General features: G+C 38.1%; 1 protein-coding gene across 1 annotated transcript; it reads left to right on the forward strand.

Moving 5' to 3' along the window:
* Positions 1-16,058: 16,058 nt before the first annotated feature.
* Positions 16,059-68,863, forward strand: LOC149829918 (transcription initiation factor IIA subunit 2). The gene is made up of 4 exons (XM_090015655.1): positions 16,059-16,101; positions 16,706-16,837; positions 17,008-17,058; positions 68,506-68,863. The coding sequence occupies exons 2-4, from the start codon at positions 16,709-16,711 to the stop codon at positions 68,644-68,646; spliced, it is 321 nt and encodes a 106-aa protein (XP_089871781.1). The 5' UTR covers positions 16,059-16,101; positions 16,706-16,708; the 3' UTR covers positions 68,647-68,863.
* Positions 68,864-144,179: the final 75,316 nt, after the last annotated feature.

Below are 144,179 nucleotides of genomic sequence, written 5' to 3' on the forward strand. Positions count from 1 at the left end.
AAGCGTATTTACCTGGATACATGTCGGATCAGAGTGTTCTTGGATATTCTGGAAAGATTTGACAGAGCTTTACAACATTGTAGTTATTTATTTTGTCTGTTTCATCATACAAAGCCATCGAAAATCCATGCCTTTGGCTAACCACGTTTCCCGTCAGCAACTCAGAAACGTCCCGGGTGACGCCCGGTCTTTCTGCAGTAACTCTCAGACCGTTGATCAAAATGCAGACTTCTTAGATTCTATGGAAAGCTAACAAATATTTCCACAAGTCTTGTGTTGGGCATTTTTATCGGAACAGCTCGTAGACTGCCGAAAAATGGCAGCCTTTCGGCAATAGTTTAGAGGAAAAATATATATATAAATATATAGTTTTTCGGGTTTTGGTGTTTTTCGTCCTTCGTGTGCATGGTGGGACAATGCCACCTCTCTGGTCTGTACTTGCCCGGGACAGACCTAGTTAAGTGCACATTGGTCTGAGCACAAGCTCGACCAAGTGCACCAAGCTAGTCTTTTTTTGGCGCTGCTTATGGTTGTCGAGCGCTAGGCGCCCCACCTTGCTTGGCGCACCCTTGGTGCAGGCTGCGGGCTGGACCATGTCTGAGCCCTCTTTGGATCAGACCAGGGGTGCAGGTCCCTCACCTGTGTTTGACCCAGCAGGGTCTGGACCCATAGGGTCCAGACCTTTTGTTTTGTCAGCGCCACCCAAATCGGGTGTTGGGCGCACCTTTGGTGCGGGTGTGAGCCCAACCAACACCCTGGTCCGAGCCCACCTTTGGGTCAGACCAGGGGCTTTTGCTGGGCACACCCTGGTGTGCCCCAACCTTGTTTTGCTCAGCTGGGCCTGGACCTCAGAGTCTAGGCCTAGCCGGTTTGGCTCAACCCATCGGTTATGGGCATTGGGGCTAGCCGCACCCCATGTGGGTGCAGGCTAAGCCCAGCTCCTTGGTCCGAACCCAGCTGGGTTCAGGCCAGGGGCTTCTCTGTGACCCAGCTGGGTCTGGTCATAGTTGGACCAGACCTCGCTAAGCGGTCTTGGCCCAGCCAATTGGGCCTAACCTTGCAGAGCCCACCATGGGGCTCTCCGGGTGAGCTTGGGGCTGACCTTGGCCAGTGCTGCAGCCTAGCAGCACTGGGTCTGCACGTAGGGTGCTGACCAAGGTGGTTGTGGGCCTAGTGGCCCTGTCGCAGTAGGCCCCACACGCGCCTCGCTCATTTTTCCCCGTTCAATGCCCAGTTGGCGCCGCGTGCTAAGGCACCCGGCAACCTCGTTGCCACTAGGGTAGACTTGAGTTGGGCCCCGGCTCCTGATCGAAGTTGCTAGCGGACTCCGAATGGATCCCTATGACACCCGTTGAGTTCCCGTGGAAGTCCACAGGTGGCGGCAACTGTCTCTCTTATTGTCGCCAACCTACAAGCGAAATTAGCTTTTTATGCGAGAATGTTGGTTTTCGAGCAACGAGGTCGTTGCAGTCAGGGCTTCGGAGGCTCGTACCCCACTGTTCTATCATGGCAGCGAGGTGGTTGAGTTGTGACATATGTCACGTTACACGTTTGCGTGTACCTCGCCTGTTTTCGCTGGACGCTTTCGACGATTTGCACTTTTTGTGCTCCGGTTGCGCGGGCTAAGTGTGACTATGTTCTTGGAAACAAAAATATAATTCCCATTAGGATGGGATTAAGTTAGGTCTCACTCTCGACACACTTGGTTGTCAATTTTGCGAAAGACCTTCTCAGAAGGCTTCGCTACGCAAGATTTGCCACGATACAATGGGTGGAATACGCGTATTGGGAAAATATGTATTCCAAGCCCTAAACACTCCTCGCATATATAATGGTTATTGTATATGTATTTTCAGCCTAGTGCCGCTCAAAATAGTGATTTGTGCCACTTTACACACTTGCTGATGTATCGTTGCTCGCGGCTCGATACGAGTGCAAAATTGAAATGATGTAGTTTTTCTTGCTTCGCGCGTACACTTTGGCACATCCTGACACATATGTCACTAGTTTTGGCTTGTCGAGTACTTCTTGTTTTGGCTCATTCGTATATCGATGGATATATGATGCACCAAAGGCGTGCTTTACACTCGACATGACATACACCTGAAAAGAACTAAAAACACCATAGGGTATGGCACTGTTGACCTGTTGAGGTTTTGGGACTCGGTTGGAGTCTTCGGGCAATGGCCCGGGTTCGTGAGAGTGTGCTCATGTGTGTGCAACCCTAGGTCTAAAATGGAAATGGTGGGATATCGTCTTCACAGGCGATGTGCTCTTTTGTGGCCGTGTGAGATTGAGCACGTGGATGGGCAGGCCAAGTCCTCGTTTGTGTACCCTGTGGGGACCACGAGGCACAAATACCTCGAGGAGGTATGACTTGAAGCATGAGCCTAAATAAGATAAATCTGTCGTGCCCCATTCACAGTTTGGTCACCCAGGGAGAGGGTGAATGGTACAGCCCCGAGTGACATGTTGTTACTACGATCCATTCTTTTGAGGAGCCGAAGCGCCCTCTGACTTCCAATCACTCAGAGTTAGGGAGGTTGAGGTTTGCCCTCTTCAAGGACCTCTGCTACTGCAGTAGTACGGATTGCAATCCTTTGCCCCTACGAAAGGTTTCTCCTAGTCGCGTGCTGCCCACAGGTGGTTGTCTCGGTCTGTAGCATCTCCGGATATCACATTAGAAATTAAATAAGAGACGTTGGGTGCATGTCTCACAGAATTTGAGGGTTCCTTCGCGTACCTGAAGGAGTAATCAGAAGAACATAAGTACTAACCAAACAGACTGGCGTACAATAGTTGGTAACTTGTTTACTTTAGCATTGCTCGTACTTCTGTTTAGTTGTTGTTCTTTGTTGTTTAGTTCTTGTTCCACTATTTTAGTTATTGCACTTGTTACTTACTTGTTGTCATACAGCCTTGTAGCATGTGTACCTGCTTGACACCCACTTGTATCTGTTATTTAAATGTTTCTAATTGTTTCATCCTCCTAGTTGTAGTTTGTTACTTAGCATGTTGTTTACCTTCTGCTTTTCCATAAAAATGATAATGTATGGATGGTTTGTCTCACCAACTCGCAAGAGTACTGACCTCGTTTTATGGGGATACAGGTGACAAGTAGACGCAACGCGATGCGACAGCACACAGCAGGAGGCTTGAGACCCACACTTAGCAGCGGATCCTGGCTTCTTCTGGTTTTGGGGTTTGAGGGGTTTTTTTCTCTCTTTTTGAGAGATTGTTCCTTTTTGTACCCAGTCTCATTTTGTAATATTGTAAACATTATGGTAATGAAATGTATTTTGTTGACCTTGGTTTGGCTTTCTCACTGTGGCTCGCTCAGACTTGCGGCCTTTGTTTTTCCCCTGTTTCTCTTCTATACTTCCGTTGGTTGAATTTAAAACTACTTATCTTTTAAAAAAAAAAGTTTGCTAAAAAACCAAAGGTTTTTACAAGGTCTGGGTTTGGGGCGCCACATCTTTGCTTTCAAATCCGAATTCGGATTTTCTTTTAAAACTGAGTTCTGACTCGGCCTTTCTTTTAAAACCGAGTTCTGACTTGACCTTTCTTTTAAAAATCGGGTTCCGACTCGGCCTTTTCTTTTAAAACCGGGTTCCGACTCAGCCTTTTTTTTAAAACTGAGTTCTGACTCGGCTATTTTCTTCCAAATTCGAGTTCCGACTCAAATTTCCTTTCTTTCTGAATTAGTCTAGTTTTTCCTTTAGGGTTCGAGTTTCGACTCGAATTCTCTTTTCTTTTGAATTGGTCTAGTTTTTCCTTTGGGATTCGAGTTCCGACTTGAATTTCCTTTAAATTCGAATTGGTCTAGTTTTCCTTTGAAGATTTGAGTTTCGACTTGAATTTTTTTCCTTCAAAACCAAATTTCTAGTTTTCCTTTGAAGACTCGAGTTTCGACTCGAACTTTCTCCCAAATCCAATTCATCTAAGTTTTCCCTTGAAGATTCAAGTTTCGACTTGAACCTTCCTGATAAACCCAGTTTAGCACTGGTCCTTTACCAAAATCCATTAAGTTGGTCTTTCCAAATCCGGTTTAGCATCGGTCCTTTCATAAAATCCAATTTTTAAATTGGTCCTTCCAAATCTGGTTTAGTATCGGTCCTTCCATAAAATCCAATTTTCGAGTTGGTCCTTACAAATCTAGTTTAGCATTAGTCATTCCAAATCCGATTTAGCATCAGTCCTTTCATAAAATCCAATTTTCAAGTTGGTCCTTACAAATCCAGCTTAGCATTGGTCCTTCCAAATCCGATTTAGCATCGGTCCTTCCATAAAATTCAATTTTTGAGTTGGTTCTTATAAATCCAGTTTAGCATTGGTCCTTCCAAATTTGGTTTATCATCGGTCCTTCCATAAAATCAAACTTTCAAGTTGGTCCTTACAAATCCAGTTTAGCATTGGTCCTTCTAAATCTGATTTAGCATCGGTCCTTCCATAAAATCCATTTTTTTAGTTGGTCCTTACAAATCTAGTTTAACATTGGTCCTTTCAAATCCGGTTTATCATCGATCATTCCATAAAATCCAATTTTCAAGTTGGTCCTTACAAATCCAGTTTAGCATTGGTCCTTCCAAATCTGATTTAGCATCGGTTCTTCTATAAAATCCAATTTTCGAGTTGGTCCTTACAAATCAAGTTTAGCATTGGTCCTTCCAAATCTGGTTTATTATCGGTCCTTCCATAAAATCCAATTTTCAAGTTGGTCCTTACAAATCCAGTTTAGCATTGGTTCTTTAACCAAAACCAGTCGAGCACTAGTCCTTCCATAAAATCCAACTTTGCGTTAGTCCTTTTACAAAATCCAACCTCACGTTATTTCTTTTACCAAATCCAGTTTTTGTGTTGGTCCTCTCACCAAATCCAGTCCTATGCTGGTCTTTCCAAAATTCAACTTTCGAGTTGATCTTTTATTAATACCGAGTCTTTTCCAAGGTTCACTATTCAGTCACAGATATGTCAATCGGATATTAAGCGATTTCTTTCACCCAGGATTTTAAGAACATATAACCAATTTGTCATTAAATATTTGTTGATTTCAAAACCTTTATTGAACAAAAGAATTACCTTAGAATACCTTCAGCATTCCTTCTGAAAGAGCAAAGCTTTTGCGAAGAGAGATTCAAAATTCAAAATCTTTCTCTTGGTCAACCAAAAGGATGAAGAATAAATCCTCAATATGGCCAGCAAAGAAAATTCAATGTTGTCGTAAAGTCATAAGTTATTGATATTGATCGCAGTCAATGGCATATTTTTAAAGACCATTCTTGTGGTAATAAGGCAGTGGAAATATCCTGGGCGAGAAAGAAAAATTCACTCAATTTCAATATCTCTTCAATAAATATCAAAGTTGCAATTACATATCTGCAAAAGGGATCTCTCAAATATCGTCAAGTTGAAGACGGTTGATGAGTCAGATCCCCGGGGGCAAAGAAAATTCAGAACATCTCCAAGTTGAAGGAGTATGTGACGTATCTTTTCAGGGAAAGTTTAAATTATCATCAAGTTGAAGACTGATGCGATAAACCTTCTGTTAATCCCTAAAAGATATTTGATCAATGCTATCATCAAAAGAGATTTCAATCAAAGAGACAATACCATCAATATAATCCTTGGGACCAATGAAGACTCAGATCATCTCCAAGTTGAAGGAGTTTGTGATGTACCCTTCTAGGGAAAATCAGAGCATCTCCAAGATGAAGGTTGATGCGATGAAATTCTCGCCAAACCCCAAGAGAGCTCAAATTCTGTCTCAAAAAGAGTGCAAAAGATCATCATGGAAAAAATTTCACGATATTAAACTGTCAAATCTGCCAAGAATTTTCTTTAATTTTCTTAAATTCTTTTATCAATATCCTTTCACCAATTGCTTTCACAATATCAAGAATACTTTCTTTTCTGTTCATATTAGGGAAATTGATAGCTTCATCGAAGAAAGCCAATGGCAAGCAATTTGAATTTGAATCTTGTTTCTATAGAGTTAAGCCCAACTGGAATACTTCAGGTAGACAAAAGGGAATATTTTCACACCAATGTGCATCCTTCTCAAATACTTTGAATCAACAACAATTTTCAACATTTTGACAATATTTTCTAGCTATCCTGACGTGAAGTGAGAGCTTGATGTCCACTTTGATATATTCCGACGACTTTGTCATCCCTCTTTAAGACTTGATAATGAGAGTTTTCAAGATTCTTTCCCTTCTTTGGTATAATCTGAGCGCCTTGGCTCTTAGATTCGCACACTTTTTTGTGTCCCCATTGTCCCGCCATAGACAGTTCAATTTCGGTTCAAGGTCAAACCATCAATCATTTTCTCGCAAAAGGTTATCAATTTCAAAAGCTATTCAGTCTCAGCAATGAGACGCCCAAGACCAACCCCTTTCAAGCTTTAGAGACCCCCATTTTCATCCTTTTGCAAAACCTCTATCAGATTCATTATGCAAAATTCGAAAGTTTCATCATGGTTTCTCCTTTCGAGAATTTCATCATTTCCCGATCAGGTTAAGGGTTTAAACATGAGCCTCATTTTGATGAGGTATTTCATTCTTCGATCAGGTTAAGGGTCAAACCTGAGCCTTGTTCCTACATGTGGTATTTTTTCGTCCCATCAAGGTTAAGGGCAAAACCTGAACTTTATTTCAATGAAGTGAATCTTTCTTCTTTATTCTCCATTTCATACCTACAATTTTCATCAGGGCTAATTTCTTTATACCCAGTCAGATCCTTTTAATTGGGGCATTTTTTTAAATATAGCTCAAATATTAGTGTATTTTTCTTTACCACTAAGCTCGACCCTATACCGGCTTAGTAGCAAAGAGGGGCATTTGTAAACACCCCAAATTTTTCTCATCCATTCTCAGACACCTCCCTCGTGTGGATGCCAACCCTGATAGGTCAGTACAAGAGTCCAACCCCGAGTCTATCTTAGGAAGTTACCATTTTACCCACTTTCACTAGGAAAATTATCATTTTACCCCTAAGTCATCCTAAAACCCTGTCAGTCAGAGTCGACCAAACTCATTCTTAAGCTCAGAACAGTTAGAATGCCAATCATTTCTAGCTCATCTGAGCTCACAGTGAGCAGATCATATTCATTTCTAGTCATTCCTGCCAAAATGGGTTCATTTCTTCGGAAATGAGCTCATTTCTAGCTCAAATCCAAGCCAATTGTCTCTAAGTCCGTCGTTCCCAATCAATCCTATTCTCTTGAGTCTAGTTTGAGCTCACCAGAAGTTCAAGTACTCCAGTTTCAGTTCAAATCCATTTCCCACAGTCTAGGAGCTTATTTTAGCCCATTTCAGCTCATTTCAGCTGAATTTGAGCTAAGTCCAGTCAGTTGAGCTAATGTTTGAGTTTCAGTTTAGTTCATCTCAGTATTACTAACATTTGTTTTAGCTCAAACCCAATTCTTGTTTGTAACTCAATTCACTCTAGTGACCATTTCTTACCATTTCTTTGAAAATGGTATCATTTCTTGACAATTTAGTCTGAGAGTTTAGTTGAGTCAGTGTTTTTTCAGTCCATTTGAGTTATGAAACCCTATAACTCAGTTCATTCCAGTTCATTTCAGTTCAAACCAACTAAAACCTCAATTTTCAGTGTCACTCTAGGTCCGACAGAGACAAAAACTATTTCTTGAACCATTTTGCTCATTTTTATCAATTTTACCACTTTCTGAATTGGTACAACTATCAATCAGTGTCCAATATCTAAAATTCTTCATCCAGGGTCTGTATTTTGCATGGTATTTTATATCATTTCTTATAATTTCTCATCATTTTTTCATCATTTCATTACATTTCATTTCATTTTCGAGATCCGTAACTCTAATTTTGAAAATTCCAATCCAGATTCGATTTTCAAAATCAATTTCAAATTCTGGGTTTTTCAAATTGACATTTTTACTCCCAGGACTCTAAATTTGGAAATATTTTCCCGAGAAAACAATCTGGATTCCTTTCAACTTGATTTTCAAAATTTCAAACTAGATCTACTCTGCAAAGGGGTATAGAATTTCAAATTTTGAGTTTTATTTCAAAGTTGCCAAAAATATTTCATTTAATCTAAAAAAAAATGAGAAATCATTCTACCCCTTTGACTTTCAAAACGAATTTCAAAATGATGTGTGGGCCCATTTCCAAGATGGCGCCACACTCTGAGTTTTCAAAAAAATAAAAAAATAAAAATAAATAAAAAGTCTTTCTTTTCTCTATTTTTTGTCCATTTCTTTTTATTTTATTTTGGCCTAACAAGAGGAAGTGGGTCCCACCAAGGTGGTCGACCCCCTCTCTTTCTTCCCTTCTTCATTTTTTTTTCCTCTTTTTCTTCACTTTTTCCTTTCCTTTTCCCATTTTTCTTTTTTTCTTTTTTCCTTCCCTTTCTTTCCTTTTCTCTTTCTTTTCTTCCTTCTCCTCCTTAACGCCAAGCCCATTTCTCCTTTCTTCCCTTCATCTTCTTTTCTTCCTTCTCTTCTTTCTTTCTTTCCTTTCTTCTTCCTCCTCTTCTCCCCTTCTTCTTCTTTCCTTCTTCTCTTTCTTCCTTCCTTATTACTTGCCTTCTCCTCTTTTCAAAGAAGAAGATATCACACGATTGAGGCTTTTTAGGTTTTCCAAGTCCCTTTTCCATTCTCTCATTCAACACTCACCATACGGCTGAGACCACCTCTTGGATTCACACCTAAGGCTCTCCAGCTCTCCTTCTCTCTCATGCTCAAGCAACCCCACAACTGCTACCTCACCCTCCTGCCTTCTCAAACTACAACCTCCAACATCCACTTGGTTGCAGCCACCAGCCTTCAGCGGCAACCACAACCGACGTCACCTCTCCCAGCTTCCCCTTTGTTGCAGCCACCAGCCCTTGCTTCAGCAGCATAGCTACTCCAGACGATCCACTTCCTTCAACATTGAAGCAGATCCCCACCAGCCATTGCAGTAAGTCCGGCCATTCCAAAACCTTCATCACCATTGCTTCCTGCCCCTTCAACCCACGGCTCCAGTCATCATCTCCAGTTGTAGCAGCAAGGTAGTGGCCTCACCATTTTCAGCCCTTCGTTAGTAGTAGCCGGACCATCCATTGCAAGGAGGAATCCAAGGTAAGGCCATCCTTATGGTCTTAGATGGTAGGAAATAATAAATGTTATTTTCTTTTTCTTTTCTTTACCTTTCATGATAAAACATACGTAAATGAGAGCATTCATCAAGCCAATGGATTGAACCCCTCATTTCAAAAGCTATATCAAATAAATACTTCACCTCCCTGTTTTTCTTTTGTTTATTGTTTTCATGCAAATTGTAAAAATTAGGCATTGATTTTAATTTATTTTATTATTTTAGATGCATTTCATTTGTTTTGTTAATGTATATCCAATTAGTTTATAGGTTTTCATTCAAGCACAAAGTTCAGTAGTTATTTCATGTAGAAAATTTTATCAACAAATCTTGAGATTTTTATCGCAAATACCTTTATTTGCCTGTAATCTCATGCCAAAAATTTGGATTGATTTGATGTATGTAACCCCATTTTAAAAATCACAGACTGAATCAGGTTTTAACCCTATGAAAATTCTGGATACCCCAGATTCTGATTTGTTAAATCGAGATCTCCCTCCTAGGAGATTTGATTCACAATCTGTAAAATACAATAAACTCATTGTGAGATATAGTATTTTATTGGATTTTATTGTGTTTTTATAATAAGTATTGTTGTCTTTTAAAAATCAGTTTCTGTGGACCACTGTGTAAAACCCATTACAAGTTGTCAGAGTCCTAGATCGACCTAGATCGTTCGTGGCACTTCGACTTGTAAGTCAGATCCTCTAACTGTCAAAAGAAAAATTGTTTATCTTGGTATCCTCTGCCATTTCTCAGAATTTCAGAATTTTAGAATGCATATTTCTATTTGTTTTAGATTTTACAAGTTTACTGGTCAATTCTTTGTCATTTCAATTTTGTCAGAATTAGGGGTCTAATAATCCGATGTGTCCTATGTAACCATAGCTTTAATGCCAAAATAGTAAAAGGAGAAGTTGTTCCTCTATGGGTCTGCAACATTCTACTAATTTTTCATACATTTTGGTTACAGTTTTCTATTTTTCCCTGATTTTTTGTGAAAACCTATCAGTTTGCCTGCAATCTCAAATTTGCCGGATTTTGACCTAGATTGCCGAAGTTGTAGCTCTCCGACCATAGGTTGAATCTCATGTCTTAAAAAGAAAAAATCATTGTCTAACTGTCCTCTGTCACTCTGAAAATTTTGGTGCATTTCCATGATAATTTACTACTCGAAATTAGGTTGTTATTAGGGCAAATATAGGTCAAAAGGCAAAAATCTTGTATTTTAGGGTTTTTTATTGAACTTCCATATTGAAAAATACCAAAAAAATTTAATTTTCGTAATTCATTCCATTCTTAGGGTTAATATAGGTGTCCATGACAAATTTGGTTTCATTTTGAGTTAAATTGCCATGTGTGTTAGTTAAACTATCAAATTCAGGCGAAACTCAAGCAAATTTCAATGTTTTTATGATATTTTTGCATTTTTAGGGTTTTATCATGCATATAACCATATCATATCATCTTATATTTGATTTCAATCTCATTTGAATTTCAAAATTCTCATTTTTACAAAAAATATTTCTGAAAACACTGATTTTAAGGCCATAGTCTTGCTATTAGGGGCATTTTGGTCATTTTTACCCCCAATTTTGAATTTTCAAACTTGATTTTCAGATTTTTAATTCATTTCCACCATATATTTCTTATGTTTATATCAAGGAGGTATGAATTAGGGTTTATATCTGGGTAAAATCCAATAATTTTCCAATATTATCAGATAAATCCAGAAAAAACTATATTTTTGTGCTAACCTCATTTTCTAGTTTTGTAGGGATATTCAGAAAGAAAATTTCATTTATTTTCCTTTTATTTCAATTCAATATAAAAATCAAATATAAATTTGGAATAAGAGTTACATTTTCTGCATAGAATAGGATTGCATTGCATATAGTTTACTTTCGTAAAATTCAATATCTGATGAATGATAATCCATGCATTTTTTCAAATCCACTATGGTTGTCACGAATGGCATGTGCACAAGCACTTAGGGAGTTGACAAACTCGGTGGAATTCGTATTTATGGCCATAGTCAGAATACGAATGAGACCCAAATTTGTGATTTTCGTATTAGCCACATTCAACATACACTCTTAGGCTAACTTCAAAATGCACTGCATTTCTCAAAAACAAAAAAAGATTTTATCAAATTCCTCAGAAAATATCTTTCAAATCTATGTTTATTCATTCATTTCATTCGATTTGCATCATGAAAGTATTTCAAACAATCATATGCTTTTATTTCAATTCAGAGAAATCGATCTTCTCAAAATTTTCTAAGTTTTTCTCAGAAAACAATCTTCTCAAAACTCTAAGTTTTTAAATGATGTTTCAAGTATTTCCCCAATTCAAATCATGATTTTCCAATATTCTAACATCCTCAATTTAAAGTTCAAAGCTCCAAGAAATCGATTTTCTTAAAGTCATCAGGATTTTATCAGAAATCAAACTTTCAAATCTTAGGATTTCTTCAGAAATCGACCTTTCTCTTCTTCAGAAATGCTTTCTCAATGCAATTCACAATTTTCCTAGAATCATCATTTTTCTAAAGTATTTCCCAAATATCAGAAGCAAACATCATATTTCTCAAAATGTGCATCTTTTCAAAATTTTATAGCACATGCCTGATTCTCTGTGTATTTAGGAAATAGAGCATGATTTAGATATTTGAACTTAGTTGAGCACACATTGATCCTTGGTTCAATTATCCCTGGTAAAGGCGTCAGGAACAGTTGAACCTCGTACCGATAGGCGAGTCCCATTCTACAGAATTTTTCTACAAATTTCAAAAATGAAGGCGAGTTATTTCAAAACTTTGGTCGAGTTTGACTCACAGAATCGTTTCTCTCTCTCGTAGAGGAATTTTTTTTGCGATGATAGCAATAGTATACCTTCGTGAACCATCAGTTCGGTCCATTAACATCATAACACCGGGGCCGGGTCCAGTAGACCGTGACCCTCCACGGGAAAGTTGTCACTAAGTTATCACAAGAAAATATATATGTGATCTGGTCCAACAAACTGGGGGTCAAACCTGAAACAGGTTGTCGACTTTAGCAGCGAGATGGGTGTGGTGATTGCACCCAAGTTTAATATTAACGGGTCGACTGTGTCTGGGTTCAGCAGAACCGAGTCCCACCGTGACCTTGAGTAACATTTGATGGGCAGGAATTGTGGACTGTCCACTTAAAACCATCTGGCGCTGATGTTGGGACTAAGCCCAACGTCTGTAGCAGTGGAATATGGGACTGCATACATACGGTGGCTAACCGTGGGTCAGCACTCGGTGGCATTGAGCTCAGCTGTGGCCCATCCCTTTAGGGAGGGTAGACTTAGAATGGTAAGCCAGCCTACCAAATCCACTGTTGGTGGTACTAATACCGCAGCTAGTCCAGATGGCCTAGTCGGCTACGACATATTGGATGATGTGAACGGGTGAGTTGGTGTTGCTGCAAAATTCGTAGCTGATGCCAAATATCTCCCCATCCCACCGTACAACTCATAAGGGGATGGTTACGTTGCTGTATTATGCGGAAGGGGTTGGTAGAGGCCACTTTCTTGGTGTGGACCATCTACATGGGTGAATCATGGTCGTATAAACCAGGTTGCAAGGATAAAAGAGCTAACAAGCTCGCTCACCAGGAAACAACCCGTGGATCATGACTCTAGTGTAGTACAACTTAGGTTGGAGTTTGAGTTATATGTCGAGAAAGACATAAGAATCATGACTATAGTGTGTATAACTCTAGTTAGAATTTTGAGTTATATGCCATGAGAAAGATAAGAATTTGGAGAGCTAACTGGCACAAAAAATCTTCGTCGGGTCAGCCGAGCATAAAAAAAAATGAGAAAATAAAGAAAGATAATAAATGTGAGAATTGAGTATATAGAAAAGGGTATATGTTACCAGTTTCTCATGGGGTTTCTGAGTACACCACGACAGTGTATGTTACTTGATTCCCGGGTTCTAGGTACACTGGATCATAATGTATGTCACCAGACCCATGATCCACTTTAGAGAGAGTGGGTGGTACACACTCCATGGGGCATGCTTGTGTTGTGAGAGTGAGGCATCTTACCCAGTCCCCAGCCATCGAATTTAGGGGACCAGGACTACCAATGAGTCCTAAGTGGTAGGTCTGAGTCTTCTGCATAAGAGTTAAGGGTGTATCCAGTGTTAGTACTTGCCAATTGGGGATCTTTCTCGGTCGAGCACCGTGCCCCTTTTGGGTATCCGTATGGCTAGATTATACGAGATATTAAATAATGAACCCCAACATAATCTCGATCTGCTACGATGTCGAATGTATGTGCGTACCCACATGGTTAAGAATAGAATAAAGAATCAAAACAATAAATGTAGTAATGTCCAATGAAACAGTTAGAGGTTCAAGTAGAATAGAACTTAGAGTTAAAACTCATAGGATCACAAGCGTGGGAATCTGAACTAGATGTGACAACCATAGTAAATAAATGTATGTTTAAATAAGTATTAAATTCCTGTCATATCATGTTATATACATACCTGTTTACATGACACTGCACATATGTATTTAGGATTGTATCACTTACTCGGACTGAGTTAGTCTGTTTCCTTTATGGTTTACTGTTTTTCAGGAGAGACTGTAAACGAACTATCCGAGTGAAGTCAGCGGCTTCGTCAGGGCGGTCATGGCACTACTGCTTTTCTGCTTGATATTTTTGGATATTTGAACTCTTATTATAAAGAACTCTGAAGAAATGGAATAAGAATTTACTTTTGATGTAGCTTTCCATTTGTTGGTTGTCGATTTGAATGTTATAAAAAAAAATTAGTTAAAATTTCAAGAGCAATAAATGGGGTTTTACAGTTCAATCCATAACCATTGGATCCAATTAATAGTTAGATTGGATCCAAATTAAATTGCACTCCAGATCCATCTTGGATCCAAATGGCAATTTTGGATTTAGAATCGAAGTTTAAGATACAAACCACCCAAAACTCATATAATCTTCACAATTTATCTTTTTCACTTATTCTTAAGATATTATTCATAACTAGAGATAAATGTTCATAATTAATCGAAATAAAAAAATCAAGAATTCACAATTATAGTGATAGATGCATCAATAATTTATTATTTATTTATTTTAATTATCAAAAAAGTCTTGGGTTTTACATCGTGGGTATTGTATTGAGCACAAAAGGTTGCTCCTTCCCAGCCACAAAGATAGGGGAACCCTCTATATTAGACTGCAGCGTGAAGGTAAAGAATTTCCTGAGTAAAGTGTGATGCATCAGGATGGTACTATGAGAACTTCTTTGGCTCTTGACGTCCCTCACCCGACATTGGTGAATGGTGCCCCGCTAAGCCAAAGCTATCCTATTTGAAAACAACGTCTGCACCATGGCCTTGACCCAGAACTAATGCCTGTGTTTGTACCCATAAAGATAATTATTGTAACTTAATTTGATTGCGCATTTAGATAGACATCACATGCATTGTATAAAAAAGAAAACCTAATTAAAGATAAGAAATGACTCATGCATACAATCAACTTCTGCAAGGGTAAGTGCATGCATTTATAACTCTTCATGCATATTTAATTATTTATATTTAAGTAGATGATTGGTATGCATATTTAATTATTCATATTTAACTGGATGATTGGTTGAAAGTAATTTCACGAATGTGTGCTTGAATGACATAATAGAAAATCATGCATGTATTTATAATGCATTTAATCTTCTTGAATTGATGAAAGATCAAATTAATTCTTGCCTATTTACTTTAATTTACATGTTTTGAATAGCTCTATCCTACTGAGACTTAATTGTCTGATCTTATTGACTTTAGCTATTTTTAGGTAGCGAGTTCACATGCGATGGCGTGAGGTTGCGGTGGGGACCGAGCCAAGCTTTTTTCATCCCTTCGATTATTTTGGATTGCGAACATTTATAAATGCTCAAGACTCAGATTTAAAATTTAAAATGTACTGTTATTATTAAATTTCAAACGTAATGGATATTTATTATTTATAGATGGTTAATTTTTAAAGTTTGATGCATATATAGAAAATGATGTTATCGAGAAGTAATACGTCAAGTTTTTGTCTCGTTTAAAATTTTCACTGCAATTTTATAAAATTATTTAAGAAAATTTTTACACAATTTTTGAGATAAAAAATTTAGGGTTTTATACCCATGGCTGATCTAGCATTGCTGAAGTGGCATGACTTATTTGACATGGGTCCCTCTGCTTGCTGAAACTTAGAGCTGAGATCCAGAATCATGCTTGATCTATTTTCATGTCTTGAGCCAACGGATGTAGCAACGGATGTAGGGTATCTTCTAACTCGATTTACATCATCTTGCATCCTGAGGAGCTTGAGTAATTGAGCCGAGGCAACAACTATTGGATATTTATTAAGATTATAGGACAACGGTGGATCCGTGTTAGCCATAATTTGGTCCACATTAATTGGATATGGGCTAAGTCTATAGAAATTGGGACCAGGTCACTTTGTGATTTTGTGATGCACGTTATACTGTGTCAAATTCGTGTCAATAGCCAAAGCGGGTTTTAGGGAGCATATCACATCATATGACATGTGATGGAATATATTCTAGATTCAATCTGTCTGTTCAACTGATAGCTCACTTGGATTGGACTGATCTAACCAATCCAGATGCATCACTTAAACAACTAGGACCATCATAGATCCTACAGGATACTTTATGGTTTTTTTGTGATATAGATATCGGATGCTCTCATCCTTGAGGGCCCGTTTGAATTGCGGATCTAAGTCCGGACCCGATAATGCTAGAATGGAGTGGGTAGGATTTTGGTTATCCATTAACGTAATCCGGATCGTTCATGATCCACCCCATCTGCCACCGACCGCGTGCACTGTGGTTTGTCTATAAATGCCACATGTGCCACATCTTCATTTATCTCTCTCTCTCTTTATCTCGATCTCTTCTCGGTTCCCTCTGGTACTTCCAAGTCCCTAATGTTTTACGTTGTTGGGTTTTTTCCTTTTCCCTAAAAAATGATTGAATTCTAGTTTTCCTTTTTTGTATTGATCCTGCTTCCTAAGCGGAAACACGTTTTCTTTAAAAGCTGTGGATTGGTGGAAATTCATTATATGATTCCTTTTTATCATCAAATTTTCTTCTATTTCATATATTCTTTGCCGATCTTTCTGTACTTTTGATCTCTTTTTTCTTTTTACATTTTTGGGGGTAAAATTAGGGTTTTAGGCAATGGAGTAGTTAAATTTGTTTTATAGATGTTTTTATCCCACTTTTTGGTTGAGAGGTTGCGATTTCAGAAAAAATAGCAGTGAATTGGTGTGGTTTTTCTCAGAATTGGTAGTGTAGATTTTCATAATGCTGTTGAGCTTTTATGGTATTGATAAACAGAAGTTTGTGTCTTATTTTTTCGTTGGTTGTATATCAATTTATACTTTTTGATTCTGCGATAAAGAGGAGTGCATTGGGTGCTGTTGTTTCTCTTGTTGGTGGAGTAGATTTCTAAGAAACTTGCCCAGATATCATTATTTTTGTGATATATGCTCATTTATTTTTTGATTCCCAGTAAATGGCAACGTTTGAGCTGTATAGGAGGTCAACGATAGGGATGTGCTTGACTGAAACTCTGGATGAGATGGTCTCGAGTGGGACTCTTACTCCTGAACTTGCAATTCAAGTTCTAGTGCAGTTCGACAAGGTAAACTTTTTATAGTTTTGCTGCTATAACCCTGTTCTTGCTTCTGGTGTTTGAATTGCTGGATATTCAGTTTCTCTTGTCATTTTGTTCATGCTTTTATTTGTTATAGTGAAAAAAAGGTTAAGTATTGAAGATTGATAATCTCCCTGTAATGCTTATCTTTGACACAGTCTATGACAGAAGCTCTTGAGACTCAGGTGAAGAGCAAGGTTAACATCAAGGTCTGAGTTTAACTTAAATTTCATGAATTTGCATGATTATTTTGAAAAAATCATTGTTATTTCTAAGTTTATGGAATGTGTTAGAAGAACCTCTTGTGAAAGGGGTGCCTACCCTTTCAAGTTCTCAAGAAAATTCAACTTATATGGAATATTGCTGCTTCATCTTTCATCTCAAGTTCTATATGGTAAATTGAAGATTCATATGTTTGTTATTTGGATCATGCTAGTTTTAGCGACTTCATCTCTCTCTCTCTCTCTGTCTGTCTCTCTCTCTCGAGCTGATTTACAAATCATGCACCGTAAAACTCTACTACTATTCCTTCTTGGTGCATGACCATTGTGCTTTGGCATTCATTAATTGTTTTCTAAAAATAGATGCATGTAATGCTATTAATGCGGAAAGGTACAGTAAAATGTGGGTATGCTTGTGCTTATTTTATTATTGACTTTAATCGATATGGAGATGAGATGTGCAATAATGGAAAAAGATGTTACTTATTTTCATTAGTATCAAACCCTAGCTTGTTTTAGTTTTGTGTTTGATAAGAAAGATTTGCAGGTGTCTGTCTAAACTAGTTTATCAAGTAGCCATAATTGACTAACGGCTAATGTGCGTAAACCTCCCAGTTCCAAAATCAAGTACCATGAAATGGGAATAGAGTTATGAACTTTTGATACTAATTATGGTGATTAAGATTTCCAACATAAAGACAATATCCTAAATTAAATTAGTAATGTTGAAACTTGAAAGCCAACACCAGGATGTGCTCATACATGAATGCAATAAAAAGGGCTGCCTTTATCTTCATATTTCGAATACATGATTTCAATCATGTGCAAACAACAACCTCAAAAGAAGAGATGTGATGCTAGATATAATTAGACTAAGTCAACCTATCAAGTTTGACCAAATTGGGGGAAAGAGGGGGTCTAGGTTTACTTGGTTAGATCACCAAGCTATTATGAAAGTGTTTGTTGGAAAATAGTTGTAGGAGTACTATATTACATGTAGTATTATGATTGCTTTACCATTTCACGCCAATTATAGTGCCTCATGTTTACATTAAATATTTTATGAGAAAATATAAATAAAGACATTGAAAAAAGCGTATCAGATATATATTAATTGGAATGATAACTCTAAAATGTGACTACAGAGAGAGAGAGAGAGAGAGAGAGAGAGAGAGAGAGAGAGAGAGAGAGAGAGAGAGAGAGAGAGAGAGAGAGAGAATCCTTTACTTTGTTGCAATGCTAACCATAGGCACCTGTATCATTCAAGGTAATTTCCTGGTAAGGATTTATCTCATAGAGTGTTTCAATAAGTGGTTTTTCTTGTGAAAATCTCGGGAGTTTTAAAATTTTTAAAAATATAAAAAATAATAGGTTTTGTGTCATTTTTCTTGAAAAAATATAAGGAAAGAATGAGGTTTTGTCATAATATCCACAACTTGAATTTTATGTGCTAACAAATCATTGCTTTAGTTCTTGATCTTAAATCTTCTCTTTCAAGAAGTGATTATCGATCACAATATGCTTCATTTTATTGTGCTGCACAGGATTAGTTGATATTGTTATGGTCCAAAATATGACAGTACATCCAGATCCAAATCTAGTGCCCAATTTCTAGACGCCATCTCCAAAGGATAATGTGGACTGACCATGACGTGGCAACTGACATGACTTCTCTAATGGTTGACAAGTCAAAGACCTAGAGACCTAGTCAAGAGCAGAAGAAACAGGTCACATGTCAAGTCTAGAGGCCAAGCTAGTTGAGGAGTGGGGTCCACCTTGGGTGGCGTGTGATGCTGGAGGGTCCTAGGGGACGTCCCTTAGTTCTAGAAGTTAATTAGTGGTAATTAGTTAGTTAATTAAATATTAGAGTCCTTTAGTTGGTTTGTTCTTACGAGGAGTCTTTGGCAAAGAGTTTCTTTATGTAAGTAGGACTCAACCCAATCTCTATCTATATAAGGTCTTGGGGAGCCATATTATCATTGATTAATGAATTGACGTTCTCTCAAGGCCTAGCCGTCCCCTCCTCTCTCTTCTTTCTTTTCCTCTGCCGTCTCTTCCCTCTGACGCCTTCCTCTTGGACGTCCCTACCCCCATTGACGTCTTAATCTCTTCTCTCTCTTTGATCTCACCTGGCACTACAATGTAGTGGTGGATGTAGCCTATGCAAAATGGCCCAAGCCCTTTACGAGTTTCTTTTAGAGATTCAGGAAGACTATATTGCTCGGGAAAGCCGTTTAGAAGCGTCTACGGCCGTAGTTCTGCTTTACCGCCCTCTTTGAAGCCTATCTCAGGTACTCATCCCTCCAACCCTCTGATATTAGTTTCTTAGACCTGTAACCCAGACCCTAGGTTGCATTATCTTGCTTTCCATAGCCTTAGAATCAAAACCGCATCTACCCGATTAACTTGAAAAACCCTATTCTCACTGTTTGACCTTCCCATCCTCCCAACAACCTATTTTACTATTTCTTGACGTCCCCCTCACTATCTCTCTTCGTTTTTTTTCTCTGGCATCCTTACCCTCTCACGTCCTCTTTTCTCTCTCCTTCCTCTTGGACGTCCCTAGCCCCTTGACGTCTTTATCTCTTCTCTCTCTGATCTCACCTGGCACTATGGTGTGGTGGTAGATCTAGCTTACGCAAATTGGCCCAAGCCTTTTACGAGTTTCTTTTAGAGATTCATGAAGGCTACATTGCTCAGGAAAGCCGTTCGGAAGCCTCTATAATTGTGGTTTTGCTTTAGAGCCCTCTCCGAAGCCTATCTCAAGTACTCAACCCTCTAACCCTCTGATATTAGTTTCCTAGACCTGTAACCAGACCCTAGGTTGCATTATCTTGCTTTCCATATCCTTAGAATCAAAACCGGATTTACCTGATTAACTCGAAAAACCCTATTCTCACTATTTGACCTTCCTAGCCTCCCAACGACCTATTTTACTGTTTCTTGACTTGTAGCAGCCTATCCTAACCCTGACACACTTCCCTAGGTGTCTAGAAAGCCCTTGGTTCAGTCTATATTAGATCTGAACTCCTTTCTCGATTGGCCGCTGTGGCCATTTTTAGCCTACCCGATTTCCCTGTTTCTTTAGGTCTTTTCTTAGAAACACCTAAACCCTATACCACAGTTACCCTTAGACCTCTACCCCATCGTGTCCAGCGGGGGCCTGCACCCTAGACACGTCCAACCCAACGTAAGAGGGCTAAGAACTACATACACGATCCTCTCGCTTCCATCGGGCTCAGACTAGAGCATCCGTTTGTTGTTAGTTCGGGGCTCCCTTCATGTCCAAGCTCTTAACCGATTTCATCGGAGTTTGAGGAGGGTGCAACAGGTTGGTATCATAGCGAAGTCTTCCATATGAATATTCCACCACCCAATGGGTCTAGAAAAGCAAGGAAACTCGTAAGCATGTAGAACAGGCTCAGACTCTTTCCAAGCAAACACATGCCAAAATTTCGGCAACGTCAAGAGACCATGGAGATGAACACCAGACTTGAGTGCATCGAGAGGGCTGTCTCAACCCTGGTCGATCGGATCGAGAACGTCCGCACACCCAGGCAAGATTCATAAATTAGGAAGCCTATTTTTAGGGTGGTCGATTTGGGTGTGTCTCTTCTAGGTGAGTCACCACATGATCATCGAGGCAGGAAACCTCGCTTTGAGGTTCCTGTATTTGCAGGAGAGAATGTGCATGCGTGAATCTTTAAAGTCAAGCACTTCTTTACTTGTCATAGCGTACTGGTTGAAACACGTGTTTTTGAGGTAGTCACTCCTCTCGAGGGTGGCACTGCTTTGGTATGAGTGGTTAGACACCGTACAAGACACATCATCTTAGGAGGACTTTATAGAGCAAATCATGGAGCGGTTTGAGCCCACAGTCTTGCTAAATCACCATGTGGAGCTCAAGAACCTGAAACAGAGGGTAGCTTGGAGGAGTACCAGGTTGAGTTTGAGAACCTTTATGCTCTTCTGCCACTGGTGGACGATGAGACTTTGTTAGGGTCTTAAATCGGTGGATTGTAGGAGGATCTTCATATAGAGGTCCTAGCTGCAGTTGTTCGAACTCCTGAGGAGGCCTATAGAGTGGCCAAGCTCCAGGAGGAAAAGTAGAAGAGGCTCCAGGCTTTTCGAAAGCCAGACATGCCTACCGATGCACGCAGTAGGACATTAGTTGGCCAACCGAAGGCGGCATCAGCCAAGGAGCTGATGTCAACCACTAAGGTTGAAACAATTACATGCATCCAGGCGTGAAGAACAGATCAAGAATGGCTTATGCTTCAACTGCAACGAAAAGTGGTTCAAGGGCCACACGAGCAAGTCCTACCACGTCTTTCAGGTATTATCTTTTAGGTAGTGGAATCCGATTCCGAGGAAGATGATCCGCCTGACCCGCTTGACGAGGAGGATGATACTAAGGGAGAGCCATATGAAGTATCTCTTTCCACGCTGTAACCTTGAGATCGATGTCACCACTCCCAGTTCGATGTGAGTTATTGGGCACATGAGCAAACATAAGGTGAATGTGCTCATTGACACCGGTAGCACCCACAACTTCATTCAAGAGGGTATTGTCTGGTGATGCAAGTTCAAAGAGCATTCAATTTTTTATGTGATGGTCGACAACAGGTCATATCTTAAGAGCATGCAGGTCTGCAAAAATATTAGTTTGCAACTCTAGGGAGCTGAGTTCGTGGTAGACTTATAGGTCTTGCCTATTCACGGGGTGGACGTCGTGCTTGGGATGCACTAGATGCATATGCTGAGGAAGGTAGCGTGGGATTTCAAGGCCATGAAGATGACCTTTTGGAAGGATGGATATGTGATCATTCTTGCTTCCATTAGACCTCCTTCAGTGGAGGAAATTTAGCCCAAGGGTGCTTTGAAGCAGTTGAAAGGTACCTAGACAACATATTTGCTCACTGCTCAAGTAGTATAGCCCAGACCTGCCCAGATCCCTATAAACGTTCCTATCCATTATGCTGTAGTCTTGGCCGAATTTGCTGAGCCACACAGACTGCCACCTATGAGATCTCAGGACCATCAGATTCCTCTGAAGGCTAAATTAGAACCCGTGTCGATTCGGCCCTACAGGTATGCTCACTCCTAGAAAGATGAGATCGAAAACTTAGTGGGTGAGATGTTGAGCCAGGGCATCATACGTCCCAACGCGAGTCCCTTTTCCTCACCTGTGTTGCTAGTGAAGAAAAAGGATGGGTCTTGGAGATTTTGTGTAGATTATCGGGCTCTTAATGAGATTACGTTAAAAGATAAGTTCCCGATCCTGGTCATTGAGGAGCTTCTAGATGAGTTGCACGACACAAGCTTCTTTACAAAAATAGATTTCCGTTTCGGTTATCACCAGGTGTGCATGGTCCGTGAGGATGTGCAGAAGACAAACTTTCGAATATATGAAGGGCTATATGAGTTCATGGTGATGCTGATTGGGTTGACCAATGCACCGACTACGTTTCAGGCGATTATGAATGATGTATTCAAGTCGATGCTACAAAAGCTTATGTTGGACTTTTTCGACGATATACTGGTGCATAGTCGTACTTGGCCTGCATATTTGCAGATTGTACTACGGACATTGCATGAGCACCAACTATATGTCCGAGATGTCTAAGTGCCTCTTTGGACTAACTGAGGTAAGTTACCTTGGCCATATTGTCTCTGGTTCCAGAGTTTAGGCTGATTAACAAAAGATAGTGGCCATGAAGGTTTGGCCCCTATCGCAGACTGTTCGAGCACTTCGCGGGTTTCTTGGGTTGACTGGCTACTACAGGTGTTTCGTGAGAGATTATGGTCTCATAGCTCAGCCCTTGACCTCCCTTTTAAAGGACAATTCTGTGTGGTTCGGAAAGGCCACTATTGCTTTTGAGAGGTCGAAGGAAGCGATGTGCCAGGCCCCAGTTCTTGCCTTGTCGGATTTCTTCAAGGTGTTTGTTGTGGAGACCGATGCATGTGATAGTGGGGTTAGCGTTGTCCTCTCACAGGAAGAACACCCCATTGCTTTTATGAGTAAGGCACTACCTATGACAAGGAGGTGCTGACCACTGTATTAGCTGTGGAGAAGTGGCGCCCATACCTCTTGGGGCGAAAGTTTGTGATTCATATCGACCACCAGAGCCTCAAGTACCTAATGGGGCAGCGTGTCACCGCAGTTAGCCAACATAGATGAGTTGTGAAGCTCATGGGATATGACTTCGAAATCCAGTACAGGAAGGACAAGGAAAACGTTGCAGTTGTCATATCTCGACAGTTCGAGGGGTCTTCAGGTTCGCACCTTCTCACCACTATTGACTGTTCGATTTGGAAACAATCATGTTTAGCTCAGAAGGGCCACAATACTCATACAAGAGATGGTGAGTGAGTTGATTTCAGATCCGAAGAGTCACCATAACCACACGGTTAGAGGTGGGGTCTTGTTCTATAAAGGATAAATCTATATCCCGCCTGAAAGCGATGTGCTTCAGAGTCTTCTGCATGAAGTGCATGATACTCTTTATGCTGAACACAGAGGAGTGTCCGAGACATACCAACGATTGAAATCATTATTTTATTTGCCGGGTATAAAGGGCTATGTCCGCGAGTATGTGCGGAAGTGTTTGGCATATAAGGTAAACAAATACGAGGCTATCAAACCTCCCAGGTTGTTACGACCGTTGCCTATTCCCGAGCATGCCTGGCAGGACATATCCATGGATTTTGTTCATGGAAGTCCTACTTGCATGTGAGTAGAAGTGATTATGAGAGTGGTGGATCGTTTTTCGAAATATGCATACTTCATCTCACTACGAAGAGAGTAATCCGCCGAGTTGGTCGCACGCCAGTTTGTGAGTCATGTGGTCAAGCTCCACGGTTTGCCTAGGAGCATCGTCAGTGATCGAGACTCGATTTTCCTGAGTCAATTCTGGATCTCCTACTGTGCCTTGAGTGGTTCCAAGCTGAACTACATTACAACCCATCACCCATAGACAAACGAAGATTGTGAACAAGGCAACTGAGACGTATCTCCGGTGTTTTGTGGGTGCTTTCTTCTATGGGTTGAATATGCCTACAACACAAGTCATCATTCCACCATTGATATGACTCTCTTTGAGTCACTATATGGGTTCCCACCGTCGTTGGTGATGGCCTATGAACACGGGAGTGCTGCATATCTTGAAGTTGATCGAGACTTGAGAACGCAGGACGAGATTCTCGCTACCTTGAGACAAAATATTGCCAAGGCCCAACAGTGTATGAAGCAGATCTATGACAGGAGCCGTACAAACAGGTCATTTCAGGTAGGAGATTGGGTTTGGTTGAAGAGGAAGCCCAGAGGCCAGAAGACCTTTTTTGCCCAAGACAACCATAAGCTCCTTCTTAGTATTTCTGTCTGTAATGTATATAAGAGTGGGTTGAAAAGTGCTTAGCCCTGCCCATTGATGTGCAGATACATCTTGTGTTCCACGTGTTCTGCCTTCAGTCGTTTCATGGTGAGCCACCTGCACTAGTAGAAGCTCCCATGATGAGGACCGAGAACCCCAACCCACTGGTATTCTGAAGACCAAGAGACTCCACAAGTGTGATTGTATTATGTGAAAACATCTTGTAGAGTGGGACAATGAGGGCAAAGACATTGCTATATGAGAATGTGAATTTAATACGAAGAAGAGCTTCCTAGACTTTGGACCTTGGGGAGAAGGTCCGTCAAAGAGTGGTGGATCTGTTACGATCCAGAATATGACAGTAGATTCAGATTCAGACACCATCTCTAGAGGATAATGGGAGTTGACCAACACAATGTGGGTCCTACGATGATGACGTGCTAGCTGACATGACTTCTCTAATGGTTGACAAGCCAAAAATCTAAAGTTCTAGTCAAGAGCAGAAGAAACAGGACACGTGTCATGAACTAGACACTTTGTATCCAAGTGTCAGACACTTCGTGTCCCCATGTCGAACACACAACACCTGTCCCTTTTTTCAATACTTGCACTTAAGAAAACCGTGTGTTCATGGCGTATCCAGTTGGGTCTCTGTCCGACATAGACACCTTGAGTGCCTAGAAGTGTCCATGTAACATAGCTTTCCCTTGTTATCAAGGTTCGGCTGCCATACCCATGTTGACAACATGGGTACGGGTACTAGATGCAGTGCGGGTACACTGCTGGTCGGGTATAATGCAGACCCAAACCTCAGGGAAAAAAAAGCAAAAGCACCCCACCCCCCCACACACAGACTCTCTCCCCCTGGTCTCGCTCTCGAAACCCTTGACTCTCTCTGATGCAACCAACTATAGGAGTCGGGTCGCAAGTGCACTTACACTTTACGTTCTAATGCGGAAGCGATTTTTGAATCTTTAAACAAGGTGTCAAATTTGAAAATACTTTCAAATTTTATGAGATCATCAAATCTGTTCGCGCACACTTGGTCTGTCCCATATATATATATATTATTGTATGCGACCTGCAAAAAAAGAATACTCCAATATTTCGCTCTCCAACTTCCACCAAACTACAATATCTCAAATAAAGTGGCGCTTCAATAATGCTTTTAATAAATACGTTGAACACACACTTGCAGCTACCACACACGCATAAACAAATAATATGACAATCAGTTTTGAATTTGCACGTCAGTTCAAAGTACATGGGTATTGACATCAGTCAGGGGTCAAATCAGATCAGGCAGACTGATTTCGGTTGAACTGGATATGCGCAACCCAGGGACCAAAAGCACTCAATGTCTGGCGTTTGAGGTTCACTGCAGGACCTACAGGGGGGAATCAATGGTTCTGGAAGTACAGCACAAAACACACCAGACTCAAGGACAAGTTAGACGACGAGTTGTGAATGAAGGCAATCAAACCCAGGGAAAAAACACTATCAGTGTTTTCCTCTGTGGTACCTCTACCTATTTTTAGAAAGGGAACTCAAGTAGCTCAACACATCGTTCTCTATGCGCATAAACAGTTGGCGGAAATGATTTCAAGAAACCCCCAAAAAATACAACAGTCCACCAAATCAGTTCAACACACGTTAGAGCAGATTTTTCACTTGACACAAATCACAGTTCAGTAAAAACATTAGCATTAACAGATATGTTTTCGTAACACAGACTAAAATCCAACTCCTATGCAACATTCAATCCACAGGAAAAATATATCAGCACAAAAAAATCACAGACAGATTGAGAATCACAAACAGGATGCTGTTGGTTTCATCATGGGTTACAATCACAAGAACAAATAAAACTCATGCTCAGCATTCGCTAGAAGTTACTGCCAGGGTTCAGATCCAAAACAAGCCACAACATCACCATCAACTGGACCCACAAACAACAGCACGCAATGGAGTTCAGCCGCCCCAATGGATTTGCGTCCAGCGGATGCAGATTCACACCCAGAACTAGCCATCTGGCAATAAGTGGGGGTCAAGGGTTCACGCCAACAGAAGCTTCCCCAAAACGCAGGTTCAATGGAGTTCACGCACCACTGTTCAAGCCTTTACGCTCAACCAACTCGTAGCCACAAGTTCACGCTGTCACAAACTCCACCAGCTCGTTCACAAGATCCACAAGATTTCAGAATGCTCACGTCTTCCTCTCCAAGAGAGAGTTCAACCATCCACGATTTTCAGAAAGATGGCAAAAAGGCCCTTTCACGATTTTGGCATTCCTTTTAAAAGGAAGCAATGATTGCTCATGGACTCTCATTGGGCCTTGGAAGGTCACCTTCCAAGGGCCAATGATAGAACCAAATTCAAATCTCGATTTCTCATTGGACCTCTTGACTGCCCAACTACAAGAGGCCAAAAAAAAAATGTCAGGTTCAAACCAAACGGATTTAGATCTGGACCTAAAAAAATAAAATTCTATCCAATTAACCCCATACACTCGCTAGTGCCACACACAAATTATACAGGGCACTAGCACTATCCGGATCCGGAAGATCCGACCCCTAAAAAAGATAAAATTATAAATATTTTATGTATGTTTCCAAAAATCACAAAAATTGGAACCATCACCAAAATGAATTTTTCTAAGATTAATAGAACAAAAACCTCAGAAAATAAATATTAAAATGATGCCTTTACCCTTGAGATCCGTTTGGACCCAAATGACCCCGACTTTGGTTGGATCTTCTAGAGTATATTCTCCCGTAACAGGCTGTCAAAGGCAGGCCATTCTTCTGCATCTCCTCACATATGTCGGGACGATCTGGATTCTGGATGCTCTGCATCACTCTCTCTCCTTGGTCTCACTCTCGAAACCTGTAACTCTCTCTCACTCTCCTTGGTCTCGCTCTCCCCTCTTCTCTCTCTCTCTCTCTCGTTTCCCCCTTCTCTTTGTCTCTCTCACTCTCTCTCTCGGCGACAGCAAGGTCACTTATGAGAGAGAGGGGTAAACCAAAGGGGTTGGAGAGAGAGAGAGTACCTACCACGTATGGGGTCCTCCTTCATATCTCAATCGAGAGAGAGAGAGGCGGTGGTCCCTTTTATATTTTTCCAAGCACACACACATTTTTAAAACACCCTCTTATTTAAAAAAATTATTTTATCCTTTCTTCCTCTTTTACATTTAAAATGTTATTATATATATGTCCCTGTACCCACATTTTTTGAACTTGTTGTGTCGTACCCTCCGTATCTGTACCCGCAGTTGCACATGTACCATAACTCTTATATGGAAATACTGGACATGTAAGATTGGTCTTCACTTTATCAAGGAAAACATGGAAGATCAAAAAATTGAGTTGCATTTTTCATAAACTAAAGAATACAAAATAGAAAAATTTCTTCAAGAACTTATGTTTACAAAAGAATGACAACTAAAATGATTTGCATGTCTACAACTCCTTCCCCTACTGCAACAATGGAGTCCCCACATTATATGATATTTTTCAAACCCTTCCCACTAAGGTTTGCAAGCTTCCTAAATTTGAAAACAAGGTATCCATTGTAATGACCCCAATTGACCCTCATAAAAATAGTGATTTTTTTTTAAAACAATTGTGGAAACCAACCCAAGGATACGAGGCCTCACACCAAACTACAAACTAAAATTTGCATTGAATCAAATGAAGAATAAATAAAACTTTATTAATTCAATAAATAATGTCAAATAGTCTAGATACAAAAATTGTCTATCTCAGTAGAGCCACTCTGTCATGAACCAGAAACCAGTCACAAAGCTCACAGTCTTCAGCCAGCTAGTCAGGACATCGCTAAGCATCCGTGCCTGAAAAGCAGTTTTAAGAAAACAAGTAAGAACCAAAGTCCTTTGTACGAATTATTTTAAAAATCTAAACAGTAAAGAAAATAGCATAAACCAGATTCATGCATAAATTTCATAGGAATATCACAATTAACTACTTACTATTCAAGCATTTAAACAAAATATCATGCAAAATTAATTATTATGCAAAGCCAAATATGCATAAATGCATAAAGTAATGTTAAACAGTAAATATGCATGAATAACTTATTAAGTTATTTATCAGAGTTGCTTTTGTATGCATGTCCCTATTAAATGCACATAAGTTTAATTTTCACTTTTCCTTAAACCTGTAGATACTCAAAACATGCACAAATTCCCAAAGTCTAAGTGAAGTTTTCAGTTGTAGCTTAATACACAAATTTGCATTTTATTATTGGGTTTCACACTTGTCTCTTGATTGATATCTGTAATCCTTACCTTTCATCGAAACATTATGAATCCTCACCTAATGTTGGGACATCAATAAAAATCTTCAACCGACGCCACTTTCTTGGTATATCAAAACTACAACTGAGTTAACAACACCAACCCTAGGCAAAATGACTGAAATCTTCCTAAAATCGTGGCCAGAAGGTGAACCATTATATCGGGTTTAGTGGCACAATCACACACAAAGTTTTAGTATCCTCACGGTTTCTCAAGACCGCCATCCAAGATTCCCACACCGTGGAAGAGACATCAAGGAAGAAATTAATTACACTGTTTGGTCTCTTTTACCTTTGAAATAATTTCAAGTTCTTTACTCAAGAACCGTTTTGCAAATCAACATACAAAATAAATTTCGGGCCCTGACTCGCACAATTTAACAGTGCAATTAAATTTGAAAAACTATTAAATTTTCAAAAATAAATTTTGCAATGCATAAATAAAATCAACAATAATTGGAGCAACACATGCTCCTGGACTACACGGCTCGCAGTGGTTCACGACAACTAACACATCTCAATAGTGATTTATGCATCTTTGAAAAATTTCAGTGAACATGCAACACACTTATTATTTTAATACATGTTCACAATGCATATTCAAACACACAAATGAATGCACATGAAACTAAATGCATACACATGCCAATCAATGCTCGCAGAACACATTAACTTGATAAATTTCATGCATAAACAATCAAACATCATATGATTGTATTTATGCAAACATCAAATAAATTTCAGATTCATGCGTATGATATGCACAACTGCAAGTCAATCAAATCAAAATCATGTATATGTATCATTTCAGGAAAATGCATACATCAATCTTAAACATGTAAACTATGTCACATGGGTGCGGGTGTGGGGGTGCGATACTTTAAAAAACCTTGGGTGCGGGGGTGTGGCAGGGCAAAAATGTAAAAAATTATATATATATATATATAATTTTGAAGTTTTAACAATTAACAGGGCTCGACCCCTCCCCTGCCGATCCAAAAAGAGAGCGAGAGGGAGCAAGGGGCTCGACCCCTCCCCTGCTGACCCAACAAGAGAGCGAGAGGATACCTGCAACGAGGGAGAGGAGGAGGTGGCGTCGGGCTCCCCTGCGAGACGTCGGGAGGAGAGGAGGCGAGCGAGAGAGCGGAGCTGCGCGGGAGAGGAGAGGAGAGGATTAGGGCAATTTTTTTCCCTAATCCTCTTTTGCTGCCCCTTTTGATCGGGCAACAATTTTTTTTTTTACGTTCGAAAATTTGGATGAAAAAGAACTTGGGTGCGTTGACTGCACCCAGGGTCATGTTGACCGCACCGGGTGCCGCACCCGCACGTGTGGCACCTGCTTTGCCGAGTCCCTGTCACTTAGCATGTAAATGATCAAATTCATATATTAAATCAATTATGCAGAAATTTCTATCGAGCCAACCACTGAACTGGGGCTGATCTGATTTCACAAATCAAACAATCAGAGTGTAGTGAAGCTTGGTGAGCAAGATATACCGGTGAATGATTATTTCAAATATTTGGGATCCATCATTCAAAAGTATGGAGAAATTGATGGAGATGTAAATCATAGGATAAAGGTTGGGTGGATGAAATGGAAAAGTGCTACTGGAGTGTTGTGCGATCGTAGAATGCCATTGCGGTTGAAGGGAAAGTTTTATAGGACGACTATTAGACCCGCTTTACTATATGGTACGGAATGTTGGGCTGCCAAGAGACATCATATTCAAAAAATGAGTGTAGCTGAGATGCGGATGCTTAGATGGATGTGTGGAAATACAATAAAAGATAAGATTCGGAACGAAGAGATACGTAAGAAGGTAGGTGTTGCACCCATTGAAAATAAGATGCGAGAGAATCGTTTACGGTGGTTTGGACATATTCGGCGAAGGCCTAATGATGCTCCAGTTAGAAGGTTGGAGAAATGGGAAAATATATTAGTTAAAAGAGGTCGGGGTAGGCCTAGGAAGACTTGGATGGAGATGATAGGAAAGGATATGAATGCTTTGAACCTCACCGAGGACATGGCGTTGGATAGAAATGATTGGAGGAAAAGGATTCATGTGGAAGACCCAAAATGAATTTCTTTTTTGGTTCATATCGCTGACCCCAATTGTTTTGGGATGAAGGCGTAGTTGTTGTTGTTGTTGTTGTTGTAAACAATCATCTATTCTGTAAATTTGGACCAGATCTGCCTAATGCATACACGTCATATCTAATCCATAACAGTGCACTCAAATATATATTTATATATATATATATATATATATATTCAGCATGTATGGCCATTTAAAAGAAAATCGACATGTATATCTAGCTATATGCATATCCAAAATCGACAATCTAAAATTTGATGCATATATTTAGATGCGAATCTAATAAAACCCATACACCTAAATGCATGTGCCTCTTTGCATGACCATAAATCTGAACATTTACATATTCACAAATATAATCAATGACACAAACAATAAAAATCACCAAAAATCTGTTTATATGGATCATATATATTTTTGCTATGCATATACAAATAAATAAAAAATCGGCATGCCTATTATTGGATGAAACTTTATCAAATTTGAACAAGAAACAACATATTTTTGTTAAAATACATGAATTCAAGAAATCGACAGGTATAATTCAAATTTTTTATGCATAATGGAAATCATCCTTCATAAAAGAATAAATCTGCATATATATATATATATTCGACATTATGTATATATATATACATAAAATTAGATTTCCTTATTTATCTAATATGTATACATAAAATCAGATTTCCTTATTTATCTAATATGTATACATAAAATCAGATTTATACCTATTTTTTCCCATAAGAACTTAGAGAGAAACCCGTACCTTGATCGTAGTTCGGAAAAAGATCGGAGAAAAACAATGGATGTATGAAAAACTGAATTTTTTTCTTCTCTTCTCATTCTTTTCTTTCTTTCTTCTCTTTTCTCTCTTCATAGGATTTTGGGGTTTTCCCTTCTTTTTCCTAACTCACTCTTTCTAACTCTCTCTCTCTCTCTCTAGAACATGAGTTCTAGAGAGAGGGAGAGATCAACCCTCTTTTATATTGGTTTCTAATGTTTAATTTTATTATTTTTAATTTGACTTAATCTAGAAGGAGATGACCTCCCCTCTAGATGACTTTAATTAAGTAGAGTTCTACTTCACGTAGAACTCTACATTATCTTCTAAATATTATCCCTTTATTTAATTATTTTATTAAATATTTTATTTAATATAATATTCTAATGAATATTCTAGATAGAGTTCTACTTCTACCCCAAGTGGAGTTCTACCTCATTCTCTTTTAATTTAAAGTTGATTTTAAAGTTTTAAATGGGTCATGGATGGATTTCAGATTCAGATCTAGATCCAAGATCTAAATCCAAATCCAAATCCAAATCCAAATCTATATGGATTATACCTGGATCAGATCCTAGTCAATATGGATCCTGGACTGGGTCTCGATCCATATTAACTTGGATCAAACGGAGCAAATCCAATCCGATCCAATCCAGAAAAAGTAAAAAATAGAGGTAGGTCATTTTTGAAAAATGCGATGTTCGGGCCAGCTGTAATCCAGATTCGGAAAAACAGGCCGCCAACATGATCAGTATTTCGAGGCACATCTAACGGTGTACATACCTGATTTTCGCCTCCAAATTTCGCCTGAATTTAAAGGTAGAAAATGAACAATTTCTCAAATCATAATTGGCTCAACTAGGTCTTGTCAATTTCTCAAATCATAATTGGCTCAACTAGGTCTTGTCAGTGGGCTCTCAGGCATGCCCAGACCCAGCCGACTTCACCTATAAATAACTATTTCTCACAATTTTATCATTTTAATTAAATATATAATTTAAAAATTATATTTTTCGAATTTAAAAATCATGAAAAAATACACGATATTACATCCATCAACAATGATTACATTTACAAGAGAAAAAAGCAACACAATCATGTTAGCCACCATCATTAATTAGCATACCTTTATTTGCAACTCTCAAGGGACCATTCCAGTTCTTCGTTTAACTTGATTGTTAATAGTATTATTGTTTTAATGTACTTTGTTGCATAGATTAGGTCAACAAGCTGTTGCCTGTAAGAGTTTCTAGGCATAGTCCTCACTATCTAGTAACACATGTTAATTAAATTTTTTATTAAACAGTTTGTTTGCGTCGACCTTTTCCTCTTGATCATTTTATAAAACAATTGGTATGTAGTCACACCATATAGTGTGGAACAACTAATCACAAAACATGGAAAAATGCAAAAAACAAAGAAATATGCACACAAACTAGAAAAATGTGCAGTAAAATAACATGTAAGAATAATAAAAAACATCAAGAATAACCCTTTTATTGCTATGACAGGTATTATATTTGGCAGGGGTTGTAGTTTGCTTATCTTCAAACAACAGTCAAGACCTTGAAGCTTTTGTAAGAGGTAGAAGGGAAATAACAGATAATATTTCAAGCCCTATCTTGTATGGATGTGAGTTAGGTTTTCTAGAAGAGGGAAGGGAATGAGAGAGCAAGAGAGAATGGGAGAACATGAGAGGAAAAAGAGGCAGTTGATGGAGTTCAGGCATTAGTTGGAGAGGTCCCCAAAGAATTGAAGGCCATGTTACTTGGACACTGACACAAGTGTTGGTGTTGGACACGGTACAAATTGTTCGACACAAACTATATATATATATATATATATATATATATATATATATATATATATATATATATATATATATATATACTATGTCACATGGGTGCGGGTGCGGGGATTCGACACTTCCAAAAAACCCGGGTGTGGGGATGCGGCAGGGGCAAAAATGTAAAAAATATATATATATATATATATATATATATATATATATATATATATATAAGGGGGTCCGGGGTTCCCCCGACGCGGGTTTTTTCAAATTTCATTTTATAAACAGCTGCATAGCGCACCCATCTCGTCAGGAGAACAGTGAATACTAACCCGACGCGGGTTTTTTCAAATTTCATTTTATATACAACTGCATAGCGCACCCATCTCGTCAGGAGAACAATGAATACTAATAGCCAACAAGGCTACCACCATCATTATCATTTATTATGGAGAAAGAAAATCCTTTACGAAAAAGAAGGATCAGCAAGGCTACCACCATCATTATCATTTATTATGGAGAGAGAAAATCCTTTACGAAAAAGAAGGATCAGCAAGGCTACCACCATCATTATCATTTATTATAGAGAGAGAAAATCCTTTACGAAAAAGAAGGATCAGGATTGAAAAGGCAGGAGCAGCAGCAACTGTCAGCAGATTTAAAAAAAAATAAATTCCGCAGCCCATTTCATAGGGCAATTTTTTTTAAAAAAGAAAAAATCCCCCAAAAAAATGGACCTAAATGATCCTGGGTGCGGTCAACGCACCCAGGATCAGGTTACCGCACCCGGTGCCGCACCCGCACCCGCGTGGCTGTGAAAGTATCTTCAACAAGATACTTTAGTCGATAACACAACAACCTTAAGAATAAATGTGTGAACATACACACCCAAGAACACTTGTGCACAAAAAACACAACACACCGAATCACAAATGTGCACTTGCACCCATAAGTTTCATAAACACTAAAGAGGTTGGGCTATAATCCCAAATCCCTTATTGAAATACAAGAGGAGCTGCCCATATAAATAGGGCTTGGAGGAGGCCTTGGGAGGGGCTCCACATAGTCGTTGGAGCCCCTCCAACGGTCACAAATGTGACCGTTGGAGGGGTCCAACGACTAGTGGGTTGGGCCCCTCCCAATGCATGTACAATGCATTAAATGCAAAAAACAGAAATACAAAAAGAAAAAGAAAAAAGAAAATACAAAAAAAACATATTCTTGAAAAAGAATATGTGTAAAATTCCTAAACTACCCTTACTATGACTATATATATTTTATATATATAATTGGTAAATACATATACATATATTATATATATGTATATGTATTACCTTATATATATAAAATATATATACGAAATTACAAGTTTGATTACATAATTTAACAGCGGCACCCTGCTAGCCGAATCCCTGTGACATAGTATATATATATATATATATATAGTAATGTGCATGTTCCAAACCTTTTATCTCCCAGACCCTTTTAAAAAACATATTTGCATGAGTTTTTTGATTAATCCAATCATGTACATATATTTATTATTGCTTATTTGTTAAAAACCATGCTTTGGATCAAATCAATTTAATGAGAATTCTTAATTTTCAGTTGATCATTTTTTTGGTGTAATATATACCGTTCATTTTTTTGTTGAGCTAAAAACACAGCTAAACATGAAAAATGTTTAAATTAATAGAGATCACACCTATGGGTTTAATTAAACAAAAAACACATGAAAGCATGTTTTTTAAAGATGTTTGGGACGGCCTGGGAGATAAATGGTCTGGAACATTCACATTACTCTCTCTCTCTCTCTCTATATATATATATATAATGTGTAGCTTCCGGACCATTTATCTCCCAGAACCCTATAAAAAACATACTTTATTTGCTTAATTCAAACATGTAGATGTGTTTATCATTACTTATTCACTAAAAAACATGCTTTGGATAAAATCAATTTAACAAGATTACTTGATTTTTAGTTAATCAAGTTTTGGTATAATACGAACCCTTGATATTTTTTGTTGACCTAAAAACACATAAAAAAATGTTTAAACTAATACATGGTTTATACTAAATAAAACATAGAGATTACATCTATGGGTTTAGATTAAGCAAAAAACACATGCAAGTATATTTTTTAAAGGGTTCTGTGACAGTCTGGAAGCTATATATATAAGGATTAAAAAGAGAGAAGCAAAACATAATGGAAAAAAGTGTGTTAAATCAAATAAAAAATGTATATTCATCTTTATTTGATTTGATCATTGATAATTTACATGAACATGAATATCTCCTAGGTAGGACACTTCATGCCCATGACATCTAAACGTATCCTAAACTAGATACTTTGTGTCCAAGACATTTAAGAATGTTTTATTTGGATACTACATGTCCAAGACACTAGAAACTCCATCTCCAAGATACCTAAATAGAATCTTAAGCTGAACATTACGTGTCAAGGATACACCTAAAAGTGTCCTAAACTGGATATTAAGTGTCGGCACCATGCATCATGAACTGGAACTTCGTGTCCTAGTGTCAGACACTTTGTGTGACCATGTTGGATGTGGCCATTTTCCTGACACTTCAGAAAACCATGTGTCCAGCCGTGTCTGACACTGACACTTTGAACCCTAGAAGTATTCATATAACATAGATTGAAGTTGATCGTCATGAGCAGAACTGTTGTAGCAGTCACAAACTACTAACCTCTGATTGTGATAGTCGGTTTCTGGAACTAGTATCAGCAATTGGTACACTAGTTCCTACTTTTTTTTTTCTTGTCTCCTGAACGTCAGAGAGCAATGGGAATTCTAGGATTCCTATTCGGTGCCCTTTGATGGTGAGTTTCCAAATAGGGCCTGAAAGGTGTTCCTTCATCTTCCCCTGTTTGAAGGACACCTATCACGTCTATGTCTGTGTAAGGCACCGATGCTTATAACCAACACGTCATGAGTACATTGTCTTTGGGAGCTGGACAAAAACAAGGAGTCATGTTGTGATACCAAGACCACAATTCCTTGGAATAAGGTTGTGGCACTTGTCCAGTAATCATGGTGCTGAAAATTTTATATTCTGGTCATAAACTTGATGTCTAAATAATTGTCTTACTCCAGGACATGGCTACAAACTACTGCTAGTTGATCAGTTACGTTTTTAATCTTATTCAGATACTTTATGGCAGGTATGTTACCTGCAATTGCTAAATTCTTCCTAGTATTCCTACCACTGATAAATCCAGTGTCTATATATAGAACGAACCACTTATCATGTTGTTATCATCGCAAATTTTTTACTTTTGCAAATCAAACTGACCTTTGAAAAGTTAACTCGCCTCCGTTTTAAAATGCGGAAAAATTCCGTAGAATGGGACTCGCCTGTCGGTACGAGGTTCAACCGTTCCTGCCACCTTTAACAGGGGTAATTGAACCAAGGATCAATCTTATGCTCTACTCTATTCAACTTGTCTAAATCATATTCTAATTTCTAAATGCACATAGAATCAGGCATGTGCTATGAATTTTCAGAAAATGCACATTTGAAAACATGATGTTTGCTTTGAATGATTGAAATATTTAGAAAATGTAAATCTTGGAAATGATATCACATGAGAAATCGTGAAATGGGATTTGAAATGTACTTCTGAGAGAAGTAAAAATCGATTTTGAGGAATCCTTGACATTTGGTGAAAATCGATTCTGAGAGACTTGGTTTCTCTGAATTCAAACTTTGAAATTGAAATTCTAACTTAGAAAATTTGAATTTGGAACTTGGGAAATACTTGAAATATTCTTTGAAATTCAATGCTTTTGGGAAAATCGATTTTGCTATAAGACTTAGGAGATTTTGAGGAATTCAATTTCCTTGACTTAGAATTTGAATTGGAATTGACAAATGCATGAAATGAATGAATATGGATTTGAGGAATTGAGAAATACTTTTTTGTATTTTGAGAAATGCAGTGTATTTTGAAGTTAGCCTAAGAGTGTAGGCTGAATGTGGCTAATGTGAAGATCATAAATCTGGGTATCATTCATATTCTGACTATGGCCATAAATACGAATTCCACCAAGTTTATAAACTTCATAAAAGCTAGTGCATGTGCCATTCGTGTAGACCATGGTGAATTTGTAAAAATATGCATGAATCATCATCCATCACACATTAACATTATAAAAAAATAAACTATATGCAATGCTGCCTAAGCTAAGCAGGAAATGTAAATTCTTATTCCAAAGTTTAATTACAAGTTACATCACTATTGAAATTTAAATACATGAAAAAATAAAGTCTTCAATGTACCTGCAAAACTAGAAAACTTTGTTAATGAAAATATGTTGGCTTTTCTAGATTTATCCAACAATATCAGGAAATTGTTGGATTTTGCTAGATATAAGCCTTTTCCATGGTTCCCTTAAATCAAAATTGATAAAATATGAAATAAAATGAAAAAAATATGAAAATGGAATTTGAAATTTCGAAATTGGGGTCAAAATGACCAAAATACCCCTAATAACAAGACTATGGCCTTGAAATTAGGGTTTTTAGAAAGATATTTGGTAAAATGCAAGTTTTGAAATTCAAATGCAAATAAACTAGGCTAAAATATGATATGACATACTTAAACACATGAAAATTAAGGTTAGGGATTTCGAAATTTAGGTCAAATGACCAAATTGCCCCTGATAGCAAGACTATGGCCTTGAAATCAGGGTTTTTAGAAATAGATTTTGGTAAAAACTTAGGTTTTATGCACTAAATGAAATCAAATGAGCACAAAATTAAACCTAAAGCATCCTAATATGATTATAAACATGATTAAACCCTAAAAATATATGCTTATGCACGAAAATCCAATAATATCACAAAAACTGTGATTTTAGCAGTGTTTTTGGATCTTTCAGGAACCCGGTTTTGCAATTTGCTTAATTCAGCCATCAAATGGATTCCAAAATCCATAAAAATTGGTACCTGCACTTGTTATAACCCTAATGTCGAATTGGAATTATAAAAATAATTTTTTGACATTAAATTAATCCGAAAATTGCATTAAACCCTAAAATATGCTATTTTTGACCTAATTCACCAACCAGTCTCAATCCAAGACCTGAACCGGGGGTCAAATCTCCATGAAAATTTATGAAATTTTACAGAGACTAACTAAGAAGAAAAACAGAGATTTCTCAATTTACAGATCGGAAAAATCATCTCCGGTTAGGGAGAAACCCTTCCGGCAATCTGAGCTAAAATATATCACTCTTAACAGGGATTAAAACAGCTATTCCAGATTGAAAATACGGACATAAATAGCAATCCTAAACAAAAATCTCTGAAATTTTAGTGGTGAACAGTAGACAGAAAAATAACAATACTCACTTTTTACAGATCATGAATCGGATCTGTGGTTTGGGATTTATGACTAACACAAGTTTGATTAGGGTTTTGGTAAACCCTAACGAGTTTTAAATTTAAAAACAGATTCTCTAAAAGGGGAAAAATACTAAACAGTGATAAAAAAATCCGAAAATTTCACAGCAGACAGATCTACTCAATGTGAATCCATAGCACTTTACAAATCTAAAATCGGATATAAGATGAGAGAAATATCATCACAGCAAGTTACCTTCTTGATTTTAACCACGATTTTAAAGCTTTAAAAACCCGATTTGATGTCTGATTTTTTTGACAGGGTTCCCGAGGTCCAAAACCTCTGATTTTTCTACAGTAACTCAATAACTCATTCATGCATCACATATAAAAAAATCAGAAATAAACAATGAGAACTTCAATCCGAAATAACATTATCTTTACTGTTCTAAACCTAAAACACACAGAAATTTAAGAAACTTGAAAAACCATGCATTAACTAATGTAAATAAATAAAATAAACCATAAAACAGTAAATAAAACTTATTTCTATGCTATAGAACGTAAAACAAACATGAATAAACCATGAAAATAAAATAAAAACAGGGAATCAATGGCTGGAATTTGATATCACCTTTAAAACATAGATTTAACCCATTAAAAAGGGTAAATCATATATTTTATTGGTTAATAATGTAAAGAATCATATTAAAATCAATTCTAATGGATTAAAATCCCTGTAAATCACCCAAAACAAGGTTAGATCACCTTCTTGGATTGTTCTTGCTGATTCTTGATGGTTCTTGAGGTGAAACCATGGTTGATCTTCCATAAGGAGGGGTATCTAAGCCTAGATCTAGGTTTAAAACATTAAAATCATTAAATAAAATATGAAAAAGGCAAAGGAATTCATACCTTGGAGTTGCAGCAATGGAGGAAGGGCTGGAGAAGAGAGAGAAGCTCCAAGAATCCAAAGGAAAGCAAGTTGGAAAAATCGACCCCCCTTATGCATCTATTTATAATAAAAAAATTAGGTTTAAATTTTAACACTTTTGAAAATCTTGGACTCTCTAAGGGGGGCGATTTTGGTGTGAGTTTACCTAACTAACCCTAGCCTAGATTATCCTATTTAAGTCCTAATTAGCCCCTAGCTAAACCTAGAAAATCCCCAAATGTGGTGCCACTTGGCATTTTCTCACATTGGGTTTTTAAAACACCTTTAAAAACCTTTAAAAACACTAGTTTTAAAAACTAACTTTTAAAAATGAGTTTTTCAAAATGGTTTTGACTCTTCTAAACCTCTAACACTAACCAAGACATCAACTAACCCTAGTCTAGCCCTGACTGACTCGAATATGGCACCACCCCGAGTGGGCCCTACTTGAGTTTTTACAAAAAGATGATTTTAAAACTTGAAATTGAAGGAGTTTTCAAAAGGATTTTCAAAAGTAATCTTAAAATTAGGATTTTTGAAATGGCATAGGGTTCTAACTGAATTAGAATTCCTCTGGATATGGTGCCAACTGAGTGGGCCCACATCGAGTTTTAGAAATTTTGAAATAAACACTGAAAATGGCTTTGAAAAGGGGTTAAAATCGATATTTGAAATTCAAGATCTTTGAAAATAGGGTCTCAAGCGAACTGGAACTCCGGGTTAGAGTCCTGAACTCTTAGGACTCTGAGATTTTAGATTTTAAAAGCCAAATGAAAGAATTTTCAAAAGATTTTATCAAGAAATGATGAAATAAGTCAGAAAACACAGTCAGGGTTAGACTCCTAACTCAACCGAACTCTAAAATAGAATCCTGAACTAACTGGATTATGTAAAATAACCTAAATTTTGAAAATAATCGAAAAAGACTGAAAATGGAAGTAAAACAGACTTAAAAACCAGACTCCTGACCGGATTAGGACTCTGAGACAGAGTCCTGATCGGACTGAAACTTTCAAAGATTTGAGAATTTTGATGAATAGAGGAATTCAGAAGCGACACCACCTCAATGGGTCTCATCTGTGAATTGAAATCGATTAAAATTTGAATTTGAAATGAATCCAAATTGTTTTCTGAGAAAATATTTCGAAATATAAAGTCCTGGGGTTGGAAAATGACAGAGTATTGAATAAAAACCCAGGTTTTGAAATTGATTTTGAAATAAAAGCTTTTAAAATTCAAATCTGGATTGAATGTTTTGAAATAGGAGTGCTGGATCTCGAAAATGAGATGCAATGACATGCAATGCTATGCAGAATACATGCAATGACATGCAATGATCTGTAATGACACTGGATGAGGGTGAAAATTTGGGGTGTTTACACATGTCCAAGAGGCAATGAGTAGTGATTCATTTGACTTGAATAAGTAGAGAGAGAGAGAGAGAGAGAGAGAGAGAGAGAGAGAGAGAGAGAGAGAGAGATGCTTATTCTTCACTCATTGAGGATAAGTTTCTTTCCATATTTATTATCTACTTCCTCCGTAAGCCCATATTTTGGTAAAGGATGTGCACTCCCATAGATCCAAGACTTCTAAGGAAAGGAATAGTTTGCTTTTCCAAGGCAAGTTTCTGAGAGTTTAATTTTTTGATCGTACGCTCTGACTGCCTGTCCGTCTGTGGGTGAAAAGCGGTACTGAACTTCAAGGTAGTGCCAAGGACCTTCTGAAGCTGGCACTAGAATCGAGACGTGAAACACGAATCTTGATCTAACACTTTCGAGCGCGGCACCCCGTGAAGTCTAACTAATCTCATCCACGTAGAGATCAACCAAGCTCTCCAAACTCTGACTGATTCTAATCGGGAGAAAGTGGGCACTCTTCATCAAGCGATCCACCATCACCCAAATGGCATCTCGCTGTCGTCTGGTCTTGGGCAACCCTACGATGAAATCCATCGAGATATCGTCCCACTTCCACTCTGAGATCTCAAGTGGCTGTAGAACTCCACTAGGTCTCTGGTGTTCGATCTTCACCTGTTGACAGGTAAGGCACCGAGACACGAACTCTGCGATGTCCCACTTCATCCCATTTCACCAGTAAGTCCTCTGAAGATATTTAAACATCTTGGTGGAACCAGGGTGAACAAAATATTTAGACCTGTGAGCTTCACTCATCAGCTTCTCCCGCAACGCCTTCGGAACCCACAATTTGTCTCCGAACATGATGGTTTTGTCTTCTTCTCGGCGAAACTATGCTTCTGACTTTTAGGCACTCATGCATAGCTTCTCGAAATCCGGATCGACTGACTGAAGTTCCTCGATCCGATCTCTGATCTCTGGTCGTGCTTGCATCCCAGCACAAAGGCTACGTCCGCAGCCATCACCAAAAGGCTGCCATCTGACGAACTCCTCGACCAGATCCCAACTGCGTCCAATCAGGCTAGCTGCTGTGATCAACGCCTTTCTACTAAGCGCATCTGCCACCACATTCGCCTTACAAGGATGATAAGCGATGGAGAAATCATAGTCTTTCAAGAACTCTAACCAACTACGCTGCCTCAAATTTAAATCACGCTGCGTGAATATGTACTTGAGGATCTTGTGATCGGACATAACTTCAAACTATTCCCCATAAAGGTATTGGCGCCAGATCTTCAACGTGAAGACCACTGTCGCTATTTTCAAGTCATGCATAGGGTAATTCTTCTCGTGCACCTTCAACTGTCGAGAAACATACGTTATGACCTTTTCGTGTTGCATAAGGACACAACCCAGGCCAGTCCCTGAAGCATCACTGTACACCACGAAACCACCCATCCTAGAAGGCAACGTCAAAACAGGTGCCATGGTCAACATTTTCTTTAGCTCCTAGAAACTGCCTTCACATCGAGGTGACAACTCGAACTTCACTCCTTTCTGCAATAGTCGAGTCATTGGGGCAGCTATACGCTAGAAATCTTGAATGAATCAATGGTAGTAGCCCGCCAATCCCAAGAAACTCTTGATGTCAGTCACCGTCTTCGACTGCTCCCATGACAAAGTAACCTCCACCTTGGCTGGATCAACCTCCATGCCCCTTTCGGATATCACGTGACCGAGAAACATCACCCTATCAATCTAGAACTCACACTTTGAGAACTTGGCATAAAACTGGTGTTCTCTTAGTGTCTGCAGTACAATCTGTAGATGCTCTCGATGCTCTTTCACACTCTCCGAGTAGATAAGAATGTCATCAATAAATACGATGACAAACGAATCCAGCCATAGACTAAAAACCGGATTCATCAGGTCCATAAATGCTGCAGGGGCATTGGTGAGTCCAAAGGACATCACGAGGAAGTCATAATGCCCATATTTGGACCTGAACGCTGTTTTCGGAATATCCTTCGTCTTGATTCTCAATTGATGGTAACTAGAACGCAGGTCGATCTTCGAGAACACCTTTTCCTTCGTCAGCTGATCGAACAAATCATCGATCCTAGGGAATGGGTACTTGTTCTTTACCGTCATTTGGTTTAACATGCGATAGTCGATGCAAAGTCACATTGAACAGTCTTTCTTCTTGACAAAGAGGACCGGTGCACCCCAGGGAGACACACTCGGCCTGATAAAACTTTTGTCAAGAAGCTCCTGCAATTGCTTCTTCAGTTCTACTAACTCTGCAGGTGCTGTACGATACGGAGCTCGAGAAACTGGTGCCGTACCAAGCACTAGCTCAATAGAGAGCTCAATCTCTCGATGCGGTGGCAAACCTGGCAAGTCCTCGGGAAAGACATCCGGGAACTCGCAGACAACGTTTAACTGCTCAAAGGGTGTCGCCTAGCTGTTTTGTGCGGACACACTAGCCAAGAACACCATACAACCCTGCTTGTGGTACTTGGAGATCTTCAATGCAGAAACAACCTTCACCTCACTTGCCGGTCTAGTCGAATGAAATGACAATGCAGACAAATTGGGACGCTCCTAGATAACTTTCTTGTCCCGACACTGGAGGGTAGCATTATGTCTGGTGAACCAGTCCATAACCAGAATGACATAATAAAACATCATATCTAGTATGACCAAGTCAGAAGACACTTCATGCCCCTCGATCACAATGCGAACTGCTGGAAAATACTTCCCGCACGAAGAGGATGCACCCATAGGTGACATCACATCAAGCGCCTTTTCAAGGTTAGAAGGAACCAGTTCGAGCCATTTCGCAAATAAAGCAGAAATAAAACTATGGGTTTCACCCGAATCAAACATCACACGAGCAAAGTGATCATCAATTAAGAAGATACCTTCGATCAGGTCAGTCTGATCGCCCAGAGTGGCTGCTGTAGCCGCGTAGACTCGTGCATTGGTTCTAGGTTGTCCTTATTGCTGTTGAGGCCTCTGTTGTTGCTGCTGCAGTGGCTGCTGTTGCTATTCTCCCTGAGCTGCTGGCTTGTTCGGACAGAATGGAGCAATGTGCCCTGGTTGTTGGCATTGATAGCATATCCCCTTAAACTTCAGGCAAAAACCTAGTGGATGGTTCTTGCCACACTTGCGACATACTGATTGGGCCTTTCCCTGCTGCCTCTGCTGCTGGGGTTGACCCTGCTGTGTGCCCTGCTGTCGCCCATCACGGGTCTGCTGCTTCTTGCCACCTTGCACCTTTCCACCTGTAGGTGGGTTCTTCCTCGTCCCGCCCGAAGAACTTCCTCCATTGCCACCTCCTTTCTGAATTGTAGTTCTGGACCTCTCCTAGTCCTCCGTCAGGACTGTGGCAGACTCTATCGCCTCGACCAGGGTAGTAGGCCTCTTCAACACACGAGTCCACAATCCATCCTTCAACCCGCGCATGAACTTGGACGCCGTTGCTTTCTCATTGGGGAACAAGTTTGTGCAGTAGCGCTCTAAACTCCTGAACTTGGTGGCGTAGTCCACCAAACTCATGCTTCCCTGAGCCAACTCAAGGAATCGTTGCTGCATCTGTTCCTGAGTGTAGGGAGGAAAGTAGATGTCGAAGAACTCCTCCCTAAACACCTCCCAGGGAACCACCTCCAAATCAGCGTATTTCACCCTCCGCAGGGTGTCCCACCATTTCTTGGCATCGCCCTTGAGATGGTACATGCCAAATGGAGTCTTCCTATTTTCGTGGACAGGTAGGACATCGAACGCCCGCTCAATCTTCTCGATCCAGCCCTCGACTGCTTCTGGGTTGGCCTTGCAAAAGTCGACGGGTCCAACTTCAGGAACCTCTCGAAAGTAGCGCCACCTGTGTTCGAAATGACCTCGACAGGAGGGTCCTGCGCAACATGTGCTGCCTGCACCGCATGTGCTGTCTGCGTCGCCTGCCGTCATGGTCTCGGTCAGGGTGTGGATGACGTTAATCATGAAATCCCTCTACTCCTGCCAGTTCGCGGGAGCACCAGAGGAATACGAAGCACCCATGCGTTCGTACGTCTACACGTGCAAGTTTTTTTACAAAAATTTAGACCCTTATCGATCGTAGCCCCTTGGGGTTGATCCTGAACAAATTCTTTCGTATAATTACATCAAGGTTCTTAATACACACTAAAAGAGAAATAACCATGAATGCAAACAAGCATAAGAGATCCAATGCTTAAATAAAACTATTAAATAGCTTTACCAGTGAAGGAGATTGCTCTACAGTACGAGGCACAACTTGCTAACACTTCGGGATAGGGCTCACTTACCAAAATAAAATTTTTTAATGCTAAAGGATGATAAAAGTATAAGATCTTGTGGTGGCTTTGATACCAAACCCGTAACGACCCCAACTCGTACCCCTTAAAAATGCAATTTTTTTTTAAATCAATTGCAGAAATATTCTTAGAGACCCGGGGCTTTACAGTTCCACTCCCAATTCGATAGCCAAACACACCACAAAAGATCTTACATTTATCACCCCAAACCAATAACAACTTATTATTTATTAATTATGAAAGAAAGAATATTTAATCAATAGTTGCAAGAGACATATCAGAGTTATTTAAATGTAATAAAAATAAATAAGGAAAAACTGAGCCACGCTATCCCTCTGTGAACTGTCCAGCAAAAGTGTGACACTCGTAGCTCTACCAGAAGCTAGTCGCTTCACTGATCTTCTGCGGCTGCGAAAACCAAAAAAATAAGGGCGTCAGAAATTCGCGGAATTCTGCATACAAGTACCTCTAATGAAATAAATGAGCATAAATAATACATATAAGATTTCATGCAATAATTTAGAGGAATACCATTATGACATTTACATAATTTAATTTATGCATTCATGCAGATAGGAAACAATTATTATGCATGAGAGAACAACAATAAATAACATGAATCGCCATTTAAGCAATACAACCATTTAACATACTTTAGGGAACAACATTATGCATTCATCAACATTTAACAGTCAAGGGAACATGTAAATATGCATGATCGAATGCATAGCAAGAATATGCATGACTTCAGTGCAATGCATGAATAAATTATTATCTTTCATTATAGTTTCCTTTTATATGCATGTCCCTATTAAATGCACACAATTTAAGTTCCTCTTTTTAATTACCGTTGCCCATGGATACACCAAACGAGTATAATTTTTCGAGATTAAGTAGGGTTCCTAGCTTAACTTAGCGTATAAGTTGTATTTTATTACTGGGTTCCAAACTTATCCCTCGACCGAATCACTTTCGGAACATTAGACCTCCACATCTAATGTTGGGACAGTAAGAACCTCCACATCCAATAATGTCACTTTCTTGGTATACCAAAGCAACAACAGTTGTGTCTACACACCACCCCCAGGTAAAGTGACAGACTCTCTCTAATACCGTGACCAAGAGAAAGAACCTTAATATCAGGTTTATGGGTAATAAGTAAAGCACACAGAGTTTTTGTATCCTCGTGGTCCCCCAAAACCGAATATCTAAGATGCCCATTCTTTCGATGAGAGATCCTAAAACATATATTACACTGTTTGTATTTATTATCTTTTTATTAAAAGCCACTTATTAAGTTTTGCAATTCAGCATGCAAAAGCAAAGTCAAAAGCTCGTATCTATCCCTGCGAGAGTCATCATGGGACTTTCGTCCGTGGAAACACATATAACAGGGCAATACAGTGTAATAAAAGTAAATGTGATTTCTGCGATGCATTAGAATAAATAAAGATAGAGCATTTAGTACTCAAGGCTCTCCAGGACTGCGATGGTCCACTTGTATCATCGATGCACCATATGCAAAAATCAAAGCAATATGTCATTCATGGCACAAATCACATGTTCCAAATGCACATTCATATATGTAAACCTTTATCATGCATACGAAACAAAAATATCCATGAGACACACGCATCCATGCCAATACATATTTCCTTTGAATGTATGTGCTTATGTAAATTCTGCATGTATTTAGCAACTGCATGTTCAAATCAAATTCAACATAAACATGATACATGCATATGCCACTTATCAAATGCAAACATGTACGTAAATACACTGTTCCATTTTGAGATAAACATATACCCATCAATGCATAATACGTTATCAAATGCAAACATGTACGTTAATACACTGTTTCTTTGTGAAAAGAACACACACCTAAATGCACATGCTGTTTCTCATTGAAATAAACATCATTGCACACAACACATACTAAAATCCTTTTATAATGCAAGGATCCAACACACACACACATATATATATATATATAATGTATAATTTTTTTTTGAAGGGGTTTACACCCAGTCGGGTCGGTTGGGTAGGGTCTGGTCAACCCGGGGCAGGGACTTCCAGGCCTGTCCCCGTCCTGCCCAAGGGCCGGACTGGGCCTGGCAGACCCTGTCAGCTCGGGCTAGCCGAGCCAGCCCAGTCGACTCTGTCGGCTGGGCCTAACAGCCCATACACAGGCCCAGCCCAGGCCTGTGTACGCGTGCTGCCAGGGCAGGGTTGACAGCCCCATCTACGATATATATATATCTTTTTTTTTTTGCTGCTAGACCGAGCCGGTTCAGCCGAGCCTACTCGGCTGAGCACGACAGCTCGGCAGACCCTGTCAGGCCAGCTGGGCTCAGCCTAGCCGGGCCTGGCAGATCTGTCAAAACATGACAGATCTGGCTAGACCTGACCCAGGGTTACCGAAAGCGCCTAGCTAAAAGGGAAAGCGCGCTTCGGAAGCGCGAAACGTCGCTCTTCCGAAGCGTGGGGGGAAGCGTCTCCCTTTGTTGGGAAGTGCGCTTCCCTTTATTGGGGGACGCATTTCCCTTTAATGGGGGACGCGTTTCCCTTTAATGGGAAGCACGCTTCCCATTTAAAAAAGAAAAATTTAGACTTGATGCTATTGCTGTCTGGGACAGGACGAAAAGTTGTCCAGTCCCAACCGACTGTTCTGGCTGGAACCGAGTCCCTGATTAACAAAAAAGAAGAAGAAGAAGCCTCCTACTGCAATGACATTGTAGGGCAAATGTCTTCTGAAACTACATGGAATCAAAGGTAAGATAATGATTCTAATATCCGAAAACCACAAAGCTTAACAATCAGTTTGTAGTATCCTGACAATACCATGGTTCCCTTTGGAAGCGCTGATAGATAAAACTTATATCTACCAGCAAAATCAGACTTAGTAATACATAACATTGTTGAAAACCTTCATGGTCATCCCCCTCAAACAATAGGAAGTGACTTTCTTTTCTATCATAGGTGTAATTAACTTAACATGTATGTTAATGAGTTATGCTTCTTCTCATCCTTTATTTTCAGACATCTTCCCCCCTTGAAAATATCATGATATTTTGCTTAAGTGCATATTGTGACTAGGTGCCAATTTATCAATAGAATTGACAACTGAATATATCATATGTTAAAACCCTAGTTCTGAACTGACATAGTTCTTGGTCAACCTAGTAAATCATCCATCAACTTAAAAAATGGTGTATAAGATCGATGAATCAAGTTCAGCACAAAAAAAATGTAACGGTAGCAGATTACATCAATGACAACTAATAGATGGCTAAGAAGGGATACATGTGTTATCACAAATATTTTCAAGTCAGAAAGTCAAACTAAACAAATAGACAACACAAAAAGAGACTTTTGAATGAAAACAATCAGAAGAAAAAATGCTCAACTTGATCGATTTATACATGCACTTGGAGAGTAGAACTCTCTTGTATGAATGCACATATGTATTTGCATGGATCACTTAAGATCTATCTGTCACATCTTATGTTGATATGGATCACTTAAGAATTGTTGTTCAAGAGTTTGCACTTGAAAGGATATTCATGTTTTATTGCTTAGGTCAAGAATTATATAGACATACTGTGTGTGCTCATATGCATATACGACATGTCCAAGTGTCCTAATTTTGAGTAATGCAATGTTATACCAAGTATATTCACATCGTATGTCTCATTATCGTTGGAAGGTTATTTAAAAAAAAAATCCTTTTTTACTGTCTACAGTGTAATATCACGTATTTTCACTTTGGAGACTTTTCAAAAATTTGGCTAAGTATAGGAAAAAAATTGGTAGATTTTCAATTTTAGGCCGATGCTTTTGAGTCTGGGCTTGACCCAAGTCTCATTGTCAAGGTCTAAACGAGCCACTTAAAACGTGAGAAAGAGTTTTATTTTCAACTTTTAAACTCAAGCAAAATTCGAGCGAAATTCGGAAGCGAAATTCAAGTTATATATTGCTGGATGCGTCTCAAAATTCTGAGCGTAACGATATTTTATTTTTCTGGATTCGGGCTATGGTTGACTCGAAAATTGTGTTTTTTCGAAAAAGGAGCAGTTTGTCGGTTCGGATCCAGATTTGGATCGGACTGAATCCAATGTATTTGATCCAAATTAATATGGATCTGGACTCTATCCAAGACCTATATTAATTTGGATTTGATCTAGCTCAAAACTCATTTGGATTTTTTTGAGATGGATTTGGATCTTGAATCAGAATCCAGATCCAAATCCATGTCCAACAAATTCTCACCTTTAAATTCATTAGATAGCTTTAAATTGAAGTTAATTAATGTTAAGAAGTCTCCCAAGTTATTATGGCAACTTTTGGAAGCTTCTGGAAATTTATTTATTATTTAATATTTAAGAATTAATTAATTAATTAATTAATTAATTAATTAATTCCAAGATTTATTTTTTATGGTTGTTTAGGACTCCTCGATAGAGTCCTTATATAGGGTTAAAAAGACTTAAGAAGGTTTTTGAAAGTCTATTAAAATGGAATTTTGAAAAGTCAACAAATAAAAGAATTTCAATTTTTTTGGAAATAAGGGTGTGAGAGTCCTTAAAAGGGGAACCCTTCATCTCCAGCTCATCTAGAAGGGGCTGGAGAAGGGGGAGACGTCACCCTCTCTTGGCCTATGTCACATGGGTGCGGGGATTCGGCACTTCCAAAAAACACGAGTGCGGGGGTGCGGCAAGGGAAAAAATGTAAAATATATATATATATATATATATATATATATTACATTTTTTCCCTTGCCGCACCCCCTTATATATATATATATATATATATATATATATATATATATATATATATATATATATATATATATATATATATATATATATATATATATATATATATATATATATATATATATAAGGGGGGTCTGGGGTTCTCCCGGCGCGGGTCCCGCTGCGCGGTCAGCGGGCGGGGGTCCAGGCAGATTCATCATAAGAAAAACCATACTCAGACTCGATAAAAACTACATGAACCAGATTCAGGCCATACCGGATAAACTACTATTTTTTATCATATTTACATTGAGAAATTGCGAGTCTTAATCGAAACGCAGGTCGGGTATGGGTCTGACATAAAATTTCACAAACTATACTGGGATTAATCGAATCTTCGGGTCTGAACCCGAATCTTATTTATCACCATACCTGACCTTATAAGGCTTGGTATAGGTTGGGTCCGGGTAAACTCGACCCATTGATACCCCTAATCTTGACACTCAAAAGCTTCAAACAGTGTGCAAAATAAACGAATAAGATAAGAAAGCTAAATCGACAGCTTCGCCTTTTAATAATTCAACCCTCGGCACACTTTTCGGGTTCATCGCATACACGCTGCAGGACAAGCCTAGACCTATAGGAAACAGTAGACGCCTCTATCTCTCTCTCTCTGCCCATTTCGTTTGTGCGTTCAGAAGAAAAATCAGGTTAATAGAGGGAGCAGATGTTAAATGGAGGCTCCTCAAAGCCATCATGAGCAACAGCAACACCCGCAATGGAAATCCCACGTCGAAGAAGACCATAGCTTTCTGCCCCCTGCAAATGCCCCTCGACTCGCATCGCCATGAGATGCGGTTCGCCTCTCTGCAGGTATTTCTTCTTCCCTTCTATCTACCTAACAATAACAAAGAAGGATAAGAAACACATCACTCGTTGGTCCAAAACTTTTCTTCATCCTTTTTGTGTTTTTGTTCCGGCATTCTTCTTGGTTGGTACTCTGATGTGAGGACTCAATACCATAATTTTTTTAAAATTCTGCAGCCCATTTCATAGGGATTTTTTTTAAAAAAAAACCTGCGTCGAGTCGACGTCGACGCGGGTGCGGTACCCTGCTAGCCGAATCCCTGTGACATAGCTCTTGGCCTATTTAAAGATCAAAAAAAAGGGAGAAAGAGAGAAAAGAGAGGAAAAGGGAGGAAAAGAATAAGGAAGGTGGGAGAAGGCCATTTTCTTCAGCCATCCACGTTTTCACCATCCATTAGTGTCTTTCTTTCGATCTTTGTGTAAGGTACGGGTTTCCTCTCTTGAATCAAGTGAGAAATTGAATATAAATTGGATTTCCATGCAATGTTTGGATGAAAATCCATGGAAAAAGAATGAATATAGATGGTTACTCTAAAATACATGGAGGAAGATTCGTGGATCCTCTTCCATGGATGTGTTTTTGATTATTTCATCTTTTCAAACAATAAATTTTTGTATATGCTAAAACGGAATTTTTATTTATTGTATAAGTGTTCTTTTAGAGCTTACTTTTGATGAATATCGATTCCCATGGATGGTCCATGTGATGTACTGTTAAATGCATGCAAGCATGTGATAGAATAATTCATATGCATGCATCCATCATTTAAAAATTTGTATAATGGTGATTCTGAATATTTTTGGAGTTGTTAGGATGATCATGCTTGCATATTTGTTGTTGAATATGCATGAATCTTTGGTTTTGAATAAGTATTTAAATGCATACTTGAAATATGAGTTTGTTCCTCTATGTAAATCTGGGTGAAATATGTATATTCATGCACACGTGAGACATGAAAGTTTGATTATACATGAATGAGTATGCATATGTACGCATCATCGAAAACTAAAAGTGTGTTTTCGCATGTCAAAAATACTATATATATATATATATATATATTTGCGAGTACTGGCAGCCCCGCCGAGTGGGGCTAGGTCGGGCAAAATCCAGCCCGGCTAGGCAAGAGGCAGGTCCGGCTGAACCAATTCAGCTGGCTGGCTTGGCCTGCCTAGCCGTAGGGGACCAACCGAGTGGCTTGGCTGGACAGGTATTGAAAAAAATAAAAAAATAAAAGGGCCATGGGCAGTCAGCCCCAAGCCGACTGGATCGGCTAGGTTGAGGGTCTGACCCAGTCGGCTGGGTCACATGTTTAAAAAAAAAATTGTTCAGTTATGTAGTTTAAATTCCAGATTTGTTATTTACATTAGACTTGGCTTATATAGGTAAAAGAACGAAAGTTTCGTATGTTGGCACTTGGTAGTATTATTGCATGCTTGCTTTCACAGGCATGAGCATGCATGAAATTGATGTGCCATTGCGAGAACCTACTTTTATAAGTATTCACATGTTTTAAGTGAAGTGATTCATAAATGAAATCTTGCATTTGATATGAACATGTGAATTAAACAAAAGCAGACAATTAACATGATTATGTGAACTCATGCACATGCATATGAATATTATTGTTTCATGCACATATCTAAAATTTGCATATATGAATGTGCATTGAGAATCATTTAAAAATGATGTATAGTGGCATGTTATGATTTTTGCATATGATGCATTGATGATTAAAATGGATTATCGTAGGCCTGATGAGCCTTGAGCTTGGATTGTTCTTTCTTTACTTGTTTTAATGCATCGTAAAAGTCACATTGATATTGTTTCACTATATTGCACTGTTCTATGTTTTTCACGGTTGTGGTCCCGTTATGAGCCCTGTATTTGGATATGCGAACTTATGTTACTAATTTTGCATGCTGAATTCTAAATGAATGAATGAGTATTAATAACAATATAAAAAAAAACAAGTGTAATATACGTTCTGAGATATCTCGTCTTTAGAATTAGACTCTTAGAGTTGCGGTTTTGGGGACCCGTGAGGATACTAAAACTTTGTGTACGTTGTTGTTACTCCTGAACCCGATATTGAGGTTCTTCTTTTAGTCACGGTTTTAAGGAGAATCCGTCACTTTACCTGAGGGTGGTGTGTAGACACAACTGTTGTTTTGGTATACCAAGAAAGTGACACTTGTGGATATGGAAGTTCCTAGTGTCCCGACATTAGATGTGGATGTCTAATGTTCCAAAGGCTGTTTCGGTCGAGAGCTAAGCTTGAAACCCAGTAATAAAATACAACTTGTGTGCTAAGTTACCCTAGTAACCCTACTTGACCTTAGAAAATTTTACCCGTTTGGAGTATCTGCGAACAACGATAATAAAAAGATGAACTTAAATTGTGTGTATTTAATAGGAACATGCATATGCAAAGAAAACTCTGATAAAATATAATACTTTATTCATGCATGTGCATAGAAATCATGTATATTCCTACTATGCATTAGATCATGCATATTTACTTATTCTCCTACTTGTGATGTATGAGTGAATGCATGATGTTTGTTCCCTAATGCATGTTAAATGTTTATGGTTCTTAATTTGTAGTCCTTGTTGTTTATTAAATTGTTCCCTATTACGTGAATGGTCAATTGAGTTATGAATTTGTCATAATTGCATCATTATAAAATATTGTATGAATCTTATTTATGTTTTTTTTACTTATTTGTTTCATTAGAGAGATTCATATACAGAATTTTTTGGATTCTGGCACCCTTTTGTGTTTTTACAGTCTTAGAGGCCCAATGCGGCGACTTGCTTTCGAGAGGCCTACGAGGGGACCACACGGCTGCTTGGCAACTTTTTTTGTAAAGCGTGACTCTTCTTTCTGCTTTAATTATATTTTATTTGCTTATGTCTCAGATTCTATGCATTTTAATAAATAAAGTTTGGTTTAGTTTGAAAGATGGGTATAAGATCACTTGTAGTTATGGATTTGTTGTAACGGTAAAGGCTTGGGTCTCTGGTAGTGTTTCTACACTTGAAAAAAAAATTTGTCACTTTTTCACGGGTATGAGTTGTGGTCGTGCTCGGCTGGGCAAGTGACTCTTCTTTGGCCCCAACCGACTGGGTCGACTAGGTATGGTTCTGTACATCACAGACGCAACCAACTAGGTTCGTCTGGGCATGGTGCTTGAAAAAAAAGGAGAAAAACAAAGCAGAAGTAAATATATATATATATATATATATATATATATATATATATATATATATATATATATATATATATATATATATATATAAAATCTTTTTTTTAATACTGGGCCTAGTAAGGCCCTCTTTTACATTCTATACTTGCTGCAATATTTTCTTTTCCCCAAATTGTTTTGAAATTTTGTTTTTTTTTTCTGACCATTTCAAGATTGTTGTATTTGATTGGCTTGGCCACCTTGTGATTCTCATGTACCATGAAATAGGGTTCTGAATGCTGCACAGAAACCTAGAGATTTAGTGTGTTCTATGTCCTTTTAGCTATTTTCACATGACATAGACCTGGAGTTGAGTATTGGAGCATAGTGTGGACATCTCCAAGGTGAAACTTTTACTGCAGTTATATTTTTTTACCTTTGTATACTTTTATTGTGTTGTCAAGGAGAATTGTACATGGTTGAGAGTTGTTACGTTTAGCTCCAAATTAATACCAATGAAACTACCCTGAAGTGATGAATAACAATCTGTGAAGCAGCATAGTGGATTATAGGGAGGCAAGTTCGTCTACTGAACAACCATTGCAAGGACGATCAATGAGTCTATTACCGTTGAAATACTTTATTGGGTCTTGGTGGAACCTGTGGAGATTGTTTTCTAAAGTTTGTTCAGCATACTACTTTACTCTGATCCCTCTCTTAGAAACCACGGTGTTACCCTTGTTAGGGATGGATGATCGTACTTTTTATGACAATTGCGTAAAGAATGATTTCATGTTGCATATGTGATTTTTTTTGAGGCGGATTTAAGCCCTGCCAGGCCCAGCCGAACGGGGTTCGGTTGGGCAGGTGCAAGGGCCTACTAGGCCCAGCCGACCTACCGACCTAGGTTCGGCTTGGTAGGTGTGTTGTCTATTAAAAATAAATAAATAAAAAGTAAAAGTAATAATATAAGAGGGTTTTATTGATTTAAAAACCCAGATTTTTCGCATATGCTGAACATGATATTGATTTGATTCATGCTTGTTAAACATTCAGATTTTTCTGTATGATTCATGCATCGGACTTCGTTATATATGTTCGGATTATGCATAGTTGATATTCAGATTTATCGATGACAAATATTCAGATTATGCACCTTGAATGCACTGTTTTGAGCTTGATTAAACTTCTGTTGGGTGTACTTATTTCCAGATTTGTCTACAATGAATGATTAGACTTTGTGCATGTCAAAAGTCTAGTTTTCGCATGCTTATGATTGGTTGCTTTGCTTGATCAATATTTTTAATGCAATGTTATATATGCATGTAGTGGGCATGTGCAAATCTTGAAATGTATATTGTTCTGTATATGCATAATTGCATGAATGTTCGCATATTGAGCATGAGATGAATCATGTAAAAAAACACGTATGTTGTATAATCATGTGAACACATGCATTTGAAATTTGTTATTAATATACATTCTTGTTTAGTATGAATGAGTGTGCATTTGAAAGCATGTTAAATGAATGCATAAGTGACATGCTTATTATGGTTTTTGCATTAGATGCATCACTGGTTAAAGTGGATCACCGTAGGCCGTGTGGGCCTTAAGCAGGTGTTGCTACATGTTTAGTTTATTTATGCATCACAAAAATCAACTTAATGATTATTGGATTAATTGCACTACTTTATGTTACCATGGGCTCTGGTCCCGTGATGAGTTTCACATGTTGATTTGCGAAACATAAGTTGTAGTGTTTTACATATTGATTTGTAAAATAAAGGATTAAGATAAATTATTCTTTTAATAAAAAGATAAAAAGAAGAGAACATTGTAATTCATGTTTTTTTTTTATGTCCCTTCTTTAGTGTGAGAATCCTGGATTATGGTTTTGGGGAACCGTGAGGATACTAAAACTCTTTATGCATTTGTGCCCCTGAACCCAACTAGGTGGTTCACCTCCCGACCATGGTTTTAGGGAGATTCTGTCACTTTGCCTAGGGGTGGTGTGTAGACACAACTGTTGTTATTGGTATACCAAGAAAGCGACATCAGTGCATGTTGATTTTCCTGGTGTCATGGTATTTGATGTTGATTTCTAATGTTTCGATGAACGGTGTTGATTCTTGATATCGGTCGAGGGATAAGTATGAAACTTAGTAATAAAATACAAATTGTGTGATAAGCTACAACTGAGAACCTAACTTGAGCTCGGAAATTGTTGTACCCGTTTTGAGTATTTACGGGTTATGATAATAAAAAGATGAACTAAATTTGTGTGCATTTAATAGGGACATGCATATAAAAGAAAACTCAGATAAAAGATAATAAGTTACTCATGCATGCGTATCGATATTATGCATATTCCTGTTATGCATTAGATCATACATATTTACCTGTTTTCTTATTTGTGGTATATTAATGGTTACATGATAATGATTCTTTAATGATGATAAATGTTTTGCTTAATAATTGTTTCTTATTGCTTAATAAGTGTTCCCTATTGCTTAATAATTGTTTTATATTGCTTAATAATTGTTCTCTATTGCATGAATGATTATTTGAATAGTGAATTTGTTGTAATTGCATTCCTCTGAAATGTCGCATGAATCTTATTTATGTTCTTTTTACTTATTTGATTCATTAGAGGGACTCGTACATAAGATTTATGATTCTGACACCCTCACTTTTATGTTTTTCACTAAGTCACACAGACTCGGCTAGGGAGGCACCACACCCGAGTCGACACGCCCCAACACGGGTGCGGCTTCGGACATGGCCCGGACTCGGTCAACGCCGAGTCGGACTCGGTCAACGAGTCGAGGCCGAGTCTGTCCTTGTTTTGGACTCAGTCAACGTTGACCGAGTCCAAAAATATCCGTTTTGATTTTTAAAATACGTTTTGGATCCCGGTCGAGTCGAGTCGAGTCCGGATCTGACCCAGATCCAAATTTCATCTGCAGCCGAACCCTAAAAAGGGTTTATCGACAGGGGGAGGGGCTTACCCTCTCGATTTTGCCTCTCCCCCCAAGCCCCTGCAACTCTCTCCTACACCCACGTCGGCGATCCAGACTCCGGCGACGGTATGCACAGGTGTCGGCCACCGACTCCCCCTCCGTCAACACTCAACAGGTATGTCGACCCTCCTGCACCCTCTGCTCACAGCCTCCCTCCTTGCACCCTCTGCTCGTAGAAGAGGGGCTCGACCCCCTCTGTGCCTCCTATTTACAAAGGAAGGGCTTGGCCCCTCCTCGTTTCGCTTATGTTAGGCAGGCCCCTCCCCCCTGCACCCTCTGTTCGCAGAAGAGGGGCTCACCCCCCCTCCCCCTCCCTGCACCCTCTAGTCGCAGAAGAGGGGCTTGGTCCCTCCCTGTGCCTCCGATTCACAGAGGAGGGGCTCAACCCCTCCTCGTTTCCCTTTTATCGCAGGGGTAAGCAGTAGGAGTGGGGGAAGGAGGGGGATCGACTGACAGGCCGAGCCTTGTCCCGCCGGACAAAAGGGAAATGAGGGGCGCGAGCCCCTCCTCGTTTCCCCTACTGCCTTTGGCTTTTTGGCAAGGGCGAAGCCCCTGCCACTGATAAGGTTCAGTAGGTGCTTGCCCTGCACTTCCTTTTTGCGTCAGATAGGGGGTAGACCCCCTATCTCGAACCTGGTTTGCAGAGAGAAGATGAGGGCCTGGTTTGAACCTGATTTGTACAAGGGGAACGAACTTGGAGCTCCTATTACTATTATTTTGAAGTGTTTATTAACTTTATTTTATTTACTTATTTTCTTTTCAGTTTTCACTTTTCAGATATAATGGCGAGTTCTAGCGGTAGTGTCAATACATTTGGTTCAAGTTCTAACCCTTAATTAGAAGATTCTCAACCACTTTGGAGGCTTGTGACAAAAGGGATAAAACGCTAGTAGTGGTGGTGGTGGGAATGTGCAGTTTCATTGTAATCTATGTAAGACTGCTTTCACAGGTTCTTATACGCGTGTGAAAGCACATCTTTTGCTTCATGGTCAAGGAATTAGGGCATGTTCTGGGTTGACAAAGACATGTTAAAGCAATTAAAAAAAGAACAAGAGGAAGCTGAAAAGAAGAAAATTGCAGAGATGAGAAGCGATTCGATTAATCTGTCTTTTCCTATTGCTAGTGATATATAAGAAGAGCTTTTAAAAAAAAGAAAGATGAAAAGCAATAAAACAATACAAGCGTCATTCAAAAACATGTCAAAAGCAGAAATTGATAAAAAGATTGGTCAATTCTTTTACTCAAGCTCAATTCCTTTTAATGTAGCTAGAAGTCCATACTGAAAGATATGATTACATCTTTGGCTAATTGTAATTTGAGTGGTTATGTGTCTCCTAGTAGAGAAAAACTAAGAACAGTTATTCTTGTAGAGGAAAAAAATAGAATTGAAGACTTGTTAGAGGCCCAAAAATTTGCATGGAAACGACATGGAGTGTCGATTGTTTCTGATAGGTGGACTGATATACAAAGGCGACCACTGATAAACTTCATTGCTTACTCACTTGATGGGCCAATCTTTTTGAAGACTGTTGATGCATCTGGAGAGTATAAAGATGTCGAATATTTAAAGAGATTATTTGTCGAAGTGATAAAAGAAGTGGGTGAAGAAAGTGTGGTGCAAATCATTACTGACAATGATCCAATTTGTAGTCGTGCATGAATGAATTTGACAAGTGAAGATAGATATTCACATATTTTTTGGACTCCTTGTGCAACACACAGTTTAAATTTGACACTTAAGAGTATATGCAATCCATCAAAAGATGATGCACACGCACGTGAAATGTGTTTATGGATTGAGGAAATAGAGCATGATGTTTGAAATATTAGAAATTTTGTTGTAAACCATCATGTTCTTTCTATATTTAATAGGCATTCTGATCTCAAGTTACTGAAACTCGTTTTGCTTCTCTCATTGTTATGATGAAAAGAATTAAGCAACTCAAGAATGTATTGATGATGATGGTGGCTGATCAAGATTGGGATTTTTATCGTACTGAAGATGATGTCAAGGCTCAAGCTATCAAAAAATGCATCTGTGATGATTTTTTGTGGGATAAAATTACATATTTTGTTGAATTTATAGGGTGTATTTGGGAAATACTGAGAGAAGTTGACAGAGATGTACCCATGCTTCATAGAATTTATGAAATGTGGGACAATATGATTGAAAAAGTTCAAAGTATCATTTTTAAACATGAGAAGAAAGATATTGCACTTGATGATTCAGAATTTTACAATCATGTACATTCAGTTTTAGTGAGAAGATGAGATAAAAGCAATACACCTTTGCATTGCATGACACACTCTCTCAATCCAAAATACTATGCAAAAAAAATGGTTGACATTAGGTGTTGGTCATGTTTCTCCAAATGAAGATCATGAGATATCAAGAAATAGAATGATATGTTTGGGAAGACTTTTTAATGATCCTCACATGTTTAAGGTTGTAAATAGTGAGTTTTGACAAGTTTTCTACTGGGAGATTTGATTCTTTAGCGGCACTTGTGGCAAGGGACGAGGAAGATCTCCTTAATTGGTGGGCAACATATGGATCAGAGACACCAAATCTGCAACGTCTTGGAATGAAATTGTTATCTCAACCTGCTACATCATCTTGTTGTGAAAGAAATTGGAGTACATATACTCAAATTCACAACATTAAAAGAAACAAACTCACTAGTAAAAGAGAAGAGGATTTGGTTTATGTTCACTCAAATCTACGATTAATTTCTCGCCGCACCAAAGAAGAGTATAGGTATTTTTTTTTCTTTGTATTCAAAGTTTGTATTTAAATATTTGTATTCAAAGTTTTAAGTTAGATACTAATATAGTCATTTTTTTGATGCAGTTGTGGACCATCGAAGAATTGAGATGTAAATCCAGAAGATTTTGACTTAGAGGGGGAACATAATTTGCATACTCTCAACATGGACTACCTCGATCCTGTTCTTCCCTCTAATTCAGACAATGAGGCAGATTTATGATAAGTTTTGTTGTTTATCACACTCACAAGCTTCTTTATGTGTTATATTTTGGTAAGTTTGTGTTGTTAAGAATTGCTTTTTTATTTTTGCTTTAAAATTTACAATCTTTATGTGTTAATTTATTGTTATATATAATTATATATATTTAAAAAATATATATTTTTAATATATATTTTTAATATATATATATATATATATATATATATATATATATATATATAGTCGAGTCCCCGTGTCCAAATTTTTTGGAATTGCGCCGCACCCGCACCCATGTGACATAGGTTTTTCACAACCTCTGAGACCTAGTGAGGGGACTTGCTACTACGAGAAGCCACGAGGGCTATACGACTGCTTGACAATTTTTCTTAGGGAAAGAGTGACTCCATTTTTTGGTCTATTTATTTTTATTTGCACTTATTCTAGTCTCTCAAAAAGAAGAAATCACCAGAAGGAATCACCAAAATTTTATTGATTAGGAATGAAAATTACGCTCTTATGTCCCTATCTATAAATGTAGGTAACTTCTTGACGAAGAAACTCAATGGCTTTTTCTAGAAGCTTCCCTCCTCTTAGACACACTAAACCCATTAGGTGCATCCATTTTGCATAGTTCCCTTCCTTAGGCACATTGAACCCATCATATTCATCCCCCTTACAGATCTTCTCTAAGAAGTTAGCCCCATTTATAGCTTCTCCAATGAGTCGTGGATTGGGAGATATGCCTCTCTCTCTATCTTTAGCCCTCTCTCTCAAATGACCTCTCTGCCTCTCTCTTTGCAACTGGTTCCTCTCTCCCTTCAGAGAAGCAGAGGTAGTTTTCATCATCATCTCCTTCACTACAACTCTGCCATTGCATGATTTAGTAAGAATCGTGGGCTCCTTTCTTGTTTTGTGAAACTAAATGGTGAGCAATCTGGTTCCTTCTCCATTCATGTTTTTTTTCTTCATCTTCTGCAATGCATGGGCATAAACCATTGTTTCCTAGAATCTTTAATCATGAGGCTGGCGGTTGAGTTTTTTTGCTCTAATCTTTCATTTTTCCTGTCAGTTGACTCCATGATTTTTCCCCCCAAATAGAAATCCACGTCTTCCTCTATATTTCAAAGACACTCCTGTCTTCAAAACTGGTATCTTTGGAGCGTAAGACTAAAGTTGTTTTCATGGACAAGACACATGAATTGTTCAATTTATTGAACCTTGCTTAAAGATGATTTTCTGCATTTATATTATTATAAAGGAAGGTAATTTAGTAGACTCTAAAGAAACTGACGTTCGTGTATTATGCAGACTCACGAACAAGAAGTCGATTCACACACAGGCTAGGAACCTCACACAACTGTTAGGAACAACAATCTCATGCACACACAAAACACAAAGGTTTTTAATGTGGTTCAGTCTGAACGACTTACATCCATGATGCCTCTATCTCTCTCACACTAACCATGAGATAGAGGCCCTTTATTTATAGAGGCATACACGTTGGGATCAACTGGTTTCCTTAAGAAAATCATATTACTATAGGAGTCCAGATTACATAAGGAGTCCTTTACAAACTCAGGACTTCTTGAATTATCATTGGGCCTTCAACCTTTAGTTTCCAACTGGGACCTTTTCTCTTGGGTCGTTGGAACTTGCTGGAAACGCTGAGTGGAGCTCAGATGCTTATCACTACCTGTATTTGGTTCATATGTCTTAACATCCCCCAGCAAACGAAACGGTCCCAGAGCGACGTTAAGCTTGGACCTGAGATAATTGAAGCATTGAACAACATGGGGCTTAGTGAGGATGTCTTCAAGCCGGTCATCAGTGGAGGCATGTTGAACAACAAGGTCATGCGCAACGACCTTGTCGCGCACAAAGTGAACATCGAGCTCAATGTGCTTGCTACGACTATGAAACATAGGATGTGCAGGCAGAGACATTGTCACAATAAATAACGGGGCACAGAAGGATACAATGACCAAGTTCACGGAGAAGGTACTGTAGCCACATGCATTCAACAGTTGCGTTAGCAACTAACTGGTACTCAACTTCAGTGCTGGACCGCGAGATAACTGACTGCTTCTTAAAGCTCTAGAAAATGAGATTGGGTTCGAGATACGCAACATAGGAGGAGGTGGATTTGCGATCATTGGGAGACCCAACCCAGTTAGCATATGCATAAATGGAGAAATGATAAGAAGAGCTAGGAGAGGACTGCAATCCATGTTGGATGGAGTACTTGAGATACCGGAGAATACACTTAACCATGGTCCAGTAGTCGGTGGTTGGAGCATGCATAAACTGACACACTCGATTCACCGGAAAGGCCAAATCCGAACGAGTAAGCGTGACATACCGGAGAGCGCTAACAACACTATGGTACATGGACGAATTGTCAAGAGGCGTCCTAGAGTATACTAAAAGCCGAGTGGAGGATGCCATCCGGGTAGACATTGGTTTGACATTGAGCACATCAAAACATATAGATGAAGGCTGACACAAATGGGAACAAACAAAGAAGGATCTTTGCAGGAGCCGTGAAAACCATGGTCGAGGAGATGAGTTTGTAGAACTAAATGCGAGGAGCCTGACGCAAGCCATAGAGGGCCTTGTGTAGTCGACAAACATGATTTGGATATTGAGGGTTTTAAAACCCTGGTGTTTATGCCATAAACATCGATTCCTCCAAGTCTCCATTAAGAAAGACGTTAACATCTAGCTGCCGGATAGGCCAGTGGTGACTGACGACAATGGCAAGAACAGTACGAATAGTGTGGGGCTTGACCACTAGGCTGAAAGTCTCAAAAAATCCATACCTTCTTCTGGATGAAAGCCTTTGGCAATGTGACAAGCCTTATAGCACTTAAGAGATCCATTTGCACAACGTTTGATTTTGTAAACCCACTTACAACCAACCACATTTTGACTCAGATGAGGAGGCACAAGCGACCAAGTGCGGTTATGAACCAGAGCTTGATATTCAATCTTCATGGCATGTTTCCATTGGGGATCACGAGAGGCCTATTTATAGGAAGTGAGTTCAAGGTCTGTGAAAAGTGTAAGGAGAAGTAGTGGGGAGAGAGTGAGTTGTAATATAAAACACCTTGGGTTTTAAGGTACCATCTTGCGCATGAGTGATCATATGATGAGTGCGCCGATGTGGAGTAGGTGAGGACTGCTGAGCGGAGCTGGGGGCAATGACCAAGGGTATGCTCAACGGAATAGAGGGACCCAAATAATTGGGATCCAATGGGGAACCGCCAGGAGGCTGGTCAACAAACGTTTCTAAAGGCGGTTTTTGGGAATGGCAGGTGCGGGAGGCTCAACATTGAGGATCGGTGGAGCAGGAAGGACAACCAGTCGGATGTCAAGGTGTTTAGGAGGGGGTTGGGTAGGAGCCCAAAGGATAAATTGGTCTTTATCGAAAACAACATGCCAGGATATGAGGGTTTTGCTAGAGGTAGGATCTAAGCAAACATACCCATGGTGAGTAGGATTGTAGCCTAGGAAAACATGGAGCTTGGATCATAACTCTAATTTATGAGAGCGGTACAATCGAAGATTAGGATATGTATAACCAAAGGTTTTGAGGAAACTATAATCAAGTTTCTTTTAGAAAAGGAGTTCAAGTGGAGTTTTGTGGCCTAGGTTGGGTGTAGGAAGACGATTTATTAGGTAAACCGCTGCAGGAAAGGCACAAGTCCAAAACCATGCATGGGCCATAAGAGATAGCCCAATTTTGACATTTTGTGCTTTCTCTCGACATTGTCGGTTTGCTCTTACATGTGAGGACAAGACACACGATGTTGAATCCCACACTGACTTAAATAGGGTACCAAGGTTCTCTATTAAGAGACAACCAATCTATCACTTTATGGGTACTTCCACTTTTAGTGAATACACAATAGTACATGTGGGTTGCCTTGCCAAGATCAACCCTAAAGCACCCCTTGACAACGTTTGTGTCCTCAACTATGGAATTTCAACAGGTAATGGAAACTCCTCATTAGTTCATCTTTCAAGAAAATATAAATGCTTCTAGAGGAATTCTGACATGATTTAATTGCTCCTTGAAATGCTTTTCATGCTTTGGTGCCACTATAAATGTTGCCAAACCAAAGAAAGGTCGAACTATGGCTGTTTTTGGCTAGGGAGTTGTAGTGCTTGCTGTAAGTTTATGCCCTTATAAGTCAGCAAACAAATCCTGTCTTGACAGTAAGTCTGTAGAGATAACATACTATTGTAAAAATCATATCTCCTAGAATACTCAGGATTTGTGGATGAGATTTTAAGGTGTGTTAGTCTGGATATGGAACAACGCACGATTAAAATCTTAGAGGTTGATTCCTTATGGTTTGGAAACGAAAATTTATGGAGGTCAGTCCAAAATCTGTAATTTTCTAGAACACATTTTGTTAAATAACGAAAACAATAGATGTTATGAGATTTTTAGCTCTCAGCTGGAATCAAATTAAATTTTAGGTTTTTGTAGGCTTGAATCAGACATATCAAACCACCCACTGTAAATATCCTAGCATCTAATTATTCCTAAATGATTTATAACTGATTTTTTATTGGAGAGACAAAATTGGACAAGACTGTTCTGTTAACTGTTAACAGAAAGAAAACAATGATGGTTCTAGAAGTGAACCATATAAACTTTATGGCATGTTGTTGAGCAACATGTGGGCCTATTGAGGTTATGTGCTAGTGCAATATTTTGTGAAAAATTATATTGAATGCAATATTATTGTGTTCCTATTGAGACTCAATGAGTTTGACTCCTATATTATAAGCATTCAGGTAATAAATAAACGAGCTGCAGCGATGACAGGATGCTATAGGCGGTGCCAAAAACCAAACTATTTTAGATCATAGATTTATTTTGGAAAACAGTCTATTGTTATTAAGACTTGTTATTTTATTGATAATGTTGTGGACCTTAGAGTCTAATGTTTACAACAATTCATTTAATTGACGAACGATTTAATTTGGTTCATGAATTGTATTGTCTCTTTTATATCTTAGATTCTGATTCTTGAGTTGGAATCGATTTACGATTTGGACCTGGACCCAAGTCCTATACGGGGAATGGTTCCAGTCCCATGCTAAGTTAGAATACCTGTAACCCGCTTGAAATTCTAATCGGAATCAAAATGAATGTTTTCGTTGTATTTAAAAAAAATGTCTATATTTTCATGTTAAAATTTTGGAGCGTTACATTTAGCGGCTAACATTAAAAATTGCACGCCCGCATGAGGTGTCCTGGGTTCAAGTGTCATTGGTTACATTTTTTTTTAATGAAGGTATACATGTCATATGCTTCCTTTGAAAATCTAATTGGACCTCAGTAAAAAACCGAGTTCGGATCTGAATTTGGTCTTACAAAACTGAATCTAATCCGATTTTATAATCAGATTCAATTTTTCTTACCAAACCCGATTAATCAGGTTCAGATCGTGGATGTCTGACCCAGACCCGAACAGTTACATTCTTACTGTAATGAGTGGTGGGCTCAATTATTTGTCGTTGAAAAAAATGAATGGTTCTAAATTTTGCATGTTTCTCTTGAAATGAATGTTTTTAATGTGCGACTTTCGAGCAAGGTCAATGAAAGAAAACATCTTAGAAGATTTTGACCATTAAATCATCTGATTCAATGTGCCTTTTTCTTGTGCTTCTTTCATAATGGAAATGATGATAAATCTAGGAAGAATTGGTTTGAATTTATCCATCAACCAATCTTCCAATCCATCATAAATCTTGAACTTTTTTCTTGGAACCTTGGGATACATTCTAGTTGTTTTACACCATTTTGAGAATCCCATTGAAGAACAAATTTCACAACAGTTAAACATTCTTCGTTGAGAGTTCTCTCTCCCTTTGTTCAATGAAGAAGGAAGTGCAAGAAGCGATGGAGTTCTCTAGGTCTAGAAATTAAAGGCATGTTAGCTTCTCATGGAAAATGAGCTCTAGATTGGGGAAAGTTGTTTTTAACTAGTCCCGTAGCTTCTTTATCGGTTTCTTTCCACTGCTGATATGGCCTTTGAAGAAGAAAGGGGGCGAAGAGGCTTAAATTAAGTCGTAGCTCCTTCGCAGGTCTTCTCTGAAGAAGAAAGAGGGGAAAGAAAGAACCAAGCTATGTAACACAGACTCTTCTAACAGGGCACCGCACCCACACCTATGCGGGTGCTACACTTGGACACGGCTTCCTTTGTGTTAGGTGAAGTCAACCACATTGAGGTTCATTTTTGTCCAAAAGTAGATTCAGTTAACCCTAACCAAATCTATTTTTATCTATATTTATATAAATGCAAACTGTTAAAATTTATATATATATATATATATATATATATATATATATATATATATATATATATATATATATATATATATATATATATATATATATATATATCCTCCCTGCACCCAAATTTTTTTAAAGTGCCGCATCACTGCATCCACACCTGCTCCTATGTGACATAGGAACCAAGGTAAAACATATAACATGGGGTTCAAAAACATTAACTTGGTCTCTTAAGGGTAAAACTGTCCTTTAATTTCATGAACTTTCATTTAACCATGGTTAACTTGACAGAGTTGGTCCCATTCACCTCTTTGATATGCTTAAGAAAATGTCAGATGGTTACACAATTTCTGAAACATCAAGTCTGGATCTGTAAATACACCAAAGTTTAGGTGTTCTTGTAAATTGATCAAGAATCTTTGACATGGGCCTGCCAGGGTTTGTTAATTCTATGATCATGAAATATATGTTCTGTTACAAGCACATGGATTGGTTTTGAGCTTGCTAAAGCAATGCTGTAATACCAATGCAATCTATCTCATGGTTCAGTTGGTCCAGGTAATTTTTCAGTGATTTTTTCAACCGAGCTCTCATCTCTTATCCTGTTAACAGTGAGAAGCAAAATTCTAGAACAATTTCAGTAGATTTAATAAAGTTTTCAAAATCTCTACCCACTGGAATTGCAGACTGGTTGAAGCTAATAGAAATCAATGTGTTGCACTCTTTTGAAGTTTCTATAGGAAAGGCCCTTGTCCAGAACAATATTGACAGAGAAGGAACCTCTTCATCCATCACTACTGCTTGCCTTAAAGTTTCTTGGGTAGAATTTTCTTTAGTATGTTTCCATGAGTGCTCAATCTGTGACTGAGTCTGCCTACCAGGCAGGAGTGCTTGGTTACTGAGGTCTGTTATGTAACTATTTGTAGTTTAACACCTCTTGTCCATGCAGTAGATTATCATAAAGTACTTTATAAAGTGATCCTTGCCATTTATGCTTATTTTAAATAGAAAGTTTTGGTGTTTGGATCTTTTACTCTCTTTTTTTAATGACATTTTATAAATTCCAACCTTTTTTCAAAAATAGCGGGACCTACTTTTTTATTTTTATTTTTTACGACTACTTGTTTTCTTTCACTCCACCCATCATCACTATCACTACCACCACCTCCACCACTATCACCATTACCATCATCATCATTGACACCACCACCGTTACTATCATCACTATTACCACCACTACCATCTATTACCATTGTTATCACCATCATTACCGTCACCACTACCACCACCACCATCACTACTACCACCATTACACTGTCACCACCACCATCCACCACTCCCCCCATCTACTGTCACCATCAACACCACTACCCACTAATATTCTTTTCTTCATTATAATTTAAACAATTGATGATCCAAATTCACTTAATTAAAAGTAAAGGCAACATTCTTCTTTATAAAATATGTTTAAATTTATATATGTGTACAATAAATAAATATAGATCCAAACAGGGCGTGAGTCTACTTTCCATCAGTCAATTTTGCTTCTGAACCCCTTGAGAATGCTGCTGAACGTAGCGGTGGTTTTCTATTTATGGGCAGTGGAATTGCTTGTGTAGTGGAAAAATTATTTTCAAGTATAATTTTTATGATATAGAAGGCTGTCATTTCAACGTGATTATTGACCCATGACCTTTTCTAAGATGTTATGATTTTAGAAATCTAATTTTGACAGACGTGGTTAACCCACACTGTCAGATGTTTACAGTGGACATATATAATATATCTTGTTATCCAGTTTGTGAATGAACGCAGACACACTGTTTAGTACCTGGTTTTGGTTACCTAAGTATCTGCTCATTGTTTTTTTTTTCTTGTGTAGCTTATGTTTGTGTGCATTTTCCTGTTATCCTTTATGGCTTTGGACACTTCTCGGCCCTGGTTGGTATCGTTTCTTAAGAGACCTCTTCACTTTTGCAGGGGCATTTGCACACGTATCGGTTCTGCGACAATGTCTGGACGTTCATTTTGCAAGACGCAACTTTCAAGAATGAAGAAGCCCAAGAAAGTGTTGGAAGGGTAAAGATCGTTGCCTGTGACTCGAAGCTGCTGTCACAATGAAATGAGTTTGTATCTCATGTTCTAGGTTGAGGGGAAACACAGGTTTAATATGGCTTGAATGGTATTTGGCAGGAGTCTAATGACAGGTGGAGTTCCTGGTTTCTTCCAGAACTCAGTTTTCTTTTTTCTTCCTTTTTTATTTTGTTGCATTATAGAATGCTTTGTGTAAATGAAAATCTCTCTCTCTCGTCAGGAAGGTCATACAACGAAATTAGTAAATGGATGAACCACAAAGGCTATAGTAGTGCTCTTAAAATCGAATGCCGCGAAGATCCTCGGTTATGACCTAATCATATAGCTAATAAAATGGAGCCGGAATTGATGGAAGAATTTTATATCGAAGGTGCATAAGCAAGTGCCCCGCTGCAAGGATAGGAATTCAGTTGCTTGGACAGATAAAATGGAGAATGATCTATTGGCAAATTGGATTTACAAGGAAAGCAACGGTAGTGAGAGTTTCAAATCAGAAAAGTTTATGTTATATTTTTTATAAACGACAATCAACCTGTAGGACTGAGGCCTCAAAAGTCCGCAGAAGAATCTCCTGTAACACTTAGTTTGTGCAGCGTACTGGGTGTAGTAAAAGGAACTTTGAATTCGGTGTACCTTAAAATATGTGACTTAATCAAGCGTTCTTCCTGATTTGTTCGCTGAATAAAAAAGCACCACTTGGGTTTGGGCGTTCCATTACAGATTCAGAGGTGTCACGGTCCTGTTTCAGTGCCTGTGATGGACGCTTAGCTCTACCAAAACATTTTTGGTTTGCCCCACATTACCCACTTGTCCGACCAGCAGTAACGGTGACAGCTATTTCATATATTTTGAGTAAAATACAGGATTATCAAACTAGCCGAAGAGTATATTCCTGTTTCCAATATATCAACCATTTCTTTCTTTTTTGATAACTTGTAAGAGAAAAGAAAAGAAAAATGAAAAATGACTTGTATATGACAAAAATGGTGTTTTTTGAAATACTTTATAATTTTTAAAATCTTTTCGATGTTCAAAATCATAAATATTTGGATGTAAAAAGATCAGTTTAACCTTCACATGTATAGATTTCTTTGAGATGTATGAATTTTTTCTCAAATATGTGCCCAAGTATTTCTTTCAAGATATGTGATAGACTTTGTCACTGATTTTCAACCCAAAAAATAAAGAATTTCAAAAAAAAAAAAACACAAAAAAATATAGATACAAAAACCTTTTCAACGATACTTGATTCGCTGGAAAATGATGGTTGCGTATACACTTGAGATACAACCGGACAACGTTTCTAAAATAGGAGATAAACATACATGGTTTGTTTGGCTTCCTTAAAAAAATAATAATAAAAAGGACAAAGATCAAGGTGTTGGCTTTCAATGCCATAAAGACCACCTTGATCTAATGAAGGATTAAGAATAAATATCATATAGAAGATAGATTGTTCGGTTGTTCCTGTTTGCATAGCATATTTTTATTCTGGTCTTAGAACCCAAAAAATAGAAACCCTAGAGGTTATGACTCAAAGCATTTTAGTTATAGGCTTATGTCTCATATTTTCAATGACTAAAAACATAGGTTTTAGAGGTCAGACCAGAGAGATATAAATCTAAGAACGGCCTATTTTGTAGAAAATATGTAGATATACGAATTTCCTCGGATATATGCGGATTTCCTCATATATATGTGAAGTTTTTCATATATACATATTTATTTTCTCCTAAACATGTGAATTTTCTTATATATAAGCAAAAATTTTCATATATATATATATATATATATATATATATATATATATATATATATATATATATTCTCCTAAATATATGCAAAGTTTCTCTTATATACGTGGATTTCTTCATAAATATATGCAAAGTTTCTTCTATATATGCGAATTTCCTTCTAAACATGCAAATTTTTTCTTAAAATATGTGAATATGAGAATTTCCTTATATATATGTTAATTTCCTCCTAAATATGTAAATTTTCTCCTAAATATATGTGAAGTTTCTCATATATATGCAGATTTCTTTCTAAATATGCAAATCTTCTCGTATATATATATATATATATAGATTTCCTCCTAAATATATGCGAAGTTCTTCTTATATATGCGGATTTTCTACTAAACATGCATTTTTTTTAAACTATGCGAATATGCAAATTTCCTCAAATATATGTAGATTTCTTTCTAAACGTGCAATTTTTTTCTTAAATATATGCAAAGTTCCTCATATATATATATATATATATATATATATATATATATATATATATATATATATATATATATATATATATGCAAATTTTACATGTTTAGGAGGAAATCTGCATATATAAGAGAAATTTGTATATATTTAGAAAAATTTTGCATGTTTAAGAGAAAATCCACACACACACACACACATATGTATATATATGAGAAAATTCACATGTTTAAATGAAACTTCACATATATATGAAGAAATCCACACACACACACATAAAGAAATTCACATATTCACTTATTTTTTAGAAAACAGTCTATATTCTCAGATTTGTATCTCTCTTATCTGACATTAAAAACCCATATTTTTATATTCGTTGTAAAGCTAACTCATATTTCTATAACTTTATTGTTTTGAGTCAGAATTGAAACCCCCCTTAGGGTTCTCGTTTTTAAGGTTGTCCTACAGATTAATAGAGCAATTCAAAATCCATTTATTGAGCGCGTAAACCATCCTAAAATTAAATCCTGTCATTAGAGCCACTTGTTATCAGCATTTTAACAACACCAACTTGTGGCCTGCCACCTTTTTTGCGTGCCTTTAAGATGAGATTTGCCTTCTTAGCCATTTAAAATTGTAAATGAAAGATCATCCTTTCCCAAATCCAGTTTTCTTAAGAAAACCACCCATCCAATGCAATAAACCTTAGATAAATCTTAACCCATTTAGGAGCCATTCATCCTGATGTATCTTGGATATGCAGAAAATGTATCCGAATCCATCTAGAAAATTATAAATAGGGAGTCCCACCCCCTATTTCAGTATTTGGAATTCGCATCTACACTCTGTCAAATTCTCTATAAGACCAAGCCGACCTAGCCTAGCAAGTCAAGTTAAAACCTGGCTTAGTTTATGACCTAGATCGCTAGTCTCACCCGTCTTTCAGTAACCACCCGCTTCTAGCTAAAGTGCTGCTTGCGCTCTCCCGTGCTTATCAACTGTAAAAATGACTACCTAAGCCTGAGGTAAAATTTAGTTTGTTTTGATATTTATTTTTGTTTATTTAATATATTTTCTTACGTTCTGATAATCTAATGTTTCATATATTGTCCATTTTGTGTAATTTTTGAGTTTTGGTGGTTCCTACCATCAAACTCACTTTTTTTTAGGATTCACAAACGAGGTACAAATCTCCACAATGCCGTTGTTACAAAAACAACAATCGAAGAACGAGGGTTCCTGGTTCAGCTGATCCCTACTCAACGGAGGAGAAAAAACACTTTACCTTGAAGAACGGTCTCTACAACTCTCAAATTTGGATATGAGTTTTGGATCTTATAAAAAATCTTTTTTTGGTGGAAACTTGTGTTTTTAAGCCTTTAAAAATTCAGGGATCCACACCTTCTTGTCCAAACAAAAAATATTCTTCGTCGGTGAAACTTCGATAAATACATGATCACCTACATCAAAGGTAAGCTCCCCTCATCTCTGATTGGCATAACTCTTCTAACGGCTCTGAACTGTCAAAAGCCTTTTGTCGATCAACTATACCTGATCAATATAGTGTTGAAGTACAATTAATGATTCTACAGTCCTATCACCAACTTTGTTCCAATAAATTGGAGAACTACAAGGTCATCCATACAATGCTTTGCATGGTGCCATACCAATACTCAAATAGTAACTATTGTTATATGTGAATTCCACTAGCTTCAGATATTTAGTCCAACCACCTTTCCAATCCAGAGCACATGCATGCAACATGTCTTCCACGGTCTAAATCATCCTTTCTGATTGTCCATTTGTCTAAGGGTGAAAGGTTGTACTAAACTTGAGTTTCGTTCCTAAAGCTTTCTGTAGCTGCCCCTAAAACTTTGAAGCAAATCTCGGATCTCAATAAAAAATGATAGACAATGGAATACCTTGCAGTCTAATAATCTCATCCATGTATAAGTCTGCAAGACTCTACAATGTCTGGTTTGTCCTGATTGGCAAGAAATGTGTTGACTTTGTAAGGCGATCAACAATAACCCAAATATCATCGTATTGATGCCTAATCCTGGGCAGACTTACCATAAAGTTCATGGTAATGTCTTCCCACTTTCACTAGGGTATCTCAAGAGTCTATAACGTACCTCCAGGTCTCTGGTGTCCTATCTTGACATGATGACATACCAAGCATTTTGAAACGTATTCAACAATCTCATATTCATCCTGTTTCACCATAAATTCTATTCTAAGTCTTTGAACATCTTGGTATTACCAGGGTGAATGATATACTTGGATCTATGTGCTTCATCAAGTAATTTGATTCGTCTTGTTGGATCATCTGGCACCTATAACATCTGTCCATACCAAATATTGTCATTCTCTTCCAAGTGTAGAGTCAACTCGTCTTGTTGGCAAGCTGTTATCATCTTGCAAAAGCTGGGCTGCATTTCTATGAACTGCTCCATAATATCAATTCTAATAGCCATACTAGCTATTTTGTTCCTACCATGATCAGATCCAAAAGGTCTCCACTCAATAAAAATTTTCATTCATTACTACATGATAAATTCTCTGCTTTTCTGCTCAAGGCATCTGACACAACATTTGCCTTTTTCGGTTGGTAAGAGATCGATAATTCATAATCTTTAAGGAATTCTAACCACCTTTGTTGTCTCATACTAAGATCTTTTTTAGAGAAAATATGTTTGAGACTTTTGTGGTTAGAAAATACCTCAAACTGCTCTTCGTATAAATAATGCCACCATAATTTAAGAGCGAATACCATTGCTATTAACTCAAGATCATGCATAGGTAATTATGCTCGTGTACTTTCAATTGGCGAGATGTGTAGGCAATTACCTTACAATGTTGCATCAAAATACAACCCATACCTGTTCATGGACGCCGTTGCTTTCTCATTGGGGAACAAGTTTGTGCAGTAGCGCTCTAAACTCCTGAACTTGGTGGCGTAGTCCACCAAACTCATGCTTCCCTGAGCCAGCTCAAGGAATCGTTGCTGCATCTGTTCCTGAGTGTAGGGAGGAAAGTAGGTGTCGAAGAACTCCTCCCTAAACACCTCCCAAGGAACCACCTCCAAATCAGCGTATTTCACCCTCCGCAGGGTGTCCCACCATTTCTTGGCATCGCCCTTGAGATGGTACATGCCAAATGGAGTCTTCCTATTTTCGTGGACAGGTAGGACATCGAACGCCCGCTCAATCTTGTCGATCCAGCCCTCGACTGCTTCTGGGTTGGCCTTGCAAAAGTCGACGGGTCCAACTTCAGGAACCTCTCGAAAGTAGCGCCACCTGTGTTCGAAATTGAAATGAATCCAAATTGTTTTCTGAGAAAATATTTCGAAATATAAAGTCCTGGGGTTGGAAAATGACAGAGTATTGAATAAAAACCCAGGTTTTGAAATTGATTTTGAAATAAAAGCTTTTAAAATTCAAATCTGGATTGAATGTTTTGAAATAGGAGTGCTGGATCTCGAAAATGAGATGCAATGACATGCAATGCTATGCAGAATACATGCAATGACATGCAATGATCTGTAATGACACTGGATGAGGGTGAAAATTTGGGGTGTTTACACATGTCCAAGAGGCAATGATTAGTGATTCATTTGACTTGAATAAGTAGAGAGAGAGAGAGAGAGAGAGAGAGAGAGAGAGAGAGAGAGAGAGAGAGAGAGAGAGAGAGAGAGAGATGCTTATTCTTCACTCATTGAGGATAAGTTTCTTTCCATATTTATTATCTACTTCCTCCGTAAGCCCATATTTTGGTAAAGGATGTGCACTCCCATAGATCCAAGACTTCTAAGGAAAGGAATAGTTTGCTTTTCCAAGGCAAGTTTCTGAGAGTTTAATTTTTTGATCGTACGCTCTGACTGCCTGTCCGTCTGTGGGTGAAAAGCGGTACTGAACTTCAAGGTAGTGCCAAGGACCTTCTGAAGCTGGCACTAGAATCGAGACGTGAAACACGAATCTTGATCTAACACTTTCGAGCGCGGCACCCCGTGAAGTCTAACTAATCTCATCCACGTAGAGATCAACCAAGCTCTCCAAACTCTGACTGATTCTAATCGGGAGAAAGTGGGCACTCTTCATCAAGCGATCCACCATCACCCAAATGGCATCTCGCTGTCGTCTGGTCTTGGGCAACCCTACGATGAAATCCATCGAGATATCGTCCCACTTCCACTCTGAGATCTCAAGTGGCTGTAGAACTCCACTAGGTCTCTGGTGTTCGATCTTCACCTGTTGACAGGTAAGGCACCGGGACACGAACTCTGCGATGTCCCACTTCATCCCATTTCACCAGTAAGTCCTCTGAAGATATTTAAACATCTTGGTGGAACCAGGGTGAACAAAATATTTAGACCTGTGAGCTTCACTCATCAGCTTCTCCCGCAACGCCTTCGGAACCCACAATTTGTCTCCGAACATGATGGTTTCGTCTTCTTCTCGGCGAAACTATGCTTCTGACTTTTAGGCACTCATGCATAGCTTCTCGAAATCCGGATCGACTGACTGAAGTTCCTCGATCCGATCTCTGATCTCTGGTCGTGCTTGCATCCCAGCACAAAGGCTACGTCCGCAGCCATCACCAAAAGGCTGCCATCTGACGAACTCCTCGACCAGATCCCAACTGCGTCCAATCAGGCTAGCTGCTGTGATCAACGCCTTTCTACTAAGCGCATCTGCCACCACATTCGCCTTACAAGGATGATAAGCGATGGAGAAATCATAGTCTTTCAAGAACTCTAACCAACTACGCTGCCTCAAATTTAAATCACGCTGCGTGAATATGTACTTGAGGATCTTGTGATCGGACATAACTTCAAACTATTCCCCATAAAGGTATTGGCGCCAGATCTTCAACGTGAAGACCACTGTCGCTATTTTCAAGTCATGCATAGGGTAATTCTTCTCGTGCACCTTCAACTGTCGAGAAACATACGTTATGACCTTTTCGTGTTGCATAAGGACACAACCCAGGCCAGTCCCTGAAGCATCACTGTACACCACGAAACCACCCATCCTAGAAGGCAACGTCAAAACAGGTGCCATGGTCAACATTTTCTTTAGCTCCTAGAAACTGCCTTCACATCGAGGTGACAACTCGAACTTCACTCCTTTCTGCAATAGTCGAGTCATTGGGGCAGCTATACGCTAGAAATCTTGAATGAATCAATGGTAGTAGCCCGCCAATCCCAAGAAACTCTTGATGTCAGTCACCGTCTTCGACTGCTCCCATGACAAAGTAACCTCCACCTTGGCTGGATCAACCTCCATGCCCCTTTCGGATATCACGTGACCGAGAAACATCACCCTATCAATCTAGAACTCACACTTTGAGAACTTGGCATAAAGCTGGTGTTCTCTTAGTGTCTGCAGTACAATCTGTAGATGCTCTCGATGCTCTTTCACACTCTCCGAGTAGATAAGAATGTCATCAATAAATACGATGACAAACGAATCCAGCCATAGACTAAAAACCGGATTCATCAGGTCCATAAATGCTGCAGGGGCATTGGTGAGTCCAAAGGACATCACGAGGAACTCATAATGCCCATATTTGGACCTGAACGCTGTTTTCGGAATATCCTTCGTCTTGATTCTCAATTGATGGTAACTAGAACGCAGGTCGATCTTCGAGAACACCTTTTCCTTCGTCAGCTGATCGAACAAATCATCGATCCTAGGGAATGGGTACTTGTTCTTTACCGTCATTTGGTTTAACATGCGATAGTCGATGCAAAGTCACATTGAACAGTCTTTCTTCTTGACAAAGAGGACCGGTGCACCCCAGGGAGACACACTCGGCCTGATAAAACTTTTGTCAAGAAGCTCCTGCAATTGCTTCTTCAGTTCTACTAACTCTGCAGGTGCTGTACGATACGGAGCTCGAGAAACTGGTGCCGTACCAAGCACTAGCTCAATAGAGAGCTCAATCTCTCGATGCGGTGGCAAACCTGGCAAGTCCTCGGGAAAGACATCCGGGAACTCGCAGACAACGTTTAACTGCTCAAAGGGTGTCGCCTAGCTGTTTTGTGCGGACACACTAGCCAAGAACACCATACAACCCTGCTTGTGGTACTTGGAGATCTTCAATGCAGAAACAACCTTCACCTCACTTGCCGGTCTAGTCGAATGAAATGACAATGCAGACAAATTGGGACGCTCCTAGATAACTTTCTTGTCCCGACACTGGAGGGTAGCATTATGTCTGGTGAACCAGTCCATAACCAGAATGACATAATAAAACATCATATCTAGTATGACCAAGTCAGAAGACACTTCATGCCCCTCGATCACAATGCGAACTGCTGGAAAATACTTCCCGCACGAAGAGGATGCACCCATAGGTGACATCACATCAAGCGCCTTTTCAAGGTTAGAAGGAACCAGTTCGAGCCATTTCGCAAATAAAGCAGAAATAAAACTATGGGTTTCACCCGAATCAAACATCACACGAGCAAAGTGATCATCAATTAAGAAGATACCTTCGATCAGGTCAGTCTGATCGCCCAGAGTGGCTGCTGTAGCCGCGTAGACTCGTGCATTGGTTCTAGGTTGTCCTTATTGCTGTTGAGGCCTCTGTTGTTGCTGCTGCAGTGGCTGCTGTTGCTATTCTCCCTGAGCTGCTGGCTTGTTCGGACAGAATGGAGCAATGTGCCCTGGTTGTTGGCATTGATAGCATATCCCCTTAAACTTCAGGCAAAAACCTAGTGGATGGTTCTTGCCACACTTGCGACATACTGATTGGGCCTTTCCCTGCTGCCTCTGCTGCTGGGGTTGACCCTGCTGTGTGCCCTGCTGTCGCCCATCACGGGTCTGCTGCTTCTTGCCACCTTGCACCTTTCCACCTGTAGGTGGGTTCTTCCTCGTCCCGCCCGAAGAACTTCCTCCATTGCCACCTCCTTTCTGAATTGTAGTTCTGGACCTCTCCTAGTCCTCCGTCAGGACTGTGGCAGACTCTATCGCCTCGACCAGGGTAGTAGGCCTCTTCAACACACGAGTCCACAATCCATCCTTCAACCCGCGCATGAACTTGGACGCCGTTGCTTTCTCATTGGGGAACAAGTTTGTGCAGTAGCGCTCTAAACTCCTGAACTTGGTGGCGTAGTCCACCAAACTCATGCTTCCCTGAGCCAACTCAAGGAATCGTTGCTGCATCTGTTCCTGAGTGTAGGGAGGAAAGTAGATGTCGAAGAACTCCTCCCTAAACACCTCCCAGGGAACCACCTCCAAATCAGCGTATTTCACCCTCCGCAGGGTGTCCCACCATTTCTTGGCATCGCCCTTGAGATGGTACATGCCAAATGGAGTCTTCCTATTTTCGTGGACAGGTAGGACATCGAACGCCCGCTCAATCTTCTCGATCCAGCCCTCGACTGCTTCTGGGTTGGCCTTGCAAAAGTCGACGGGTCCAACTTCAGGAACCTCTCGAAAGTAGCGCCACCTGTGTTCGAAATGACCTCGACAGGAGGGTCCTGCGCAACATGTGCTGCCTGCACCGCATGTGCTGTCTGCGTCGCCTGCCGTCATGGTCTCGGTCAGGGTGTGGATGACGTTAATCATGAAATCCCTCTACTCCTGCCAGTTCGCGGGAGCACCAGAGGAATACGAAGCACCCATGCGTTCGTACGTCTACACGTGCAAGTTTTTTTACAAAAATTTAGACCCTTATCGATCGTAGCCCCTTGGGGTTGATCCTGAACAAATTCTTTCGTATAATTACATCAAGGTTCTTAATACACACTAAAAGAGAAATAACCATGAATGCAAACAAGCATAAGAGATCCAATGCTTAAATAAAACTATTAAATAGCTTTACCAGTGAAGGAGATTGCTCTACAGTACGAGGCACAACTTGCTAACACTTCGGGATAGGGCTCACTTACCAAAATAAAATTTTTTAATGCTAAAGGATGATAAAAGTATAAGATCTTGTGGTGGCTTTGATACCAAACCCGTAACGACCCCAACTCGTACCCCTTAAAAATGCAATTTTTTTTAAATCAATTGCAGAAATATTCTTAGAGACCCGGGGCTTTACAGTTCCACTCCCAATTCGATAGCCAAACACACCACAAAAGATCTTACATTTATCACCCCAAACCAATAACAACTTATTATTTATTAATTATGAAAGAAAGAATATTTAATCAATAGTTGCAAGAGACATATCAGAGTTATTTAAATGTATTAAAAATAAATAAGGAAAAACTGAGCCACGCTATCCCTCTGTGAACTGTCCAGCAAAAGTGTGACACTCGTAGCTCTACCAGAAGCTAGTCGCTTCACTGATCTTCTGCGGCTGCGAAAACCAAAAAAATAAGGGCGTCAGAAATTCGCGGAATTCTGCATACAAGTACCTCTAATGAAATAAATGAGCATAAATAATACATATAAGATTTCATGCAATAATTTAGAGGAATACCATTATGACATTTACATAATTTAATTTATGCATTCATGCAGATAGGAAACAATTATTATGCATGAGAGAACAACAATAAATAACATGAATCGCCATTTAAGCAATACAACCATTTAACATACTTTAGGGAACAACATTATGCATTCATCAACATTTAACAGTCAAGGGAACATGTAAATATGCATGATCGAATGCATAGCAAGAATATGCATGACTTCAGTGCAATGCATGAATAAATTATTATCTTTCATTATAGTTTTCTTTTATATGCATGTCCCTATTAAATGCACACAATTTAAGTTCCTCTTTTTAATTACCGTTGCCCATGGATACACCAAACGAGTATAATTTTTCGAGATTAAGTAGGGTTCCTAGCTTAACTTAGCGTATAAGTTGTATTTTATTACTGGGTTCCAAACTTATCCCTCGACCGAATCACTTTCGGAACATTAGACCTCCACATCTAATGTTGGGACAGTAAGAACCTCCACATCCAATAATGTCACTTTCTTGGTATACCAAAGCAACAACAGTTGTGTCTACACACCACCCCCAGGTAAAGTGACAGACTCTCTCTAATACCGTGACCAAGAGAAAGAACCTTAATATCAGGTTTATGGGTAATAAGTAAAGCACACAGAGTTTTTGTATCCTCGTGGTCCCCCAAAACCGAATATCTAAGATGCCCATTCTTTCGATGAGAGATCCTAAAACATATATTACACTGTTTGTATTTATTATCTTTTTATTAAAAGCCACTTATTAAGTTTTGCAATTCAGCATGCAAAAGCAAAGTCAAAAGCTCGTATCTATCCCTGCGAGAGTCATCATGGGACTTTCGCCCGTGGAAACACATATAACAGGGCAATACAGTGTAATAAAAGTAAATGTGATTTCTGCGATGCATTAGAATAAATAAAGATAGAGCATTTAGTACTCAAGGCTCTCCAGGACTGCGATGGTCCACTTGTATCATCGATGCACCATATGCAAAAATCAAAGCAATATGTCATTCATGGCACAAATCACATGTTCCAAATGCACATTCATATATGTAAACCTTTATCATGCATACGAAACAAAAATATCCATGAGACACACGCATCCATGCCAATACATATTTCCTTTGAATGTATGTGCTTATGTAAATTCTGCATGTATTTAGCAACTGCATGTTCAAATCAAATTCAACATAAACATGATACATGCATATGCCACTTATCAAATGCAAACATGTACGTAAATACACTATTCCATTTTGAGATAAACATATACCCATCAATGCATAATACGTTATCAAATGCAAACATGTACGTTAATACACTGTTTCTTTGTGAAAAGAACACACACCTAAATGCACATGCTGTTTCTCATTGAAATAAACATCATTGCACACAACACATACTAAAATCCTTTTATAATGCAAGGATCCAACACACACACACACACACATATATATATATATAATGTATAAATTTTTTTTGAAGGGGTTTACACCCAGTCGGGTCGGTTGGGTAGGGTCTGGTCAACCCGGGGCAGGGACTTCCAGGCCTGTCCCCGTCCTGCCCAAGGGCCGGACTGGGCCTGGCAGACCCTGTCAGCTCGGGCTAGCCGAGCCAGCCCAGTCGACTTTGTCTGCTAGGCCTAACAGCCCATACACAGGCCCAGCCCAGGCCTGTGTACGCGTGCTGCCAGGGCAGGGTTGACAGCCCCATCTACGATATATATATATCTTTTTTTTTTTGCTGCTAGACCGAGCCGGTTCAGCCGAGCCTACTCGGCTGAGCACGACAGCTCGGCAGACCCTGTCAGGCCAGCTGGGCTCAGCCTAGCCGGGCCTGGCAGATCTGTCAAAACATGACAGATCTGGCTAGACCTGACCCAGGGTTACCGAAAGCGCCTAGCTAAAAGGGAAAGCGCGCTTCGGAAGCGCGAAACGTCGCTCTTCCGAAGCGTGGGGGGAAGCGTCTCCCTTTGTTGGGAAGTGCGCTTCCCTTTATTGGGGGACGCATTTCCCTTTAATGGGGGACGCGTTTCCCTTTAATGGGAAGCACGCTTCCCATTTAAAAAAGAAAAATTTAGACTTGATGCTATTGCTGTCTGGGACAGGACGAAAAGTTGTCCAGTCCCAACCGACTGTTCTGGCTGGAACCGAGTCCCTGATTAACAAAAAAGAAGAAGAAGAAGCCTCCTACTGCAATGACATTGTAGGGCAAATGTCTTCTGAAACTACATGGAATCAAAGGTAAGATAATGATTCTAATATCCGAAAACCACAAAGCTTAACAATCAGTTTGTAGTATCCTGACAATACCATGGTTCCCTTTGGAAGCGCTGATAGATAAAACTTATATCTACCAGCAAAATCAGACTTAGTAATACATAACATTGTTGAAAACCTTCATGGTCATCCCCCTCAAACAATAGGAAGTGACTTTCTTTTCTATCATAGGTGTAATTAACTTAACATGTATGTTAATGAGTTATGCTTCTTCTCATCCTTTATTTTCAGACATCTTCCCCCCTTGAAAATATCATGATATTTTGCTTAAGTGCATATTGTGACTAGGTGCCAATTTATCAATAGAATTGACAACTGAATATATCATATGTTAAAACCCTAGTTCTGAACTGACATAGTTCTTGGTCAACCTAGTAAATCATCCATCAACTTAAAAAATGGTGTATAAGATCGATGAATCAAGTTCAGCACAAAAAAAATGTAACGGTAGCAGATTACATCAATGACAACTAATAGATGGCTAAGAAGGGATACATGTGTTATCACAAATATTTTCAAGTCAGAAAGTCAAACTAAACAAATAGACAACACAAAAAGAGACTTTTGAATGAAAACAATCAGAAGAAAAAATGCTCAACTTGATCGATTTATACATGCACTTGGAGAGTAGAACTCTCTTGTATGAATGCACATATGTATTTGCATGGATCACTTAAGATCTATCTGTCACATCTTATGTTGATATGGATCACTTAAGAATTGTTGTTCAAGAGTTTGCACTTGAAAGGATATTCATGTTTTATTGCTTAGGTCAAGAATTATATAGACATACTGTGTGTGCTCATATGCATATACGACATGTCCAAGTGTCCTAATTTTGAGTAATGCAATGTTATACCAAGTATATTCACATCGTATGTCTCATTATCGTTGGAAGGTTATTTAAAAAAAAAATCCTTTTTTACTGTCTACAGTGTAATATCACGTATTTTCACTTTGGAGACTTTTCAAAAAGTTGGCTAAGTATAGGAAAAAAATTGGTAGATTTTCAATTTTAGGCCGATGCTTTTGAGTCTGGGCTTGACCCAAGTCTCATTGTCAAGGTCTAAACGAGCCACTTAAAACGTGAGAAAGAGTTTTATTTTCAACTTTTAAACTCAAGCAAAATTCGAGCGAAATTCGGAAGCGAAATTCAAGTTATATATTGCTGGATGCGTCTCAAAATTCTGAGCGTAACGATATTTTATTTTTCTGGATTCGGGCTATGGTTGACTCGAAAATTGTGTTTTTTCGAAAAAGGAGCAGTTTGTCGGTTCGGATCCAGATTTGGATCGGACTGAATCCAATGTATTTGATCCAAATTAATATGGATCTGGACTCTATCCAAGACCTATATTAATTTGGATTTGATCTAGCTCAAAACTCATTTGGATTTTTTTGAGATGGATTTGGATCTTGAATCAGAATCCAGATCCAAATCCATGTCCAACAAATTCTCACCTTTAAATTCATTAGATAGCTTTAAATTGAAGTTAATTAATGTTAAGAAGTCTCCCAAGTTATTATGGCAACTTTTGGAAGCTTCTGGAAATTTATTTATTATTTAATATTTAAGAATTAATTAATTAATTAATTAATTAATTAATTAATTAATTCCAAGATTTATTTTTTATGGTTGTTTAGGACTCCTCGATAGAGTCCTTATATAGGGTTAAAAAGACTTAAGAAGGTTTTTGAAAGTCTATTAAAATGGAATTTTGAAAAGTCAACAAATAAAAGAATTTCAATTTTTTTGGAAATAAGGGTGTGAGAGTCCTTAAAAGGGGAACCCTTCATCTCCAGCTCATCTAGAAGGGGCTGGAGAAGGGGGAGACGTCACCCTCTCTTGGCCTATGTCACATGGGTGCGGGTGCGGGTGCGGGGATTCGGCATTTCCAAAAAACACGAGTGCGGGGGTGCGGCAAGGGAAAAAATGTAATATATATATATATATATATATATATATATATATATATATATATATATATATATATATATATTACATTTTTTCCCTTGCCGCACCCCCTTATATATATATATATCTATATATATATATATATATATATATATATATATATATATATATATATATATATATATATATATATATATATATATATATATATATATATATATATATATATAGGGGGGTCTGGGGTTCTCCCGGCGCGGGTCCCGCTGCGCGGTCAGCGGGCGGGGGTCCAGGCAGATTCATCATAAGAAAAACCATACTCAGACTCGATAAAAACTACATGAACCAGATTCAGGCCATACCGGATAAACTACTATTTTTTATCATATTTACATTGAGAAATTGCGAGTCTTAATCGAAACGCAGGTCGGGTATGGGTCTGACATAAAATTTCACAAACTATACTGGGATTAATCGAATCTTCGGGTCTGAACCCGAATCTTATTTATCACCATACCTGACCTTATAAGGCTTGGTATAGGTTGGGTCCGGGTAAACTCGACCCATTGATACCCCTAATCTTGACACTCAAAAGCTTCAAACAGTGTGCAAAATAAACGAATAAGATAAGAAAGCTAAATCGACAGCTTCGCCTTTTAATAATTCAACCCTCGGCACACTTTTCGGGTTCATCGCATACACGCTGCAGGACAAGCCTAGACCTATAGGAAACAGTAGACGCCTCTATCTCTCTCTCTGCCCATTTCGTTTGTGCGTTCAGAAGAAAAATCAGGTTAATAGAGGGAGCAGATGTTAAATGGAGGCTCCTCAAAGCCATCATGAGCAACAGCAACACCCGCAATGGAAATCCCACGTCGAAGAAGACCATAGCTTTCTGCCCCCTGCAAATGCCCCTCGACTTGCATCGCCATGAGATGCGGTTCGCCTCTCTGCAGGTATTTCTTCTTCCCTTCTATCTACCTAACAATAACAAAGAAGGATAAGAAACACATCACTCGTTGGTCCAAAACTTTTCTTCATCCTTTTTGTGTTTTTGTTCCGGCATTCTTCTTGGTTGGTACTCTGATGTGAGGACTCAATACCATAATTTTTTTAAAATTCTGCAGCCCATTTCATAGGGATTTTTTTAAAAAAAAAACCCAAAAAATGGACCAAAACGCACCCAGGGTCGGGTTGACCACACTCGGTGCCGCACCCGTACCCGCACCCGCACCCGCACCTGCGTCGAGTCGACGTCGACGCGGGTGCGGTACCCTGCTAGCCGAATCCCTGTGACATAGCTCTTGGCCTATTTAAAGATCAAAAAAAAGGGAGAAAGAGAGAAAATAGAGGAAAAAGGAGGAAAAGGGAGGAAAAGAATGAGGAAGGTGGGAGAAGGCCATTTTCTTCAGCCATCCACGTTTTCACCATCCATTAGTGTCTTTCTTTCGATCTTTGTGTAAGGTACGGGTTTCCTCTCTTGAATCAAGTGAGAAATTGAATATAAATTGGATTTCCATGCAATGTTTGGATGAAAATCCATTGAAAAAGAATGAATATAGATGGTTACTCTAAAATACATGGAGGAAGATTCGTGGATCCTCTTCCATGGATGTGTTTTTGATTATTTCATCTTTTCAAAGAATAAATTTTTGTATATGCTAAAACGGAATTTTTATTTATTGTATAAGTGTTCTTTTAGAGCTTACTTTTGATGAATATCGATTCCCATGGATGGTCCATGTGATGTACTGTTAAATGCATGCAAGCATGTGATAGAATAATTCATATGCATGCATCCATCATTTAAAAATTTGTATAATGGTGATTCTGAATATTTTTGGAGTTGTTAGGATGATCATGCTTGCATATTTGTTGTTGAATATGCATGAATCTTTGGTTTTGAATAAGTATTTAAATGCATACTTGAAATATGAGTTTGTTCCTCTATGTAAATCTGGGTGAAATATGTATATTCATGCACACGTGAGACATGAAAGTTTGATTATACATGAATGAGTATGCATATGTACGCATCATCGAAAACTAAAAGTGTGTTTTCGCATGTCAAAAATACTATATATATATATATATTTGCGAGTACTGGCAGCCCCGCCGAGTGGGGCTAGGTCGGGCAAAATCCAGCCCGGCTAGGCAAGAGGCAGGTCCGGCTGAACCAATTCAGCTGGCTGGCTTGGCCTGCCTAGCCGCAGGGGACCAACCGAGTGGCTTGGCTGGACAGGTATTGAAAAAAATAAAAAAATAAAAGGGCCATGGGCAGTCAGCCCCAAGCCGACTGGATCGGCTAGGTTGAGGGTCTAACCCAGTCGGCTGGGTCACATGTTTAAAAAAAAAATTGTTCAGTTATGTAGTTTAAATTCCAGATTTGTTATTTACATTAGACTTGGCTTATATAGGTAAAAGAACGAAAGTTTCGTATGTTGGCACTTGGTAGTATTATTGCATGCTTGCTTTCACAGGCATGAGCATGCATGAAATTGATGTGCCATTGCGAGAACCTACTTTCATAAGTATTCACATGTTTTAAGTGAAGTGATTCATAAATGAAATCTTGCATTTGATATGAATATGTGAATTAAACAAAAGCAGACAATTAACATGATTATGTGAACTCATGCACATGCATATGAATATTATTGTTTCATGCACATATCTAAAATTTGCATATATGAATGTGCATTGAGAATCATTTAAAAATGATGTATAGTGGCATGTTATGATTTTTGCATATGATGCATTGATGATTAAAATGGATTATCGTAGGCCTGATGAGCCTTGAGCTTGGATTGTTCTTTCTTTACTTGTTTTAATGCATCGTAAAAGTCACATTGATATTGTTTCACTATATTGCACTGTTCTATGTTTTTCACGGTTGTGGTCCCGTTATGAGCCCTGTATTTGGATATGCGAACTTATGTTACTAATTTTGCACGCTGAATTCTAAATGAATGAATGAGTATTAATAACAATATAAAAAAAAACAAGTGTAATATACGTTCTGAGATATCTCGTCTTTAGAATTAGACTCTTAGAGTTGCGGTTTTGGGGACCCGTGAGGATACTAAAACTTTGTGTACGTTGTTGTTACTCCTGAACCCGATATTGAGGTTCTTCTTTTAGTCACGGTTTTAAGGAGAATCCGTCACTTTACCTGAGGGTGGTGTGTAGACACAACTATTGTTTTGGTATACCAAGAAAGTGACACTTGTGGATATGGAAGTTCCTGGTGTCCCGACATTAGATGTGGATGTCTAATGTTCCAAAGGCTGTTTCGGTCGAGAGCTAAGCTTGAAACCCAGTAATAAAATACAACTTGTGTGCTAAGTTACCCTAGTAACCCTACTTGACCTCAGAAAATTTTACCCGTTTGGAGTATCTGCGAACAACGATAATAAAAAGATGAACTTAAATTGTGTGTATTTAATAGGAACATGCATATGCAAAGAAAACTCTGATAAAATATAATACTTTATTCATGCATGTGCATAGAAATCATGTATATTCCTACTATGCATTAGATCATGCATATTTACTTATTCTCCTACTTGTGATGTATGAGTGAATGCATGATGTTTGTTCCCTAATGCATGTTAAATGTTTATGTTGCTTAATTTGTAGTCCTTATTGTTTATTAAATTATTCCCTATTACGTGAATGGTCAATTGAGTTATGAATTTGTCATAATTGCATCATTATAAAATATTGTATGAATCTTATTTATGTTTTTTTTACTTATTTGTTTCATTAGAGAGATTCATATACAGAATTTTTTGGATTCTGGCACCCTTTTGTGTTTTTACAGTCTTAGAGGCCCAATGCGGCGACTTGCTTTCGAGAAGCCTACGAGGGGACCACACGGCTGCTTGGCAACTTTTTTTGTAAAGCGTGACTCTTCTTTCTGCTTTAATTATATTTTATTTGCTTATGTCTCAGATTCTATGCATTTTAATAAATAAAGTTTGGTTTAGTTTGAAAGATGGGTATAAGATCACTTGTAGTTATGGATTTGTTGTAACTGTAAAGGCTTGGGTCTCTGGTAGTGTTTCTACACTTGAAAAAAAAATTTGTCACTTTTTCACGGGTATGAGTTGTGGTCGTGCTCGGCTGGGCAAGTGACTCTTCTTTGGCCCCAACCGACTGGGTCGACTAGGTATGGTTCTGTACATCACAGACGCAACCAACTAGGTTCGTCTGGGCATGGTGCTTGAAAAAAAAGGAGAAAAACAAAGCAGAAGTATAATATATATATATATATATATATATATATATATATATATATATATATATATATATATATATATATATATATATATATATATATATATATATATATATATATATATATAAAATCTTTTTTTTAATACTGGGCCTAGTAAGGCCCTCTTTTACAATCTATACTTGCTGCAATATTTTCTTTTCCCAAAATTGTTTTGAAATTTTGTTTTTTTTTTCTGACCATTTCAAGATTGTTGTATTTGATTGGCTTGGCCACCTTGTGATTCTCATGTACCGTGAAATAGGGTTCTGAATGCTGCACAGAAACCTAGAGATTTAGTGTGTTCTATGTCCTTTTAGCTATTTTCACATGACATAGACCTGGAGTTGAGTATTGGAGCATAGTGTGGACATCTCCAAGGTGAAACTTTTGCTGCAGTTATATTTTTTTACCTTTGTATACTTTTATTGTGTTGTCAAGGAGAATTGTACATGGTTGAGAGTTGTTACGTTTAGCTCCAAATTAATACCAATGAAACTACCCTGAAGTGATGAATAACAATCTGTGAAGCAGCATAGTGGATTATAGGGAGGCAAGTTCATCTACTGAACAACCATTGCAAGGACGATCAATGAGTCTATTACCGTTGAAATACTTTATTGGGTCTTGGTGGAACCTGTGGAGATTGTTTTCTAAAGTTTGTTCAGCATACTACTTTACTCTGATCCCTCTCTTAGAAACCACGGTGTTACCCTTGTTAGGGATGGATGATCGTACTTTTTATGACAATTGCGTAAAGAATGATTTCATGTTGCATATGTGATTTTTTTTGGGGCGGATTTAAGCCCTGCCAGGCCCAGCCGAACGGGGTTCGGTTGGGCAGGTGCAAGGGCCTACTAGGCCCAGCCGACCTACCGACCTAGGTTCGGCTTGGTAGGTGTGTTGTCTATTAAAAATAAATAAATAAAAAGTAAAAGTAATAATATAAGAGGGTTTTATTGATTTAAAAACCTAGATTTTTCGCATATGCTGAACATGATATTGATTTGATTCATGCTTGTTAAACATTCAGATTTTTCTGTATGATTCATGCATCGGACTTCATTATATATGTTCGGATTATGCATAGTTGATATTCAGATTTATCGATGACAAATATTCAGATTATGCACCTTGAATGCACTGTTTTGAGCTTGATTAAACTTCTGTTGGGTGTACTTATTTCCAGATTTGTCTACAATGAATGATTAGACTTTGTGCATGTCAAAAGTCTAGTTTTCGCATGCTTATGATTGGTTGCTTTGCTTGATCAATATTTTTAATGCAATGTTATATATGCATGTAGTGGGCATGTGCAAATGTTGAAATGTATATTGTTCTGTATATGCATAATTGCATGAATGTTCGCATATTGAGCATGAGATGAATCATGTAAAAAAACACGTATGTTGTATAATCATGTGAACACATGCATTTGAAATTTGTTATTAATATACATTCTTGTTTAGTATGAATGGGTGTGCATTTGAAAGCATGTTAAATGAATGCATAAGTGACATGCTTATTATGGTTTTTGCATTAGATGCATCACTGGTTAAAGTGGATCACCGTAGGCCGTGTGGGCCTTAAGCAGGTGTTGCTACATGTTTAGTTTATTTATGCATCACAAAAATCAACTTAATGATTATTGGATTAATTGCACTACTTTATGTTACCATGGGCTCTGGTCCCGTGATGAGTTTCACATGTTGATTTGCGAAACATAAGTTGTAGTGTTTTGCATATTGATTTGTAAAATAAAGAATTAAGATAAATTATTCTTTTAATAAAAAGATAAAAAGAAGAGAACATTGTAATTCATGTTTTTTTTTTATGTCCCTTCTTTAGTGTGAGAATCCTGGATTGTGGTTTTGGGGAACCGTGAGGATACTAAAACTCTTTATGCATTTGTGCCCCTGAACCCAACTAGGTGGTTCACCTCCCGACCATAGTTTTAGGGAGATTCCGTCACTTTGCCTAGGGGTGGTGTGTAGACACAACTGTTGTTATTGGTATACCAAGAAAGCGACATCAGTGCATGTTGATTTTCCTGGTGTCATGGTATTTGATGTTGATTTCTAATGTTTCGATGAACGGTGTTGATTCTTGATATCGGTCGAGGGATAAGTGTGAAACTTAGTAATAAAATACAAATTGTGTGATAAGCTACAACTGAGAACCTAACTTGAGCTCGGAAATTGTTGTACCCGTTTTGAGTATTTACGGGTTATGGTAATAAAAAGATGAACTAAATTTGTGTGCATTTAATAGGGACATGCATATAAAAGAAAACTCAGATAAAAGATAATAAGTTACTCATGCATGCGTATCGATATTATGCATATTCCTGTTATGCATTAGATCATACATATTTACCTGTTTTCTTATTTGTGGTATATTAATGGTTACATGATAATGATTCTTTAATGATGATAAATGTTTTGCTTAATAATTGTTTCTTATTGCTTAATAAGTGTTCCCTATTGCTTAATAATTGTTTTATATTGCTTAATAATTGTTCTCTATTGCATGAATGATTATTTGAATAGTGAATTTGTTGTAATTGCATTCCTCTGAAATGTCGCATGAATCTTATTTATGTTCTTTTTACTTATTTGATTCATTAGAGGGACTCGTACATAAGATTTATGATTCTGACACCCTCACTTTTATGTTTTTCACTAAGTCACACAGACTCGGCTAGGGAGGCACCACACCCGAGTCGACACGCCCCAACACGGGTGCGGCTTCGGACATGGCCCGGACTCGGTCAACGCCGAGTCGGACTCGGTCAACGAGTCGAGGCCGAGTCCATCCTTGTTTTGGACTCAGTCAACGTTGACCGAGTCCAAAAATATCCGTTTTGATTTTTAAAATACGTTTTGGATCCCGGTCGAGTCGAGTCGAGTCCGGATCTGACCCAGATCCAAATTTCATCTGCAGCCGAACCCTAAAAAGGGTTTATCGACAGGGGGAGGGGCTTACCCTCTCGATTTTGCCTCTCCCCCCAAGCCCCTGCAACTCTCTCCTACACCCACGTCGGCGATCCAGACTCCGGCGACGGTATGCACAGGTGTCGGCCACCGACTCCCCCTCCGTCAACACTCAACAGGTATGTCGACCCTCCTGCACCCTCTGCTCACAGCCTCCCTCCTTGCACCCTCTGCTCGTAGAAGAGGGGCTCGACCCCCTCTGTGCCTCCTATTTACAAAGGAAGGGCTTGGCCCCTCCTCGTTTCGCTTATGTTAGGCAGGCCCCTCCCCCCTGCACCCTCTGTTCGCAGAAGAGGGGCTCACCCCCCCTCCCCCTCCCTGCACCCTCTAGTCGCAGAAGAGGGGCTTGGTCCCTCCCTGTGCCTCCGATTCACAGAGGAGGGGCTCAACCCCTCCTCGTTTCCCTTTTATCGCAGGGGTAAGCAGTAGGAGTGGGGGAAGGAGGGGGATCGACTGACAGGCCGAGCCTTGTCCCGCCGGACAAAAGGGAAATGAGGGGCGCGAGCCCCTCCTCGTTTCCCCTACTGCCTTTGGCTTTTTGGCAAGGGCGAAGCCCCTGCCACTGATAAGGTTCAGTAGGTGCTTGCCCTGCACTTCCTTTTTGCGTCAGATAGGGGGTAGACCCCCTATCTCGAACCTGGTTTGCAGAGAGAAGATGAGGGCCTGGTTTGAACCTGATTTGTACAAGGGGAACGAACTTGGAGCTCCTATTACTATTATTTTGAAGTGTTTATTAACTTTATTTTATTTACTTATTTTCTTTTCAGTTTTCACTTTTCAGATATAATGGCGAGTTCTAGCGGTAGTGTCAATACATTTGGTTCAAGTTCTAACCCTTAATTAGAAGATTCTCAACCACTTTGGAGGCTTGTGACAAAAGGGATAAAACGCTAGTAGTGGTGGTGGTGGGAATGTGCAGTTTCATTGTAATCTATGTAAGACTGCTTTCACAGGTTCTTATACGCGTGTGAAAGCACATCTTTTGCTTCATGGTCAAGGAATTAGGGCATGTTCTGGGTTGACAAAGACATGTTAAATCAATTAAAAAAAGAACAAGAGGAAGCTGAAAAGAAGAAAATTGCAGAGATGAGAAGCGATTCGATTAATCTGTCTTTTCCTATTGCTAGTGATATATAAGAAGTTTTTTTAAAAAAAAGAAAGATGAAAAGCAATAAAACAATACAAGCGTCATTCAAAAACATGTCAAAAGCAGAAATTGATAAAAAGATTGGTCAATTCTTTTACTCAAGCTCAATTCCTTTTAATGTAGCTAGAAGTCCATACTGAAAGATATGATTACATCTTTGGCTAATTGTAATTTGAGTGGTTATGTGTCTCCTAGTAGAGAAAAACTAAGAACAGTTATTCTTGTAGAGGAAAAAAATAGAATTGAAGACTTGTTAGAGGCCCAAAAATTTGCATGGAAACGACATGGAGTGTCGATTGTTTCTGATAGGTGGACTGATATACAAAGGTGACCACTGATAAACTTCATTGCTTACTCACTTGATGGGCCAATCTTTTTGAAGATTGTTGATGCATCTGGAGAGTATAAAGATGTCGAATATTTAAAGAGATTATTTGTCGAAGTGATAAAAGAAGTGGGTGAAGAAAGTGTGGTGCAAATCATTACTGACAATGATCCAATTTGTAGTCGTGCATGAATGAATTTGACAAGTGAAGATAGATATTCACATATTTTTTGGACTCCTTGTGCAACACACAGTTTAAATTTGACACTTAAGAGTATATGCAATCCATCAAAAGATGATGCACACGCACGTGAAATGTGTTTATGGATTGAGGAAATAGAGCATGATGTTTGAAATATTAGAAATTTTGTTGTAAACCATCATCATGTTCTTTCTATATTTAATAGGCATTCTGATCTCAAGTTACTGAAACTCGTTTTGCTTCTCTCATTGTTATGATGAAAAGAATTAAGCAACTCAAGAATGTATTGATGATGATGGTGGCTGATCAAGATTGGGATTTTTATCGTACTGAAGATGATGTCAAGGCTCAAGCTATCAAAAAATGCATCTGTGATGATTTTTTGTGGGATAAAATTACATATTTTGTTGAATTTATAGGGTGTATTTGGGAAATACTGAGAGAAGTTGACAGAGATGTACCCATGCTTCATAGAATTTATGAAATGTGGGACAATATGATTGAAAAAGTTCAAAGTATCATTTTTAAACATGAGAAGAAAGATATTGCACTTGATGATTCAGAATTTTACAATCATGTACATTCAGTTTTAGTGAGAAGATGAGATAAAAGCAATACACCTTTGCATTGCATGACACACTCTCTCAATCCAAAATACTATGCAAAAAAAATGGTTGACATTAGGTGTTGGTCATGTTTCTCCAAATGAAGATCATGAGATATCAAGAAATAGAATGATATGTTTGGGAAGACTTTTTAATGATCCTCACATGTTTAAGGTTGTAAATAGTGAGTTTTGACAAGTTTTCTACTGGGAGATTTGATTCTTTAGCGGCACTCGTGGCAAGGGACGAGGAAGATCTCCTTAATTGGTGGGCAACATATGGATCAGAGACACCAAATCTGCAACGTCTTGGAATGAAATTGTTATCTCAACCTGCTACATCATCTTGTTGTGAAAGAAATTGGAGTACATATACTCAAATTCACAACATTAAAAGAAACAAACTCACTAGTAAAAGAGAAGAGGATTTGGTTTATGTTCACTCAAATCTACGATTAATTTCTCGCCGCACCAAAGAAGAGTATAGGTATTTTTTTTTCTTTGTATTCAAAGTTTGTATTTAAATATTTGTATTCAAAGTTTTAAGTTAGATACTAATATAGTCATTTTTTTGATGCAGTTGTGGACCATCGAAGAATTGAGATGTAAATCCAGAAGATTTTGACTTAGAGGGGGAACATAATTTGCATACTCTCAACATGGACTACCTCGATCCTGTTCTTCCCTCTAATTCAGACAATGAGGCAGATTTATGATAAGTTTTGTTGTTTATCACACTCACAAGCTTCTTTATGTGTTATATTTTGGTAAGTTTGTGTTGTTAAGAATTGCTTTTTTATTTTTGCTTTAAAATTTACAATCTTTATGTGTTAATTTATTGTTATATATAATTATATATATTTAAAAAATATATATTTTTATATATATATATATATATATATATATATATATATATATATATATATATATATATATATATATATATATATATATAGTCGAGTCCCCGTGTCCAAATTTTTTGGAATTGCGCCGCACCCGCACCCATGTGACATAGGTTTTTCACAACCTCTGAGACCTAGTGAGGGGACTTGCTACTACGAGAAGCCACGAGGGCTATACGACTGCTTGACAATTTTTCTTAGGGAAAGAGTGACTCCATTTTTTGGTCTATTTATTTTTATTTGCACTTATTCTAGTCTCTCAAAAAGAAGAAATCACCAGAAGGAATCACCAAAATTTTATTGATTAGGAATGAAAATTACGCTCTTATGTCCCTATCTATAAATGTAGGTAACTTCTTGACGAAGAAACTCAATGGCTTTTTCTAGAAGCTTCCCTCCTCTTAGACACACTAAACCCATTAGGTGCATCCATTTTGCATAGTTCCCTTCCTTAGGCACATTGAACCCATCATATTCATCCCCCTTACAGATCTTCTCTAAGAAGTTAGCCCCATTTATAGCTTCTCCAATGAGTCGTGGATTGGGAGATATGCCTCTCTCTCTCTCTTGAGCCCTCTCTCTCAAATGACCTCTCTGCCTCTCTGTTTGCAACTAGTTCCTCTCTCCCTTCAGAGAAGCAAAGGTAGTTGTCATCATCATCTCCTTCACTACAACTCTGCCATTGCATGATTTAGTAAGAATCGTGGGCTCCTTTCTTGTTTTGTGAAACTAAATGGTGAGCAATCTGGTTCCTTCTCCATTCATGTTTTTTTTCTTCATCTTCTGCAATGCATGGGCATAAACCATTGTTTCCTAGAATCTTTAATCATGAGGCTGGCGGTTGAGTTTTTTTGCTCTAATCTTTCATTTTTTTATTCCTTTCATTTTTCCTGTCAGTTGACTCCATGATTTTTCCCCCCAAATAGAAATCCACGTCTTCCTCTATATTTCAAAGACACTCCTGTCTTCAAAACTGGTATCTTTGGAGCGTAAGACTAAAGTTGTTTTCATGGACAAGACACATGAATTGTTCAATTTATTGAACCTTGCTTAAAGATGATTTTCTGCATTTATATTATTATAAAGGAAGGTAATTTAGTAGACTCTAAAGAAACTGACGTTCGTGTATTATGCAGACTCACGAACAAGAAGTCGATTCACACACAGGCTAGGAACCTCACACAACTGTTAGGAACAACAATCTCATGCACACACAAAACACAAAGGTTTTTAATGTGGTTCAGTCTGAACGACTTACATCCATGATGCCTCTATCTCTCTCACACTAACCATGAGATAGAGGCCCTTTATTTATAGAGGCATACACGTTGGGATCAACTGGTTTCCTTAAGAAAATCATATTACTATAGGAGTCCAGATTACATAAGGAGTCCTTTACAAACTCAGGACTTCTTGAATTATCATTGGGCCTTCAACCTTTAGTTTCCAACTGGGACCTTTTCTCTTGGGTCGTTGGAACTTGCTGGAAACGCTGAGTGGAGCTCAGATGCTTATCACTACCTGTATTTGGTTCATATGTCTTAACATCCCCCAGCAAACGAAACGGTCCCAGAGCGACGTTAAGCTTGGACCTGAGATAATTGAAGCATTGAACAACATGGGGCTTAGTGAGGATGTCTTCAAGCCGGTCATCAGTGGAGGCATGTTGAACAACAAGGTCATGCGCAACGACCTTGTCGCGCACAAAGTGAACATCGAGCTCAATGTGCTTGCTACGACTATGAAACATAGGATGTGCAGGCAGAGACATTGTCACAATAAATAACGGGGCACAGAAGGATACAATGACCAAGTTCACGGAGAAGGTACTGTAGCCACATGCATTCAACAGTTGCGTTAGCAACTAACTGGTACTCAACTTCAGTGCTGGACCGCGAGATAACTGACTGCTTCTTAAAGCTCTAGAAAATGAGATTGGGTTCGAGATACGCAACATAGGAGGAGGTGGATTTGCGATCATTGGGAGACCCAACCCAGTTAGCATATGCATAAATGGAGAAATGATAAGAAGAGCTAGGAGAGGACTGCAATCCATGTTGGATGGAGTACTTGAGATACCGGAGAATACACTTAACCATGGTCCAGTAGTCGGTGGTTGGAGCATGCATAAACTGACACACTCGATTCACCGGAAAGGCCAAATCCGAACGAGTAAGCGTGACATACCGGAGAGCGCTAACAACACTATGGTACATGGACGAATTGTCAAGAGGCGTCCTAGAGTATACTAAAAGCCGAGTGGAGGATGCCATCCGGGTAGACATTGGTTTGACATTGAGCACATCAAAACATATAGATGAAGGCTGACACAAATGGGAACAAACAAAGAAGGATCTTTGCAGGAGCCGTGAAAACCATGGTCGAGGAGATGAGTTTGTAGAACTAAATGCGAGGAGCCTGACGCAAGCCATAGAGGGCCTTGTGTAGTCGACAAACATGATTTGGATATTGAGGGTTTTAAAACCCTGGTGTTTATGCCATAAACATCGATTCCTCCAAGTCTCCATTAAGAAAGACGTTAACATCTAGCTGCCGGATAGGCCAGTGGTGACTGACGACAATGGCAAGAACAGTACGAATAGTGTGGGGCTTGACCACTAGGCTGAAAGTCTCAAAAAATCCATACCTTCTTCTGGATGAAAGCCTTTGGCAATGTGACGAGCCTTATAGCACTTAAGAGATCCATTTGCACAACGTTTGATTTTGTAAACCCACTTACAACCAACCACATTTTGACTCAGATGAGGAGGCACAAGCGACCAAGTGCGGTTATGAACCAGAGCTTGATATTCAATCTTCATGGCATGTTTCCATTGGGGATCACGAGAGGCCTATTTATAGGAAGTGAGTTCAAGGTCTGTGAAAAGTGTAAGGAGAAGTAGTGGGGAGAGAGTGAGTTGTAATATAAAACACCTTGGGTTTTAAGGTACCATCTTGCGCATGAGTGATCATATGATGAGTGCGCCGATGTGGAGTAGGTGAGGACTGCTGAGCGGAGCTGGGGGCAATGACCAAGGGTATGCTCAACGGAATAGAGGGACCCAAATAATTGGGATCCAATGGGGAACCGCCAGGAGGCTGGTCAACAAACGTTTCTAAAGGCGGTTTTTGGGAATGGCAGGTGCGGGAGGCTCAACATTGAGGATCGGTGGAGCAGGAAGGACAACCAGTCGGATGTCAAGGTGTTTAGGAGGGGGTTGGGTAGGAGCCCAAAGGATAAATTGGTCTTCATCGAAAACAACATGCCAGGATATGAGGGTTTTGCTAGAGGTAGGATCTAAGCAAACATACCCATGGTGAGTAGGATTGTAGCCTAGGAAAACATGGAGCTTGGATCATAACTCTAATTTATGAGAGCGGTACAATCGAAGATTAGGATATGTATAACCAAAGGTTTTGAGGAAACTATAATCAAGTTTCTTTTAGAAAAGGAGTTCAAGTGGAGTTTTGTGGCCTAGGTTGGGTGTAGGAAGACGATTTATTAGGTAAACCGCTGCAGGAAAGGCACAAGTCCAAAACCGTGCATGGGCCATAAGAGATAGCCCAATTTTGACATTTTGTGCTTTCTCTCGACATTGTCGGTTTGCTCTTACATGTGAGGACAAGACACACGATGTTGAATCCCACACTGACTTAAATAGGGTACCAAGGTTCTCTATTAAGAGACAACCAATCTATCACTTTATGGGTACTTCCACTTTTAGTGAATACACAATAGTACATGTGGGTTGCCTTGCCAAGATCAACCCTAAAGCACCCCTTGACAACGTTTGTGTCCTCAACTATGGAATTTCAACAGGTAATGGAAACTCCTCATTAGTTCATCTTTCAAGAAAATATAAATGCTTCTAGAGGAATTCTGACATGATTTAATTGCTCCTTGAAATGCTTTTCATGCTTTGGTGCCACTATAAATGTTGCCAAACCAAAGAAAGGTCGAACTATGGCTGTTTTTGGCTAGGGAGTTGTAGTGCTTGCTGTAAGTTTATGCCCTTATAAGTCAGCAAACAAATCCTGTCTTGACAGTAAGTCTGTAGAGATAACATACTATTGTAAAAATCATATCTCCTAGAATACTCAGGATTTGTGGATGAGATTTTAAGGTGTGTTAGTCTGGATATGGAACAACGCACGATTAAAATCTTAGAGGTTGATTCCTTATGGTTTGGAAACGAAAATTTATGGAGGTCAGTCCAAAATCTGTAATTTTCTAGAACACATTTTGTTAAATAACGAAAACAATAGATGTTATGAGATTTTTAGCTCTCAGCTGGAATCAAATTAAATTTTAGGTTTTTGTAGGCTTGAATCAGACATATCAAACCACCCACTGTAAATATCCTAGCATCTAATTATTCCTAAATGATTTATAACTGATTTTTTATTGGAGAGACAAAATTGGACAAGACTGTTCTGTTAACTGTTAACAGAAAGAAAACAATGATGGTTCTAGAAGTGAACCATATAAACTTTATGGCATGTTGTTGAGCAACATGTGGGCCTATTGAGGTTATGTGCTAGTGCAATATTTTGTGAAAAATTATATTGAATGCAATATTATTGTGTTCCTATTGAGACTCAATTAGTTTGACTCTTTTATTATAAGCATTCAGGTAATAAATAAACGAGCTGCAGCGATGACAGGATGCTATAGGCGGTGCCAAAAACCAAACTATTTTAGATCATAGATTTATTTTGGAAAACAGTCTATTGTTATTAAGACTTGTTATTTTATTGATAATGTTGTGGACCTTAGAGTCTAATGTTTACAACAATTCATTTAATTGACGAACGATTTAATTTGGTTCATGAATTGTATTGTCTCTTTTATATCTTAGATTCTGATTCTTGAGTTGGAATCGATTTACGATTTGGACCTGGACCCAAGTCCTATACGGGGAATGGTTCCAGTCCCATGCTAAGTTAGAATACCTGTAACCCGCTTGAAATTCTAATCGGAATCAAAATGAATGTTTTCGTTGTATTTAAAAAAAATGTCTATATTTTCATGTTAAAATTTTGGAGCGTTACATTTAGCGGCTAACATTAAAAATTGCACGCCCGCATGAGGTGTCCTGGGTTCAAGTGTCATTGGTTACTTTTTTTTTTAATGAAGGTATACATGTCATATGCTTCCTTTGAAAATCTAATTGGACCTTAGTAAAAAACCGAGTTCGGATCTGAATTTGGTCTTACAAAACTGAATCTAATCCGATTTTATAATCAGATTCAATTTTTCTTACCAAACCCGATTAATCAGGTTCAGATCGTGGATATCTGACCCAGACCCGAACAGTTACATTCTTACTGTAATGAGTGGTGGGCTCAATTATTTGTCGTTGAAAAAAATGAATGGTTCTAAATTTTGCATGTTTCTCTTGAAATGAATGTTTTTAATGTGCGACTTTCGAGCAAGGTCAATGAAAGAAAACATCTTAGAAGATTTTGACCATTAAATCATCTGATTCAATGTGCCTTTTTCTTGTGCTTCTTTCATAATGGAAATGATGATAAATCTAGGAAGAATTGGTTTGAATTTATCCATCAACCAATCTTCCAATCCATCATAAATCTTGAACTTTTTTCTTGGAACCTTGGGATACATTCTAGTTGTTTTACACCATTTTGAGAATCCCATTGAAGAACAAATTTCACAACAGTTAAACATTCTTCGTTGAGAGTTCTCTCTCCCTTTGTTCAATGAAGAAGGAAGTGCAAGAAGCGATGGAGTTCTCTAGGTCTAGAAATTAAAGGCATGTTAGCTTCTCATGGAAAATGAGCTCTAGATTGGGGAAAGTTGTTTTTAACTAGTCCCGTAGCTTCTTTATCGGTTTCTTTCCACTGCTGATATGGCCTTTGAAGAAGAAAGGGGGCGAAGAGGCTTAAATTAAGTCGTAGCTCCTTCGCAGGTCTTCTCTGAAGAAGAAAGAGGGGAAAGAAAGAACCAAGCTATGTAACACAGACTCTTCTAACAGGGCACCGCACCCACACCTATGCGGGTGCTACACTTGGACACGGCTTCCTTTGTGTTAGGTGAAGTCAACCACATTGAGGTTCATTTTTGTCCAAAAGTAGATTCAGTTAACCCTAACCAAATCTATTTTTATCTATATTTATATAAATGCAAACTGTTAAAATTATATATATATATATATATATATATATATATATATATATATATATCCTCCCTGCACCCAAATTTTTTTAAAGTGCCGCATCACTGCATCCACACCTGCTCCTATGTGACATAGGAACCAAGGTAAAACATATAACATGGGGTTCAAAAACATTAACTTGGTCTCTTAAGGGTAAAACTGTCCTTTAATTTCATGAACTTTCATTTAACCATGGTTAACTTGACAGAGTTGGTCCCATTCACCTCTTTGATATGCTTAAGAAAATGTCAGATGGTTACACAATTTCTGAAACATCAAGTCTGGATCTGTAAATACACCAAAGTTTAGGTGTTCTTGTAAATTGATCAAGAATCTTTGACATGGGCCTGCCAGGGTTTGTTAATTCTATGATCATGAAATATATGTTCTGTTACAAGCACATGGATTGGTTTTGAGCTTGCTAAAGCAATGCTGTAATACCAATGCAATCTATCTCATGGTTCAGTTGGTCCAGGTAATTTTTCAGTGATTTTTTCAACCGAGCTCTCATCTCTTATCCTGTTAACAGTGAGAAGCAAAATTCTAGAACAATTTCAGTAGATTTAATAAAGTTTTCAAAATCTCTACCCACTGGAATTGCAGACTGGTTGAAGCTAATAGAAATCAATGTGTTGCACTCTTTTGAAGTTTCTATAGGAAAGGCCCTTGTCCAGAACAATATTGACAGAGAAGGAACCTCTTCATCCATCACTACTGCTTGCCTTAAAGTTTCTTGGGTAGAATTTTCTTTAGTATGTTTCCATGAGTGCTCAATCTGTGACTGAGTCTGCCTACCAGGCAGGAGTGCTTGGTTACTGAGGTCTGTTATGTAACTATTTGTAGTTTAACACCTCTTGTCCATGCAGTAGATTATCATAAAGTACTTTTTGCAATATACTGACCCCCTGTTTGGATCACTTTATAAAGTGATCCTTGCCATTTATGCTTATTTTAAATAGAAAGTTTTGGTGTTTGGATCTTTTACTCTCTTTTTTTAATGACATTTTATAAATTCCAACCTTTTTTCAAAAATAGCGGGACCTACTTTTTTATTTTTATTTTTTACGACTACTTGTTTTCTTTCACTCCACCCATCATCACTATCACCACCTCCACCTCCACCTCCACCTCCACCACTATCACCATTACCATCATCATCATTGACACCACCACCGTTACTATCATCACTATTACCACCACTACCATCTATTACCATTGTTATCACCATCATTACCGTCACCACTACCACCACCACCATCACTACTACCACCATTACACTGTCACCACCACCATCCACCACTCCCCCCATCTACTGTCACCATCAACACCGCTACCCACTAATATTCTTTTCTTCATTATAATTTAAACAATTGATGATCCAAATTCACTTAATTAAAAGTAAAGGCAACATTCTTCTTTATAAAATATGTTTAAATTTATATGTGTACAATAAATAAATATAGATCCAAACAGGGCGTGAGTCTACTTTCCATCAGTCAATTTTGCTTCTGAACCCCTTGAGAATGCTGCTGAACGTAGCGGTGGTTTTCTATTTATGGGCAGTGGAATTGCTTGTGTAGTGGAAAAATTATTTTCAAGTATAATTTTTATGATATAGAAGGCTGTCATTTCAACGTGATTATTGACCCATGACCTTTTCTAAGATGTTATGATTTTAGAAATCTAATTTTGACAGACGTGGTTAACCCACACTGTCAGATGTTTACAGTGGACATATATAATATATCTTGTTATCCAGTTTGTGAATGAACGCAGACACACTGTTTAGTACCTGGTTTTGGTTACCTAAGTATCTGCTCATTGTTTTTTTTTTCTTGTGTAGCTTATGTTTGTGTGCATTTTCCTGTTATCCTTTATGGCTTTGGACACTTCTCGGCCCTGGTTGGTATTGTTTCTTAAGAGACCTCTTCACTTTTGCAGGGGCATTTGCACACGTATCGGTTCTGCGACAATGTCTGGACGTTCATTTTGCAAGACGCAACTTTCAAGAATGAAGAAGCCCAAGAAAGTGTTGGAAGGGTAAAGATCGTTGCCTGTGACTCGAAGCTGCTGTCAATATGAAATGAGTTTGTATCTCATGTTCTAGGTTGAGGGGAAACACAGGTTTAATATGGCTTGAATGGTATTTGGCAGGAGTCTAATGACAGGTGGAGTTCCTGGTTTCTTCCAGAACTCAGTTTTCTTTTTTCTTCCTTTTTTATTTTGTTGCATTATAGAATGCTTTGTGTAAATGAAAATCTCTCTCTCTCGTCAGGAAGGTCATACAACGAAATTAGTAAATGGATGAACCACAAAGGCTATAGTAGCTCTTAAAATCGAATGCCGCGAAGATCCTCGGTTATGACCTAATCATATAGCTAATAAAATGGAGCCGGAATTGATGGAAGAATTTTATATCGAAGGTGCATAAGCAAGTGCCCCGCTGCAAGGATAGGAATTCAGTTGCTTGGACAGATAAAATGGAGAATGATCTATTGGCAAATTGGATTTACAAGGAAAGCAACGGTAGTGAGAGTTTCAAATCAGAAAAGTTTATGTTATATTTTTTATAAACGACAATCAACCTGTAGGACTGAGGCCTCAAAAGTCCGCAGAAGAATCTCCTGTAACACTTAGTTTGTGCAGCGTACTGGGTGTAGTAAAAGGAACTTTGAATTCGGTGTACCTTAAAATATGTGACTTAATCAAGCGTTCTTCCTGATTTGTTCGCTGAATAAAAAAGCACCACTTGGGTTTGGGCGTTCCATTACAGATTCAGAGGTGTCACGGTCCTGTTTCAGTGCCTGTGATGGACGCTTAGCTCTACCAAAACATTTTTGGTTTGCCCCACATTACCCACTTGTCCGACCAGCAGTAACGGTGACAGCTATTTCATATATTTTGAGTAAAATACAGGATTATCAAACTAGCCGAAGAGTATATTCCTGTTTCCAATATATCAACCATTTCTTTCTTTTTTGATAACTTGTAAGAGAAAAGAAAAGAAAAACGAAAAATGACTTGTATATGACAAAAATGGTGTTTTTTGAAATACTTTATAATTTTTAAAATCTTTTCGATGTTGAAAATCATAAATATTTGGATGTAAAAAGATCAGTTTAACCTTCACATGTATAGATTTCTTTGAGATGTATGAATTTTTTCTCAAATATGTGCCCAAGTATTTCTTTCAAGATATGTGATAGACTTTGTCACTGATTTTCAACCCAAAAAATAAAGAATTTCAAAAAAAAAAAAACACAAAAAAATATAGATACAAAAACCTTTTCAACGATACTTGATTCGCTAGAAAATGATGGTTGCGTATACACTTGAGATACAACCGGACAACGTTTCTAAAATAGGAGATAAACATACATGGTTTGTTTGGCTTCCTTAAAAAAATAATAATAAAAAGGACAAAGATCAGGGTGTTGGCTTTCAATGCCATAAAGACCACCTTGATCTAATGAAGGATTAAGAATAAATATCATATAAAAGATAGATTGTTCGGTTGTTCCTGTTTGCATAGCATATTTTTATTCTGGTCTTAGAACCCAAAAAATAGAAACCCTAGAGGTTATGACTCAAAGCATTTTAGTTATAGGCTTATGTCTCATATTTTCAATGACTAAAAACATAGGTTTTAGAGGTCAGACCAGAGAGATATAAATCTAAGAACGGCCTATTTTGTAGAAAATATGTAGATATACGAATTTCCTCGGATATATGCGGATTTCCTCATATATATGTGAAGTTTTTCATATATACATATTTATTTTCTCCTAAACATGTGAATTTTCTTATATATAAGCAAAAATTTTCATATATATATATATATATATTCTCCTAAATATATGCAAAGTTTCTCTTATATACGTGGATTTCTTCATAAATATATGCAAAGTTTCTTCTATATATGCGAATTTCCTTCTAAACATGCAAATTTTTTCTTAAAATATGTGAATATGAGAATTTCCTTATATATATGTTAATTTCCTCCTAAATATGTAAATTTTCTCCTAAATATATGTGAAGTTTCTCATATATATGCAGATTTCTTTCTAAATATGCAAATCTTCTCGTATATATATATATAGATTTCCTCCTAAATATATGCGAAGTTCTTCTTATATATGCGGATTTTCTACTAAACATGCATTTTTTTTTAAACTATGCGAATATGCAAATTTCCTCAAATATATGTAGATTTCTTTCTAAACGTGCAATTTTTTTCTTAAATATATGCAAAGTTCCTCATATATATATATATATATATATATATATATATATATATATATATATATATATATATGCAAATTTTACATGTTTAGGAGGAAATCTGCATTTTTAAGAGAAAATCCACACACACACACACACATATGTATATATATGAGAAAATTCACATGTTTAAATGAAACTTCACATATATATGAAGAAATCCACACACACACACACATAAAGAAATTCACATATTCACTTATTTTTTAGAAAACAGTCTATATTCTCAGATTTGTATCTCTCTTATCTGACATTAAAAACCCATATTTTTATATTCGTTGTAAAGCTAACTCATAGTTCTATAACTTTATTGTTTTGAGTCAGAATTGAAACCCCCATTAGGGTTCTCGTTTTTAAGGTTGTCCTACAGATTAATAGAGCAATTCAAAATCCATTTATTGAGCGCGTAAACCATCCTAAAATTAAATCCTGTCGTTAGAGCCACTTGTTATCAGCATTTTAACAACACCAACTTGTGGTCAACCACCGTTTTTGCGTGCCTTTAAGATGAGATTTGCCTTCTTAGCCATTTAAAATTGTAAATGAAAGATCATCCTTTCCCAAATCCAGTTTTCTTAAGAAAACCACCCATCCAATGCAATAAACCTTAGATAAATCTTAACCCATTTAGGAGCCATTCATCCTGATGTATCTTGGATATGCAGAAAATGTATCCGAATCGATCTAGAAAATTATAAATAGGGAGTCCCACCCCCTATTTCAGTATTTGGAATTCACATCTACACTCTGTCAAATTCTCTATAAGACCAAGCCGACCTAGCCTAGCAAGTCAAGTTAAAACCTGGCTTAGTTTATGACCTAGATCGCTAGTCTCACCCGTCTTTCAGTGCCCACCCGCTTCTAGCTAAAGTGCTGCTTGCGCTCTCCCGTGCTTATCAACTGTAAAAATGACTACCTAAGCCTGAGGTAAAATTTAGTTTGTTTTGATATTTATTTTTGTTTATTTAATATATTTTCTTACGTTCTGATAATCTAATGTTTCATATATTGTCCATTTTGTGTAATTTTTGAGTTTTGGTGGTTCCTACCATCAAACTCACTTTTTTTTAGGATTCACAAACGAGGTACAAATCTCCACAATGCCGTTGTTACAAAAACAACAATCGAAGAACGAGGGTTCCTGGTTCAGCTGATCCCTACTCAACGGAGGAGAAAAAACACTTTACCTTGAAGAACGGTCTCTACAACTCTCAAATTTGGATATGAGTTTTGGATCTTATAAAAAATCTTTTTTTGGTGGAAACTTGTGTTTTTAAGCCTTTAAAAATTCAGGGATCCACACCTTCTTGTCCAAACAAAAAATATTCTTCGTCGGTGAAACTTCGATAAATACATGATCACCTACATCAAAGGTAAGCTCCCCTCATCTCTGATTGGCATAACTCTTCTAATGGCTCTGAACTGTCAAAAGCCTCTTGTCGATCAACTATACCTGATCAATATAGTGTTGAAGTACAATTAATGATTCTACAGTCCTATCACCAACTTTGTTCCAATAAATTGGAGAACTACAAGGTCATCCATACAATGCTTTGCATGGTGCCATACCAATACTCAAATAGTAACTGTTGTTATATGTGAATTCCACTAGCTTCAGATATTTAGTCCAACCACCTTTCCAATCCAGAGCACATGCATGCAACATGTCTTCCACGGTCTAAATCATCCTTTCTGATTGTCCATCTGTCTAAGGGTGAAAGGTTGTACTAAACTTGAGTTTCGTTCCTAAAGCTTTCTGTAGCTGCCCCTAAAACTTTGATGCAAATCTCGGATCTCAATAAAAAATGATAGACAATGGAATACCTTGCAGTCTAATAATCTCATCCATGTATAAGTCTGCAAGACTCTACAATGTCTGGTTTGTCCTGATTGGCAAGAAATGTGTTGACTTTGTAAGGCGATCAACAATAACCCAAATATCATCGTATTGATGCCTAATCCTGGGCAGACTTACCATAAAGTTCATGGTAATGTCTTCCCACTTTCACTAGGGTATCTCAAGAGTCTATAACGTACCTCCAGGTCTCTGGTGTCCTATCTTGACATGATGACATACCAAGCATTTTGAAACGTATTCAACAATCTCATATTCATCCTGTTTCACCATAAATTCTATTCTAAGTCTTTGAACATCTTGGTATTACCAGGGTGAATGATATACTTGGATCTATGTGCTTCATCAAGTAAGTCGATTCGTCTTGTTGGATCATCTGGCACCTATAACATCTGTCCATACCAAATATTGTCATTCTCTTCCAAGTGTAGAGTCAACTCGTCTTGTTGGCAAGCTGTTATCATCTTGCAAAAGCTGGGCTGCATTTCTATGAACTGCTCCATAATATCAACTCTAATAGCCATACTAGCAATTTTGTTCCTACCATGATCAGATCCAAAAGGTCTCCACTCAATAAAAATTTTCATTCATTACTACATGATAAATTCTCTGCTTTTCTGCTCAAGGCATCTGACACAACATTTGCCTTTTTCGGTTGGTAAGAGATCGATAATTCATAATCTTTAAGGAATTCTAACCACCTTTGTTGTCTCATACTAAGATCTTTTTTAGAGAAAATATGTTTGAGACTTTTGTGGTTAGAAAATACCTCAAACTGCTCTTCGTATAAATAATGCCACCATAATTTAAGAGCGAATACCATTGCTATTAACTCAAGATCATGCATAGGTAATTATGCTCGTGTACTTTCAATTGGCGAGATGTGTAGGCAATTACCTTACCATGTTGCATCAAAATACAACCCATACCTGTTCATGGACGCCGTTGCTTTCTCATTGGGGAACAAGTTTGTGCAGTAGCGCTCTAAACTCCTGAACTTGGTGGCATAGTCCACCAAACTCATGCTTCCCTGAGCCAGCTCAAGGAATCGTTGCTGCATCTGTTCCTGAGTGTAGGGAGGAAAGTAGGTGTCTGAAGAACTCCTCCCTAAACACCTCCCAGGGAACCACCTCCAAATCAGCGTATTTCACCCTCCGCAGGGTGTCCCACCATTTCTTGGCATCACCCTTGAGATGGTACATGCCAAATGGAGTCTTCCTATTTTCGTGGACAGGTAGGACATCGAACGCCCGCTCAATCTTCTCGATCCAGCCCTCGACTGCTTCTGGGTTGGCCTTGCAAAAGTCGACGGGTCCAACTTCAGGAACCTCTCGAAAGTAGCGCCACCTGTGTTCGAAATGACCTCGACAGGAGGGTCCTGCGCAACATGTGCTGCCTGCACCGCATGTGCTGTCTGCGTCGCCTGCCGTCATGGTCTCGGTCAGGGTGTGGATGACGTTAATCATGAAATCCCTCTACACCTGCCAGTTCGCGGGAGCACCAGAGGAAGACGAAGCACCCGTGCGTTCGTACGTCTACACGTGCAAGTTTTTTTTTAAAAATTTAGACCCTTATCGATCGTAGCCCCTTGGGGTTGATCCTGAACAAATTCTTTCGTATAATTACATCAAGGTTCTTAATACACACTAAAAGAGAAATAACCATGAATGCAAACAAGCATAAGAGATCCAATGCTTAAATAAAACTATTAAATAGCTTTACCAGTGAAGGAGATTGCTCTACAGTACGAGGCACAACTTGCTGACACTTCGGGATAGGGCTCACTTACCAAAATAAAATTTTTTAATGCTAAAGGATGATAAAAGTATAAGATCTTGTGGTGGCTTTGATACCCAACCCGTAACGACCCCAACTCGTACCCCTTAAAAATGCAATTTTTTTTAAATCAATTGCAGAAATATTCTTAGAGACCCGGGGCTTTACAGTTCCACTCCCAATTCGATAGCCAAACACACCACAAAAGATCTTACATTTATCACCCCAAACCAATAACAAATTATTTATTAATTATGAAAGAAAGAATATTTAATCAATAGTTGCAAGAGACATATCAGAGTTATTTAAATGTAATAAAAATAAATAAGGAAAAACTGAGCCACGCTATCCCTCTGTGAACTGTCCAGCAAAAGTGTGACACTCGTAGCTCTACCAGAAGCTAGTCGCTTCACTGATCTTCTGCGGATGTGAAAACCAAAAAAATAAGGGCGTCAGAAATTCGCGGAATTCTGCATACAAGTACCTCTAATGAAATAAATGAGCATAAATAATACATATAAGATTTCATGCAATAATTTAGAGGAATACCATTATGACATTTACATAATTTAATTTATGCATTCATGCAGATAGGAAACAATTATTATGCATGAGAGAACAACAATAAATAACATGAATCGCCATTTAAGCAATACAATCATTTAACATACTTTAGGGAACAACATTATGCATTCATCAACATTTAACAGTCAAGGGAACATGTAAATATGCATGATCGAATGCATAGCAAGAATATGCATGACTTCAGTGCAATGCATGAATAAATTATTATCTTTCATTATAGTTTCCTTTTATATGCATGTCCCTATTAAATGCACACAATTTAAGTTCCTCTTTTTAATTACCGTTGCCCATGGAGACACCAAACGAGTATAATTTTTCGAGATTAAGTAGGGTTCCTAGCTTAACTTAGCGTATAAGTTGTATTTTATTACTGGGTTCCAAACTTATCCCTCGACCGAATCACTTTCGGAACATTAGACCTCCACATCTAATGTTGGGACAGTAAGAACCTCCACATCCAATAGTGTCACTTTCTTGGTATACCAAAGCAACAACAGTTGTGTCTACACACCACCCTCAGGTAAAGTGACAGACTCTCTCTAATACCGTGACCAAGAGAAAGAACCTTACTATCAGGTTTATGGGTAATAAGTAAAGCACACAGAGTTTTTGTATCCTCGTGGTCCCCCAAAACCGAATATCTAAGATGCCCATTCTTTCGATGAGAGATCCCAAAACATATATTACACTGTTTGTATTTATTATCTTTTTATTAAAATCCACTTATTAAGTTTTGCAATTCAGCATGCAAAAACAAAGTCAAAAGCTCGTATCTACCCCTGCGAGAGTCATCATGGGACTTTCGTCCGTGGAAACACATATAACAGGGCAATACAGTGTAATAAAAGTAAATGTGATTTCTGCGATGCATTAGAATAAATAAAGACAAAGCATTTAGTACTCAAGGCTCTCGAGGACTGCGATGGTCCACTTGTATCATCGATGCACCATATGCAAAAATCAAAGCAATATGTCATTCATGGCACAAATCACATGTTCCAAATGCACATTTATATATGTAAACCTTTATCATGCATACGAAACAAAAATATCCATGAGACACACGCATCCATGCCAATACATATTTCCTTTGAATGTATGTGCTTATGTAAATTCTGCATGTATTTAGCAACTGCATGTTCAAATCAAATTCAACATAAACATGATACATGCATATGCCACTTATCAAATGCAAACATGTACGTAAATACACTGTTCCATTTTGAGATAAACATATACCCATCAATGCATAATACATTATCAAATGCAAACATGTACGTTAATACACTGTTTCTTTGTGAAAAGAACACACACCTAAATGCACATGCTGTTTCTCATTGAAATAAACATCATTGCACACAACACATACTAAAATCCTTTTATAATGCAAGGATCCAACACACACACACACACACATATATATATAATGTATAATTTTTTTTTTGAAGGGGTTTACACCCAGTCGGGTCGGTTGGGTAGGGTCTGGTCAACCCGAGGCAGGGACTTCCAGGCCTGTCCCCATCCTGCCCAAGGGCCGGACTGGGCCTGGCAGACCCTGTCAGCTCTGGCTAACCGAGCCAGCCCAGTCGACTCTGTCGTCTGGGCCTGACAGCCCATACACAGGCCCAGCCCAGGCCTGTGTACGCGTGCTGCCAGGGCAGGGTTGACAGCCCCATCTACGATATATATATATATATCTTTTTTTTTTGCTACTAGACCGAGCCGGTTCAGCCGAGCCTACTCGGCTGAGCACGACAGCTCGGCAGACCCTGTCAGGCCAGCTGGGTTCAGCCTAGCCGGGCCTGGCAGATCTGTCAAAACATGACAGATCTGGCCAGACCTGACCCAGGGTTACCGGAAGCGCCTAGCTAAAAGGGAAAGCGCGCTTCGGAAGCGCGAAACGTCGCTCTTCCGAAGCATGGGAGGAAGCGTCTCCCTTTTTTGGGAAGTGCGCTTCCCTTTAATGGGGGACACATTTCCCTTTAATGGGGGACACGTTTCCCTTTAATGGGAAGCACGCTTCCCATCACGCTTCTCCCGCGCTTCCCCTGTTTTTTTCAATTTTTTGTATTTTTTTTCGCTTCCCCCTCGCTTCCGAGACGCTTCCTAGGTCGCTTCCGAGACACTTCCCGAATCGGTCCTAAGTGGTCCCACGCTTCCCTGCTTCCTAAAATTTTGAAAGTGCGTCGCTTTCCGCTCCCGCTTCCCGTATCGCTTCTCGCTCCCGCCTCCTCAACTGGAAACCATGACCTGACCAGCCGAGCCATGCTAGGCTGGTTTGGTCGGCCAGACCGTAAGGTCCCCAAAAGAGTGGGTCTATGATGACCCAATTCTTCTTCTTCGTTAAAACAGTACATGATCCAAGCACATTTTAATGAGTGAAAAACAGGGGATTTCACGTTATCAGAATTTATACATGCATGCATTAACAGGTTCATGGCTCTATTATGCATGATTAAACATAATTACCTCCTCTTATGCATACAACAAATCAGAACATAGGCATATGCAGAAATATATAACATGAATATTAAACTCATTCGTGAATATTCGGTCAAGAATGTATGCATATTCAGTTTCCTCCATAACACCGGCATATAACCAGATTTCAACACATCTTTTCATGCATATACATAGTCCATGATATGATCCATCTATAAAAATCGATATCCCTGAAAGTGGGTTCTAAATAAACCACTCTTAACACCGCTAAAATTTCGGTTACATGTACACAAATTTTTTTCATGATCAAGACAAAGGAAAACATAAAAAAATACAGTCATGTAAGAAAAGATCCATATATTCTAGGATGAACATATTGATTCACCCCCTTTATCATGGATTCACACTAAATATTGCATGAGAATCGAACCGGCATTCGATTTCTCACTTATATTCAAAAGAGGAGACCCGTACCTTTGAAAAAGAAATCGAAGAATATAGAAAAATAATGGTGGAAAAGGGGTTGGGCCGGAGAAGAAGACTCTTCTTCTTCTTCCTCCTTCCTCTGTTTCCTCTCCTTTCCTTTCTCTGTACTTCCCTTTTCCTCTTTCTTTGTCTTTTCCTTCTTTCTTTGTTTTTTCTTATTCTATATAAATAGTAGGAGAAGGGGTGACGCCTCTCCTTCTCCAGCCCTTTTACCCTTTCTAAAAGGGCTGGAGAAGGGAATTTCCATACAAATGAAACTCCTCTCCTTTAGTTTCCTAATTTTTTTTGAAACAATATTGAATGTTGACTTTTCTCAAAAAAAACTTTCAAATGTTTTAAAACTCTTTCTTAACCTCTCTTAAGCTAGAATAAGAACTCTTTTAAGAAGTCCCACCCAGCTTAAAAATATTTACTCAGAATTAATATTAATTATTTAATTATTAATTAATTAATTATTAATTAATTATTAATTAATTAATTATTAATTAATTAATTATTAATTAATTAAAATTATCTAAAAACTTCTAAAAATATCGAAATTAACCCAAGAGGGTCCCTAACCTTAATAGACCCCAAATTAAAGCTTTATATTCAATTTAAAGCTGAAAAATCGTGGGGGCTTGGATTTGGATCCGGATCCCCAAATCCAAACCCATACCCAAAACGTAAATGGATCAAGATCTGGATTAAATCCAGATTAAAGTGAGTATTAAATAAGATCCAAATCCATAATAATTCAGATCTTATGCATTGGATCCAATCCGATCCAACTCCGGACCCGTTTCAACAAACTGCTCAATTTTCAGAAAAACGTGATTTGCAGGCCAATCAGAACCCAAATTCAGGAAAATAAAATACCGTTGTGCTCAGAATTCCGAGACGCATCCAACGACTACACGAATATCCAATTTTGAATTTCACCCAAAAAATAACCCGAATTTCGCTCGAATTTAAAAGTCAAAATTAAAACTCTTTCTCACGCTTTGTTTGGATCGCCTCGACCTTATCGATGAGACCTGGATCAAGCCCAGACTCAAAGACTTCAGTCTAAAAATCGAGCCTCAAACAATTTTTCTCCCGGACTTAGCCAAATTTTCGTCAAAATTATAAAATGACTAAGTACCAAAGTACGGGATATTACAATTGGAGCAGAGTTTGGACATCTCCAAGGTGCAACTTTTGCTGCATTTATGTTTTTTTACCTTTGTATACTTTTATTGTGTTGTCAAGGAGAATTGTACATGGTTGAGAGTTGTTACGTTTAGCTCCAAATTAATACCAATGAAACTGCTCTGAAGTGCATGGAACTCTGATGAATAACAATCTGTGAAGCAACATAGTGGATTATAGGGAGGAAAGTTCGTCTACTGAACAACCATTGCAAGAACGATCAATGAGTCTCTATTACCGTTGAAATACTTTATTGGGTCTTGGTGGAACCTGTGGAGATTGTTTTCTAAAATTTGTTCAGCATACTACTTTGTTGTGATCCCTCTCTTAGAAACCACCGTGTCACCCTTGTTAGGGATGAATGATCGTACTTTTTATGACAATTGCGTGAAGAATGATTTCATGTTGCAATTAGCATATGTGATTTTTTTGGGGCAGATTTAAGCCCTGCCAGGCCCATCCGAATTCGGCTGGGCAGGTGCAAGGGCCTACTGGGCCCAGCCGACCTGGGTTTGGCTGGGTAGGTGTGTTGTCCATTTAAAAAAAAACGTAAAAGTAATAATATAAGAGGGTTTTACTGATTTAAAAACTTAGATTTTTCGCAGAACATGATATTGATGTTGGTTCATGCTTGTTAAACATTCAGATTTTTCTATATGATTCATGCATTGGACTTCGTTATATATGTTCGGATTATGCATAGTTGATATTCAGATTTGTAGATGACAAATATTCAGATTATGCACCTTGAATGCCTTGTTTTGAGTTTGATTAAACTCCTGTTGGGTGTACTTATTTTCAGATTTGTCTATAATGAATGATTAGACTTTGTGCATGTCACAAGTCTAGTTTTCATATGCTTATGATTGGTTGCTTTGCTTGCTCAATATTTTTAATGCAATGTTACTTACATATGCATGTAGTGGGCATGTGCAAATCTTGAAATGTATATTATTCTGCATATGCATAATCGCATGAATGTTCGCATATTGAGCATAAGATGAATCACGTGAAAAAACACGTATTTTGTATAATCATGTGAACACATGATTATGATTAGTTGCTTTACTTGATCAATATTTTTAATGCAATGTTACTTATATATGCATGTAGTGGGCATGTGCAAATCTTGAAATGTATATTGTTCTGCATATGCACAATCGCATGAATGTTCACATATTGAGCATGGCATGAATCATGTAAAAAAACACGTATTTTGTATAATCATGTGAACACATGCATTTGAAATTTTATATATATATACATTCTTGTTTAGTATGAATGAGTGTGCATTTGAAAGCATGTTAAATGAATGCATAAGTGACATGCTGATTATGGTTTTTGCATTAGATGCATCAGTGGTTAAAGTGGATCATCGTAGTTCGTGTGGGCCTTCAGCAGGTGTTGCTACATGTTTAGTTTATTTATGCATCACAAAAATCAACTTAATGATTATTGGATTAATTGCACTACTGTATGTTACCATGGGCTGTGGTCTCGTGATGAGTTTCACATGTTGATTTGCGAAACATAAGTTGTAGTGTTTTGTATATTGATTTGCAAAATAAAAGATTGAAATAAATTATTCTTTTAATAAAAAGATACAATAACAACAACAACAACAACAACTACGCCTTCATCCTAAAACAATTGGGGTCGACGATATGAACCAAAAAAGAAAATCATTCTGGGTCTTCCACATGAATCCTTCTCCTCCAATCATTTCTACCCAATGCCATGTCCTCGGTGAGGTTCAAAGCATTCATATCCTTTCCTATCATCTCCATCCAAGTCTTCCTAGGCCTACCCCGACCTCTTTTAACTAATATATTTTCCCATTTCTCCATTCTTCTAACTGGAGCATCATTAGGCCTTCGCCGAATATGTCCAAACCACCGTAAACGATTCTCTCTCATCTTATTTTCAATGGGTGCAACGCCTACCTTCTTACGTATCTCCTCGTTCCGAATCTTATCTTTTATTGTATTTCCACACATCCATCTAAGCATTTGGTCTCTTGTAGACATAAAATATCAATCTTTCTCCTACACATAACATCTACTAACTTTACCAACTTATCAGTTAAAGACCCTATGTTCCAAGTGGCTAACCTAATTTTATGGTCTTGGACTAACTTCTTTACCTTCACCCATCCAACAAAGTGAGGGAACCCTTGCCTATTTGACACCACACCCGGGCGCCGGTGTGACGCGTCGCTTCTGGGCGACGACCTAGCAACACTTGCCCATTTATCACTGCCTCCGGGCCTATAGAGTACAACGCATCGCTCAGTAGGGAACGCCCTAACGAAATTCTCATATTGGTTCATATTCATAGGGTATGACTAAGTTTTTATGCTGGCTGTCACTGGCCTACCGCAACCCTCATTTATTCGGGCTTGGGATCGGTAGTGTATAACTAAACAGTTATACATAGGCGACGTTTTTTAATAAAAAGATAAAAAGAAAAAAACAGTGTAATTCATAGTTTTCCTTAATGTCCCTTCTTTAGTGTGAGAATCCTGGACTATGGTTTTGGGAAACCGTGAAGTTACTAAAACTCTGTGTGCATTTGTGTACCTGAACCCAACTAGGTTGTTCATCTCCCAGTCACGGTTTTAGGGAGATTCTACCACTTTGCCTGAGGGTAGTGTATAGATACAACTGTTATTGATATACAAAGAAAGTGACATAAGTGAATGTTGATTTCCCTGGTGTCCCGGCATTAGATGTTGATTTCTAATGTTCCAGTGGATGATGTTGATTTCTGTTATCGGTCGCGGTATAAGTGTGAAACCTAGTAATAAAATACAAATTGTGTGGTAAGCTACAATTAGGAACTTAATTTGACCTCGATAATTGTTATACCCGTTTTGAGTATCCGCAGGTTATGATAATAAAAAACTGAACTAAATTTGTGTGCATTTAATAGGGACATGCATATAAAAGAAAACTCTGATAAAAGATAATAAGTTACTCATGCATGTGCATCGATATTATGCATATTCTTGTTATGCATTAGATCATACATATTTACTTGTTTTCTTATTTATGTTATATTAATGGTTGCATGATAATGATTCTTTAATGCACGATAAATGTTTCTTGTTGCTTAATAATTGTTTTCTATTGCATGAATGATTATTTGAATAATGAATTTGTTGCAATTACATCCTTCTGAAATGTCGCATTAATCTTATTTATGTTCTTTTTACTTATTTGATTCATTAGACGAACTCGTACACAAGATCTATGATTATGACACCCTTACTTTTATGTTTTTCATCGCCTTTGAGACCCAGTGAGGAGACTTGCTACTACGAAGAGCCACGAGGGCTACACGATTGCATGACAATTTTACTTAGGGACAGAGTGACTCCACTTTTTGGTCTATTTATTTTCATTTGCACATGTTTTCAGACTCTATGATTTAATTAATGAAGTTTGTTTGTTTTCGTTGATGGTAATGTTAGATCCCTTGTGGTATTTGATTGATTATGACAGTAAAGGCTCCGGTATTTGGGAATGTTTTCGTAAATATTATTTTTTTTTTCACTTTTTAACAAGTATGCGTTGGGGTTGTTACAACTTTGGTATCAGAGCAGACCATAAAAACTTATATTTTTATCATCTCGTGTACATTTTTTTTTTGGTAATTGAGCCCTATCCAATATATCAGCAAGTCATGCCTTGTGCTCTAGAGCAATCTTCATCACCTTACGACTATTATATATTTTTTTATAAAAGTATTTAAATATCTTATGATGAAATGCATGTATAGTTTAATTAATTCTTTTTTGTGTAAATTAAGAATTTGATGTGAATGTATAGTTGTATTTGTTTTGGGATCAATCCTAAGAGGGTAGGTTGATCGGGGTACAAAATTTTAATAATTTTTCATATTTTAAATGTATACTTATACTTTTTCGGTACGCCTTAATTTTGTGGACAAAATTCTTTTAAGGGGGTAAGGATGTAATATCGTGTATTTTCATACTTAGTTAAATTCATAAACTGTTGAAAATTTGGATAAGTGTTGTAGAAATATAGGTAGAACCCCCGATGTTAGGGTGTATTGACCAAGTCTCATCAACAAGACTTAAACGAGCTATAATTAAAAGGTGATAAAAAGTTTTTTTTTCGACCTTTAAATTCTAGCGAAATTCGAGTGAAATTCGGGCAAATTTTAAAGGCGAAATTCGAGTTATATATCAGATGTGTCTCGAAATTCTAAGTATATTAGTATTTTACTTTTTCGAATTCGGGCTGCTGTTGGCTCGAAAATCGCTTTTTTTCTAAAAAGATTGTCGGGTTCGGATTTGGATCGGATTGGATCCAATACCTATGATCCAAATTAATATGGATCTGGACTCAGTCCAAGACCCATATTAATAAGGAATTGATCTATCTTAGGATAAAAATGATTTTTGGATATGGATTTGGATTTGGATCTTGGATCCGAATCTAGATCCAATTAAAATATAACTTTAAATTCAATATATAGGTTTAAATTGAAGTTATTTAAAGTTAAAAGGACTCCCAGAGGGATAAGGTACCCTCTGAAAGCTTCTAGATATTTAATTAGTAATAAATAAGTATTAATTAATTAATTTATTATTAAATTATAATTAATTCCGAATTTTAAAAGTTGCTAATGGTGGGACTCTAGAGGAGTCCACACTTGTCAAAAGACAAGAATAAATAAAAAGGAGTAAAAAAAAATGGAAAAAAGAAAGGTTTGAAAAAAAGTCAAAGATTGGAATTTTATGAGAATAGGAAAGTGTGTTGGAGATGGACTCCCACATGGGAAGTCCAATCTCCAGAACACAATAGAAGGTGATGGAAAAAAATGGGGGTATTCTTTCTATTTAAACCAAAAGAAAGGAAAAGAGAGAAATAGAGAAGGAAGAGGAAGAAGAAGGAAAAGGGAAGAGGGAGAAGAAGAAAAGAAGAAAGAGGAGGCTTCACCTTCTTCTCCAGGCGTCCGTCTATTTTTTCGGTCTTCCAAAATATTTTTCCGGTCTTTCCAAGCTTTAAGAAAAGGTACATGTGTTCTCTTTTGATCCAGACGAGAAAAAGTAGAGTTACCAATCGAGGAAGCGGGAACGGGAAGCGAGGCACTTTCAAAAATTTAGGAAGCGGGGAAGCGTGGGACCACTTAGAAGAAAATTCTGAACCGTCTCGAAAGCGACCTAGGAAGCGAACCAGAAGCGACCTAGGAAGCGAGGTGGAAGCGAAAAAATGGGAAAAATGGGGAAGCGTGAGGGAAGCGCGCTCCCCAAAAAAGGGGGACGCTTCCCCTCACGCTTCGGAAGCGCGACGTTTCGCACTTCCGAAGCGCGCTTCCCCTTTTACCTAGGCGCTTCCGGTAACTCTGAGAAAAAGAGCATAAATATGCTTTAGGCAATATTTTTGAAGGGAACCATGAATTTTATTTTAGTTTTTCATCTTTTAATCCATGAAAATCGATGTAGGCCTGTCTAGAATTTGTGTATTTTGATTTCTACGTTTATTTCTGCATGTATTTGTGTTTTACAATATATACACACACACACACACGTGAAGAACAAGTATATATATGGATTTTGGACAGATATGTCCCATGTTATAAGCGGACAGATCTGACCATCGCGATGGTGAGCAGATTTGAACCTTTGTCCGTACTGTCCATTCTGGATAGATTTGTCCACTGGACTAGTGGATGGATCCAGTTAACAAGGGTCTGCGATTATTGAAAATTGAATATAAACCATGGAAAAGAAATTTTATTTATCTATTTAAAAAATAAAAATTTAGACTTGATGCTATTGCTGAATAGGACAAGACGAAAAGTTGTCCAGTCCCAACCGACTGTTCTGGCTGGAACTGAGTCCCTGATTAACAAAAAAAAGAAAAGAAGAAGCCTCCTACTGCAATGACATTGTAGGGCAAATGTCTTCTGAAACTACAAGGAATCAAAGGTAAGATAATGATTCTAATATCCAAAAACCACAAAGCTTAACAATCAGTTTGTAGTATCCTGACAATACCATGGTTCCCTTTGGAAGCGCTGATAGATAAAACTTATATCTACCAGCAAAATCAGACTTAGTAATACATAACATTGTTGAAAACCTTCATGGTCATCCCCCTCAAACAATAGGAAGTGACTTTCTTTTCTATCATAGGTGTAATTAACTTAACATGTATGTTAATGAGTTATGCTTCTTCTCATCCTTTATTTTCAGACATCTTCCCCCCTTGAAAATATCATGATATTTTGCTTAAGTGCATATTGTGACTAGGTGCCAATTTATCAATAGAATTGACAACTGAATATATCATATGTTAAAACCCTAGTTCTGAACTGACATAGTTCTTGGTCAACCTAGTAAATCATCCATCAGCTTAAAAAATGGTGTATAGGATCGATGAATCAAGTTCAGCACAAAAAAAATGTAACGGTAGCAGATTACATCAATGACAACTAATAGATGGCTAAGAAGGGATACATGTGTTATCACAAATATTTTCAAGTCAGAAAGTCAAACTAAACAAATAGACAACACAAAAAGAGACTTTTGAATCAAAACAATCAGAGGAAAAAATGCTCAACTTGATCGATTTATACATGAACTTGGAGAGTAGAACTCTCTTGTATGAATGCACATATGTATTTGCATGGATCACTTAAGATCTATCTGTCACATCTTATGTTGATATGGATCACTTAAGAATTGTTGTTCAAGAGTTTGCACTTGAAAGGATATTCATGTTTTATTGCTTAGGTCAAGAATTATATAGACATACTGTGTGTGCTCATATGCATATACGACATGTCCAAGTGTCCTAATTTTGAGTAATGCAATATTATACCAAGTATATTCACATCGTATGTCTCATTATCGTTGGAAGGTTATTTAAAAAAAAATCCTTTTTTACTGTCTATAGTGTAATATCACGTATTTTCACTTTGGAGACTTTTCAAAAATTTGGCTAAGTATAGGAAAAAAATTGGTAGATTTTCAATTTTAGGCCGATGCTTTTGAGTCTGGGCTTGACCCAAGTCTCATTGTCAAGGTCTAAATGAGCCACTTAAAACGTGAGAAAGAGTTTTATTTTCAACTTTTAAACTCAAGCAAAATTCGAGCGAAATTCGGAAGCGAAATTCAAGTTATATATTGCTGGACGCGTCTCAAAATTCTGAGCGTAACGATATTTTATTTTTCTGGATTCGGGCTATGGTTGGCTCGAAAATTGTGTTTTTTCGAAAAAGGAGCAGTTTGTCGGTTCGGATCCAGATTTGGATCGGACTGAATCCAATGTATTTGATCCAAATTAATATGGATCTGGACTCTATCCAAGACCTATATTAATTTGGATTTGATCTAGCTCAAAACTCATTTGGATTTTTTTGAGATGGATTTGGATCTTGAATCAGAATCCAGATCCAAATCCATGTCCAACAAATTCTCACCTTTAAATTCATTAGATAGCTTTAAATTGAAGTTAATTAATGTTAAGAAGTCTCCCAAGTTATTATGGCAACTTTTGGAAGCTTCTGGAAATTTATTTATTATTTAATATTTAAGAATTAATTAATTAATTAATTCCAAGATTTATTTTTTATGGTTGTTTAGGACTCCTCGATAGAGTCCTTATATAGGGTTAAAAAGACTTAAGAAGGTTTTTGAAAGTCTAATAAAATGGAATTTTGAAAAGTCAACAAATAAAAGAATTTCAATTTTTTTGGAAATAAGGGTGTGAGAGTCCTTAAAAGGGGAACCCTTCATCTCCAGCTCATCTAGAAGGCTGGAGAAGGGGGAGACGTCACCCTCTCTTGGCCTATGTCACATGGGTGCGGGTGCGGGGATTCGGCACATCCAAAAAACCCGAGTGCGGGGGTGCGGCAAGGGAAAAAATGTAAAATATATATATATATGAACCAGATTCAGGCCATACCAGATAAACTACTATTTTTTATCATATTTACATTGAGAAATTGCGAGTCTTAATCGAAACGCAGGTCGGGTATGGGTCTGACATAAAATTTCACAAACTATACTGGGATTAATCGAATCTTCGGGTTTGAACCCGAATCTTATTTATCACCATACCTGACCTTATAAGGCTTGGTATAGGTTGGGTCCAGGTAAACTCGACCCATTGATACCCCTAATCTTGACACTCAAAAGCTTCAAACAGTGTGCAAAATAAACGAATAAGATAAGAAAGCTAAATCGACAGCTTCGCCTTTTAATAATTCAACCCTCGGCACACTTTTCGGGTTCATCACATACACGCTGCAGGACAAGCCTAGACCTATAGGAAACAGTAGACGCCTCTATCTCTCTCTCTACCCATTTCGTTTGTGCGTTCAGAAGAAAAATCAGGTTAATAGAGGGAGCAGATGTTAAATGGAGGCTCCTCAAAGCCATCATGAGCAACAGCAACACCCGCAATGGAAATCCCACGTCGAAGAAGACCATAGCTTTCTGCCCCCTGCAAATGCCCCTCGACTCGCATCGCCATGAGATGCGGTTCGCCTCTCTGCAGGTATTTCTTCTTCCCTTCTATCTACCTAACAATAACAAAGAAGGATAAGAAACACATCACTCGTTGGTCCAAAACTTTTCTTCATCCTTTTTGTGTTTTTGTTCCGGCATTCTTCTTGGTTGGTACTCTGATGTGAGGACTCAATACCATAATTTTTTTTTAAATTCTGCAGCCCATTTCATAGGGATTTTTAAAAAAAAAAAACCCAAAAAATGGACCAAAACGCACCCAGGGTCGGGTTGACCACACTCGGTGCCGCACCCGCACCCGCACCCGCACCCGCACCTGCGTCGAGTCGACGTCGACGCGGGTGCGGTACCCTGCTAGCCGAATCCCTGTGACATAGCTCTTGGCCTATTTAAAGATCAAAAAAAAGGGAGAAAGAGAGAAAAGAGAGGAAAAGGGAGGAAAAGAATGAGGAAGGTGGGAGAAGGCCATTTTCTTCAGCCATCCACGTTTTCACCATCCATTAGTGTCTTTCTTTTGATCTTTGTGTAAGGTACGGGTTTCCTCTCTTGAATCAAGTGAGAAATTGAATATAAATTGGATTTCCATGCAATGTTTGGATGAAAATCCATGGAAAAAGAATAAATATAGATGGTTACTCTAAAATACATGGAGGAAGATTCGTGGATCCTCTTCCATGGATGTGTTTTTGATTATTTCATCTTTTCAAAGAATAAATTTTTGTATATGCTAAAACGGAATTTTTATTTATTGTATAAGTGTTCTTTTAGAGCTTACTTTTGATGAATATCGATTCCCATGGATGGTCCATGTGATGTACTGTTAAATGCATGCAAGCATGTGATAGAATAATTCATATGCATGCATCCATCATTTAAAAATTTGTATAATGGTGATTCTGAATATTTTTGGAGTTGTTAGGATGCTCATGCTTGCATATTTGTTGTTGAATATGCATGAATCTTTGGTTTTGAATAAGTATTTAAATGCATACTTGAAATATGAGTTTGTTCCTCTATGTAAATCTGGGTGAAATATGTATATTCATGCACATGTGAGACATGAAAGTTTGATTATACATGAATGAGTATGCATATGTACGCATCATCGAAAACTAAAAGTGTGTTTTCGCATGTCAAAAATACTATATATATATATATATATATATATATATATATATATATATATATATATATATATATATATATATATATATATATATATATATATATATATATATATATATATATATATATATGCGAGTACTGGCCTGGCTGGCAGCCCCGCCGAGTGGGGCTAGGTCGGGCAAAATCCAGCCCGGCTAGGCAAGAGGCAGGTCTGACAGCACTTGTTAGGTGCTGACAGACTATACTAGGCCCAGTCGATTGGCTGGGCAGGTGGCTCTTTAAAAAAAAGAACTAAAATAAAAATTTCTTTTTATTTCTGGTGGGTTGCGGTCTGGTCAGCCAACCAGCAGAGCTCGGCTCTGCTGGCCTGACCTGGCAGCGCCTTGACAGGCCTGCCAAATCCGGCTGAACCAATTCAGCTGGCTGGCTTGGCCTGCCTAGCCGCAGGGGACCAACCGAGTGGCTTGGCTGGGCAGGTATTGAAAAAAATAAAAAAATAAAAGGGCCATGGGCAGTCAGCCCCAAGCCGACTGGATCGGCTAGGCTGAGGGTCTGACCCAGTCGGCTGGGTCACATGTTTAAAAAAAAAATTGTTCAGTTATGTAGTTTAAATTCCAGATTTGTTATTTACATTAAACTTGGCTTATATAGGAAAAAGAACGAAAGTTTCGTATGTCGGCACTTGGTAGTATTATTGCATGCTTGCTTTCACAGGCATGAGCATGCATGAAATTGATGTGCCATTGCGTGAACCTACTTTCATAAGTATTCACATGTTTTAAGTGAAGTGATTCATAAATGAAATCTTGCATTTGATATGAACATGTGAATTAAACAAAAGCAGACAATTAACATGATTATGTGAACTCATGCACATGCATATGAATATTATTGTTTCATGCACATATCTAAAATTTGCATATATGAATGTGCATTGAGAATCATTTAAAAATGATGTATAGTGGCATGTTATGATTTTTGCATATGATGCATTGATGATTAAAATGGATTATCGTAGGCCTGATGAGCCTTGAGCTTGGATTGTTCTTTCTTTACTTGTTTTAATGCATCATAAAAGTCACATTGATATTGTTTCACTATATTGCACTGTTTTATGTTTTTCACGGTTGTGGTCCCGCTATGAGCCCTGTATTTGGATATGCGAACTTATGTTACTAATTTTGCATGCTGAATTCTAAATGAATGAATGAGTATTAATAACAATATAAAAAAAAACAAGTGTAATATACGTTCTGAGATATCTCGTCTTTAGAATTAGACTCTTAAAGTTGCGGTTTTGGGGACCCGTGAGGATACTAAAACTTTGTGTACGTTGTTGTTACTCCTGAACCCGATATTGAGGTTCTTCTTTTAGTCACGGTTTTAAGGAGAATCCGTCACTTTACCTGAGGGTGGTGTGTAGACACAACTGTTGTTTTGGTATACCAAGAAAGTGACACTTGTGGATATGGAAGTTCCTGGTGTCCCGACATTAGATGTGGAGGTCTAATGTTCCAAAGGCTGTTTCGGTCGAGAGCTAAGCTTGAAACCCAGTAATAAAATACAACTTGTGTGCTAAGTTACCCTAGTAACCCTACTTGACCTCAGAAAATTTTACCCGTTTGGAGTATCTGCGAACAACGATAATAAAAAGAGGAACTTAAATTGTGTGTATTTAATAAGAACATGCATATGCAAAGAAAACTCTGATAAAAGATAATACTTTATTCATGCATGTGCATAGAAATAATGTATATTCTTACTATGCATTAGATCATGCATATTTACTTATTCTCCTACTTGTGATGTATGGGTGAATGCATGATGTTTGTTCCCTAATGCATGTTAAATGTTTATGTTGCTTAATTTGTAGTCCTTGTTGTTTATTAAATTGTTCCTTATTACGTGAATGGTCAATTGAGTTATGAATTTGTCATAATTGCATCATTATAAAATATTGTATGAATCTTATTTATGTTTTTTTTACTTATTTGTTTCATTAGAGAGATTCATATACAGAATTTTTTGGATTCTGGCACCCTTTTGTGTTTTTACAGCCTTAGAGGCCCAATGTGGCGACTTGCTTTCGAGAGGCCTACGAGGGGACCACACGGCTGCTTGGCAACTTTTTTTGTAAAGCGTGACTCTTCTTTCTGCTTTAATTATATTTTATTTGCTTATGTCTCAGATTCTATGCATTTTAATAAATAAAGTTTGGTTTAGTTTGAAAGATGGGTAAAAGATCACTTGTAGTTATGGATTTGTTGTAACTGTAAAGGCTTGGGTCTCTGGTAGTGTTTCTGCACTTGAAAAAAAAATTTGTCACTTTTTCACGGGTATGAGTTGTGGTCGTGCTCGGCTGGGCAAGTGACTCTTCTTTGGCCCCAACCGACTGGGTCGACTAGGTATGGTTCTGTACATCACAGACGCAACCAACTGGGTTCGTCTGGGCATGGTGCTTGAAAAAAAAGGAGAAAAACAAAGCAGAAGTAAAATATATATATATAAAATCTTTTTTTTAATACTGGGCCTAGTAAGGCCCTCTTTTACATTCTATACTTGCTGCAATATTTTCTTTTCCCCAAATTGTTTTGAAATTTTGTTTTTCTTTCTGACCATTTCAAGATTGTTGTATTTGATTGGCTTGGTTACCTTGTGATTCTCATGTACCGTGAAATAGGGTTCTGAATGCTGCACAGAAACCTAGAGATTTAGTGTGTTCTATGTCCTTTTAGCTTTTTTCACATGACATAGACCTGGAGTTGAGTATTGGAGCATAGTGTGGACATCTCCAAGGTGAAACTTTTGCAGCAGTTATATTTTTTTACCTTTGTATACTTTTATTGTATTGTCAAGGAGAATTGTACATGGTTGAGAGTTGTTACGTTTAGCTTCAAATTAATACCAATGAAACTACCCTGAAGTGATGAATAACAATCTGTGAAGCAGCATAGTGGATTATAGGGAGGCAAGTTCGTCTACTGAACAACCATTGCAAGGACGATCAATGAGTCTATTACAATTGAAATACTTTATTGGGTCTTGGTGGAACCTGTGGAGATTGTTTTCTAAAGTTTGTTCAGCATACTACTTTACTCTGATCCCTCTCTTAGAAACCACGGTGTTACCCTTGTTAGGGATGGATGATCGTACTTTTTATGACAATTGCGTGAAGAATGATTTCATGTTGCATATGTGATTTTTTTTGGGGCGGATTTAAGCCCAGCCAGGCCCAGCCGAACGGGGTTCGGTTGGGCAGGTGCAAGGGCCTACTAGACCCAGCCGACCTATCGACATAGGTTCGGCTTGGTAGGTGTGTTGTCTATTAAAAATAAATAAATAAAAAGTAAAAGTAATAATATAAGAGGGTTTTATTGATTTAAAAACCCGGATTTTTCGCATATGCTGAACATGATATTGATTTGATTCATGCTTGTTAAACATTCAGATTTTTTTTGTATGATTCATGCATCGGACTTCGTTATATATGTTCGGATTATGCATAGTTGATATTCAGATTTATCGATGACAAATATTCAGATTATGCACCTTGAATGCACTGTTTTGAGCTTGATTAAACTTCTGTTGGGTGTACTTATTTCCAGATTTGTCTACAATGAATGATTAGACTTTGTGCATGTCAAAAGTCTAGTTTTCGCATGCTTATGATTGGTTGCTTTGCTTGATCAATATTTTTAATGCAATGTTATATATGCATATAGTGGGCATGTGCAAATCTTGAAATGTATATTGTTCTGTATATGCATAATTGCATGAATGTTCGCATATTGAGCATGAGATGAATCATGTAAAAAACACGTATGTTGTATAATCATGTGAACACATGCATTTGAAATTTGTTATTAATATACATTCTTGTTTAGTATGAATGAGTGTGCATTTGAAAGCATGTTAAATGAATGCATAAGTGACATGCTTATTATGGTTTTTGCATTAGATGCATCACTGGTTAAAGTGGATCACCGTAGGCCGTGTGGGCCTTAAGCAGGTGTTGCTACATGTTTAGTTTATTTATGCATCACAAAAATCAACTTAATGATTATTGGATTAATTGCACTGCTTTATGTTACCATGGGCTCTGGTCCCGTGATGAGTTTCACATGTTGATTTGCAAAACATAAGTTGTAGTGTTTTGCATATTGATTTGCAAAACATAAGTTGTAGTGTTTTGCATATTGATTTGCAAAATAAAGGATTAAAATAAATTATTCTTTTAATAAAAAGATAAAAAGAAGAGAACATTGTAATTCATGTTTTTTTTTTATGTCCCTTCTTTAGTGTGAGAATCCTGGATTGTGGTTTTGGAGAACCGTGAGGATACTAAAACTCTTTATGCATTTGTGCCCCTGAACCCAACTAGGTGGTTCACCTCCCGACCATGGTTTTAGGGAGATTCCGTCACTTTGCCTAGGGGTGGTGTGTAGACACAACTGTTGTTATTGGTATACCAAGAAAGCGACATCAGTGCATGTTGATTTTTCTGGTGTCATGGTATTTGATGTTGATTTCTAATGTTTCGATGAACGGTGTTGATTCTTGATATCAGTCGAGGGATAAGTGTGAAACTTAGTAATAAAATACAAATTATGTGATAAGCTACAACTGAGAACCTAACTTGAGCTCGGAAATTGTTGTACCCGTTTTGAGTATTTACGGGTTATGGTAATAAAAAGATGAACTAAATTTGTGTGCATTTAATAGGGACATGCATATAAAAGAAAACTCAGATAAAAGATAATAAGTTACTCATGCATGCGTATCGATATTATGCATATTCCTGCTATGCATTAGATCATACATATTTACCTGTTTTCTTATTTGTGGTATATTAATGGTTACATGATAATGATTCTTTAATGATGATAAATGTTTTGCTTAATAATTGTTTCTTATTGCTTAATAAGTGTTCCATATTGCTTAATAATTGTTTTATATTGCTTAATAATTGTTCTCTATTGCATGAATGATTATTTAAATAGTGAATTTGTTGTAATTGCATTCCTCTGAAATGTCACATGAATCTTATTTATGTTCTTTTTACTTATTTGATTCATTAGAGGGACTCGTACATAAGATTTATGATTCTGACACCCTCACTTTTATGTTTTTCACTAAGTCACACAGACTCGGCTAGGGAGGCACCACACCCGAGTCGACACGCCCCAACACAGGTGCGGCTTCGGACATGGCCCGGACTCGGTCAACGCCGAGTCGAACTCGATCAACGAGTCAAGGCCGAGACCATCCTTGTTTTGGACTCAGTCAACGTTGACCGAGTCCAAAAATATCCGTTTCGATTTTTAAAATACGTTTTGGATCCGGATCGAGTCGAGTCCGGATCTGACCCAGATCCAAATTTCATCTGCAGCCGAACCCTAAAAAGGGTTTATCGACAGGGGGAGGGGCTTACCCTCTCGATTTTGCCTCTCCCCCCAAGCCCCTGCAACTCTCTCCTACACCCACGCCGGCGATCCAGACTCCGGCGATGGTATGCACAGGTGTCGGCCACCGACTCCCCCTCCGTCAACACTCAACAGGTATGTCGACCCTCCTGCACCCTCTGCTCACAGCCTCCCTCCTTGCACCCTCTGCTCGTAGAAGAGGGGCTCGACCCCCTCTGTGCCTCCTATTTACAAAGTAAGGGCTTGGCCCCTCCTCGTTTCGCTTATGTCAGGCAGGCCCCTCCCCCCTGCACCCTCTGTTCGCAGAAGAGGGGCTCACCCCCCCCTCCCCCTCCCTGCACCCTCTAGTCGCAGAAGAGGGGCTTGGTCCCTCCCTGTGCCTCCGATTCACAGAGGAGGGGCTCAACCCCTCCTCGTTTCCCTTTTATCGCAGGGGTAAGCAGTAGGAGTGGGGGAAGGAGGGGGATCGACTGACAGACCGAGCCTTGTCCCGCAGGACAAAAGGGAAATGAGGGGCGCGAGCCCCTCCTCGTCTCCCCTGCTGCCTTTGGCTTTTTGGCAAGGGCGAAGCCCCTGCCACTAATAAGGTTCAATAGGGGCTTGCCCTGCCCTTCCTTTTTGCGTCAGATAGGGGGTAGACCCCCTATCTCGAACCTGGTTTGCAGAGAGAAGATGAGGGCCTGGTTTGAACCTGATTTGTACAAGGGGAACGAACTTGGAGCTCCTATTACTATTATTTTGAAGTGTTTATTAACTTTATTTTATTTACTTATTTTCTTTTCAGTTTTCACTTTTCAGATATAATGGCGAGTTCTAGCGGTAGTGTCAATACATTTGGTTCAAGTTCTAACCCTTAATTAGAAGATTCTCAACCACTTTGGAGGCTTGTGACAAAAGGGATAAAACGCTAGTAGTGGTGGTGGTGGGAATGTGCAGTTTCATTGTAATCTATGTAAGGCTGCTTTCACAGGTTCTTATACGCGTGTGAAGGCACATCTTTTGCTTCATGGTCAAGGAATTAGGACATGTTCTGGGTTGACAAAGACATGTTAAAGCAATTAAAAAAAGAACAAGAGGAAGCTGAAAAGAAGAAAATTGCAGAGATGAGAAGCGATTCGATTAATCTGTCTTTTCCTATTGCTAGTGATATACAAGAAGAGCTTTTAAAGAAAAGAAAGATGAAAAGCAATAAAACAATACAAGCGTCATTCAAAAACATGTCAAAAGCAGAAATTGATAAAAAGATTGGTCAATTCTTTTACTCAAGCTCAATTCCTTTTAATGTAGCTAGAAGTCCATACTGAAAGATATGATTACATCTTTGGCTAATTGTAATTTGAGTGGTTATGTGTCTCCTAGTAGAGAAAAACTAAGAACAGTTATTCTTGTAGAGGAAAAAAATAGAATTGAAGACTTGTTAGAGGCCCAAAAATTTGCATGGAAACGACATGGAGTGTCGATTGTTTCTGATGGGTGGACTGATATACAAAGGCGACCACTGATAAACTTCATTGCTTACTCACTTGATGGGCCAATCTTTTTGAAGACTGTTGATGCATCTGGAGAGTATAAAGATGTCGAATATTTGTCGAAGTGATAAAAGAAGTGGGTGAAGAAAGTGTGGTGCAAATCATTACTGACAATGCTCCAATTTGTAGTCGTGCATGAATGAATTTGACAAGTGAAGATAGATATTCACATATTTTTTGGACTCCTTGTGCAACACACAGTTTAAATTTGACACTTAAGAGTATATGCAATCCATCAAAAGATGATGCACACGCACGTGAAATGTGTTTATGGATTGAGGAAATAGAGCATGATGTTTGAAATATTAGAAATTTTGTTGTAAACCATCATCATGTTCTTTCTATATTTAATAGGCATTCTGATCTCAAGTTACTGAAACTCGTTTTGCTTCTCTCATTGTTATGATGAAAAGAATTAAGCAACTCAAGAATGTATTGATGATGATGGTGGCTGATCAAGATTGGGATTTTTATCGTACTGAAGATGATGTCAAGGCTCAAGCTATCAAAAAATGCATCTGTGATGATTTTTGGTGGGATAAAATTACATATTTTGTTGAATTTATAGGGTGTATTTGGGAAATACTGAGAGAAGTTGACAGAGATGTACCCATGCTTCATAGAATTTATGAAATGTGGGACAAAATGATTGAAAAAGTTCAAAGTATCATTTTTAAACATGAGAAGAAAGATATTGCACTTGATGATTCAGAATTTTACAATCATGTACATTCAGTTTTAGTGAGAAGATGAGATAAAAGCAATACACCTTGTGCAACACACAGTTTAAATTTGACACTTAAGAGTATATGCAATCCATCAAAAGATGATGCACATGCACGTGAAATGTGTTTATGGATTGAGGAAATAGAGCATGATGTTCGAAATATTAGAAATTTTGTTGTAAACCATCATCATGTTCTTTCTATATTTAATAGGCATTCTGATCTCAAGTTACTGAAACTCGTTTTGCTTCTCTCATTGTTATGATGAAAAGAATTAAGCAACTCAAGAATGTATTAATGATGATGGTGGCTGATCAAGATTGGGATTTTTATCGTACTGAAGATGATGTCAAGGCTCAAGCTATCAAAAAATGCATCTGTGATGATTTTTGGTGGGATAAAATTACATATTTTGTTGAATTTATAGGGCGTATTTGGGAAATACTGAGAGAAGTTGACAGAGATGTACCCATGCTTCATAGAATTTATGAAATGTGGGACAATATGATTGAAAAAGTTTAAAGTATCATTTTTAAACATGAAAAGAAAGATATTGCACTTGATGATTCAGAATTTTACAATCATGTACATTCAGTTTTAGTGAGAAGATGAGATAAAAGCAATACACCTTTGCATTGCATGGCACACTCTCTCAATCCAAAATACTATGCAAAAAAAATGGTTGACATTAGGTGTTGGTCATGTTTCTCCAAATGAAGATCATGAGATATCAAGAAATAGAATGATATGTTTGGGAAGACTTTTTAATGATCCTCACATGTTTAAGGTTGTAAAATAGTGAGTTTTGACAAGTTTTCTACTGGGAGATTTGATTCTTTAGCGGCACTCGTGGCAAGGGACGAGGAAGATCTCCTTAATTGGTGGGCAACATATGGATCAGAGACACCAAATCTGCAACGTCTTGCAATAAAATTGTTATCTCAACCTGCTACATCATCTTGTTGTGAAAGAAATTGGAGTACATATACTCAAATTCACAACATTAAAAGAAACAAACTCACTAGTAAAAGAGAAGAGGATTTGGTTTATGTTCACTCAAATCTACGATTAATTTCTCGCCGCACCAAAGAAGAGTATAGGTATTTTTTTTTCTTTGTATTCAAAGTTTGTATTTAAATATTTGTATTCAAAGTTTTAAGTTAGATACTAATATAGTCATTTTTTTGATGCAGTTGTGGACCATCGAAGAATTGAGATGTAAATCCAGAAGATTTTGACTTGGAGGGGGAACATAATTTGCATACTCTCAACATGGACTACCTCGATCCTGTTCTTCCCTCTAATTCAGACAATGAGGCAGATTTATGATAAGTTTTGTTGTTTATCACACTCACAAGCTTCTTTATGTGTTATATTTTGGTAAGTTTGTGTTGTTAAGAATTGCTTTTTTATTTTTGCTTTAAAATTTACAATCTTTATGTGTTAATTTATTGTTATATATAATTATATATATTTAAAAAATATATATTTTTAATATATATATATAGTCGAGTCCCCGTGTCCAAATTTTTTGGAATTGCGCCGCACCCGCATCCGCACCCATGTGACATAGGTTTTTCACAACCTCTGAGACCTAGTGAGAGGACTTGCTACTACGAGAAGCCACGAGGGCTATACGACTGTTTGACAATTTTTCTTAGGGACAGAGTGACTCCATTTTTTGGTCAATTTATTTTTATTTGCACTTATTCTAGTCTCTCAAAAAGAAGAAATCACCAAAAGGAATCACCAAAATTTTATTGATTAGGAATGAAAATTACGCTCTTATGTCCCTATCTATAAATGTAGGTAACTTCTTGACGAAGAAACTCAATGGCTTTTTCTAGAAGCTTCCCTCCTCTTAGACACACTAAACCCATTAGGTGCATCCATTTTGCATAGTTCCCTTCCTTAGGCACATTGAACCCATCATATTCATCCCCCTTACAGATCTTCTCTAAGAAGTTAGCCCCATTTATAGCTTCTCCAATGAGTCGTGGATTGGGAGATATGCCTCTCTCTCTATCTTTAGCCCTCTCTCTCAAATGACCTCTCTGCCTCTCTCTTTGCAACTGGTTCCTCTCTCCCTTCAGAGAAGCAGAGGTAGTTTTCATCATCATCTCCTTCACTACAACTCTGCCATTGCATGATTTAGTAAGAATCGTGGGCTCCTTTCTTGTTTTGTGAAACTAAATGGTGAGCAATCTGGTTCCTTCTCCATTCATGTTTTTTTTCTTCATCTTTTGCAATGCATGGGCATAAACCATTGTTTCCTAGAATCTTTAATCATGAGGCTGGCGGTTGAGTTTTTTTGCTCTAATCTTTCATTTTTTTATTCCTTTCATTTTTCCTGTCAGTTGACTCCATGATTTTTCCCCCCAAATAGAAATCCACGTCTTCCTCTATATTTCAAAGACACTCCTGTCTTCAAAACTGGTATCTTTGGAGCGTAAGACTAAAGTTGTTTTCATGGACAAGACACATGAATTGTTCAATTTATTGAACCTTGCTTAAAGATGATTTTCTGCATTTATATTATTATAAAGGAAGGTAATTTAGTAGACTCTAAAGAAACTGACGTTCGTGTATTATGCAGACTCACGAACAAGAAGTCGATTCACACACAGGCTAGGAACCTCACACAACTGTTAGGAACAACAATCTCATGCACACACAAAACACAAAGGTTTTTAATGTGGTTCAGTCTGAACGACTTACATCCATGATGCCTCTATCTCTCTCACACTAACCATGAGATAGAGGCCCTTTATTTATAGAGGCATACACGTTGGGATCAACTGGTTTCCTTAAGAAAATCATATTACTATAGGAGTCCAGATTACATAAGGAGTCCTTTACAAACTCAGGACTTCTTGAATTATCATTGGGCCTTCAACCTTTAGTTTCCAACTGGGACCTTTTCTCTTGGGTCGTTGGAACTTGCTGGAAACGCTGAGTGGAGCTCAGATGCTTATCACTACCTGTATTTGGTTCATATGTCTTAACATCCCCCAGCAAACGAAACGGTCCCAGAGCGACGTTAAGCTTGGACCTGAGATAATTGAAGCATTGAACAACATGGGGCTTAGTGAGGATGTCTTCAAGCCGGTCATCAGTGGAGGCATGTTGAACAACAAGGTCATGCGCAACGACCTTGTCGCGCACAAAGTGAACATCGAGCTCAATGTGCTTGCTACGACTATGAAACATAGGATGTGCAGGCAGAGACATTGTCACAATAAATAACGGGGCACAGAAGGATACAATGACCAAGTTCACGGAGAAGGTACTGTAGCCACATGCATTCAACAGTTGCGTTAGCAACTAACTGGTACTCAACTTCAGTGCTGGACCGCGAGATAACTGACTGCTTCTTAAAGCTCTAGAAAATGAGATTGGGTTCGAGATACGCAACATAGGAGGAGGTGGATTTGCGATCATTGGGAGACCCAACCCAGTTAGCATATGCATAAATGGAGAAATGATAAGAAGAGCTAGGAGAGGACTGCAATCCATGTTGGATGGAGTACTTGAGATACCGGAGAATACACTTAACCATGGTCCAGTAGTCGGTGGTTGGAGCATGCATAAACTGACACACTCGATTCACCGGAAAGGCCAAATCCGAACGAGTAAGCGTGACATACCGGAGAGCGCTAACAACACTATGGTACAAGGACGAATTGTCAAGAGGCGTCCCAGAGTATACTAAAAGCCGAGTGGAGGATGCCATCCGGGTAGACATTGGTTTGACATTGAGCACATCAAAACATATAGATGAAGGCTGACACAAATGGGAACAAACAAAGAAAGATCTTTGCAGGAGCCGTGAAAACCATGGTCGAGGAGATGAGTTTGTAGAACTAAATGCGAGGAGCCTGACGCAAGCCATAGAGGGCCTTGTATAGTCGACAAACATGATTTGGATATTGAGGGTTTTAAAACCCTGGTGTTTATGCCATAAACATCGATTCCTCCAAGTCTCCATTAAGAAAGACGTTAACATCTAGCTGCCGGATAGGCCAGTGGTGACTGACGACAATGGCAAGAACAGTACGAATAGTGTGGGGCTTGACCACTAGGCTGAAAGTCTCAAAAAATCCATACCTTCTTCTGGATGAAAGCCTTTGGCAATGTGACGAGCCTTATAGCACTTAAGAGATCCATTTGCACAACGTTTGATTTTGTAAACCCACTACAACCAACCACATTTTGACTCAGATGAGGAGGCACAAGCGACCAAGTGCGGTTATGAACCAGAGCTTGATATTCAATCTTCATGGCATGTTTCCATTGGGGATCACGAGAGGCCTATTTATAGGAAGTGAGTTCAAGGTCTGTGAAAAGTGTAAGGAGAAGTAGTGGGGAGAGAGTGAGTTGTAATATAAAACACCTTGGGTTTTAAGGTACCATCTTGCGCATGAGTGATCATATGATGAGTGCGCCGATGTGGAGTAGGTGAGGACTGCTGAGCGGAGCTGGGGGCAATGACCAAGGGTATGCTCAACGGAATAGAGGGACCCAAATAATTGGGATCCAATGGGGAACCGCCAGGAGGCTGGTCAACAAACGTTTCTAAAGGCGGTTTTTGGGAATGGCAGGTGCGGGAGGCTCAACATTGAGGATCGGTGGAGCAGGAAGGACAACCAGTCGGATGTCAAGGTGTTTAGGAGGGGGTTGGGTAGGAGCCCAAAGGATAAATTGGTCTTCATCGAAAACAACATGCCAGGATATGAGGGTTTTGCTAGAGGTAGGATCTAAGCAAACATACCCATGGTGAGTAGGATTGTAGCCTAGGAAAACATGGAGCTTGGATCATAACTCTAATTTATGAGAGCGGTACAATCGAAGATTAGGATATGTATAACCAAAGGTTTTGAGGAAACTATAATCAAGTTTCTTTTAGAAAAGGAGTTCAAGTGGAGTTTTGTGGCCTAGGTTGGGTGTAGGAAGACGATTTATTAGGTAAACCGCTGCAGGAAAGGCACAAGTCCAAAACCGTGCATGGGCCATAAGAGATAGCCCAATTTTGACATGTTTGTGCTTTCTCTCGACATTGTCGGTTTGCTCTTACATGTGAGGACAAGACACACGATGTTGAATCCCACACTGACTTAAATAGGGTACCAAGGTTCTCTATTAAGAGACAACCAATCTATCACTTTATGGGTACTTCCACTTTTAGTTAATACACAATAGTACATGTGGGTTGCCTTGCCAAGATCAACCCTAAAGCACCCCTTGACAACGTTTGTGTCCTCAACTATGGAATTTCAACAGGTAATGGAAACTCCTCATTAGTTCATCTTTCAAGAAAATATAAATGCTTCTAGAGGAATTCTGACATGATTTAATTGCTCCTTGAAATGCTTTTCATGCTTTGGTGCCACTATAAATGTTGCCAAACCAAAGAAAGGTCGAACTATGGCTGTTTTTGGCTAGGGAGTTGTAGTGCTTGCTGTAAGTTTATGCCCTTATAAGTCAGCAAACAAATCCTGTCTTGACAGTAAGTCTGTAGAGATAACATACTATTGTAAAAATCATATCTCCTAGAATACTCAGGATTTGTGGATGAGATTTTAAGGTGTGTTAGTCTGGATATGGAACAACGCACGATTAAAATCTTAGAGGTTGATTCCTTATGGTTTGGAAACGAAAATTTATGGAGGTCAGTCCAAAATCTGTAATTTTCTAGAACACATTTTGTTAAATAACGAAAACAATAGATGTTATGAGATTTTTAGCTCTCAGCTGGAATCAAATTAAATTTTAGGTTTTTGTAGGCTTGAATCAGACATATCAAACCACCCACTGTAAATATCCTAGCATCTAATTATTCCTAAATGATTTATAACTGATTTTTTATTGGAGAGACAAAATTGGACAAGACTGTTCTGTTAACTGTTAACAGAAAGAAAACAATGATGGTTCTAGAAGTGAACCATATAAACTTTATGGCATGTTGTTGAGCAACATGTGGGCCTATTGAGGTTATGTGCTAGTGCAATATTTTGTGAAAAATTATATTGAATGCAATATTATTGTGTTCCTATTGAGACTCAATGAGTTTGACTCCTATATTATAAGCATTCAGGTAATAAATAAACGAGCTGCAGCGATAGGATGCTATAGGCGGTGCCAAAAACCAAACTATTTTAGATCATAGATTTATTTTGGAAAACAGTCTATTGTTATTAAGACTTGTTATTTTATTGATAATGTTGTGGACCTTAGAGTCTAATGTTTACAACAATTCATTTAATTGACGAACGATTTAATTTGGTTCATGAATTGTATTGTCTCTTTTATATCTTAGATTCTGATTCTTGAGTTGGAATCGATTTACAATTTGGACCTGGACCCAAGTCCTATACGGGGAATGGTTCCAGTCCCATGCTAAGTTAGAATACCTGTAACCCGCTTGAAATTCTAATCGGAATCAAAATGAATGTTTTCGTTGTATTTAAAAAAAATGTTTATATTTTCATGTTAAAATTTTGGAGCGTTACATTTAGCGGCTAACATTAAAAATTGCACGCCCGCATGAGGTGTCCTGGGTTCAAGTGTCATTGGTTACTTTTTTTTTTAATGAAGGTATACATGTCATATGCTTCCTTTGAAAATCTAATTGGACCTCAATAAAAAACCGAGTTCGGATCTGAATTTGGTCTTACAAAACTGAATCTAATCCGATTTTATAATCAGATTCAATTTTTCTTACCAAACCCGATTAATCAGGTTCAGATCGTGGATGTCTGACCCAGACCCGAACAGTTACATTCTTACTGTAATGAGTGGTGGGCTCAATTATTTGTCGTTGAAAAAAATGAATGGTTCTAAATTTTGCATGTTTCTCTTGAAATGAATGTTTTTAATGTGCGACTTTCGAGCAAGGTCAATGAAAGAAAACATCTTAGAAGATTTTGACCATTAAATCATCTGATTCAATGTGCCTTTTTCTTGTGCTTCTTTCATAATGGAAATGATGATAAATCTAGGAAGAATTGGTTTGAATTTATCCATCAACCAATCTTCCAATCCATCATAAATCTTGAACTTTTTTCTTGGAACCTTGGGATACATTCTAGTTGTTTTACACCATTTTGAGAATCCCATTGAAGAACAAATTTCACAACAGTTAAACATTCTTCGTTGAGAGTTCTCTCTCCCTTTGTTCAATGAAGAAGGAAGTGCAAGAAGCGATGGAGTTATCTAGGTCTAGAAATTAAAGGCATGTTAGCTTCTCATGGAAAATGAGCTCTAGATTGGGGAAAGTTGTTTTTAACTAGTCCCGTAGCTTCTTTATCGGTTTCTTTCCACTGCTGATATGGCCTTTGAAGAAGAAAGGGGGCAAAGAGGCTTAAATTAAGTCGTAGCTCCTTCGCAGGTCTTCTCTGAAGAAGAAAGAGGGGAAAGAAAGAACCAAGCTATGTAACACAGACTCTTCTAACAGGGCACCGCACCCACACCTATGCGGGTGCTACACTTGGACACGGCTTCCTTTGTGTTAGGTGAAGTCAACCACATTGAGGTTCATTTTTGTCCAAAAGTAGATTCAGTTAACCCTAACCAAATCTATTTTTATCTATATTTATATAAATGCAAACTGTTAAAATTTATATATATATATCCTCCCTGCACCCAAATTTTTTTAAAGTGCCGCATCACTGCATCCACACCTGCTCCTATGTGACATAGGAACCAAGGTAAAACATATAACATGGGGTTCAAAAACATTAACTTGGTCTCTTAAGGGTAAAACTGTCCTTTAATTTCATGAACTTTCATTTAACCATGGTTAACTTGACAGAGTTGGTCCCATTCACCTCTTTGATATGCTTAAGAAAATGTCAGATGGTTACACAATTTCTGAAACATCAAGTCTGGATCTGTAAATACACCAAAGTTTAGGTGTTCTTGTAAATTGATCAAGAATCTTTGACATGGGCCTGCCAGGGTTTGTTAATTCTATGATCATGAAATATATGTTCTGTTACAAGCACATGGATTGGTTTTGAGCTTGCTAAAGCAATGCTGTAATACCAATGCAATCTATCTCATGGTTCAGTTGGTCCAGGTAATTTTTCAGTGATTTTTTCAACCGAGCTCTCATCTCTTATCCTGTTAACAGTGAGAAGCAAAATTCTAGAACAATTTCAGTAGATTTAATAAAGTTTTCAAAATCTCTACCCACTGGAATTGCAGACTGGTTGAAGCTAATAGAAATCAATGTGTTGCACTCTTTTGAAGTTTCTATAGGAAAGGCCCTTGTCCAGAACAATATTGACAGAGAAGGAACCTCTTCATCCATCACTACTGCTTGCCTTAAAGTTTCTTGGGTAGAATTTTCTTTAGTATGTTTCCATGAGTGCTCAATCTGTGACTGAGTCTGCCTACCAGGCAGGAGTGCTTGGTTACTGAGGTCTGTTATGTAACTATTTGTAGTTTAACACCTCTTGTCCATGCAGTAGATTATCATAAAGTACTTTTTGCAATATACTGACCCCCTGTTTGGATCACTTTATAAAGTGATCCTTGCCATTTATGCTTATTTTAAATAGAAAGTTTTGGTGTTTGGATCTTTTACTCTCTTTTTTTAATGACATTTTATAAATTCCAACCTTTTTTCAAAAATAGCGGGACCTACTTTTTTATTTTTATTTTTTACGACTACTTGTTTTCTTTCACTCCACCCATCATCACTATCACTACCACCACCTCCACCTCCACCACTATCACCATTACCATCATCATCATTGACACCACCACCGTTACTATCATCACTATTACCACCACTACCATCTATTACCATTGTTATCACCATCATTACCGTCACCACTACCACCACCACCATCACTACTACCACCATTACACTGTCACCACCACCATCCACCACTCCCCCCATCTACTGTCACCATCAACACCACTACCCACTAATATTCTTTTCTTCATTATAATTTAAACAATTGATGATCCAAATTCACTTAATTAAAAGTAAAGGCAACATTCTTCTTTATAAAATATGTTTAAATTTATATATGTGTACAATAAATAAATATAGATCCAAACAGGGCGTGAGTCTACTTTCCATCAGTCAATTTTGCTTCTGAACCCCTTGAGAATGCTGCTGAACGTAGCGGTGGTTTTCTATTTATGGGCAGTGGAATTGCTTGTGTAGTGGAAAAATTATTTTCAAGTATAATTTTTATGATATAGAAGGCTGTCATTTCAACGTGATTATTGACCCATGACCTTTTCTAAGATGTTATGATTTTAGAAATCTAATTTTGACAGACGTGGTTAACCCACACTGTCAGATGTTTACAGTGGACATATATAATATATCTTGTTATCCAGTTTGTGAATGAACGCAGACACACTGTTTAGTACCTGGTTTTGGTTACCTAAGTATCTGCTCATTGTTTTTTTTTTCTTGTGTAGCTTATGTTTGTGTGCATTTTCCTGTTATCCTTTATGGCTTTGGACACTTCTCGGCCCTGGTTGGTATCGTTTCTTAAGAGACCTCTTCACTTTTGCAGGGGCATTTGCACACGTATCGGTTCTGCGACAATGTCTGGACGTTCATTTTGCAAGACGCAACTTTCAAGAATGAAGAAGCCCAAGAAAGTGTTGGAAGGGTAAAGATCGTTGCCTGTGACTCGAAGCTGCTGTCACAATGAAATGAGTTTGTATCTCATGTTCTAGGTTGAGGGGAAACACAGGTTTAATATGGCTTGAATGGTATTTGGCAGGAGTCTAATGACAGGTGGAGTTCCTGGTTTCTTCCAGAACTCAGTTTTCTTTTTTCTTCCTTTTTTATTTTGTTGCATTATAGAATGCTTTGTGTAAATGAAAATCTCTCTCTCTCGTCAGGAAGGTCATACAACGAAATTAGTAAATGGATGAACCACAAAGGCTATAGTAGCTATTAAAATCGAATGCCGCGAAGATCCTCGGTTATGACCTAATCATATAGCTAATAAAATGGAGCCGGAATTGATGGAAGAATTTTATATCGAAGGTGCATAAGCAAGTGCCCCGCTGCAAGGATAGGAATTCAGTTGCTTGGACAGATAAAATGGAGAATGATCTATTGGCAAATTGGATTTACAAGGAAAGCAACGGTAGTGAGAGTTTCAAATCAGAAAAGTTTATGTTATATTTTTTATAAACGACAATCAACCTGTAGGACTGAGGCCTCAAAAGTCCGCAGAAGAATCTCCTGTAACACTTAGTTTGTGCAGCGTACTGGGTGTAGTAAAAGGAACTTTGAATTCGGTGTACCTTAAAATATGTGACTTAATCAAGCGTTCTTCCTGATTTGTTCACTGAATAAAAAAGCACCACTTGGGTTTGGGCGTTCCATTACAGATTCAGAGGTGTCACGGTCCTGTTTCAGTGCCTGTGATGGACGCTTAGCTCTACCAAAACATTTTTGGTTTGCCCCACATTACCCACTTGTCCGACCAGCAGTAACGGTGACAGCTATTTCATATATTTTGAGTAAAATACAGGATTATCAAACTAGCCGAAGAGTATATTCCTGTTTCCAATATATCAACCATTTCTTTCTTTTTTGATAACTTGTAAGAGAAAAGAAAAGAAAAACGAAAAATGACTTGTATATGACAAAAATGGTGTTTTTTGAAATACTTTATAATTTTTAAAATCTTTTCGATGTTCAAAATCATAAATATTTGGATGTAAAAAGATCAGTTTAACCTTCACATGTATAGATTTCTTTGAGATGTATGAATTTTTTCTCAAATATGTGCCCAAGTATTTCTTTCAAGATATGTGATAGACTTTGTCACTGATTTTCAACCCAAAAAATAAAGAATTTCAAAAAAAAAAAAAACACAAAAAAATATAGATACAAAAACCTTTTCAACGATACTTGATTCGCTGGAAAATGATGGTTGCGTATACACTTGAGATACAACCGGACAACGTTTCTAAAATAGGAGATAAACATACATGGTTTGTTTGGCTTCCTTAAAAAAATAATAATAAAAAGGACAAAGATCAGGGTGTTGGCTTTCAATGCCATAAAGACCACCTTGATCTAATGAAGGATTAAGAATAAATATCATATAGAAGATAGATTGTTCGGTTGTTCCCGTTTGCATAGCATATTTTTATTCTGGTCTTAGAACCCAAAAAATAGAAACCCTAGAGGTTATGACTCAAAGCATTTTAGTTATAGGCTTATGTCTCATATTTTCAATGACTAAAAACATAGGTTTTAGAGGTCAGACCAGAGAGATATAAATCTAAGATCGGCCTATTTTGTAGAAAATATGTAGATATACGAATTTCCTCGGATATATGCGGATTTCCTCATATATATGTGAAGTTTTTCATATATACATATTTATTTTCTCCTAAACATGTGAATTTTCTTATATATAAGCAAAAATTTTCATATATATATATATATATATTCTCCTAAATATATGCAAAGTTTCTCTTATATACGTGGATTTCTTCATAAATATATGCAAAGTTTCTTCTATATATGCGAATTTCCTTTTAAACATGCAAATTTTTTCTTAAAATATGTGAATATGAGAATTTCCTTATATATATGTTAATTTCCTCCTAAATATGTAAATTTTCTCCTAAATATATGTGAAGTTTCTCATATATATGCAGATTTCTTTCTAAATATGCAAATCTTCTCGTATATATATATATATAGATTTCCTCCTAAATATATGCGAAGTTCTTCTTATATATGCGGATTTTCTACTAAACATGCATTTTTTTTAAACTATGCGAATATGCAAATTTCCTCAAATATATGTAGATTTCTTTCTAAACGTGCAATTTTTTTCTTAAATATATGCAAAGTTCCTCATATATATATATATATATATATATATATATATATATATGCAAATTTTACATGTTTAGGAGGAAATCTGCATATATAAGAGAAATTTGTATATATTTAGAAAATTTTTGCATGTTTAAGAGAAAATCCACACACACACACACACACATATGTATATATATGAGAAATTCACATGTTTAAAAGAAACTTCACATATATATGAAGAAATCCACACACACACACATAAAGAAATTCACATATTCACTTATTTTTTAGAAAACAGTCTATATTCTCAGATTTGTATCTCTCTTATCTGACATTAAAAACCCATATTTTTATATTCGTTGTAAAGCTAACTCATAGTTCTATAACTTTATTGTTTTGAGTCAGAATTGAAACCCCCCTTAGGGTTCTCGTTTTTAAGGTTGTTCTACAGATTAATAGAGCAATTCAAAATCCATTTATTGAGCGCGTAAACCATCCTAAAATTAAATCCTGTCATTAGAGCCACTTGTTATCAGCATTTTAACAACACCAACTTGTGGTCAGCCACCTTTTTTGCGTGCCTTTAAGATGAGATTTGCCTTCTTAGCCATTTAAAATTGTAAATGAAAGATCATCCTTTCCCAAATCCAGTTTTCTTAAGAAAACCACCCATCCAATGCAATAAACCTTAGATAAATCTTAACACATTTAGGAGCCATTCATCCTGATGTATCTTGGATATGCAGAAAATGTATCCGAATCCATCTAGAAAATTATAAATAGGGAGTCCCACCCCCTATTTCAGTATTTGGAATTCGCATCTACACTCTGTCAAATTCTCTATAAGACCAAGCCGACCTAGCCTAGCAAGTCAAGTTAAAACCTGGCTTAGTTTATGACCTAGATCGCTAGTCTCACTCGTCTTTCAGTGCCCACCCGCTTCTAGCTAAAGTGCTTCTTGCGCTCTCCCGTGCTTATCAACTGTAAAAATGACTACCTAAGCCTGAGGTAAAATTTAGTTTGTTTTGATATTTATTTTTGTTTATTTAATATATTTTCTTATGTTCTGATAATCTAATGTTTCATATATTGTCCATTTTGTGTAATTTTTGAGTTTTGGAGGTTCCTACCATCAAACTCACTTTTTTTTAGGATTCACAAACGAGGTACAAATCTCCACAATGCCGTTGTTACAAAAACAATAATCGAAGAATGAGGGTTCCTGGTTCAGCTGATCCCTACTCAACGGAGGAGAAAAAACACTTTACCTTGAAGAACGGTCTCTACAACTCTCAAATTTGGATATGAGTTTTGGATCTTATAAAAAATCTTTTTTTGGTGGAAACTTGTGTTTTTAAGCCTTTAAAAATTCAGGGATCCACACCTTCTTGTCCAAACAAAAAATATTCTTCGTCGGTGAAACTTCGATAAATACATGATCACCTACATCAAAGGTAAGCTCCCCTCATCTCTGATTGGCATAACTCTTCTAACGGCTCTGAACTGTCAAAAGCCTCTTGTCGATCAACTATACCTGATCAATATAGTGTTGAAGTACAATTAATGATTCTACAGTCCTATCACCAACTTTGTTCCAATAAATTGGAGAACTACAAGGTCATCCATACAATGCTTTGCATGGTGCCATACCAATACTCAAATAGTAACTGTTGTTATATGTGAATTCCACTAGCTTCAGATATTTAGTCCAACCACCTTTCCAATCCAGAGCACATGCATGCAACATGTCTTCCACGGTCTAAATCATCCTTTCTGATTGTCCATCTGTCTAAGGGTGAAAGGTTGTACTAAACTTGAGTTTCGTTCCTAAAGCTTTCTGTAGCTGCCCCTAAAACTTTGAAGCAAATCTCAGATCTCAATAAAAAATGATAGACAATGGAATACCTTGCAGTCTAATAATCTCATCCATGTATAAGTCTGCAAGACTCTATAATGTCTGGTTTGTCCTGATTGGCAAGAAATGTGTTGACTTTGTAAGGCGATCAACAATAACCCAAATATCATCGTATTGATGCCTAATCCTGGGCAGACTTACCATAAAGTTCATGGTAATGTCTTCCCACTTTCACTAGGGTATCTCAAGAGTCTATAACGTACCTCCAGGTCTCTGGTGTCCTATCTTGACATGATGACATACCAAGCATTTTGAAACATATTCAACAATCTCATATTCATCCTGTTTCACCATAAATTCTATTCTAAGTCTTTGAACATCTTGGTATTACCAGGGTGAATGATATACTTGGATCTATGTGCTTCATCAAGTAAGTCGACTCGTCTTGTTGGATCATCTGGCACCTATAACATCTGTCCATACCAAATATTGTCATTCTCTTCCAAGT

Source organism: Nuphar pumila, chromosome 8 (genome assembly GCF_984573655.1).
Source record: "Nuphar pumila chromosome 8, dmNupPumi1.hap1.1, whole genome shotgun sequence".
Taxonomy (NCBI): Eukaryota; Viridiplantae; Streptophyta; class Magnoliopsida; order Nymphaeales; family Nymphaeaceae; genus Nuphar; species Nuphar pumila.

Excerpts from the sequence above, each read along its gene's own strand:
- LOC149829918 (XM_090015655.1), top strand. The coding sequence starts at position 16,709 with ATGGCAACGTTTGAGCTGTATAGGAGGTCAACGATAGGGATGTGCTTG. Across the intron at positions 16,838-17,007 it reads TTCTAGTGCAGTTCGACAAG|TCTATGACAGAAGCTCTTGA; the intron begins GTAAACTTTTTA and ends TCTTTGACACAG. Across the intron at positions 17,059-68,505 it reads AGAGCAAGGTTAACATCAAG|GGGCATTTGCACACGTATCG; the intron begins GTCTGAGTTTAA and ends TCACTTTTGCAG.